The following is a 144179-nucleotide window of genomic DNA, read 5'->3' on the forward strand; positions in this document are numbered from 1 at the left end:
CAGGTTGAAGCAGTTTTATAATCTGATTTGTCCTTATTCACGCTGAACACTGTGAATAAAACCATACTTCATTAAATACAGTACTAATCTGGACTGGCCACTGCAGAGTTCACACCTTTATGGGTAGATGATAGGTGACCATGAGGGTCATTTACATGGTGCAGAACAAGGCATCACCCATCTCTCCGTTAGCCATTTGCCTCACAGCAGCTTCATGTCAACATCACCTTCATCACTGAGTTTTCAGGAGTGTTTTTGAAGGCTTTGGAGTCTCCTGGAGACATCATAAAATTGCTATTGGCTACATGAGGAACTGAAGGTAGAAGAGTTAAACAGTTCTAAGAAAAAAAAATGGCTCTAAGAATGGAGACACCTTGTGCTTCCACAATATTGCTCCCTCAGCTCTGGTCTGCTGGGTGATAGTCACAAAACAGAAGGGAATCATTCCCAGGGTTTTGCACTCCACTTCTTTGATCTGATATGGCCCCTCAAGCCACCTCACATGCATTTGCTGTGTCTGGTTATGGTCCACTCCACCTGTCCTCCTCCTCCATAAGGAAGTTTCTAGTACAGTTTTGCTCTGAGGTTTTTGGGTTTGCTGCTTTTGCTATGTGACCTGCAGTACTGGTGATATGGCAGATGACAACAGAAACCAAAAGCAAAATAACAGCTCTGTCAGACACAGCTGAATGCAATGCACCAGCTCTGCCACGGAGAATGAGCAAATCCCACAGGACAGCACATGCATAGAGTCATCATAGACTCAATGAATGGTATGGATTGGAAGCAATCTTAAAGATCATTTAGTTCTAGCACCCCTGCCACGGACAGGGACACCTCCCACTACACCAGGTTGCCCAGAGCCTCATCCAGCCTGGCCTTGAACACATTCTCAGATTCTCTGGAAAACATGTGACAGCACTTCACCATCCTCACAGTAAAGAAATTTTTCCTAATATTTAATCTAAACCCAACTCCTTTCAATTTAAAGCCATTTCCCCTTCTCCTATCACTATATATCCTTCCAAAAAATCATCCCCCAGCTTCCTTGTAAGCTCTCTTCAGGTACTGGAAGGATGCCAGAAAGTCCTCTCTTCTCCAGGCTGTAGAACAGCCCCAGCTCTCTCAGCCTGTCTTCATAGGAGAGGTGCTCCAGCCCCCTGATCATCTTCGTGGCCCTTCTCTGGACTTGCTCCAGCAGGTCCATGTCCTTCTTATGTTGGCAGTCCCAGAGCTGGATGCAGCACTCAAGAAAGTGTCTCGTCAGCCTTACCAGAGTTTTCTCCTGAGGTGGCTGACAAGCTAGATCTGTTCACACTGAGGACTGCTGGAGATTTTCCTGGTACTTTTTTAACACCTCTTTTTGTTCTCACTTTTTATCTGCCAGCAACTAAAGCCAGTTGGCCTTAATGGAGAATGAAAAAAAAAAAGGAACAATGGAGAGTGGCTTTCCAATTAGCAATGGCAACAGACTTTCTAGGATTAGTGTTTTGTCATAATACATGGAAAATAAGGAACAATAAATTGCAGAAAGCCTGATATTAGGCACTTTAAGGAAAAAAGATGATGAGTTTTCAGTCCAGACTTTAAGAATGCCAATACTGTGTCATAAAGGTAAACACAAATGTTCAGTGCTTTTGCTCTCGAGTCTCAAAATAAAAAAAAGATGAAGTTTTATTACCTATATTTTTTAAAATAAAATACAGTCTACAGCCTTTCTCTTTGGCCGCTAATAGAAAACTCAAGATGAGCTATAATGTCATGACAGAGTGACTGCCCTTTAAAGAGGGAAGAGACCCCAAATTTCTGTTTGCTAATATGACATTCGTGAGAGACTATTTTAATAAAAACATACAAGTGTCTTCAATTTGGATATGGAGCCATAATTTAAGTCCTTTGTGTGATACAGAAAGTTCAGAGTAACACTGACCATGGACTGACTGGCTATCTTTGACTTCCTTGACAGGGGAAGCAGAGCACAAAGTTAAGCATGATGAGCCAGAGTAGGTAGTAAATGACCCATGTAATACCTTGGCTAAGAAACTGAGATTGTGTCGTCCTATAAAGTCTGGAACAAGAACCACCTAGGAGTCATTATTTACAGTTACAGTAGAGATTTTCTACCTGAATTCTTTGAGATCAGGAATGCCTCTTGTTAGTGGACTTAAATTCACTGAAGAAAAACATTGAGGGATCTGCAAAAAGGTAAGAAAAAAGTTGGAAGTCATGAATTTACAGAACTGTGTAGAGCTATGGTTGCTAGCCCTAACACCTGCATCTCACAGTGATGGGTTTTGTCACTCCTTGATGTCTGCACTGACCTATGTAAATATTTTGCCAATGACTTTTTCCTTTCCTGCTGCAGGCATTCTCAAGGTCAGACTCCATAAACAGTTCATGGTAGCTTGGTTGCTCCTTGAAGCAATTTAGATCCTTCATTGTAGGACCTCCAGATAGGTGACAGGAGGAAAGTCCTGATGCCATCTCATCACTTCAGAGATGCAGAGATGAGTTTAGAGAGGAATGGAATAATTGTGGTGGGGCTTATGGGCTCTGATGGGGCTGGAGAAACAAGAGACCTGTCAATAGCATTGTAGTGGATCAGAGAAATTCCCATGTTATGGAACAGCTCAATGGGACCGGCAAGGAAGGGACCAGGAGTGGTTGGATGGTCACAGCCATATGGTGAATAAGCAGCCAGCAACAGGAAGGAGGAAACAGCCCCTCAGAAAGGAGATGTTCACCTCTAGTAGCCCAAGCTTCCAGCTCTTTGTTAGCTTTTGAGCCTGGTTGTGCCATTTCATGTATGTGTTAAATGAAACAGAGCATTTGTGTCTTCTGGCATCTGGTGTTAAGACTCCAATACCTCTGAAGGATAGTCCAAAGAAGTTCTGCAAGCTCTTCCACTAGATATGAAAAAAGTGGTTGGCCTCCTATTTTTGGAGGAATGTTGTGTCTCAATGACACAAGCAGAGAAGATGAGGATGTCAGTCATGAAATCATTCAATTATTCCTAAAGGGAAGACCTTTAACCCCAAGGGTTGAAGAGGGATATCAGTTGTGAATCTTAGGAGTGTTTTGCCTTCTTGCATGCTCCATTTCTGTTTCCTGTTCACTGTTCTACCAAAGGGTGCCACTATAAAAAGAGAATAGATGAATAAGCGTTTGGATTATTTATGCTAATTATAAGAGTTATAAGAGACTGCATTTCCTTGCAGTCTTAAATCACCTGTGATCATGAGCATGAAGCCTCTCCCACAGGACACCCAAGTATCTTCTCCAGTTTTCAAAGACAGGATGTCAGACGGTCAAGCAGCAGGGCAAAGGCTGCAGCCCTAAACTGCAGGAGAACACATCTGGGAGCAGGGGGCCTGCTGACAAGGCACCCCTCTGCTGTTTTGTGACCACCAGGTGATGAGCAAGCTACCAACAGAGGAGGCCAGCTGGCTGTCCTTTGAAAGAGAGGCCAGGGAGTACAGCAGAGTGGAACTGCAGATGTATGACTGGAGGGCAACAGGGCCCTGAGGGGGAAGCCAGATGTGGGACTTCCCGGTTGAATCCAAGAGAGATGGTGTGTGTGCACCCAGTGCATGTACTTTTGGCATTTCTGTTATACAAACCAGGCCAGGGGTGGAGACAAGGGACTACAAACCTTCTGAGCTAAAAGGAGTTGCTTGAATCCTTTGAGACGTTCTTTCCTCAGGAGAGCTGAATGACCTCCTTCCAGCTATCTCCCTCCTCCATCTTATGGACTATATCAGATCTTACACTGGTAATGGGTGTACCTAAATCAAAGCCACTGAGAATTATTGATTTTCCACTTGGGGAGGAGACTATCCATTAAACTGAAACAGGAAAATAAAGAAATTCCCAATATTCAGCAGAATGAAACAATTAATTCTGTCTGGCTGAAGAATTTTAAGTGACCCCAAACAAATGCTTTCCTTCCATTGCCTTGGGGCTTTAAAAAAGGCAAAGAAGGAAAGAAAGACAGCCAAAGGGGGAGGCTAGGTGTCCTAGCCAAAGCTATCAAGACAAATGCTGCCTTTCTCCTCACTTTGTGGCTGAAGGACTTCAACAGTAATGCGGGGAGGGAGGAGGGCCTCTTGCCTGGGATGTGTAAAAATAGGCTTCAAACTTTGGGTTTGCCCAGTTGAGGCTAATGAACCTGCACTGACATCTAATGAGAAGATGAGAGGATGGACACCTGCTCTGTGCATTGATATGTTTCCACTTTCTAAAAGGTGGTAAAGAAAGTTAATGTGTAATGAGGAGAACTTGAGACTGGAGCTGAAGGAAGTGAGATCCAGACAGCAAACACCCATCTTCTTTTGTCTGACACTGAGAATGACCAAAACCCACAAATTAGTTAGGACAGCTTTGACCGGGATGTTGGGGAGAACATGCTGATGGTGGGAGGATTTATCTTGGGAGTCCCTGCACAGAACCACACATGAGGCAGAAGGGGTATTTGAACCTATTTCCTCTGTGCTAGGAAGACAGGGAAAGTTCCAAAAACAACCCCTCTTTGCAAAAGGACCCCAAATCCCCTTGAGAAACCAACTTCAGCAGATGGAAATGTTTTGTAGCAGAAACGTCAGCACAGAGGATAAATAATGCTAGTGGCCACCCACTGTTGGCTTTTAGCAAATCAAAGGTGTGCCCAGCTCCTCATCTCGGAACTAATTCCTTTTATCAGCATTGCCACAGGTCAAGCAGGATGCAGGACAAGCACAACATGGGAATTTAGTGAGCCTTTCAATATACAGTGTGATGGCACATTTGTTACCTAGACCCACTGGCTGCTAACTGTGTAATTTTCTTGAGCTGCTTGTTCTGCCAAGTCCACATAGGTCATCAGTAGAAATGCAAATACATTTCCATTTTTTTACAGGCTTTCTTATGTTTTGCTTCTATGGAAAATACATTTTCTGTCATTTTGTACCCGGAAGTTTTTATCCTATACATCATGCAGACAAATAAACAACCCCACAATCCAGTCAGGGAGGTTAGCAGGCCTGATACTGTGCTATGTCAAACTGAGCCAGTCTTTTACATATGTTATATATTCACCTTTTCTCTGGCATCTGCATTGCACTTGGGAAAATACTCGCACGCAAAGGGATGGGCTCTGGGGAATGGAGAAACATTATCTAGCACGGGAATACTCAATTAATTTTCAGCAAGCAGCTTTTATAATACATAACATACACTTAACATAATACACTTTGGTCTTGTGCCAGAGATTCTAAATGATTAGGCTGTATCAATTTACTCTTGAAACACTGATTAAAATCTCAAAACTTTCATAGCAAATGATGCATGAACCAGAATCTGAAATGTGATGATTGAAATATTGCAATGTCACAGATTCATCACACAGCCTTTCCAAATCCACTCTCAGTTTCAGCTGGCCCCTTAAATGTTCTACTCACACGTCCTAGTGATCAGCTTTTTTCTCCTGCTCTGTCTCCCCCTCCCCGACCCTCTGCCTCTTGGAAAGATAATAGCCAGGCCTTAATTGAAGCAAACAAGTCATTAAAACAGTAATTTTGTAGATATTCGCAATGACAGACATTCATTCAGTGCCAAAGACAAGTAAAGAATCGAGGACTGGTTATTCCATGCACATTAATTCTACCACAGACCAAATCAAAGTTAAACATCCTCCTCATTTCTTACTGTGAGAAATTTCCATTGGGAACAGAATTTAAACAAAGAGAACTGAAAAATAACTATTCAATTCTTGCCCTGTGAATGGTGCCTTAGCCTTGAAGGAGGTCTTAACAAATGGTGTCACAACTTCTCCAAAGAGAAGGAAGGTTCTCATCTCCTGTTTCTTGGTACTCAGTCACAACTCATCATATGTTGCAGATAAGAGAGGTCAAATCACCCTGATTATTTTTACAACCTCTCTGTAGGACAACCCTCATCACAGTGTGACTGAAATTCACTTAGTTCTAACTGGGATCCAGAAACTCCAAGCAAAATTGCCTGCTGCATGAAGAACGTTGTCCAAAGATGATGTCTTTGTCCTAGGAACCATTGTACCAGAGCTTTTGTGAAATGATAATTTAGCAGCAAGCCAGCACTGTAAAAATCATATTGAGTCTCAAATGCCTGTAAAGATAAGTGCACTTGGACGTCTTCAAACTGTCAGCTACAGGTCCCTTCCTTAGCTGTCAAACTGCAGTGTCTCTGGGGAGAAGCCATGTGTGATTCAGATAGTCTGACAATGAGGATGTCCTGACCTGCTCTGGCAAAGGACAGCACTCACCACCCTGAAGGGGGACATCTGAGCCTGGACTCCCATTTCACTTCAGGCCAAGTTGAGAGTCTTATTACACTAAGACTTTTTCCCACAGTCTATAGAGAGAGGCACCACCAGACCCCTTGTTAACACTCAAATGAAGATGTCTTTTTGTCCCCAGTGACCCTGAAGGAAACTGCTCCCAAATAAGTGTTCAGTTAAATGCCTAAAATGAGATGAGGTGGCCTGGACCAGGCAGCAGCCTGGTGTAGCTACCTCCACATTAATTGCCAATGTGCTCCAGTCCAAGTCCAGTCTTGATAGACTAGGACCAACATGCCAGGCCATTCCTGGCATCACAATAACATGTAAGGATGCTAGGAACTGGGACTTTGGGGAGATGACCTCTGCTCCAACCATTTTAGGAACCATCTGAAGCAGGGAGAAGTCGGAGGGAGAAGCACATCATCATTTCAAGGTGCAGAGTAGACGCCTGGCTAGACCCAGTGGCTGTCCCCTGAGGACTCCCCTACTCCCAGCTGGCAGTGCTCTCCACTGTGCTTTTTGGCATGCTTGAAACCATGTGCAGGAGCTTTCCTGGTCCATCACACGCCACCATTAGGGGACAACTTCTGTGTTCTTTTCAGAGCTTTTACTCTGCTCCAGCTCAAACTATATGTATGCAAAGACAAAAAAAACCCCAACTGAATGAGATCATTTTTCTCTTCTCATCTCAGACATTCAGCCTGCTAGCCAGGGTTACTGGAATAAAGCAGGGAAGCTCTTTTTCCATAGCAAGCCATCTGGTTGACATAGACTCACACTGATGCTAATCTGTTGGTTTCTTTCTTTTTATTATTTTTTTTTTCCTGAGGAACACTTCATCTGCAGCTGTAAATTCAGACCTGCTCCCTCTGTGCGTGGAGCATTCATTTTGCACACATATTTATTACCACATTATGCCCCATTGTAGGTGTCAGGAAATCATTGTTATCCTTGGTGTGTCTACGTTGTTCTAATGTCAGGGATGTACTTTCAAATGGAAATTAAGCAATTATGTTTCACATGGGGAAACCTGACAGACGCATAGATTTTTACACCACTGGCAATGTTGCTGTCACAAAAGCAGACATTGTTCTCTGTGGACTGCCAAAGAAATATAATGTATTTCAAGAGCAAAGTGGGAGAGGGAGGGGAGCAAGAAGGGGGGATGTGGGGTAATTAACTGTGTGATTTGAGTTCATAGATCATGGAGCTGTTTAACTTCAAAATGCAGAAGCAACATGACAATGAGGCTACTTAACTCATCCTTGAAAAGGAGTTTTCCAGTAGCCTTTTAAACCACAAATAAATGCTTTCAACACTGTCTTCAACTCCTGGTTAAACCAGGATGCTACTGCATGTTTACTATTTGTAGTGCTTATTTAGTAGTTGGTCTAATTAGCTACTAACACAAGTGCGGTAGGAGCAAAAATCCATGCTGGGTCCCAGTTTAGTGAACATCACCCTTCTAGCAGGTGGTGTCCCTGGGACAGGGAGCTGGGGAGTCCTTCACCTGGTGAGGAATGCGTGCTGCAGGTTGGTGCCATACATCCTCTAGGGTCGGGAACTTTCCGCTCGTCCCCCGTGGCTCCGTTGTTTAAAGCAGCACACAGGGCCCATCTGGGGCCTCGTGCAGCACAACCTGCCTTCCCTCCTCCTCCTCCCACCTCCCCCCAGCTATTTTTGGTTTGTTGCAGGCTTTATTCAGCAGCCTTTTGTGTAACTCTCCTCTGCCCTTGGTCATTAGCTTCATACTACTCCCTCGGGCGTAATAGACCAACAGCAGTCCAAAGCCAGGAGCCAGTGAGCTCAGGCAAAGGGCTGTACTCGTGCCCAGTTGAAAGCAGTAGAATTCTGGGGCCCAAGGAAGAGAATGTCTTAAAAACTTCAGTATTTTAAAAATATTTCAATCAAATCCTCACATTTTACAAAAAGGTCTGTCAAGAAGCACAGCAGTGTACATCATAAACCAAGCCTTCACTTAAATGGATTTCTAGAAAAGATCAAAAAGCATATAGGACTCTTCAAGGAGAATTAATTTGCTTCATGGATATTTTAGATGGGAAAATCCTGTAGCACTGAATAAAACAAAATTCTTACAATTTAGATTGAGAGGATTAACTAATGATCAAGACTTCTGCAAGCCAAGAGCCGCATGAAGATGGATGAGAAAATGGCTGCTGCCTTAATAAGCTCATAGTAAAATACAAGGCACCACAAAAGCACTGAGATGGGGGAAAAGTAGAAGATTCTATCCTTCGTCCCCTCCATGAGGCAAAATAGGTATGTTTATCATCCCAGGTCTCAGTGGAATTTTTGAGCAAGGTAAGAAGTGTAACCAGATTTTTGGATGCCAGTTGGGGCTTTTAAGGTCCTCCTCTGGCAGTTCAAGTCACCTTTACCTATGTGGGAGGGGAATTAAAGCTCACAGATGTTTGTTTGGGTCTACCTGACTGCAAATATCCTAGAGATGCAGAGCAAAAACACTTGGCACTTGGACTGCTGAACATGAGACCCTACCCCATCTCTATAGCCCAAGAAGGCTCAGTGGGCAACTGTGCCTACTGCCATAGCTCTTGGGCTGGGAAGCAGTGTTGATGTCATTTGCTGCAGGACATGAACCCTTCTTTTCCTGTCTTCCACCTTTTCCTGCCCACTCACCAACCCTGGTGGCAGGCTCTAGTTTTAATTCTTTTCCTGGCTCCCCAGGGAAGGTATGTCTTGTTCATTAAAACACACCACTCCTCATTCTTCTTCTTGTCTCATTTATTTCTTCCTCTATCTCCTGCAAAAGATAAACCATAGGAGACCTGGAAGCACTCCTTGAAGAGACTGAAGATCACTGGACAGTCAAGTGCTGTTCTAACACCAGTAGATTAATACCACATAGCTTCATCAACAAGAGGGAAAAATCAGTGTCCCACAGATTAGGTGGGAAAAATGAACAAACAGACTAAAGCTGTAGAGCTCTCTGTAGGTGCAGAAGGGGAATCAGTATTAGCATCAGCTGGGCTTCTGTCAAGCAAGACTGGGGTGGAGGGACACATGATCTTTTTTGGCCCTCTGCAAATACATCTTTTACAACAACTTGGCAAAGTGTCCAAAATGTTTCCTAGGAATACTTGCAGCTCATAGGGTGCTGAAGGAGGAAAACAAGTTAGTGACTGTCAGGACAGTGGGCCACAAGCAATCCATGAAGCACTGCCAAACCCAGGTGTAAAGAGCACAGGCCATCTCAGGAAGCAATGGATGTGAGAAAAACGCATGATGTGGGCCCAGTGTCCTACTGATGGACCACCCTCACCATCCACAATACTGTGGCCAGCAGGGAGAATGTGATTCTTGGATCTTAAACTGCAAAATCCTGAGTAGGATCCAGGTTTTGAATGAAAGACTCCAATCTATTCAACCTTCCCCCCTGAAAAACGACAACTTGGGGTACAGACGGTGGTTATGTTCTCACCTCACAAAGGAGGAAGAAAGCAACCCTATCTCTTCCATAGAGGAGCTCCATACATACAAAAGGCTCCTTCACATAGACAATAATCCTCTCTGCATCTTCCCTGCTTTGTTCCTGAGCTTGTATCCATCTGTCACAACTCTCCATTTGGGCAAACTCTCCACTTTGTCAGATGGGTCCCACCTGTTCCTAGCAACTCTTAGTCCTCAGAGTGGGTTCCACAGTTGTGAATGCCTGACTCCTGTTGGCACCAGATGTGCAGCCAGGTGTTTACCCACTGAAGCTCTGTTCCTTCCCAAGCCCTTACCTTCACTCATGGAGACCAGGTATTGTGAACATAATGGCTTAGATTATGCCAACCCAAAAACACACTGTTTATACCACACTGTTAGTTTAAGCTCAGTGCCTCCAAACCCCAGGACAGAATTTAGATACACAGCTCCCTTTCTGCCCAATAGGATTTGTGTGGTTACACTTTGGCAGAGTTGAAAATACTCACACACACACGGAACAGAACACATGGACACAAGTATGAGGACATCTGAGAATGTCACTGTTTGTAGTTATTCTGTAAGCCCACTGGGACAGATACCTCATCTCTCAGTGTCTTCTAAGCCAAGTAGGACTCTTTTGCACACTGTAAAAATAAACAGTTTTCTATGAAGAATTGCTGAAAAAGGCCCTGGCAAACTGCACCAAGAATCTTTCTGATCCTTGTAAGTGCTACTGGCAAACTCATTTCTGTGGTGGTTTTCTCTTAAAAGGGTCCAGTAACATTTTCTTCTTGTCATGGAGTAGCATGTCCATTCTAATGAGTTACTGCTTTTTTAGTAGTTGCCTGCTACCTAGTGGTTTACACATACCACTGGCACAAGTAAAGAAGAACATTTGAAGCACGACTTCCAGAAAAATGAGAGCATGGAAAAGTGCTGAACCATGGTCCCTTCACTTCCCTGTGCTATTCAAGCTCTCTCTTCTCTCTGCCCTTCCTACCTCTACTCCTTTATTTCCAGTCCTATCAGAGTGCCAGAACTGTTGGGGTTGGACGTGCCCTCTGGATCATTTAGTACAACTTCCCTGCCCAGGGCAGGGTCACTTGGAGCAGGTTACACAGGTGTGCCTCCAGGTGGGTTTTGAATATCTCCAGAGCAGGATACTCCACAACCTTCCTGGCAGCCTTTGAGCCCCTTCCCCCCCATATTTTCCTAAAAAAAAAAAAACAAAAACAAAACAAAAAACAAACAAAAAAAACCCAACAAAACAAAACCAAAAAAACCAACCAACCAACCAATCAAAAAAACAAAAAAAACCCCCAAACAAACCAACAACAAAACTCTCTGATCTCTGTAGATCATTTGGCCTGTGCTGTTTGCCACTTAACCAATAATCCTGGAAGGAAAATGCTCAAGTCAGGCATACGCATACAGGGACAACTGCTTTGGAAATAAAAACCAAAGCAAATAATCCTCCCTGAAGATCTCTTCTCTGCCAAAGCTGCACTCCCTAACCAATGGACAGGGAAAAAGGTACATAGCACTCACTCTTGCTGCAATTCTGTCGTGGCACATCCATTACAGATTTCACAGAATTATAGAACAGCCCGTGTTGCAAGGGACTCCAAAACTTCATCTGGTCCAACTAGTTTCATGGAAAAAGAGCCTAGATGAGATTATCCAGCACCCTGTCCAACTGTGTCTTGAAATCTTCAGTGATGGGACCAGTGAAAGGTTGTTCCAGTGAATAATTGTTCCTAACATAAGCAATTTCTTTCTATGTCATGACAAAAGCTCTCCCAGTGCAACTTGCAGTTGTTTTCTATTCCTTTCCATGTGAACTCTGCAGGAAGACAGCCCAGCCCCAATTCACTTTTGGGAACGTGTCTCTCTGTGCAGCACCAGTAGCTGATGCCAGTGGTACTCACTCATTAAGAGCCTTCAGGCACTGGTGGCACCAAGATATTTTGAAATTTGAGAAGGGGCGTGGCCCAGTAGTTGTACCATCAAGAGGTGAGACTTGAAGGCATGTGACGTTGGGGGAGGAGACTGAAGTCAGGAGAAAGGTGAAAAACATGTAAGGAGTTGCAGACACCACACAAGCTGCCAAATGCCACCTGCTGCTGTCTGGAGATGATGTGAGCTCTGCAAGGGGCATGACATTTGGGGTTCCACCTCATATGGAAGCAGCAGGATTGAGCTCCATGCTACTGCATCTGGAGGAAAGGTGCTGAAAACAGCAGCCCGATCTCTGTATCCAGCATGTCCACTCAGGTGGCACCAGATCCCTGGCAAGGCCATATTGTGACTAGTGTAATAAAGGTAGAGAAATTCAGCAGAAATTAAATATATTCTTTTTCATTTGCACCAGCACTGCTGTAGCTGCCTTCATGTCCAGCCTCATAGTGGTCTTTTTCCACTTTCACTTCATCAGTCCCTTTCCCACTATTTCTGTCCTCACTGCATACTTTTCCTTCATTTACAACACTGTCTTTTTTATTTGAGTCATCATTGCTGCCTTCTTCTTCATTTCCATCTTCATTGTTGTCTAACCTTTCTGCTTAGCTTCTCCAGTGTAGGATTGACTACAAGAGAAGAAAGTACATCAAGCTGGGGTTTTTTTTTCACTTTAACCCCTACTGAATCAACTCTGAACTGTTTTGAAAGAACCTGCAGCAATGCCAGTTTACACAAGGAATTCAAGGAATGGTGATGATTCCATTCACAACTTGGGCTGCAGAGAGCTTTGATTTTGGCTGTCTTCATGAATGTGGATTCCTGTTCTGAAACAGTTTGCTCAAGTTGGCCTGAAGTCAAGGGGAGATGGGGCTATAACATCTTCGGAAAAAGAAATAGGTCCTTAGATTGAAAAGGGGAAGGGTGAAACAATGACCTTAATCCCAAATAAGAAGCCAAATTTTAAAGCAGAACTTTTCGCTTCCTATTAGCTTCCCCTTTCAAAAATTGATGAGCCTCACTGGGGCATTGTTTTATCTGACACCATTGCTTGCTCTGCAACTATCTCAGGGTACACAGTGCATTTTAAAAGGGAGCTTTGGAAAAATTAGGGCAATTTGGACTGTGACAGACCCTAAAAGACAACAGTTGTGAACAGAGAGTGTACTAGAGAGCTCAGCATGGACATGAGCTATAGAAGCTATTTAAGAACATAAAGCAATGTGCTGTTTTCCTTAGTCTTTGCAATGCCTTATGAGATGACTTCCTTGAATAAGAAGTGTAAATGCTACTTCGTATTTAAATAGATGCTGCCCTATTGCTTTGTTGCTAGCACTGGTACTTCTCTTCAGATAAGTGCTGGGTATATGAAATGGTACAAACCTTACTTCTGCTCTTGCTTGGTTTCATTAATGCAAATAAACCAACTTGATGGCTAAATAAAATACCCATCACCTTTGCTTTGCCCCGTGTTGTCTGGATTTTATAAATGAAATGGCTGTAACTATCCTAACAGCCTTGAAGCCTCATGTCAGCACTTATAATATCAGGGTGATACTGGGATAATGTTTTGGCAGAGGAACAGCTTTTCCTCTGTGTTTTATTAACTGTCTGCTATTAAAAAAACATTGTTTATCAGTTCTGTGTCAGTCTGTGATGGAGCACCTATACATCACATATGTGATGGCGAAGAATGCAAAATATGTAAAAAGTTACACAAATAATCACATAATTCTCTTTACCTCTACTCTCTTCATCCCACCATCGCTCAAAGATTCACCACCATGTTCAGGAAAATGAAAATATCCAGAATAGGTAGGCCAGCAACTCTATGTACACACGGATGGATTCTCTTCAGAACACCAGTACAGTAAGGTCTCCAGGGGTTAGCCTAATTGCATCATTGAGTCTGTCTTAATGAACTTTTAGATTCGTATTTATATCAGGATTCATTATTTCCTTTAACTTAGTCCAAAAACTACTGACTACCCTGTGGAGGGTAACAGCATCAGTAGCCTGACTGCATCGCATTTTTCTCTGTATTTCTCTGTGATGCTAGTGAAGAAATAATCAGTAAATTATTCCAAAGGCATTTATTTCTTGTACATGAATTAAAAATAAAATATTACAAAAATATGGAACCATATATGAAATATATATATCCTCTTAATTCACATATCAAGCGCTTTTTTAATGTAAGCTAGAAAAATAGAAATTTCATTTTGGACCCATACAATAGTCTTGCAGTATTCCTAAAAAGGATGTTAAAATAAATATTTTTTCCTTAAAAAGGGAAAGTGCTTCACCAGACTAACAAAAATAATTCAGTGCAAATTCCTAAAAAAAGCTTTCAGATTACATTTCCTTTCATATATGATTTCTAAACAGTTAACAGCTCAGGTTTTTCATATTCTGAAACAGAGATGAACAGAATCAGTTGAAAAGAAAGTTGAATAAGCTATTGCCTTTGTCTTGGAATTTAGTTTTCAGCAAGGTCATAATAAACTCTTCTTGGAGCTCTTCTTTACTCAAAGTCAGGGAAAATTTGCTAGAGTTGATGTAAAATATTTCTTTACATTTTACCTAGAACACTTCAAATATCTTCAAGCTTTACCATGCATTTTGGTCATTTGCTGTAGGCATCTGTGAACTGGGGTCACAGCTGGAATTTACAGAATTAAACATTAATTCTGTTCAAAATCCTGTCAATTATTAACTTTAAAAGTTCTCCAGCAAAGTGTTACATATGAATAGTAGCTTGATATACACATATTTAAGTTAAGAACATCAGACTGCATATGACAAATATCACTTCAGGATCTCATTAGCATCCACTTTCCCCATGTTTTATATAGACACAGGCTGACATTTTGGTTGAAGCTCACTCCACAGAAAGTGTCACTTACATTAATAAAGAAAAGATAATTAGGTTTTGGGGGTTTTTTTACCTGAAGAATTACACAAGTTTTGGTTTAGTTCTTAACACAAAATGTACATGCTGTTTTATACATGTTTATACATGTTTGCAATCCCTCAGAATAAAAGAAGTAAAATAAAAAAAAGCCAGCTTCTCCATCTAACCTACCCGAAGCCTTAGCACTTAAAGAGTCAGACTGTCCACACAACCTCATCTAGGTGACACCTTCTGTAAAACAGGTCAGTATTAGACAAAATAGTGTAAATCAAACTCAGTGAAATTATTTTAAAAAGTCTAAATGTCCTAAAAAGAGTCAATATTGGGTTTTTTAATTTTGCTTGATTTTATAACTGAACATTGGACCTCTCATCCAAAAAGGCCACTTTTCTGAATTTGGATAGATTTTGAAAAAGAAGGAAGAAAATTGCATAGAACATGCTATACAAACATATTCTGCTATACACCTTCTAAAACTTGTAATTATGGTCACTAAAACCATACATTTTATTAAAAAATGAGTAAAAAAAAAATCATGGAAAATCAAGTATTTAAGACTTGCTCAAGGATGCAGTTGGTCTGACCTTGCAAAATACTTGGGCAGGTGCTTAATTTTAAGCATATGAGTCATTGTGCCAAGAGAGATTTTATGGTGAACACTAATGCACAAATACTAGACTGGCTCTTCCACTTCAAGATAAGCATGGACCTAAGTGCTTTGCTGGATATGGATCAGGATGCTCAGCACCTAACAGGGCTGCAGGCACCGATCCAGCAAAGCACTTACCCACACCAACAACACGGCTGACTTTGGGATCACTGCTCATGTGCTTAACATTAGGCATGCTCGTAAGTGCTTTCCTGGAAGGGCCCGATAGACCAATCGTGTGTAAGCTATAAAATTTGAAGCAGTGTATGTTTAACACACTGCATATTTAACAATGCTAATCTGCTGAGATTTGCTTTTTCTTGGAACAGGGCATGGCCGATGTCGAGCATTTATTTTTCAGAAAGTGCGTAAAAAGAGCCTTCAAAAGCAGCTTTGTGATTATGGCAAGTTGCAATAATATAAGCGAGTCTCCTTATGCTCCTTTCATTTCTTTGCACGTCTTTTCTCAGGCATCTACAAAGGAAAGAGAAAACTCTAGTCAAAAACATTAATTTATTCAAATAACCACCCATGCATTTAATTTTGCTCCAATAAACATCACGTCAGATACAATTGAACACCTGAAAACAAGCACACTGAGCCCTTCCAGATTTCAGATCTGAATGCAAATTCTGCCAACAATGTCACCTCTTCCACTGAAAATATTCAAATCACCCATCACTTCTACAAATAGAACTAAGTTTATTACTTAAGACTGAAAATGATGTGCCAGTTTGACCCCTACATATCCCAAAGTCAGTGCTTGTATTTCCATGTTTTCCATGCCCAGTGATGTCAGCCCATTTGCTATGCAAAGTCTAAAAAAGTGAAAATTTAAGAGCTGTTTAATCCCAGATAAACAACTATAAAAGCATCACAGCTCATCAGATATTTACATGAACATGTAGAGATGTCATGTTAACCCAGAAAAAGAAATAAAGTAAGACCACATTTCTGTAATAATGCTGGCATATTGCTCCATACTATGCTAACCAAGGAAGAAATAGCAAAGCAGCACTTCATAATGACCTACTGCTACTGCTGGCCAGGCATGGTAACGATATTTAAATCCTTATTGTGGTAGGAAATATTGTTTTATGCACTTGGCACCATATGCTCTTTATAACTTCTTACAGCTACATGTCGAGGAAGTTTCGAAGTTACTAAATGTATTTCATGTTTTCCTAAAGGGGAAAAGAGTTTTTGTTTTCATGTGAAAGCTCTAATGGTTTTTGGAAATGGCTTATATTTTTGTCATGCACAAATTCCTGCTTAACCAAAAGCACAGTCACTAATAAAATTACTACTGTGGTAAGTTACAGCATAGCTGACAGCTCAAGTTGAGATGTGGCACTAAAGCAAAATGCATCTCTGCACAGAGGAAGAACTCTAGACTTAGTCCTTGAGCACAGCAGCAGATGTGAAAGGCATGTATAGAGCAAGAAAAAATAAAACCTGGTACCCCAGATCATAAGTCAGCACAACGGCCTCTTATCTCTCTCAGATTTGTTCTCTCTCTGTCCCAGATTCTGACCAGAGAAACTGGGACCTTTTCGTACAAGGTTCTTGAACAGTTCAATGAAAAGGCGCATTTGCAAAATTTATTTCACAAAACTTTTGAACTGCTAAAACCCAAACCCCTAAAACTAGCATATTTAAATATCCAGAAGAGCTTCCACCATGTATCTGTTCTGCCCCACAGCTCCTGTTTCTAACTTAATTCTCTCTCATTCTTGGTTGTCCAACCACCCATCCCATGCTTATCTGCTTTCTCAGCATCTTCTAGTGCTCAGAGCTGACTTTTCATTAATAGATACACAACTCCTTTTTTCTACCAAACACTCCCTAACTTGTTGCTTATTGCACAGAACTTCTCCATTAACATGACAGAATGTGCCTGTTCTTTTTCTCTTTTTTTCCCCCGTTGCATTATCCTACATTTTTGACGGGTGTTTTTCAAAACAGGCATCATTTCTGCATCCCTTCTATTCACATGAACTTGGGAGGTTGAATGTTTTCCAAAATTTAACCATTCCAGTTCATAACCACAATTGCTCATTCTGGGCTCATCAAACAGTATTTATTATCAGAGACAATAATTCTGTAGATTTCCAAGTATCTTCCTCTATCTGGAATTCCAACCATGCTGACCCTCTACGCATTTTCGAACTACATCTGAAGCTTAGTTAAACAAAAAAACAGTTTGAAAGGCATACAAGACTCAACAACAATTACAGAATTGCACAGAACACAACGGCAAAGCGTCTCTTTCATTTCTAGTTGGAAGAGAGTGCCACAGAGCTTTTTAACCTAACAGATACCATTGTAATCCAAGGGCTGTAAATGACAGCAAATAAGTTTGAAGCGGAAAAACAGCATAGCTACTCAAAAAGGGGGAATTCCTAATTTCTCTGAAACTCGCATTATCAAGGGATACAAGCAGATTCTCTACTGAGCCGAAGTAGCAAAGACTGGCGTGTAGTAAGAGTGTCTTTCAAAAACACACATTGTAGCTGACCCATAGTAATGACTCAGTACAACTGGTGGATGACATTGAATATTGTGCAGGACTGGCTAGATCTGTACAATGATCCCAGTGACTGAGGGAAGCCACAACATCAGCTATCCCGCTAAATACACAGCAATACTCCGTAATGACGGAAGAACACGGAAAAAAATGGGTAGAGCATTTTAAGTAACAGTCCTACCTTGCGCAAAACTTTGTAAAACTAAACCTTATCTAAGACACTCATACTTAAGCTTTTGAATTCAATGCCAAACAGGCTTCTTAAAAACAGTCCCACCCCTTCTTGCCTTTAAATCAATTTTTCCCTGATTATTTTCATAAGGACCTCTTGACCTTGGAACTAAACATAAAAATACCCCTACATTGCTATGTGCTAAGAGATTTATCACGTAAAGCCAAAGAGATGCCAGAACTCTTTAAGGATTAAAATTTATACATAGGAAAATACCAAAAACACTTAAAAAATGTGCTGAAACCCAACCTAACTCTTGAAGCATACAGCAAATACAACAAGCACAAGTTTGTTACACAAAGCACTTTATTGCATTACATGTACACTAACATTCATTGCCATTTCTTTCCAGCATATCGAAAAAAACCCAAAATCCACGAGAGAATATCGTTGCCTCGATAAAATGCCACCAATGACAACACTTACATCAGAACTTATATTTGGGTCAAAATAAAAATGCAATGATGCCATCCTACTCTGGTGTAATACTGGGTAAAAAACTTCAGAAAGCTTTAAAAAAATAATGCTCCTTATGAATTAAAAAAAAAATAAAAATCAAAGGTGGGCAAGTTTTCAGCCTAGAATGAAGTGTAATGGAGAAAACTCTGTGGTGGACTTGACTAGGCTTGCTGTGGAAGGAGCAGCAGCACAGTATGGTATCCTGCTAAGGTTTACTTCTGGCTCACAGCACCATGTTAATGCATCTGAGCCATCTTCCCAATCCAGGATGGAGTATCTGATATCATGGTATTGCCTTGTGCCACTAAGGCCCAGCAGCTCTGTGCCCTGCCAGCTCACAGACCTCTCCATCACACTCCACCACATACCCAGTCATGCCCTGCATACACTGTACTAACAAAAAACTCCAGGAGACATCTTTTGCTTAACATAAAAATAACCACTGTATAAAATTCTTTCAAGAACAAGTCTTTATTTTGATGTTTTAGGTTTGGAGCTGAAGAAAGCAGAAATGGATTTCATTCCACTCTTATCAACTTTGGCCAGAGCCTTCTGAGCTGCAGACATCTTGGTGTTTGCCTGTGAGTGAAACGATAAACAGAAACAGTTAAACAGCATCTCCATAGCGGGGAAACAGATGCCACAAACTCCTAAATACAGAAGTCAAGCAATAACTTGAATTGCTTTTTTAGTATATGGCCGTAAAGATAATGTTATGCAGGCTTTGAATTGTAGGAGAAAAACTTCAAAAAACAAATTTGAGATTATTCAAACTCAATACTTGTCATGAATTACTTATCCTCAGACAATGACAGAAAACAAACTACAAGGACAAGGAAGTGAAACATCTCTCCTTTCTTCAGAATGAGGTATCCCAAATCAAACGTTTACTTTGGGATAATCCCTGAGTGTACATTAAGAGGAATAATGCATGCAATAGAACAGATGCATTCTGTACCCTCCGACTCAATCTCATGATTATGCTGTCAGCAGGCTGAATTACAGACCTGCATTACGGATGATGAATAATTCACACTGATTTACTATCAAAGACTCTATGCACAGTGAAATGAAGAGAAAAGAAATGGAAGAACTAGGAATGAAGAAGGTAACTAACGTTTGCAAAGCACTTTTGAGGCCACTGGGACAACTTCCCAGACTTCTACACCTAGAACACATTTTATGAATCACATTTTATACAGCTGACCTCTACTCTTTCTTGTATTTTAAAGCGTTATGTTTTACATCTCTAACTGCTTTCCCTATTAAGAAAACTTTGCATTGACCTTTCTTTATGATACTCCTCAGTCTGTAAGGCTTCCCAATAACAGTACTTGGGATCAGCTTGATGGTTATGGATATGATGGAGATAGGCAACAACTGTATGATTGTCTGTGTTACTCTACAAACAAAATCACTGCCAAAGTATTTTAAAAAGAGTAGTATACTGTACAGAGTCCAAGGGCTATCTTTTCTTTCCCAGTTTCTCTCATCAATGTGCATTATTATTTCAGAAGTAAATCATACTTAATGTTAAAATGAATTATCTCTCCTCAATTTATTTCTATCTTTATGCTAAGTTCAAAAGCTATAGTATATAATGTGAGGAGGGGGGAAACATACATATTTTAAACTATTTATCACCTTCACTTAGGGGGCAATCCTCTTACTTCCAAACTAGAATGTGCAATGAGTACAAAAAAAAAAAAAAATCTGGGGTTTTGGGGGGGAGGAAGGAATGCATCTGCCACCAGCTGCTTCTCTTTGCAAAGGGATAACGAGTAGTCAGCATTAGACTGAAGGTCACGAGACCAGCACAGCGGGCCTTTTCAGTTCCCCACGGATTGGAGGAAGATTCATTTTCTTTCAATGTTCAGAGAAATAAGCCAGTACAAGTCTCACAGCTTTGGCAGACACAGAGAGGATCTATTTCTTTTCACATCTCTGTTGCTCTCCTAGGAATAGTACAGTGGCAGGCACCGCTGGACTCAGATTTGGACTGGCCTCCAAACATGCGTTGGAGCTGGGAATCAGTAAGTTCTGTGTTGATTTAACTTCATTAAGTTGACATAAGTAAGTGCACAAGTAATATTTCTAGGTAAAAATAAAGCCTGTCCTAGCATCCCTTGGAATTTAAGTAAATGCTGCCATCTTCGTTTCTTTTTTGAGTAACTGAAATTTACCAGTTGCTATCACTAAGCCATAGGATTTCTCACCTAAAGATCCAAAGAGCTTTGTACACTAGCTAAGCACCTTAACATGTGTGTCTGAGTCTGCGAGGCTCACTGGAATGTTCACTGGTGAAATACAGCCCAGCAGTAACAGTACAAAACAGCTCAGAATAGGAAATTAAAACTGTCAAAGTCACATTAAGCCTGAAAGAAAAGTTCAGAGAGATATAATTACAGATATCAGACAATTTTGTATTTGTTTTGTATTTGTGATGTGTTTTGAAGGAGAAAGTTAAGCACTCTGTGCTAGTAGTTGCTATTAATCTACACTTCAGCAAAACATGTATGAATGCAAGGCTTGCTTACCTTTTTGGTTTTCAGATTGTCACTGTTAAATTTAGTATAGTCTTCTTGTGGTTCCACAGGGACATCTGACAATTTCTTTTTCTGAAATGTTAGAGTGAGGAAGTTGCTCTGTCAACCACTTTTATGATGTACACACATGGAAGTTCAAAGCTCTGGCTTTAAAACGTAACCATAGCACCAAAACAGGACTGGCAATCAACTGAAGAATCTGCAGCAAGAGTGGAAGATTTCTGTCTGCAATCATCTTCTGTACATGTGAATATAAACCGTCTTTACAGCATTCAGAAGAGAGCATTCAGTGTCAGGGGAAGCATTTTCTTCCTAGCCTTCCGAAGAATGACTGTTAGAAAGCAGCCATGATTGTGACTTGGGTGTCAGTCTATTTAGAGAACATTCTGGAGCAGCTGTTGGAAGTTAGTGCCTGACAGTCAAGGGACTGTGGTCTCACAGACCTGTGCAGCAACTCCAGTGTTGTAGCTATCGGACAACACCAGTCAGTGGATCATCATCTAGTCTGTTGTCTGTTCACAGCCTTTAAAATTATTTAGTTTCTACAGGCTGGCAACAGTGAAACACTGCCATAGCTCCACTGACTGCTTCATCACTTGAATCCAACAGTATATTAAGAAGTTTGACTCTGCATGTGCTGTGTGCCTTCTAACTTCAGAAATAATGCACGTGAACGATTCTCGGCACTTCACATGATCAGGCTGTAAAAATGAATATTTCTTTCCATAAACTGTGAGCATGTGTTTAGTTTAAAGGTGAAAACTTTCTGGTATGTTTCCAAAAGGGAAAAAAAGAAGTATGTAGTATTTTACAGCACTGTATTTTTATTATTATTATATATCTGATATTACTACCCTGTCCTTAATATCCTGTGAAATCTAGACCGTGGCCTTCCCAGCTTTTGTGCCAAAGAGAGTGATTTTGCAAGCAACTTGGATGGTACCACACATTTTAAGATCCTGTTTTATTCGTTTTGTTTATGGTGCTTGTGATATCTCTCTCTCTCCCCCCCCCTCCCTCTCTCTCTTTGGCACAGAAGCCAGGTCTGCAGCCTAGATTTCTCAGCTCTCAGAACCAGATCCAACTGCAGCCTTTTTTTTTTTTTTATTTCAATGGAATCTGGATCAGCTTCTTTAGGAGGCTGTTTACTGAGCTGTGATTACATTTTCAAATGACAATCTAATGAAGAATTACTTTTCTCCTCTTTTTGGAATCTGATAAACAAGTTCTTAAAACTTACAACAAAAATGTTTGCATTTAAGCAAAACATTTGCTGTTTAGTTGTAGCAAAGCCTACATATTCTTTGTAAATGTCTCTCATCATCTGCCAATGGCCAGGCTCCCTGTGCTGACAAACCGGACAGTGCGATGATTACAACACAAGATCAACGGCTTATAATTAATACAAAGAACATGCAATTTTGATTTAATCATTAAATCACAAAGTCCAGGCTTTACCCAGTTTGTTCTTGTTCAAGAAAGAGAATGCGTCGTTGCTTTTCAGCTGATCACTGAAGTTTCTACATCTCTCCTCCCTTCAGTTTAACATAACGTCCAAGCACGCAATTATTTTTCCAATACAGGAAATGCAAGTTAGAACTTTTTAATTTTGCTATAATAATATATTATGTCTGTTAATACACCTTGTTCTCATGAAGAGAAATGTCAATACAAGTGATTAAAAATCGCCTGAAGGAGACTAGAAGTTTCCACGTATAAGACTACCTTGCTCCTCTGAGATTGTGAAATAAAGTTTTAATCTCTGAAGTTGCAAAGATTTAAACACAGAAACATCATACACACTCTGGTCAGTGCTCTGGAAATTAATCAGATCCTCAGCAAGATCTCACTGCCCAACAACTGAACAGTTCTAAGCCTCATTTCCTCTGCAATCAAACTGCTGAAATAAAACTGTTTTTAAAAATAGATTCTCAGAACTATCCCAGCGGTATAAAAGCTATTCGTACACAATATGGAATGTACATCACATGCAGTTTAATACAGTTGTTTTAACATGCTTATATAGCTAATGACTATCAGTTGGCTCCTGATGTGAGCTTAATATTTCTTACAACGCATAAAGATAATTCTTAACTGAATCAAAGGGCCAAGTAACTGTACAGCCAGAACAACTGTCCAGCCACATGGAAATAACATATCTATGGATATCCACTGGAGAACAAATGCTATTAATAACAGTAGGGCTCAATTATTCCTCTATGTGCTAGCTGACATGCTGCTAAACAGAACAGTCACTGAACCAGCCAGAAATGAGGTTATTTCAGACTTTGTTTCAGTAAGTAGCAGGGACATTGCAGGAAAGGCCAGTGTGGTACATAATCTCGTTTCAGTAGACATAGGCTGCCCAAATTAAATTAAATGGAAAGGATAAATAAAAATGGGATTATTGTTTTTAAGGGGGCAAACTTTGCAAACCATATGCCTTACTTGTCTAAGGCAAAGCAAAGGGACTTGATGTGTGAGGAAGACACTTGGAAGGTAAAAGAAAAAGACGGAGGAAGTGATTTTAGATCTTTTATTTCAAACAAGGTGAAAATCTTGGAGGAAAGAGCTTCTCAGACTAAACACTGTAAATGTGGCTCCTTGCTCACACAGATGCACACATATTCCACCACCCAAAAAATTTCATCTCCCAAAAAATCCAATTGACACTAGGTGTAAGCAGAATTCTGCAATGGATTGGGAAAAAAAAAGACTGGGGTAAACAACTATTAAAAAAAAAAAAAAAAAAAAGGTTTAGGGGGTCAGGTAATACTGGGACTAAGTGAGAACTGCCAAAAAGTCAAGCTGAGTTAGACCTTGGAAAGGAAATTAAACAGTACAAGGTTGTTTAGCCACAGAGACAAAAAGGGAATTAAAATAGAGAAAGTGAAGCTGCTATACTGTAGGGATTGCATGGATATTAATGTTAACCTAGGTGTGGACCCAAAATGGAAGAACTCCTTTGCCTCAGTAAATCATTTTCAATAAAGATGAAGAGGGACAGAAGAGAGAACAGAAATCATTCTATTCAAGATAGAAGTAAAACTCAATATGCTGATCCAGCTGGAAGACTGCATCAGAAATTACAAGATGAGAGTCAGAACCTGGCATATGTTCTATCAGGCAGGGACCACTTCAGTGCAGAATAGCCAAGGACCCATTTCTAATGTAAGAAGGAAGAAAAAGTGATAGTAGGACTCAGGAGAAGAGAGTGGGGAAAGGAATGAAAGAAGGAAGAATAATTAGAGTAAATGAAATATAGAATCATAGAGTGGTTTGGATTTGAAGGGACTTATAAAGATCATCTAGCTCCAACCCTCCTGCCATGGGCAGTGACATGTTCCACTAGACCAGGTGGCTGAGAGCCCCATCCAACCTGGCCTTGAACACTGACAGAGAAGGGAGCTCACAACATCTCTGGGCAACCTGTACTAGTGCCTCACCACCTTCACATCTAATTTAAACCTACTCTCTCTCTCAGCTTGAGGCCATTGCCCCTTTTCCTGTCACTACATGCCCTTGAAAAGTTTCTTGCCAGCTGTCCTGTAGCCCCCTTAAGGTACTGGAAGGTCCTACAAGGTCTCCCTGGAGCCTTCTCTTCTCCAGGCTGATCAGCCCCAGCTCTCTCAGCCTGTCTCAGCCTAAAAACTAAACAAGGTAATGCTTACTAACTTGTCTTTATTTTCTCAAATATAACACATTTTCTGGTGACAGAATGTGAAGGATTGACAGAGGACTTGACATGGTGCCACTTAAGCAACTGAAATTACAGAAAACAAAACCGCATAAAAAGTTTAAGGTAGGTGGGAAACTAGCAAAAAGGGAAACAAAGGCAAATAATGCAGAAAGGGATGTCATTGGATCAGATGGAGACTACTAGTTAATTACTAATTAAAGATAGTAATAAGATGCTAACATTTGCTGAATGCACACTACTGAGTAGCATTACGAACACATAAAGAGCTTTTAAGACTGAAAAAAAGTCAGGGACCCTTCAAGACTGGAAACATTAAACACAGATTAAATGTACAGAAGTAAAAGGTCATGTACACAGAAACTAACTGCATGAATTTCTTATAAATCTGAGAACTGATCAAGTAAAAACTGCAGTGGAAAAAAAACCCCAACTGTGTGTCTTAACTATTCACAGCATGACAGAGAGCTATCTGATCACACATCAATAGAGGCAAACGGGATTCTAGTCTGTAATGGGATAAAGTATTTCTAGTTAAGACAAGAAGGGAAGAATGCCATCATATTGTATGAGTAAAGGTTTTATCTCAAATAATGACACATTTTTCTGGTCACCTGCTTTGAAACAATTGAATTAATCTTGGAATAAGTGTAAAGAAATGTTTCCACAATGAGGGAATGGAGAACCCATCTTACACAACCAAATTGGCTTCACAAAATGAAAACACAAAGCATGCATGTTTTCCCTTTACACATTGAAAGAACTAATGTTAGGGAGGGAAAGGAGTCATTTCAGTTTCAAAAAACAATGATAAAGTTAGCACAAAAGGACAGGGGAATAAATTGGCCATGAATAAATTCAAGGTGGAATTTACAGAAAGGTTTCTGAGCATCAGAGGAATGAGGTTATAGAATACTCTTCCAAGAGAAGTAATGGAAATAAAAATCCTAATGAGACTTACAGTGAAGACTCGTCAGTGTATGAGAGATTATCCAACATGGTTGTCTGGGAATCCATGACCCAGGAGGTCCCTTTCAGGGTCCTCATAAATTATATATAAAAGAAAACCTATGAGGTCATATTGTCCCACCAACCTCAATAAAACTAAATAAGCAAAACACGTATGAAAAAGACTGTTGACCAAAACCATAAAATATACCTCTCTTTTTCCTTCCCCTTTTTTAAACAGGAAAACCAACCAAAATATTCCTTCTTTAAAGTATGAGTTACCTGGTAAATTTCTTGCGTTGTTTTAGACTGGCTTCTCACAAGGCCACCTTAATTAATATATTGTACCCAGTGCTTGGTCTGATCCAGTTTCAATAATAACTCAGAAAAATTAACTTACAACACAACATTTCTATCAATATCATAGTGTTCTCCTACCTTCAGTGGTGGCTCTGGTGCTGGGCTTCTAAGTTCTGGGAGCCTGCAGAACAAAAGATTTTAAATTAAAAATTAAGACAGATGAATTGGCACAACCTTAAGTTTGGAAATCTGCCTTCATGAAAGCTGCTTTGGTTATCAGCTACTCACACTTGCAAAAAAAAAAAAAAACCAGCTCATGGACTGTATTTCTGACCTAGGAAACTGCTCAGCTATGGGGCTTCAAGCTGCAAATTGCACACTTTTCCAAAAGCCACCATAAGAGGAGCCTTTGAACAGAACTGAACTGAGGAGTAGGTGCAGATTCACAGTGATGATCCAAGCCAAGTCTGCTACTGGCAGGGAACACCAGGACGAGGAGTTGGCTCACCTTCCAGATTTAAATACAAACTAACACAGGTGAGATAAGTAAAACCCAAGCAGCACTAAGTGAGCAGGAACAAAGAAAGAGGACTGGGGATGAAGACTCAGTTCCTGGCTCTGCTGTTTGTGCTTGACAATTCTGGACAAACTGCTTTTTTGGGTTTTCTTCCCACTTGCTTTAAAATAGGATACATTACTCACAGTTTCATCATGCAATGGTGGTAACAGACATATCTTTTATATTACATCTCCCCCAGCTCCCAGTCCTTAACACCATAGGAAAGCCAAAAAAACCTCATAATCTACATTTGAAAATCACGTTTAAAGTGTAGCAAATATAATCTCATTGTGTCATTCACTGCAACATTTATGAATAAATCTCAGTATTCAACAGAAATGACCAAATGGACATTAATCCATGCTATAAGCTAGCTGGAACAATACTCACCCCAAGTATTTTAACAGCTCCTTACTCAGATCTTCAGGAATATACTCTGATATTAACCCATGGGCATACCGTACATAGTCTTCAGGAGGAGGTCAGGGAGTGGGAAGGAGGAGAAAAAGAACATTCATGTTACACAGTCACGTTGTTCTAGCCATGTTGCATGTACTACCACGAGGCACAAGGTTGAATCAATAGTAACAGACTCCTAATGGATACACTGTGATGCTTCTCTGTGTCGAGTAGTTTATGTTATATGACACTTGGAGGTTTATTTAAAAAGTAAAGACTTACTACACTCACTTTGTCAGCACATGTTATTAATATCTGCTGCATGTACTTTACAAAAGCTGTTCACTTTCTGAGAGTACTAGATATCATGTATTTTTCCGAAGAAATTAAATTTTAAAAACCTGCAAAAGTAAAAAGCTGACTCAACAGAATATGCAATCATTAATTTTAAAGCATCTGGATCTTACAATTATTTGGCAAGGGCTTCAGTACTAAAGAACATTTTCTGGCTTCAACTGAAAACAATTAGATGAGACAATGAGTCTATTTCAAAGTCTTGTACTTAATTTTCAGTACTTTATAGAAAATGCCAAGGCCTATCTAAACATCACTGGCAAGACAGGATAATTATCTGTGGAAATATGAACTACTAGAAGCTGTTTTCAGTACAGGGCACTCCTGCTATAAATGTTTTTCTGAGAGACTTGGGGAAAAAAAGTGACCTTTTTATAACATGAAGTCCTAAACCAGATCTTTTCCAGTCACGTTCTACACAAGCACTTACTGATCGTGGGCTAGACTTTTTAAACTTGATGTTGTTGAGGCTGCTAGGGAGTAACTGGACCCATGCACAGGAAGCATTTGCCAGGCAGATATTAAGTTAAAATCTCACCTCTGAATTCCAACTCCAACTGACCAGCTTATCTGCTCATATGCCTACACAGATAGAGCTCAGAAGCACATAGCATACCAACCTCAAGGTGGCAAAGAACCGTTACTATAGTGCCAGTGATAAACGTATCTATCTTTTCCCCATTTTCTTTTTTTTTTAACCTGAAAAGCCCAATGCAAACTGGCATTGAAGGAGAAAGCATTTACAAACTGACAGCAGCATATGCATTTCAACCATACTGATAATAAATTCTTACTATCACTTATCTGCACTTCTCCTTCCTTCATTGCCTAGATTGATCAAAGATTTTTCACTCTCTAAGCGTCAGGAGACTCTCTTTTTAAAGTCAGGAGAGAACAAGAAATAATTGCAACCCAAGACAATTTCATCTCAGCACTTAATATGTCCAATTTATTGCTTAAGAAAAATAATCCTATAATTTCACTTTTTGCGTTACGACACTGAACGAAGCAGTCCAAGTCAACTGCTATTATTTCATACTAAATACAAAATCCATTCCCTCTGCCTTTCTGACTCGAAGCAATCTTCACTGACTTCCTTTATCAATTTAAAAATACCACTATTAGCTTCCTATGGAGTCTGTGTTCTTAAGCCAGCCGAGCTTTGTTATTAACCTTCTGTCAAACATCAGGAATACTTGCACACCTCCCTTCTTTGTCTTCTGAATGAAATGTTCAAGTTCCATACGATAAACCTCCCCTACTTCCCTATTTGCTCTCATTATATCCTCCCCTGTTTTTGCCCTACAACATCTGTAGATGCTAACTACATATACTCACCAATTTTTAAGGTACTGAAATTTCATAATACCCCTATGAAAGCAATTCTCTACAGAAATAAACTGCACTGTCACAGCACTGAAAGGATCAGACAAGAAAATAAGTCTTATTAAAAATAAGCGTTGAGTAATGTCCATTTGACTTCCTGTCATTCACCTTGCCACGTACAGTGGGACTACCTCCAAAATTCATCTGCTTTAAACCCCAGTATTCCCAATTTCAAAGCTGCTCTCTCAAATATAAAAACTCAAGGTTTTTAAAAAGACTATTTCATGTCAATTAAGAGCAAAGTGGAAAAAAACCGACTACAGATGAAATATTTAATTATAAATTTCAGAGAAAAATATTCAAGCATAGTCAAGATGGTTGTTGCCAGGACACTTTCCCCTTTCTTTAAAAAACGCAGGGGTCGGGAAAAAGATTAAAAGCTCCTGTGAAGTTAGTCACAACTTTTGTAACTTTGTCTCTTTTTAAAAAACATATATTACAATCTCTGTTCTATAAAATTGTCTATTTGCTTCTTAAATCTCATTTATGTTGTTTCCTTTGATATCATAACTTGGCTCATCACTTAGCTCATTTTCCACTTTGTCAGCAAGCTGCTTTGTTTCTCTTTAATTTTCAATAGCATGAAGACTTCTGAATGTCTTTGTAATAAGAAACAATTTGCTTTGGTTCATCTTGCTCTAAACTGTTCTTAATTTTCATTAACATTTAAAGATTTTTTTTCCGAATCCATTTTCAGGTTTCTCTACAGAATTTTGTATCAGTAATATTCAGGACATTGTCCTCCCCAGCAAAATGGTGAATAGAAGCAAACAGGATCTCACCAGACTTTTTGGTAACAGGATTGTTACAATTTAATACGAGTAATATTAAAATTTTGCCCTTAATAATTACACATTTGTGTGGTTTGTAGTGTTTGAGACTGGTAAAACACCAGTGCACCCACAAAAATCATCTAACTCATAAGTTTGTTGCATAAGGTAATGTTTGGATGAGGAGCCTTTTCTCTGTGACCATGACTTCCTAAGATACCTTTACCATTTTGAAGAATTCTATAAATGCTAATATGCTAATATTCTATGCATCCTAATAAAAATAATAATGAAAAGAAGCATGTTCCAATACAGACACACTGTGTGGGAACTCATATATATTATAAAGATGTATCCTATTCTTTAACACAGTCTCAGTTCAGCAAAGCACTTCAGCATGTATTTCACGGAGAAAAATGTTTCCTTCTTGAACTATAGAGAACCCTAACTGAGACCTACTGTTAATTACAATGTCATCTGATGAAGATTTCTAAGAACTTGGAAAAGCCAAGGCACACAGTCACAACTTACACGGAATTTTCAGTACAGAGGATAAATTTACTGCAAAGGCCAATTTCAACATATTTTAGTTTCTAATCATGTGTTTTATCTCTACTTATGTGACTTTACAAAAATGGAATTCATTACCACATTTGGTTTTCTTACCTTCCTGAGCATCTGTGATCTGTTTACTGTTGATAAATGTACTTGCAAGCACCCTTTCACCTACCAATATATTGTTGCTTTTAAGTGCTTTCACTGTTTGATTAACCTACAGAAAACCAAAGAATGAAATGCCTGTATCAGTATTGTTATGCACATGTTAATGCAGTGACAAAGCTCTTGTAATTTTGTTTCAAGCATATAAAACACTCAAGTTATGGACTGTGGTGAAATTTAATATACATTTGTAATGACTAGCAGATGAGCTCAAAAAACGCAAAGAAACTAGCATGTCTTTGAACATGTTGCCTTGGCAACACAGCACTACTCTTGCAGCACCCTAAGATGAGCTGAACTACTCAGACCCAACTGCTGTGATTACACAGGTGAGAAATACACCTGGCTCAGAGAAACACCCCTGAGCTCAGCAGGATGGCAAAGGCAGTCCTGGTGGAAATCAAAGATTAAGGACTTTACAGAGCACTGCTGTGCTGGATCCAACACAGAGGTATTTCCAACAACACAAACAGGTACCTGCTCACACATAAATATTCAGATAATCATCGCAAAACAGGTATTCATTCCCATGCCTCATCACTGCAGAAAGTGAACCAGATTTTGTACTTGTATTGATTAATTTAAATGACAAGGTCTCCTCATCATGTGATGCATACCGTCTTTTTCTATAGAGTGGCATCCTATTAAGGGCACATCTGCATGAGTAAAATGAAATTCACCTTTGTTATACCAAAGCAAAGACCCCATCAAGCTTCGCTTTAACACTAGTTTATTTCTGGCACGCTGTACAGACCTCTGGAACAGCATGATTAGATCCGGATAATAGCAACCAAACCAGGACCATTCTGAGTGAACTCTGACAAAACTTCAGGAAACACATTTGTAGCCAAACAGAGGCAATTCTGTCCAACTTCAAAGTAAGGCAGAATTTAGAAGGTGTAACAATCAAAACTCTCCTCTAGCCCGTCTATGAAAGGGACAAAGCAAAAGCAAACCCCTCACCTTATGCAAAGCCTACAGCAATAAGCTGACAGCTTCTTCTTCCTACCCACACCCCATAAGCCTCTTTCATGGCCAGTCCCATCAAAAAGAGAAATGCAACAAGCTTGTTAATATCTTTGACACCTGATCACATTCCCAAGTAGAGCAACTTTACTGTGCTGTCTGTCCTTCTTGGACAAGACTCATACCTTAAACTGAGGCATAGCACATGGCTCCAATGCAAATATGGACAAGCTAATAAGCATTTCCATCCTAAACGTAAAGCAATTTTTAAAGCAAAAGAGAAACACAATACCTTTTTCTTTAACCACTTCAGTGTCTTCTCTTGGCTGTATTTGTGGAATTTCTGACTCCCAATCTCTGAGAAAAAACAAGCAAGGGGAAAAAGTCATGTCTGGTTTGGATTGCATTTTCAATACCTTTAAAATCTTTTAACTTGTAGATACAATATAAAAGTTAATTTGCATCTTGCACATGTTTGATATCAGGGCAATAAGTTTCAAAAATATTGGAAGCAAAAAAACCAGACTGAGCTGATATGAATAAGTCTGAACAATTTGACCGTTCCTTAATTAGGACCTAATCCAGCAAAGCACAGATTTTATTTATTTATGTGTAATCTTGGGGTTTTTATATTTCACAAAGACTTTCTCAAGCCCTTATAGTTTCACTTCACCTTCACTGCCCTGTGACACCAGACTGGTGATTTTAACTACATAGTTCACAACACAAAATGTTGGTTCTGTGATTTTTAATTTTTTTTTTAAACAACAGATTATCTTAAGTCTTTATGTACTGAATTACAGTAAGGAGCCAGGACAGAGAGTTGGTTACTGAAGCTAAACAATCCACCTCTTCAATAAACCCTTTCCCTATCAGTTCTCCTCTCTCATATCAGAGTGACTAAAGCAGAATTTTTACTTCTATCCCTCTTTTACATAATTCAATATAATGCTAAAAGAAAATACAGAATCCAAAATAGCGAAACTCACTCCTTGTGGGAGGAAGTACATGATTCACTTATGATTTATGGAGCAACACAAATTAACTTGATGATATAGGAATTTCAGAGAGTGCTTCCCCTGTGATAATGAGGGCATCATGAATACTTGCTATTCACATGTGATCAGTTATCTGGAGATACATGAGTTCAAAACACCCAGGCAAAAGAGAAAATTATAAAGGCTCAAGGAAATTTCAGTATAAAAATTCAGTATTAACTCACAGAAAGCTACATTTGGGAAACTGAATCAGATGCCCAATAAGATTTCACAGGAGATTTTGGAGCCTGCTGCTTCAGTCTTTTTCTTTAACAGGTATTCCAATAAGTTTTAATCTCCTGTATACCATTCCCAGAAATACCTACATCTGTTTCATGTCATTTACTGATACAGTGTCATATTCCAACACTCATTTCATGGATTTTCCTTCTCCCCTGGCAAACAACAACATATTATTTATGATTCCTTCAGCATTTCCTTCTTTGGGGCTTATCTTGGCTCTTCCAAATTGCATACAAACAGTGAACTACTCTGTTATGTGCTCTTTCTATATGCATGGCAGGGGGTATGGAGAGGTCGAGGAAAGTTGTTTGCAAGATAGAAGCTTAAATCTGTCTTCATAGTTGAACAATAGCAAAATACAAAAATTCTTCAGAGCAAAAATGAAAAATGCACTAATATACACTTCGCTTTATTATGAGCTACAGGTAAAACAATTAGCTGTGACATTGTTGGCTGCAGGCTTTAGGACTTGGATGCTTCTAAATGGCTCTGAAAGAAGCAAAAATTAGAGAAACACTCTGGATACTTGAACCTGCTTCACAAAGGGCTAACGTGGTTTGGGTTTAAGTACAATGAGTACAATTCATGGATTCCTCTCTTATCTAAGAAAGTTCGAGGAAGGGACATCCTCTGGGCACCATCCCCCAACCCATGCTGAAAAGTAATTCTAGTCTGGATTCCCAGGCAGACTCCCCCACAACAGCATGATTCAGAGTGACTCAGGGAAAGGAAATGTAGAACTGTGAAGCCATTTTCATTAAAACATGTGAAAAATAATTACACTGAACCCTTCAGAGATCACTTTGTTTGAAAATATTTTGTGCGCTTGACAGTTTTGACTATTAAACTCTAGAAACTGACAATATTTGAGACCTCTGAAGAATTAAAGTGAGTTATGAAAGTCACAAACTGCTGACAAAAGGATTCAATATTGGAACGTGGATTTAACATGTGATGCACATTTGATATTGGTGAGAGTTAGTGACTACGTTTGATAATATGAGTATATATTGGAAAGCCTTTTGTTCCCTAATGTGTCTGGTGCCTATAAAACTGGTCTGAGACATCTGGAAAGATTGGGTTTAAGAAATACAGATGGAATATAAGTGGTTCTACAATTAAGTAATATGTTCAGTGATCGGGTAATCGCTATGTAGACTTGGAAGTTTCCCTGATGTATTGTTGAGCAAACTGCCTAAAGCACATTTTAAAATCCATTTTCTCAGTGTTTTCCATAACTCTGAAACTTATATGGCCCCTTTTTTCCTACCTTCTGGGAATACAAGCTTGGCAATATTATTTAGTTGTTCTAATCAGGTAAGTTTTCTTGGCTCTTCATGTTAATCACATCAGACAAGATCACAGTGCAGCTTTTGCCTTGCAAAATGAAACAAAGAGTAATACTCTAGAACTGGAATTCATAACCTTTCTTAAACCTTCTCTACTGTACATTCAATCCAATGTCAGAATTTATTAGCAAACAACCTGCCTCACCCAGACTTAGTGAGCTGTAACACACCCTTTCCACAACTACTAAAGCAGGTAATTCAGAATTTAATTCAGCTAAATGAATTTTCAGTGCGCTTCAAGAATGAGGCCAGGGAAGGTGGATTTTCTGCTAATTCAGTAAGTGTAAACTGTGAGTGCTCTGGGGCAAGAATTTGTTAGACAGATGTTAAATGTCTTAAGACTAAATGAAGAGTGAAATAATTATGTTGTTAAGTTCTGTCAAGCAGAACAGAGCTGCAGAAGCCTTAACACAACTGGTATTTCTTGCCCTAATGCTCTACTCCTTAAATGAGAAAGGCTACAGAGTAGACAACAGGTCTTAAGAGCCAGAAAAGAGTGAGTACCTGAAGTCATAATGCTGGTATTTTTTACAAGCAATAAAAGACATGAGAATATGAAACACATAGAAGTGGATTAAACAGAAAGGTGATGTGTGCATGACAGGCAAGCAAGTGCCAATGGGTTTGTTGCATAACAGTACTCTTGGTGTTATAAAAAAAGAAATCCTAAGAAAAAGCCCCATTGTAACCTAACCCAAACCTGAAGAAGAAAAGAAGTAGCATGTACATGCAGGTACATGCCTGGAAAAATCCAAGAACATCACATAAAGCTGATGTGTGCCTGTGTGTACAGCTTTTATGACTAAAGCATTTCAAAATAAAACTGAGGAAGTGAACACATCTTTAACAGCTAATATAATTTGTTGGCAAAATGACACAAACTTATAGGTGCACATAATACATTACTTAAAATGGAAAAAAAAACAAGCAGCAAAGCATCTCCATCACTGTCTAGCAGAATACAGTTTATAGGAGGATGCTCTGACAGATAACAACTGCAAATTCAGTATCAGAATGCATACAGAAATTAGACCAAGACACAAGATCTTGTCTAGAGTAAATATTTTTTTTTTTAAGTTTTGTCTTGGGAACATAAATACTGCTGAAAGGCTGTACTGTTGTTTGGAGGAAGTGCTCTTTCACAAAAATAATCATCACCTTCTCAGATGGGTGACCACCCTGACCTCCATTATGACAATGTGATCCACTTAGTGGATGAGGGAAAAGCTATGGATGTTGTCTATCTAGGCTTCTGGAAAGCACTTGACACTGTCTCCCACAGTACTGCCCTATAGAAGCTGGCAGGTCATGGCTTGGACAGGTACACTCTACACTGAGTAAAAACCAGTCTGGATGGCCAGGCCCAGAGAATTGTGTTACATCCAGTTGGTAGCCAGCCACTAGTGACCCCAGGGCCAATTCTTTATCTAATATCTTTATCAATGATCAGTATGGGGGGATTGAGTGCACCCTCAGTCAGTTTACAGATGGCAGGAAGTTGGGCAGGAGTGTTGATCTCCTGCAGGGTAGAAAGGCTCTGCAGAGGGATCTGGACTGATAAACCGAGACCCAAAGGCATGGAGTTCAACATGGACAAATGCCAGGTCCTACACTTGGGTCAACAAACAACAAACTTCTGCAGCACTACAGGCTGGGGGCAGAGTGACTGAAAAGCTGCTCAGCAGAAAGGGATCTGGGGGTGCTGGTCAACAGCCACTGAACATGAAACAGAGTGTGTCCAGGTGGCCAAGAAGGCCAATGGCATCCTGGCCTGTACCAGCAACAGTGTAGCCAGAAGGACCAGGACAGTCTGTCCCTGCCAGCACTGATGAGGCCAGACCTCAAATCCTGTGTCCAGTTCTGGACCCCTCGCTACAAGAAGGAGACTGAGGTGCTGGAGTGTGTCCAGGGAAGGACAACGGAGCTGGTGAACGATCTGGACAAGTCTGATGAGGAGCAGCTGAAGGTGCTGGGGCTGTTTACTCTCAATGAGGGTCAGGGGGGACCTTATTGCCTTCCATACTAAACAGAAACAGAAATGAACTCATTGAAGTGGGGGTTGGTCTCTTCTGCCATGTCTCAAGTGAAAGGACAAACGGAAACGGACTTAAGTTGCAAGAGATCTTCACATTAGATATTAAATTGTTTTATCACTGAAAGGGTGGTCAGGCCTTGGAATAAAGTGCCCAGGTCAGTGGTGGAATCATAGTCTCTGGAACAGTGTTCAAGAGAAGCCTGGATGTGACACTTGGAAATATGGTTTAGTGATTACAGTAGTGCTAGGTTGACACTTGGACTAGACCATCTTGAAGGTTTCTTCCAACCTTGACGATAGTGTCATGCTGTACACAGAAGTTTAATAGCTCTTCTCTCACCCTGGCTACTTATCCCATGCTAAGACGAGTTGTAGGGCACAGCAATTGCCTGAAAGCTTAAATACTTTTTAATGGAAATACATGTCACTTCATGAGAAGGCAAAAGTGGTTTTGCATTTCAGATGCACATGGCCTAAAGAAGCCTTCTTAAAAAGTCAGAACTCACACAAAGAAAAAGATTGTTTCCAAATGATACAAAATGTAACTAAATGTTTCTGTAGGTTCTTTTGGAAATGCAGAATGAATAGCAATATTACTCCACAATTATGTGTTTATGGGAGCACATAATTCCAACTACCCTAGTCACAAACAGAATGTGACAACAGCCTTGCTTACCTAGATTTTCTGCTGCCCTGTGAAAGTGAGCATTGCCAATGGAAACGTGTCCTGCCCTGAAGTTCAAATGCAACTTCCCTACTTTACTGCACATGCACCACATCAAGCCCAAAAATACTTAAACTTGTGCACCTAAATTAACTTACAGCTTCCACCCCCGACAAACACCTTAACCTTCTATACAGCTAGGACGAGGTCTGGCCTTTTACTTAGCAGATTTTATTTTTTCATCACCTTTCCTTAGCCACTTCCCAATTATCTGTAGATCATCAAAATATTTCTTCTTATATATATAAATATATCAATGATAAGGATCAGCTTGCTTCACGAAAGCAAATTCTTAACGTTTGTAGCTTTCAATCTGTCTTTTAACTTTAACCTCAACTCCATGGAGGAGCTCTAGTGCATAAGAAACAGAAAGCTTACTAGTTTTGCACTTGGTGGTGCAAAAGATTCCTGTATGTTCTCCTGTAGATCTCCATGTGCATGTAGGGAAATCTCCATTCCCTATCAGGAGTTAGCAAGTCTAAATAGAATGCTATTCAAGGGACTGAAAAGAAAAACTGAGGTCTTGCACATTTTGCATATCTGCAAACCTGCAAAAATAATGTCATGTCTTTCTTCCTTTCCTAGAAAGCATATATTGTCCTCGAATAAAATGAAAGCCATGACACCAAAGGGAATTCAGAGCAAAGGCTGGGGAAACTATGTACAGAATTGATAGCTTCCTAACTTTTCCATTTGAGTTTTCTCTCTCATATACTTATGCATCTCAATTTTTGTATTTTAAAAGAATTAATTCTTTAAGCTTAAACCCAAAGCACTACATTATGCAGAGCCAGAAAACTTGTGTTCTCCTTTCTTAGCACATATTTATTCTTCTCCAGCTTTTTTCTACTTAATGCTTTGTGATAAAGGATGAAAAAAAGTAAAATGGACCACTTCCAAGCCAGACCATTCTACACTAAATAAAGAATTTAGAGAGATGTAAAATTCTGATCCAAGTCAAAGAGAGTTCACAACATATACAATAATGTCAAGAAGCCAGCTCTGATTGGTTTATCATTTGCGTGACACCTAGCAACAAGACTGCACGGGTTTTTCAGAGCTGCAGCAGAAAATCTGAGATCCACACCTTTCTATTCACAAGACTGCAATGACAAGCTCTAAGCCTAAGCTTCTGTTTTTAAAGTACAGCTGTGTCCAGCCCAGCACTTCAGTTATTTGGTAAAGCAAAAAACAGTATTTAAATCTATCTTGTAATGAGGTGACACTAACAAATTGAGTCTATTTTTTTTTGCCCTCTCTCCTCCCCACCCCTTTTTTTCACCTTTTTCTTCTGTTACGTGCTGTATGTACTGTTTAACATCTGCACACTTCAGCAGCAATGGGCAGTCAGGGTATTCTGAGTCTAGCACAACTTGATCAATTGGCTGGAACTTTCCTTGCTGCTGAAAATACATCAAAGGGATTACAAAAGCATTACTAAAATGTTAAGACACATATATACACACTACACATATGTATATAAATATATATGCATGCAATGGCCATAGTTTTAAAATAAAGGATTTAAAGAAGATCGTATTTTGAACGGTAACACATGACACATTCAGAAACTGATTACAAAGAAAGCTATAAATATTTATTTCAGACCAGTAAATACCTGCAAAATGCTGAACTCTTCAAACACTGCACTTAAAAGGCCAAATTTAAAACAACATGGGGAGAAACTAATGTGAAGTACAGTGGGATTTTTTGGAAGATGACATAAGACACAGTAGTCAGTGTGTGCCAATAGTGTTTTAGACCAAAACCTGTTGGATTAAGCCCAGTGTCATAACTCCCATTCAAATTTTGCTTTTCCTTCCACAAAGATAAATCTCAAAGGAGCAGGGCAGCTTCTGGAACACAGTATTAACCTTTCACCTCTGCAAAGTCAATTCCAGTTTGGCCAGAGTAGGGATATAAAGTGATTTTGGCACAACTTAAGTAGCCCCACACATGACAGAACTATCAAACAAATTTTGCCATTGCCAAACAATGCATAATCATTCAGCATGGTTTGGCACAACTGGCAACCTTCCCCTTGGAAAGATCCTTTAGTGCATCAGTACAAAAACTCTGTGGGTTTCTCATGCTTAGAGAGTGCATGGTCTCGGGAGCCAAGGCTGAACTCATTATACTGGTCAGCATGAAAAAACTCACTTGGGGTACACTGCTTTCATTATTAATTAATTCTCTTGCTAGACACTTGGAGGCTTAATAAAAGTAACCATCTATTGTTAAATCACAATAAAAGCAAGAAAAAAAAATCCCAAACAAAAACACAAAAAGCAGAACCAAGAAAGCATTTGGAGGGCTTTTTGTCCTTAAAAGGGAAAAGGCAAAATAACCATGGCAAAAAGAAGTTAGGAGACACAAAAATAAAACTGCTATAAGCTCTTATAGGTAACTTACCTGCTTGTGTCCCAAAGCAAGACAGCTGCATTTATATCATGCATGGGCACAGAGCCTAAGCCAAGAAAGGTGCTGTACAGAAGATGCCTCTGCTCAGAGACACACCAAGCAATCCTCCCTCACACTATCAAAATCAAAGGACAGTGCAAAGGATGATTCTACAATATCCAGTGATATCCATTAGTTCAAGATGGAAGTGATTGTGCTGCATTCAGGATAACCTTGCCATGAGACTGTAGAATACACTAACTTAGGCAAGGTGCTGCAGGAATGCATTTGCCCTTTTTTAGGACCCAAAACAGTTCTACGCATTTATCTGGCATCATGCCTGGCCTAGAAAACCAGAAAACCTAGAAAACCATGTACCAAAAAAGTGAAGGGCAGCACAGGACTCTTGCCATGCCCAGCAACAGCAGCAGTAGCTGTCCTTTACTCAGGCTACCTCAACACCTCTCCACATAGAGAGAGCAGATTTACTACTTCCCTACTTTAAGTTTGGTATAAAGCTTTCCCAGGGATGATGAATTCAGAGTGCAGTGCCCAGGGAACAAGCTGAACTACTTGTGCAATGACGTCTTCTGATGGACCATCCTGACCACAGAAATACAGAATACATCTGCACACCCTATACCTTACATAATTAAAAAACCATTACAGAACAGTAAGTTACTATTACAAAGGTATAGGAAGACTTTATATCTTCACAATAAAAAAATTGTTCTCCTGCATTCTCCACTTGCAATCTAAAGCAGAAAATAGTAAGCAACCTCGTAAAAATTCTTTCAGAACAAAAAGTCTTAGGATGCATAAAGTGAAATCATTGTCTCCACAAAACAAAACAAACAAGTAAAACAACAACAACAACAAAAATCAACATTTCCATTTTATTTTGTGCCCCTTTTTTCTGGCACTTTTTCAGGCTATTTATAAAAAAATTCAGTAAATTTCCCTATGAATTTTAATGTATTTCAGAAATTTAACTGAGGATTTGCTACACCCCTGATAAACTAAGGAAGCCATTTTTTAATTACCCAGCTTTTGGATACTCGATCATCCCACTGCTGTTCTATGACATGGCATCTCTAAAAATGTTGTTGTTTCCTTTCAAGTTCAAACTGCCACAGAAATGTTCCTCCTTCCACCTCCATCCAAATTTTTCTTTCTTTTTCCCTTCTTTGCCAAAATAACCATTTTACTGATGCCTCAGAGAGGGCACTAGTTTGCTTGAATCTGATGACATGTCAGCATTTTAAATTCAATAGTTCTGGGACAGGCTCTCACAAAAAGACAAAAGAGATTCTCTTTTCTTAAAAAAGAAGGTGATTAGTGCTTGTTGAGATTGAAAGCTGACTTTTGCACCATAATTCACTGACAAAAAACTTGATGCAAACAAAAATACTTCTATGTAAGATAATTCTGCTTGAAATGCAAATTAAATTTTCATTATTATGGAAGATCCTCTCTGTAAAATTAACATAACTTGTGCAGAACTGAAGTCAGAAATCATATTTTCTCCTGAGAATTCCCGAGAAAAAAAATTTTAAAAAAGCAGGCTTACCTCTTTGTCTGCCTTTATGAGGTAGTGAAGTATCAGAAATAAGGGGTCCATTGGAGTAACAAACAGCAGGCGCCCATCTAGGTGAAAGACATTGAAAAGTAAGCTTACAAAACATATTTCTGGGGTTTAGGATGTTTTTTAGGAGTGTGAGCAACATTTTTCTTGAGTAAGCATTCCAATATTTTAATAAAACAAACAGAATAATTGTATTTGTAATCGTATATTAAAAATACAGAGTAACTCAATTCTCTAAACTGCTAAACCAAAGCAAAAGCTCAACTTCAGGACTTCTGCTTCATATACTTTGAGTTTTGCCTTTTTTCTGGACTGCATTAAAACCAGCAAAATTGAAGCTGCCCTCTGTTGGCAGATTTTGGGGCAACAGAAATTGGTTTGGGATACCAGAGATATTCAGCAATACTCCACCTCTAACACTGGGCAAGGCAACACTGCACTGGCAGAAGACAGGCAGGACAAGAAAAAATTTCAAGGGTTAGTTAAGTGAGAGCTGCCTTCTCCTGTAAAGGGAGAATCTGATGCGGTCCATTAACGGAACAAAATAAACTTAGATCAGAAAACATGGCTCAGTGTGTTGCATTTAAGGTTACACACAAAGGAAGAACTTGGTCTCCCATTGAAACAGACACCTCTGCCCATCTGGAGTTCATTGCAGGACAATAGCTTAGTCAGGCTTTTTGTATAACTGGAGATAATTGGAAACAATGTAACATCAAGGAAATTCACTAATGAGACCAAATAATTGATGACAATTTGACAGTAATTAGCAAACCAAAAGCAAATAATAATAAGCAATTTTTTTGTTTTAAATCACATGATTACAATATTTAAAGAAAAGGAAATCATATTATGATGGCCCTAAAACTAACAAAAGATCATGTGGGAAGACTGGTTTGGGCAAAGCTGATACCCAACCTACCATGCATATTACTAACATGATGTTCTGTGTGAGGCAAAGCAAGCATCAGGATTACTTACAAACACAAAAGCTTCAATATTGCAATCGGAAGGAAAAAACTCCACCAGCCACTTTCTCAAAGCTTCCATTTAAATGCTTTCCACCAAATCTCCAGGAAGAGTTATTTCTGTTTGTTCTAAAGATTCAGACTCACCAGAGGTGTATAAAGACCTCTGCCCTTCTCTGCAGATGATCAGATAATTTGTTTTAACTGCAAACACACAGATTTTTTTGTGTTGTTCTTCTCCTGACCGTTTCAGAGATACAGCAGCAGCCCTAACATTCGGGAACAATTTTTCCACTGTATTTTTTAAAGAAAACTCAGGGCTTGATTTCTTAAGGCAACTGCTTCCCAAGGGCCAAAATAAAGGTTAGAAGGGAAAAAGAGAATACAACATGGACATAATTGGGAGTAGGAAGCAGACCCAATCTGTTGGCTCACCCCCAAGACAGAGCAAGGGAAAGCTCAGAGACATACTGCTTGCATTGCTTTATGTGCCTGCAGAGGATGTTTAAAAGTTAGCACACACTTTGGGATATTACTGTTAAAGAAGGCATATGTCTGGAAGGGTTGCTTTTATTTATTACTATAAAAGGACTTTTCTCTAATGAAAAGGAATAAAATAAATATACCTTAATCTCCTGAATTAATAGTTAAGGACATGCTGGTCTGTGGACATGCTGGCAGAGAAATACTGCTACAGTAACATCCTTACTGAAAAGGGATTGTGAAAGCCATCACAATCAAGTTAGACAAGTTTCCTCCTCATTTTCAGAAAGGTGAGCAGGATCAGAGAATGTCCAGGACAGTACAGACCAGCTCCCTTCAGAGAGGCAGCTTCAGACAGCAGGCCTCTCCTGGGAACCCAGCACTCAGGCTGGGACTACAGAGGTAATTTAAAGAACGCAAGACCATACATTCCAGTGCCTGGAGCTCTAACACACCACTTTGCTCGGCTAGCTAAGACCTTTCTTTTCCTTCCCATAGGATAATACATATTAACTTACACAGAGGATTTGCTGGTGTGATTGACAGGGAAAGCTAACTATTTTATGGCACTTCAGTTTAAACACAATTGAATTACTTACCCTTCCTTCCCCCTTCAAAAAATGACAAATGAACATCTGTCTAATTGGGGCTGCCAAAGGCAACCTTTTAAAGAGAAATGACAAAGCCCTCAGCCCTGGTTAAATCCACATGGCAAATGAGTCTATCAGAAGGTGGGGATATGATGCAGCATGTCTCAAACAACTAGGAAAAACACCTGTAAATTTACTAGAAGAGAGAGGGAAGGTCTGTGTACAAACATTAGTTAAACATGGGGGAAAGACACATTATCCAACTCACCCTGCTGAACAGTCTGACCTATAAACCAGGAACGACGTTCCTCGTGAAAAGCTTTTACTTCAAACAGCTGCTGTGCACCACTATTGAATAAGTAAAGGGTTGCTTCCCCTGTTGAAAAGAAATCTGGTTTGTGTTTGTAAGCTTTCAGAAAAATCAAAAGAATACCCAATATGTTTGAAGAATGTGCCTTATATACATACAGACACACAAACATACACACAGTCTACATAAACTCACTACAAAGAGAGCTCAGACAAAAAACACTATTATATACAGATGTTCATTTACCAGCTCTATAAACGAAACTGAATTTGAATCAATAAATAAGATGTGTGAATAGTTCATCTTACAACACAAAGCCTTTGATCCAAACCCAAATCAAAATCACTCAAGAAATCAGCTTTTTTCTGCAGTGAAGGGGGAAGGTGGAAAACAAGAGAATTCTCTCTCCTTCCATCATGTTTGTCTTGAGGATATCAGACTGGGTTAGGGGAACAAAAGTCTCAAACCTTCCATGGACAATTTGAAATACTCTTTTTTTTGTGCACCAAAATGAATTGTGATGACTCTGTATGGGTAGACATATAAAGTAAACAATGAAGCTAGAAGAAATTGGTTTGAAATGCCCAACAGAACCTCAATAGTTGGGAAAGGAAAAGGAAAGCTTTATTTTTAAGTCATCCCATAACACAGCTCTACCATTTCCCTGAAATGGGAAGTTGCCACAACTACAGAAGGGGCCACTGAAATGTGGTCAGCTGAGTCAGTTGGCTGCTTCCATGTTGGTTATCAATCCATCTTCAAGAAACAAGAGCAACTGCAGCAGGGCTGTCCTGCTCAGAGCACATAAATTGCAAAGCTGCAGTGACTTGCAGCTCATGGGCTGGCTCAGAGAAGCCTCAGTGTAAGCCCTGAAAGCTGACATCAGCACTGCTCTTCTCAGTCTGCAGACACCCCCAGGTGCGGAGGGAGGTCAGCAAAAATGGGCAGACATATAAAATCCCAAAAATTACTGATAAAGCATTTTTTCCCCCTTATCCAAAAGGCTGACCAGATGTTTAACCTCACTTAAGGATATAATTTCAGTACTCTGATAATTTTTCTTTTGGGTAGGGGAGGAGAGGAGCAACGAGTAGTCATAGGGGGGAGCAGAGGTTTCAATCATTACCATGTGTACCCTCAACAAGGGTCTACACCACAGTTTGATCAGCACCATATCAAACTACTCAGAGAAGTGCTGACTGAACAACTTAAGACTCCTACCAGTGAGTGTGCTAGCCAAATCCAGTGGTGAGCTACAAAATCTTGGGAAAAGGAACCTTCTTATTACCTAAGTAATTTATGTCATAAATTTTCCTAATTTATGTCATTATGCTAAAAGGACAGTCACCACAGGCTCCCTACAGTATCGTTAGACAGGAACTCCAGGGGATGGAGAGACAACCTGGGCAGCTTTGCTCACAACTTCTGAATTGCAGTCTGATCCTACTTTATAGTCTTTGTAAGGGATAGAAATTTTGTCCTTTTCACCTGTCTATATAAAGGACGAAGCATGCTTTCATTTAATAAAAGGGTTAGCATGAATTCTAGAGTGTGCTGAGTCTTCAGTGCCTACTTATACAGTATCTGGCATCAACAATTCATCTGTTAGACCAGAAGCTAAGGAAAATACATCAATAGTTTGTTCTCAGTTCTTCCATCTTCAGACTCTGTATTTATAACAGGCTACATAACTGAAAGTCTATGCAGGCCTATAAATAAGGTCCTGTAAATTCTACAGGAACACACCCAGGCAATCATCACAGTTCAGGTTTTGCCCAGAAAACTTTCCCAAGATATCTGATTCTACAAGGTAAACAGATCTCTTTTTACACAGAGAAAAACAAATTAACATCTATGCTATTAAAAACATGACAAACTAAAAGGCCAATATGCTACAGCAGGAAATAATAACACAGGTGGAAAATAGACATGGCTTTATATTCCCACTGCAAATCTGAGCTATCAAGAAACAGGTAATATGATGAGTAATATGATTTTACAATCTGTATTATTATTTTTGACAATTTTCCTCTTCCAAGAACAAATATAGTTCCTATATTGTGACACTAAAATGCATCTGAAGACTCAGTTACACATATATATGTAAATACATATATATATACAAGCAGTCAATTTCAGACCAAAACCATAAAACTTTAATCTATGGAAAAGAAATAAGCTTATGCAAAGAAAAAAATCCAGCATGAAAGCTCTTTTTCAAACAGAATGTTAACCCTAATAAAGGCTTACTGCAAGTTTCTGTTGCAGTATCATACACTCCAATTATTAATTAATCATAGAATAATTACAAATCCTTGACAAAAAGAACAATCTGACTAGAAGAAAGTAACTGTGGGACAGTGGTGCCATTGTACTGCCTGCAGTTGCTGGTTTTTCCAATGTATTTTTAATTTAAAGTGCCTCATCCTCTGTTAAGGAGAAAAGAGACACCATGACCTGGGCCAAGCAAAGAAAATTAGATTTAAAAATGAAAAGACCCAAAAAGCTTGGTAAGTACAACTGAATCACTTCTTCTAACTCTATTTATTTTATAGTGTAAGATGAATGCTAAGAAGCATAAATTTGGATTTAAAAAAAAAAAGCTTGGACTCAGCACCCAACACTGTAAGCTCCCCAAAACTAATGCACTTAAAAAACAGAACTTAAATTACACCCCTTTTTTGTGCTGCCAATATTCCTGATGAATAAACAGTTCAACCAATTAAAATTATAAAAGAAATCCTAAATGTTTGCACAGCATTAACCATCTGGCAAAACCAGCAGTGTCTTTGGCACTTAAGACTTGTACCTATCATCATTATTTCAGCTTTGCGAAATATGAATCTTCTGGTGGTGGAGAAAATCAACCAGAATTTTAACAGGCTCATGTCACAGTTCCAGAACTTGCCTGTGCTTGGGTTGCGCAGTTTTGTAAACAAGGGCTCACTGTCAGGTGTCTTCGGGGGGTCAATAGCAGCCTCTGCAGGGGGAGAGGAAAGAGTTATGAACTTGTAAATTGTGAAGTATTTCACATCTGCTTCTCCAAGACATTCAGAATTAATTGGATTGACACTTTTTGAAAACACGCACACACATCTGCCTAAAAATTATATGCCTCAGCCCAAATTCATCCTACCTGATCAAGGCACTTAAATTATAATTCCAGACTTCCTGGCACTCTCTATCTGTCACAGGAAAGATATGCACCTGGGGATGATTTAGATTTTGAAAACCACTTCCCTCTAGAGAGCCTTCAGGCAAGAGAGCTCCTAAATTTGACATCCCAGTTAAGCAAGATGAACTGATATGCTGCCCTGATTAGTCACAAAGACAATGAGAATGCTTTGGTTAGTTAGGCCAAGCACAATGTGAACATTAAAAAAAATGCAAAATGCAAAATACACATGGGAAGAAACTGTCCTTTAAAGCTTTCAGGAAGTCAGATTATGCAGGAATTAGCCTATTCTAGTTGTTACTTCTGTGAAAAACATGCACACTTATTTATCTGTTATGCGTAAACTTGAAAAATGAAGACTGAATTTAATTCCCTCCCACAAGAAAAAGAAGCTGAGAGAATGCAGCACCTCTGGCTGAAGCCTCTTCCAGTTATTCTCTTTCCTGTATCTTTGAACAAACAGAAGGTAAAAAGCAGAGCCACAAAGTATAACTTTTTCTGTGAAACTGAAAAAAAGAAGGAAACAGCTACCACAAGGACACTGACTCAAGTACAAAAAACCACGTCTATAAGTATGTCCAGTTAATTATATTCTAGCCAAGTTATCTTTGTAGGGAAAGTCTAACTTATATTTATGAAAACAACTTCCCACATCTCAGTAAAGAGCACCATGACAGCATCATCCTTCTTAGCCTGCATACTGCCAGTTCTGCCCCAATTCCTTTCATACAGGCATTCATCAGAGCAAGGAAAATTACTAAAACATTTCACATATATAATGAGAATCCAGACCCTAGAGAATGGACTGACAGCGATCAGGCTGATGTTTCTGTTATGGTGCTGCTGAGGAAAGCACAGAGGAGCAGCAGAGGCAGACTGCATGATTATTCAAAGGAACAGAAGTGCCACATTGTCCTTCCCTTTTCAGTAACATCCAGCAGGTTTGGGAAGAGGGAGCTGGCACAATTCTTTTGCAAACAGGGAAGTAGGAACAACCAAAAGTAGCTGTCCTCCACCCCGGCTGAAAGCCCCAAAATATCTGAAAAGGACAAGTGGACTTCTCACACTTGACTGTTCACTAACACCTCATGGGCAAAAAACCAAACAAACAACTCTCAACCTTCATATCCACTCCTTGTTATTCAGTTGTGTCACCAACAGAAGTTGCCCAGATAAAGACATATGCAGGACACAAAAACCAACTGTTCAGTGATAAAAGTGTTGGAGGGTAATAATTCTCTCAGAGTTTTTCGGAGAATTTAAAGTAATTTTCTTCCTTTCAGTATTTAACTGAGCCTCCAGGTGGCTTGAAAAAGTGCTTCAAAACGTTTCAATATAAGTTGAGGGCTTTTAATGGAAAAAGTCCGTATTTGCTAACCAGACTTGCTTCATATGCTGATACATAAACACATGGTTGTCAAGCTACATTTGCCCTGGCAAAGGCATCTTTCCAATTTCTAGAGCTGTGTATATTTCAATTCTTGACCACAGTTTAACATTAGTGTATTTTTTGTTACTTTTTAAAACACTGAAGTGATTAATGATAGTGAAAGAAACACACTGCATGTGTTTACTTTGATGTGTTTCACATGAACATATTAAAATATACACAGTAAATGTGAGTTTCAAAATTTAAAACAAAAAGCAAAACAAAAAAAACCCCAAAGGAACTTTCAGCGCTCACTTGCTCTGCTTTCTTCATGCATAGATTGATGAACACTGGGAATGAGTCCAGCTGAGCCTGAAGTTGCATCTTGTCAGCAATTAAGTCGACAATCCTTCCTAATTTTTTGCTGGTTTTAATGACATTTGCATTTTTACTGGGTTGAGACGTTCTCTTCCTAACCTGCTAGTAACACACTGAATTTATCCATCTCTGCTAAGCCCAGGAGACAACTCTAGGGATGCAGTGCCCCTCCTCTTCCTCATAAATCCTCTACTTTCCCAACCCAGACAGCCATCCTCCTTCATCCAGGCCTGCCCCATGCTATCCCAGGCTCAGCACCCTCTACTCTTCCCCTCTGGTCCTGCCAGGAGCTCTTCCCTGTGTGAAATGCAGCACAGCTCTGCCCATGGAGCTCTTTGGTGCTCCAAGGGGTTCCCCACTGCACAGAGGGCAGCAGGGATCAAACCCTAACAAATGGTCCAGAAGCTGCAGGTTTCTGTCCCAGTATCCCATGGTGATGGGATCAGAGTGTATGTCACACTCCCCACAGCTGCCACAGAAAATAATTTGTCTGAAGGGACATGCACATGCATAAGGAGAAGGGAGGGACCAGGCAAAGGCAAAAGTGCTTTCTTTGAGTTTCTTTAACGTTCAATTTCCTCAAAATGTAGGCAATATTCCACTCCATTTCCAGGGGCATCTGAAGTATATTTTTGTTATAGATTGGCTTTACTATATGTCAAGTTGGCAGACAAAAAAAGAGGCAATTGGGAGAATGCCTGCTTGGAAAACTGGATGCAGTATTAATATGGCCTTAAGGGCAAAGAAGGCCCTATTTATCTGAATTTAAATACTTCATGACTAGGAAAATGCTGAGCAAGGGATTTTTGATGTTAGGTGTCCAAACCTAACTTATTTGTGTTCTGGACTTTAGCCAGGAAAGGTAACTGGATTTCTTTAATGCCATTACATTTATCAGTCCTTGTATTTCAGCAAGGATCTCTTATAGCTAAGTAAACACAGACTTCTTAAAAAGCAGTACTGTAGACATTTTCTAGCAAAACTGAGCGTTAAACTGGCTGGGTATTTTTTTTTTTTCAATTTTAAGGTTCACCTCCAGGTAAGAGATCACCTTATAGAAAATAAACAGAAAAAAAGTAACATTACAGGAGGAGCTGTTTTGTTAAATTCTAAAGGAAAATATCAGATGATTGCCACTATGTTTAATATAACAGTTCCCATAGGTCAGGCCTACCAATTCTACCAACAGTGACACACAGTCAGGTCAGCTTACTCGTGTCATTACAGCATGACTTTCTCCTAAGACAACATACACTACAATGATATAAAAAACTGATAGAAGGGTACAGAGGGGCTCAGTTAATTCAGTCTCAAGGAGGCATCTCAGCCAGCAAGTCACTCTTTAAACTGCCTGGGAAGACAGAAGGCAGACACTACCAGGAGGCAGCTGAAGAAAAGAAGAAAAGATTATCGTGTTTCATGGAGGTCAGACATACAACTAGGCAAATTCTACAAAATACATAAACACAACAAATGAAAATGAACCAGCTTTCAAAGGATTTCTGGCAATATTTTTTTCCACAACGGATAGATATGAGGCACTAATGAATCTGGTCATCAAAACAAGAAGGCGTTACTTGGTACAACAACATAAATAAATCAAAAAACAACATAAAACTCCCACTAAGAGCTATGAAACTGTTATGGATGATGTGAAGTCTATTTACCTTCTTTTTTAAAAAAATGCTTATAGAATACTATAACAGTCTAATATCAAGCTATATGGAATTCCCATGTAAAAAGCTGCCAGTCAAGCAAGCAAAAAAGCTGTAAATATCTGTCAAATGCATAAGAGGAAAAAACCCTCTGAGAGCACAAATTTCCCAACCACCACCAACCACCCTGCAAAGAAAAAGGACTATTTAAGTCTGGAAATACAAAGTTAAGATTTCATTTAAAAACTGATATTAAACCATACGTCACCTACACAAGTCTTTTCCATTCCCTTCTTAACTTCTAACTGTGCATGAAAGGTGTGTCAGATGGAGATATGATGGAGACCATTAAATTTCATGGAATTTCATTTCATGGAAGACTTTAAACTATGTAGCCTAAGGGTACAGACAGGTGAGATCTAATAAACACTTTATTTGTGCTCTTTTTAGAATCTCGACCCTCAAGAAAATGGCTTTAACTCAGTGTCCATGTCCCTTGTTGCGCAGTCCTGGTGTCCCCAACTCTGCTCCCTTCTTGTTTTGCATCTCTGCTGCTTTTTTCCACCGAAACTAGCAATCTTATGGCCCCACAGCAAGATAGCTCAGGTCACTCATCCAGCTGAGAAGTAACCAGCCACAATGAAGAAGTAAATAACTTTCAATCCTATCAGTAAGCTCACTGGAATAACAGACAGAACCCACGGCAGGACTAGATGGTATAGAATACACCCTATTCCACATGTGACACATGTGTCATTGACCAGCGCACATGAATTAGAAAACCAGATCATACGTGAATTTACAGAGTTGAGAAAACAAGAGATGAGCCACAGGTCTACACTGTTGCTTCCTTGGCTCACAACACTCAGGGGAGCATTGAACAGAACACAGATTGATTCACCTCTGCAAACAGCCAATATTTTGCAGGTGCTTACATAGAGGGTATGGGTTTCTAATTGCCCACACTTAATTTTTGCAAATAATTATTATTCAGTTATGTAAACTTGATGTTACCTCACCACCTTACTCCTTCTTTTACTGTACATAGTATTCACTTCAGTAAGGGGACTTTTGCCATGCCTATCGTAAAAGACAGAATGATTATCAGTTTGGTAATCATGGCATTTATTATTTGGGGCCTTAAGGAAACAATGTTCAGTGTGATGTAATTTAGAACATTCTACAATAAAACACAGTATCTAAAAACGGCACTGTTTTCTGTCTTGACCACAACTTAAAAAATAAATGCTACTTGACACTTGGAATGGTCTTCTGCTCCAGGACACAGCTAGGCAATACACCTAAATTTTAAGACTTAACCCTGAGAGCATTATTTTGGCTTCCCCTTATGCTGGCACAATTCACTTCTTAGCCAAAAAAACCCACACATTCATGGACTCACAAGCAGCAATGGACAGTACTAATTCATCCATTACTGAAGTCTAGATGCTTGGCAGAATGTGCAGAGTTTCAGCTGAATAAAGGGGAGGTCAGTCTTGAGAAGTTCAAGAACTGGTTATCACTTGAAAGGATAAAAACTACAGACTTCCCTTCTCAATATTTATAGGGTCAGCACTGGTGCAGCTGTATTACTGGCTGAATCAGCCCTATTCCCATATGCAGAGAGGCCTAAGTTGGCATAAGTTGGTCTCTTCCAAGCCAGATGGCAGAAAGCAGAAGTGGGAGATGGTGTTACACATTAAAACATCTCTTTTCAGTTATTTTATTTGCTATGCTTCCTTCTGGCTCCTTAGCTTGCCAGTTATATCTGCTTTATTCACAGCAGAGCTCAGTATGCCTTTTAGGAGATGACATGTAAGAAATAGTGCAAATTACCTGCAGGCAAAAGGCTTTGTTCAGGAGATGCAAATTCCAGTTCAGGGGGAGGTTTAGTAAAATATGCCCACAGAGTGCTAACTCCTAAAATAAGCATATTCACATTCACCTTATGAAAAAGGTATATAAACATGTGCACAATAGGTTTTCTGTTGTTTTGACTCAGCTGCTAAAGCAAATATATATATGTTTATTGCAAACATTATTTCCAAGTTCTTTACCTAGATTATTCTGGGAAGTATTAATGTTCAAGTATTCTGCTCAATTTTTGACACTCATTACAATTTTTGATTCAAGCACTCTAGCAGCCCAGCAGTGTGATCTGTTTTGTAGCAAATAAACCGGTTTTTTTTAAACACTAAATGAAAGCACGTATCAAAGTGCAAGGATGGAAAAAAATTAAAGCAAAACTTGTCTACTTCTGCTTTTAAAGCAAACTACTTTCACGAATTAAGTATTCCACAGCTTCTTTCGCTATGACACCTTCTCTCACTATGACCCAAATTTTTCAAGTCAAGTACTTCCTCGGTTACTGCACGAAGACAAAAGTTCCTTAGTCTCAACTGAAAAGATGTAGGATTAATTTAATGTGTGCTGATGCCCCATGGTTTGGCATCACAGTCCATTTATTTCTGCCTCCATTTGACTTTTGGCATATATGAGATTTGTTCAAACAATCTGCCAAGTCTAATGTAAAACTGCTCCTTTTATTTTTTAATAAGTAATTCCTAAAAATAATAGGATTGTTAAATTTCCCTCCCCCACTGCAAACCTTCCAGTTCTATTCATATGGCAGTTCCCATAAAACAATAAAAGAGCGAATCAATTTACTGCTTAAGAAAACAGCAGACTGAAAAAATGTGTTCAGCTAAACTTGTCTAGCTCAGAAAAATAAAGGTTGAGAATAATTTTCAGCATGCAGCTAATCCCTATTATTTTCCTAATACAGACAAAGAATATATTAAATACATCAGTCTTAACGTTAGGTGTAGAGTGGAACACCATACTTAGAAAACTTGCCTTCAATTCCTGACCTCGTTGCTAAAACCAGTGAAGGATATAAATAGTTCCAGTTCTGACATAACACCTATCCCTGAGGAATACTGAAAAAGAGACTGTCCTTCACACCAATCCTGTTAAGCAGCTAGTGTGATTTTGGTAAGACCGCTTTGAAGCCATTACGTAAGAATGTTTATTTGTTATACAGAGCCCCGACCACATCTATGTCAGACACAGTGACTTTACCTCAGTATTTGAGATTTTCCAAAGCCCTGCCTTTAGATTTAGATAGCCCTAAAATTAAAAATCTTTAGATTTAGATAGCCCTAAAATACTGCTAGGTCTCAACAGTATTTCTCAGTTTAGAAAATAACTTCTAGCTCTTATGATTTTCAGAGAACACAAAAAAACAGTAGTTCCAGCTCAAAAGGCAGGTAGAAATTTCCTACATTCACATTAAAAAGTAGCAGGATTTTTTTTTAAGTACATGGATATTCAGTAAATACAGAGAGAACTTGCTCTATTAAAGAACATCACTAGTAACTTTGTAGCCGTGAGAGAGCCATGGTTTAATCCCCAGGAGCTACTACTTCTCTCTTGTACCTGTTCAGTAGCTAGACCAACACCAGGAAAGCCAGTACAGGAATTTCTACATTCTCATGGGCAAAGAGTTTGTATACACGGTAATGTAAGAGCCTTGATTACCCAACTACCACTAGAAATGCAGGAAAGCACTATCTGGAAACTCAGCCATCCACCAACGAAGTCCGTGTGGTCCTTCAGGACTCGTTAGCACTTTGGTGTCTCTGCACCACGATTCCTCCAGAACTCCAGATTCGGGAGGTCTTCTTAACCATCGACGTCAACTACTCTGCACAAAGCAAGCTCAGATCCAGACTTCCAGCCAAGCTAATAAAATCCCCTGGAACACGGAGCACAGCACAGAAACACCCAAGTGGGTCTACACAGAGCCAGCTTGGTCCATCAGGACTTATTAGTTCAGACACTGTCTGAAAGCAGCTGCACTGCAAAGCTGGTTCTGGAAACAGCAGAGATGTGTTAACATGGCACAGCACTTGAACTAATAAACTGCTAGCTCTGAGCCCAGCCTGCCCCAGGCTAAATCTGGTGCCTGTATATCCACTGCACAGTTAATCTGCAACTGCAGAAACGGCCCGAAGAGTTGACTCTATTTCAAGCCCAGCATGCACAGCTATACCGCTACCAACATGCCCAAGTTTTCTGTCCTTTCACCTCTATCCTTTCACCTTCCTCCACAACAACCAATCCCTCCATCTACCCTCTTCCTATTTGTTCATTGTTTTTTTCTCTCCTGGCCACTCATCCATTTCTCCGCCTTTCACTACATGCTCCCAGTAAGGCTGCACAATGTACACCAGCAGCTTCCAGCCCTTCTGGAGTGATTAACATAGTTACTACTCTCTTCTCAGCCTGAGTAGCACTTCCTAACTCCTCTCTCACACTTCAGGCTTCCCTCTCTGTCCTGCCCGTGGTGATTCAATCCCTAACCAAGGAACCATTACACTTACAAAAACAAAAGAGAAACATGATTCTCTTTGCATGTCAAATTGTCCTGTCTTCATGGAAAAAAGCAAGTATCAACAGAAACACCATCACAAGACCTCTCACCAGGCCAAGTGAGGCTATCATCTTTAAAGGTAAAATTTGCAACCTCACCCAGAAGTTGCTTAGCAGTCAGCTCAGATATGACTGGCTGATATGAGGCTCTCCTTTTCCCTTCCTTGTGTGATTCTCCCATGCCAAACAGCCCAAGTGTCCTGGTGTGGCAGAAGGGCTCGCGAGGGCAAAGACTGCCTCAGTCAACCCTGCTTCCCCTCCCCACCTTCACCCATCTCTACAAACCAGGCAAAGTAACTGCTGAGCATCTGGTTTGTAGCTCTGTCCTGTGATGTGCAGGCATGAGAGGACCACTAATTACCAAACTTTTGCAGTACTGGAAATACGACAGAATTAATCACTTGCTATAGAAAGTGACAGTCTATCCCTCTAAAAAGAGTTCACACCATTGGTAAAAAACCAACTCTGACTGCATTCCTCTAGCCAGAATCATGACTTCAAGACAGAGAATGTGCAGTTCTACCCGACAGAAGAGATTCCTTGTTTCTGAGCTGTTTCCAGAACACTGAAACCAATATAAAAACTACGAAATCAAAAATAAAACTGAAATTTGTCTCATCAGTCATCACACATGCTCTGAATGACAGAGCAGCAATTTATTGTCCATGCAATATAACAGCATATAAATGTGTACTTAAGGAAATGAGCAGTAATTTCATAACCTTCAATACTAAAGCAGACAAGCTTTTTTTAGTACTCAGGAACACATGGCACTGAACTCACATCCAGAAACAGATCTTGTACTTATTTGCACCAGTTGGTTTTATGTATGTATGTACCATAATGCCATAAAGGTATTATGAAGATAGAGATTGTCACATGAATAGAATTTTACCGTCAAAGGACATTTTTATTCTAAATCAAACTGCAACCATCTTCAGCAGGTCTTTCTACCACACATTCTGCTAAACAGCCAACAAAAAATCTCTTGAGATTCATTCAACAGAGCAGTTATGAAATGCAAAATTCTGAAAAGTGGTAACACGTTAACTTAAAAAAGTTTTTCTGAAAATAATGCTAAAACAAAACTAAAATCATGAAATGTTTTGTTTGGCTGGCAAGTCTCATCAGCTGTGGAGTTCTGAATTTATCAGCCACAGACTTTTTAAAAAAATCACTATGTGCTTTGAAGTTCAACTAAGGCTTAATAAACTTTCTTACAGGTCTGGAGTACTATATAAATTTTGTCAGAGCTGTGCTGGCATAATTGGTAATACAAACTGTCTGGCTTCATGAAAGTTACAAGCTCTGGCTCCAATCCTGCAAACACTGGAGAATTTAACTTACTGCACAGAACTGACTACTCATGCATAAGCTAAGCATATTTGTAAATATTTGCACAGTACGGACATCTGTTGGCATAGCCAGTCATCTGATACAGGATTCAGCTTTAAATCCTACTCTGAGTAGAGTCAATATTAAAAAAAGGAATTCCTCACTTTATAAATTCCTTTCTTAAGCATCAAGCATGTCAGATACCAAAGGGTGGAACCAAAAAGTTAAAACTAGAGGAAGAGAGGAATCAGTGAAATCATAACAATTGGTTCTGTTTCTCATGTAACTAGAGAAGCCTGGTTTCTTATGGGCTCATGTCTCACGATTGAGTTTCCTTCCTCATTTTCAATCTTTGCTGAACGAAGCTCTTGCTACATCTTTCCTTCAGTGGTGCCATTTACAGTATTTCACATCATCACAGGCAAAGCTCAGAAAAGTACTCCAAAGAGCTCCTTCTTTTCAGCAGGTTTGGTTATTAACACTTCTGAGTTATGAGTGAGCTAAGAAACAGCCACAGTACAAAGCTGGCCCACAGATAATCGTGGAAGTCGCATTTCCTTAAAAACCAAACTAGAAAAAGACATTTATGTCTCCTTCCTCTTGATGTCTTGGCATTTGAACGCATCCCGTTTCACTCATCCTTTTTGAGAGCAAAACGTTTTATGACTTGTTTGTTTAAACCTGATGCTAGGCAGAAATACACGTAAAGGAGCAAAAGCATCCTCCCATTGATTCAGCACTGCATGGGACAGAGTAAGCCTCCACTACACAGCGGATATTCCACCTGCAGAGCTGCCGTGTGAAGCATGCTTCAGAACAACGAGCTGAGGAGATCTCACTCTGTCTTAGGACTCAAGTCTGTTTGACAGCTGTGGCTTAGGGCACTAAACCGTTTCCTTCAAAAAATACAGGAAGGGACTGAGGGGATGGAGGCAAGGCGGGCCGCCAGCTCCGGGGAGGGGACAGCGAGACCCCACCAGGGACATCGGTGGCAAGACCCTAATGACACACATAAATCAAAAGCATTGATCCAGCGAGGGAAACGGGGTCCCTGTGCGGGCCAGGCCTAGAGGCCGTGTCTCAAGCCGGCCTTGGCACACCCGGGCGGGCCCGGCCGCACGCGGCAGCGCCGGAACCTGCCCCGGGCCCAGCGCCCGCCTCCTGCCCGAGCCGGCCGGCGGGGCGGGAGCGCTCGGCGCTGCGGCAGAGCCGCCCGTCCCGGAGCGACCCCGCCGGGTTACCTGGGGCCATGAGCACCCACTGCGCGGGGGGCGCGCCCGCGGGACGCCGCTCCGCGCCCTGCCCGCTCCGTGCGCCCCGCATGCTCCGAGCGCCCCGCGATCCCGCAATCCCGCCGCTCCCGTTCCCGCCGCCGCCGCCGCAACATGGCGGGCGGGGCGGGCCGGGGAAGGGGCCGGGCGGCAGCGGGGCGCGGCCATGGCTCGGGCCGCTCCGCCTCTTCCCCTTCCCGGCGCACGCAGGGAGCGGGCGGTGCAGTGCGGCCGCGGCGGGCGGGAGCGCCGGTGGCGGAGCCGCTGCTGTGCCCCGCCCTGCGGGACTCGGGCGGGAGCGATGTCCCACCCGCCAGGGAAAGGGAGCGCCCGGGGTTCCTAAACGCTCGTGGTCCAAAGGAGCGGCAGAAATGACAGGGTCCGCAAACAGTCTGAGAGTTTTATTAGTGACTTGCACACTTGGAGTGGGAATTGTTTCGTTAGTCCCTGGCCTATTGTGTAAGCACGCCGCGGTGGGTTTTGGATATAGGAGTAGGGTGAAAGGGAAGAGAGAAAGGAAGAGATGAGTTAAAGAGGGGCAGAGAGGAGGAAAGAGGAAAAGATATCGCTAATCGTGATTCCAGCATTGATTCAGCTCATGGTCCTAGGGGCCGCTGCCCAGGATTGGCAGTGGTGTCTTTATGGATAGGTTTTCTCCACCCTGAAGTCAGATTTCTCACTTTCCATCTAAATTAGTTTCCAAGTGCAGTCAGATCTTTCTGGAAGTGGGTCGGGGAGCTTTGGGGGGCTTGGGTGGTCTTGATCCCCCTCTACAGCCCGTGCCCACTTTTTGGCTTCGTCATTCCAGTGCTTACACTGTACTGTGTTATGCTCATCTCCAGGAAGTAGAACAAGGCTGTTTGTCTAGGAAAAGTGCTGCCCTAGCTCTGCATGGCCTCCTTCTCCAGCCACATCTTGTTCTATCTCATGACATGTCAGTACTCTAGTAGTTAGCTCTTCCTAACAGCATGACAGGGCTTGACAAAAATGGCACAAACTGAAGGAAATTCCATTTAAACAAAAAAATGTGTCTTTAGTGGAGCGGGTTGTCCTGGATGACCGTGGTGTCTCTGTCAGTGGAGGTATTAAAGGCCAGGCTGGGTGTTGCTCGGAGCAGCCACTGTAGAAGCTGTACTGTAGCCCCGAGAAGGGGGCTGGACTAGACCCTCTGCAGAGGTGCCTGCCAGCCTTGGCCATTCAATGGAACCTCAGTCCTACAAGGCTGGGCGAGGGCAGAGCCACAGCTCTCTCGTAGCTGTCATCCTACTCAGTGTACAACATGATCCTGGTAAATAGGTTCTTTACCTCCAACACAAAATGCATATTTTCATGCACATGTATATATGTACGTAAACTTGGCTTTACCCACACAAGACTGGATTGATGGCCACCTTCCCAGACATTTAGGAATAAATATTATGTTATCAAAAGTATTAAAGTATACATATCAGTTGTAAATCTCAGAGATATGAAACAAATATTAAAAACATACTGACATCTATTTCCCGAAACAGAGCAGAACTAACCAAGGCCAGCATATGCAAAACAGCTGAGCTGATGTAAGGCTGAAAAAAATAATTTCCTGAAGTTTGAGCATATACCTTCATCACTGAGATTACATTAATCTAAATTTGTTTTATTTTAATTTTTCTGACTTTTTTTTCCACTGATTGAAGTAAGGCAAGATTTAAGTGCCAAAGACCACACTGCACCATGTGTTTTGAAGTCCCCAGAGAAATCACTTGCTCTCAGAGTGATTGCAATTTGCCGTGGTGTATGCCTGGATTGCAACACTCACTGATGGGTCTTGTAAAACTCTCCTCACTACTTTTGTTAGCAAAGAGGAAGAAACTCACCAGCTCCACTGTAATCTGTACAATACCACTAGAAGAGCAGAACAGAGTTGATTGCTGTGTTTGAAACCTTCCTAGAAGGAAAGCCTTCCATGTGGAAAAAGGGGTTCTCCATAAGATTTGACTTCTAGTCCTAAAAATAACGAGTCTTAGCATATTGTACACACTGAGCTTAACAAAGCTCTGGAGAAGTCAAGAATCCAAGTCTGCAAGCCTCCAGATGCAGTGTGTGTCAGGATCAAGTCTAGAAGCATAAGCTGCAGTTGTTCCAGAGCTCCTATTTCCTCCCTGACTGTAGCAAGGGATGGAGATGTTGTAACAAACAGTGCTGTATGTTTACAGAACTGACTTATTAAGCTCACATTTTTCAAAGCACCAATCTATCCTTATTTAGGCACCTGGTGAGCAAGCTAATTTTCAGAGGTGCTGAATATTCCTACCATCAACTGAACTGAATGGACATTTCAGCTGTTCATTTCTTTTGATTTACGAGCATCTCCCACAATCTCTAGATGTATATTTGCCCTGGGATCTATAATGTCCTTTTCCAGGAACTTTCATATAGAAATGTTTTTCTCAGATACTTTGAAATGCCCCAAACGGAAATTCTCAAATAGGCCTGGACAAGGCTCTAGAATGACATCAGTTTTGGAATAAAATAATGCAGTAATTTATACATATTAAATATTTAAAACTTTCTGTTGTTACTCATGCACACTTGATGTATACTGTTCTCCTTTATAATATACTACATCATTATAAGCAAAAGATAAACTAATTAGGGATTTCTGTCAAGAGCTGATGATACTAAAATCTTATTTGCTTAAGAATTAAGTACTTTACCTTCAGGCTTGCCAACACTTTTAAACTGTAGTGGTGTCTCCCTGAATGAAAATGCTGACGTTTAAAACACTAGACTGATCTGAACTGCTGCGGTGATATCATTTTAAAACTCAAATCTTAATTTCATGCACATGGGTATTCTCATTTGGGTGCATATGACTCATTAAGTCCAGAAAGTTAAATGCATCCAATATGGGACTAACCCTAACCCAATTTGAGGACAATTGTTTTCCACATTTCAGAGCTGTTTGATTTGCATTCAGACTTTACCTGTGTGCTGTCTGTTCATTCATTTCTGCTAGACCTGCTCCTTATAATGCAAATATCTATGCAAATGCAAGGATCCCTTTTTGCCAAACAAAAATTACTTAGTCTTGTTGCCAAAGAAATGCTACCTCTTGTCCATCTTCAGCTGCAGAATTTACTCCTTCCTCCTCCCCTACACTAGTTTTAAGTGTAGGCAGTTTTAAACTTTGCTCACAGCAAGAAACAAAAGCCTATATAGAAAGAAGTGTGATTCATTGTTAAGTCAAGGCTGTTGTTTAAAAGACAAAAATATTTCCATATAATTATGTTTCATTTTACACCATTTCAACAGATATGGGCCAAATTGACCTACCTTATGCTTCAGTGGTTCAAGCATTTGCATGCATGGCTTTAAACCCAGTGCTCTGCATTTAAGTGCTCTGGATTTAAGTGTCACCTGTATGTAGGGATGCAAGGGTTACATTTAATCCCAGTAAAAGGCCTAGTGATACATGTAACTTTAGCTGATGCACCACGATAATTATGATTCATGTTATCTAGTTTAAACTACTGTTTTAAGTTAATCACAGGCCAAATTATTGCTTTGTTTGGTTTTATTCAAAAGCACATATGGCATTGAAACAAATTGAAAATATGAGTGCCAGACACAGAGATGGCATTGACCTGAAAGAACACATACTGGCATTGCAAACCTATAAAACATCATTTGAATTTCTAACTGAAATGTCAAGTCAATCTGTCAAGCTGAAAAATAATTATTTTAAATAGTTGTTCATGATAGCATTTGTCTACGCAAGTAGTTCTTTATTGAAAAGAGTCCATTTTAAGGAAAATAACAGTATTTGTTTAAAAGCATTCAGGCAATGGCAAAAAATGTTCTAACCACCTCTGAGCAGAAATCACTTTGTCCTTTGCACTAAACAAGGTTGCATAGGTTGTGCACCTATACATAAAAATTATAAGTTTTGGCCTTTATAGAAATAACCTACTGAGCTCCAAATTTTGCCAGTATGTCAGGTCAAATATCAGTGAGAGGGACAAAAGGAAGAAAGCAGAATTAGATGGGAAAATGTAGGCACACCCACAGAAACCATGGGATTCATATTGCCTAATTTTATACTGCTAATGTGTAGTTTCAATCTGATTATATAGTGTCTTTTTATACTAAATGGCGACAAACAGAGCAGCATTCATCTGGCCTACTTCATAAGTTTATGTCAGAGTTAGCCCACCTGTCTAGAGGTAGATATCCAAATTGAAGATACCTCAGATGAACTTTTCTCCACTACATTTTTTTGTCTGTACTGGGAGAGGCCCCAGTTTACATACAGTTGTGATCATTGTTATCATTCTCACTTTCCCCCTGGTTTTGGTGCATCCATTGCACTCTAAGAATGGATGAGGACCTTATTGTGGGGTTAGCACAAGAAGATATTGACACAAGTATGCTGGGTCTAAGAAATGTTATTGTTCCTCTGTTTAATCAACCAGAAAATTCACTTATTGGAGGTGTGTTGCTATAGCAAGCAGACCTTGGTCTGTTTATAGAAGCTGCTCAGAATGATGTATACTGTTTAGAGAATAAAGTTGAATGAGTATACAGATTGTGAGCTGGCTTGAAATGAACAGTAGCAACACTTGTTTAATGTGCTTGATACATTTATCCACAGCAGTAAGTTACTGCAAAATATTCTCATTATGACTCAGACACTGGAAAAAAACCCAAAACACACCAAAAAAACCCAAACTTGAAAGAACACTTCCCCAAAAACCAACCAACCAACAACAAAACCAAAAAAACCCACACCCCAAAAAAACCCCAAAAACCAACCAACCAAGAAAAAATCAAACCTACTAAGCCCTTGAATTTTTTTTTTTAAAACACCAAATATATAAGACTTTTCTAATCTTTCAGATTAAAAGTTGTTGCATCAAAAGTATTATAGCAGCCGTATTTACACTGCCCTCCTTTACTGTGTATTTCAACAAATTTATCAGCCCCATTAGGACACTTTCAGAAAGCAAATGCTTACTTGAAAAGCAGAGCATGAATTAAAGCCGTGGAACAAACTGTCCATGTTGGTAAGAAAGAAGGTAACACTTGAGATTGAATGTTACAGTGAACCTTGTAAGTGCTGTGTGATGGCATTATTGTTGTTATCTGAGCTGGTATTATTGTTGTTGTTGTTATTATTATTATTAGCAAAAATACTTTGACAGTCTTGATGCTGCAATTTTCCTTTCAGAGTATCAATGGTTAGAAATGCAATATCTGTAAGGTAAAAAATGTTAACAATACCTTTCTACCACAGTTTATATACATGGATGCATACACTGTACATGTATCTGTGTATACTGACACAACCATTTAAATATGTGTATATATCTTCCATATAAAATATATATATGCATGTTTGTGGCTTGTTCTATTGAGGCTGCATTCCTTTGGTACTGAGGAACAGAAGTCTAAATTTTTCAGACATTTGTGAGAATACTATTTATCCTAGAGTATCCTAGTGTATCCTAAAGTACTATTAATCCTAGGATACTATCCATATAATTCAGAAAATGCCACTTATTCTTCTCCTCAAACATTTTTAAACATTTATAATTTCTGTTGATCTGTGGTGTTCCTATTTCTTCTCTCTGAGGAATTCTCTCTGAACAATCAATGTGTGATTAATGGTTCCATTTCTGCCATTTTTCCCTCCCTGTTGTACACTAACAGCAATTCTATTATTAAAGCAACACATTCATAATTCTTTTATCCAGCAACAACTAAGACAGCATTACAGAGGTCCCTTATGGTTAATTAAGAAACTTAAAATAGTTAACTTCTGATTTCAGACATACAAGTCTAAACCAGCATGCTTATGCTCTTGCAGGAAACCCACCAAGTGGAATCTCAAAGAACATAACTGTTTATAGTGCTGTCTTCAGAGAGATAATTCCATGCAGACTTAATTTCTTTCCTAGCAAATACTGTGTGCCAATCTGAGAAGCACAAATGATGGTCAGTTTGTGCACCAGTGATGCTCATTTGTGCATTTCAAACCCAGACTTAGTCTTGCAGCAGGCCCACTGAATTTCTGTCATTGGGGCTGCCATAAAATGTCTCTGTCCTCTACCATCAGTAGAGTGGGAGAGGGAACCAATGGCAAAATAATTATGGAAGCTCTGAGTGGTGTTTATAGCCCAGTCTCCTAAGGAAGTGGGGCTTAGAGAAGCATATTGTTTATTTGTGTTCATGTCTGAGTCCTCCCTCAGTAAGTGATCACTAACTTCAGACACATTTGATTCAGGTTCCTATTTTGTGAGAGTGCACACCCAGGCTGAGGAAAGAAACGTCTTTCAGGTGACATTCAGCTCCCCCTAAAAAAGATACCCATGTCTGGACAGCCCATTAACTCTCTACAATTCATGGAATTTGTTGACTGTAGGCTCAATTTGGTTGCAGAGTGGGAACACTTGGCCACTCACTTCTGGTCCAGTAGGGCACTGTCTCCCATAAGTCTTCTGTCATAACCTCCAGTTTCATGTACATGTGTCAGATACCTTAGGGCATTTCAGATGACATTAGTGACCTTTCTAGGGAAGAAGAGGATTGTGAGATAAAGAAACACAGATTCTAAGTGCCTTACTCGTGAGTATTTTTATGTTCAAATGCCATAAGGCAGTGGAGTATCAACATCATAGCCAAGATTTCTCTCTCTTAATTATTCTTTCTTGTTGTCATGCTTTCAGCTGGGCTAGAGCTAATTTTCTTCTGAATAGCTGGTAAAGTGATGCGTTTTGAGGTTGGTATGAGAATGTATCTCAATGTTGACAACACACTGATGTTTTAGTTGTTGCTAAGTAGTGCTTACTCTGAATCAAGGGCTTTTCAGTTTCCCATGCTTTGCCAGCCAGCAGGTACACAAGAATCAGGGAGGAAATATGGTCAGGACAGCTCACCCAAACTGGCCAAAGGGGTATTCCATACTGCAGAACATCATGGCCAGTATTTAAACTGTGGGAAGTTGGCCAGAAAATGCAGATCACTGCTTGGGGACCGGCTGGGCAACAGTCAGTGTGTGGTGGACAAATGTGTTGAGTATTGCTTGGTTTTGGGGGGGTTTCTTTCTCTCCCTCTCCTTTTTCATGATGAATATTGTTATAATTATAATTAATATTATTAGTATTAATAATATTTTTTAGTTTGTTAGGCTGTTCCTACCTCAACCAATGAAATGGAAGATTTTCTGATTCTCCTCCTGACTAGGCAGGGTGGGAGTGAGTGAGCAGCTGCAATGGTGCTCAGCTGCCAGCTGAGGTTAAACAACAACACATGTAGGTGTGAATATTCCTGAAGGCTTCCTAGCTTTGAATAATAGCATTTGGAAAATGGCTAACATGTGCATGGATTATGTGATGTCTAACGAGAGCTTGAGCTTATGCTACAGTTCAAAGGAAAATTCAATCACCTGTAGAACTCAAATTCATTAGAAAATGAGCTTCACTGGTGAATTCAGAATATTTTTTTGTTGTTATTCTAAAATCCAAATATATTAGAAGGGGTTGTCTGCCTATGCCCATCTGTGGTCGTGCATAGAAATCCCTCCATGGGGCCAGAAGTGTGGGCTGTGTAGTGGTTGTGTGAGAACTGAACTTTGCTACAAGTGAAAGCAGGGCGACCTACAAGCAGAAGGCACAGGTGTGAGTGGGTTTAGAAAGAGCTGGCAGTCTATAGCAGTTTGAGATACATGAGTTTTAAGTCCAAGAAGCCTCATTTAATGCAGAATATAAACACTGCCCTCACAGATGAAGAAATGTATTTAAGACAAATTATTGGTTCTTCCACTCTTGAAGTGGCCAATTCCCACAGAACAGAGATGTCTTCTGCTTCTTGCATAATTCCTGGTTGTGGCTTCTTTACTGTAACTGTGAGTGGTATCAGGAGAAGTAAAATACACAGGGTTAGAGCATGGCCTCAAACACAATCCAGAAACCATCAGTATTGTCTAACTGGTAGCAGCTCCAGGCTGTGGCAAGTAGTAAACTTTCCAGACACTGCACCAGTACAATGCCAGGGACAACAGGACTTTGCCCAATAAGCAGTGTGAGCAGTGTGACTTGGGGTTGCATGGTGAGGTTTTGGAGCTGGGATTCCCCTGCAGCCCCTGGTGCAGCCCATGGTCAGGCAGCTGTGCCCCTGCAGCCCTGGATATCCACAGTGGAGCAGAGATCCATCTACAGCCTGTGAAGGACCCCAGCCAGAGCAGGAGGATGCCCTGAAGGAGGCATAGAAAGCTTGTGCCAGAGCAGGCTCCTGGCAGGACCTGTGCCTCTGTGAGGACTCACACTGGAGCAGCCTGTTCTGAAGGACTGCACCCCATGAAAAGGACTGTAGCCTGTGGGAAGGATTCATCTTAGAGAAGCTTGTGAAGGACTGTTTGCTGTGGGAGGGTCACTATGCTGGAGCAGGGGAAGAGTGAATCGTCCTGCTGAGGATGTGTGATGACAATGTGTGATGAACCATCCCCCTGTGCCACTGGCAAGGCAGGGGTAGAGAAATTGTGAGGGAACTTGAGCCCTGCCTGGAAGAAGGGACGGCAAGGTAAGTGTGTTTTAAGATTTGGGTTAATTTCTCATTATTCTGCTCTGTTTTGCTTTGCAATAAATTAATTTCCCCAAGTTGAATCTGTTTTGCCCATGACGGTAATTATTGAGTGATTTTCCTCTGCCCTTATCTCTCTCCCTAAGCCTTTCCTTATATTTTCTTATCCCTGCTCAGCTGATGAGAGGAGTGACAAAGTAGCTTTGCTGGACATCTGGCATTCAGCCAGGGTCAATCCACCAGACAGGGCCACCCTGTTTTGGGGGAAGAGTCCAGTGTCAGCTTCATGCTTCTTCCCTTGAGTCCATGGAAGGCACTCTGGGTTGATTTATTTACTAGTTTAGACACAACCATGCTTTACTATAGCTCATAACATGCCCAGTGAGAATTTTTGCCAGATAGGACTACTGCAAGCAGGCACAACAGGTCAGTAGTCAGATAAATCTTGCAAGGCTCACCCATTTCTAGGACTTGTGGGTGAAGATTTCATAGGCCCATTCATGCATGTTGAGCTTGACATTTCTGGAAGTGTAAGACTTACTGCACATGAAGAAAACTTACTGTAGATCTGCATCTACAGTGTGAAATAGACTGTGTAACAACTGCAGATGAGTGCAGGTACTGGTGCATGCACAGTGCCCATTTACCCAAAACTACCAGCCCAGGCAAAGTGATTGCCATGGCTCCAAATTGTCAGCCAGGCATGCAGGAATCCTTGAACATGTTTTTTTCTGACAGTAGAAATTTTCAGGAAGAAGAAGGGGTCTTTTCTGTGGAAACGTGAAGATATACCTAAGAATTTAAGATTTTCAGTTATTTCTGAGTTAATGGTTTCAGCTCCTATACCATATAAAACTTTTCACTTCACAACAGTCTTTCATTTATCTTTTAAAAGTCTCCTGAATTCATGTGCAAAATAAATCTTACTGGTAGTTAGGTATTTGGTGAATTCTTAGCTTGCTGCATGTGTTAATCATATTGAAACTAGCTATACTCTCAGGTTACCTTTAATTCAGACTGAAAATCAGTATTCTCAGTTGAATTATGTGTTGGCTTATGAAGTGTTGTGTCTTCACTAATGCAAGTAAGTCTTATTTTGTGAGCACTGCAAAAAAGATTATATTGTTAATATACATAAAATTTGATTTCAGCCAAGTATGTTCTCAAGGGAAATTCTAGGAGGTAAAGGGTCCCTGTTACTTGGAACACCATTAACAGTATTTTGTGACCTTCAAGGCAGATAATTAGAAGGGTAACTTGCTAAGGTTTATATACCATCCATAGCTTTATCGAAACAAAGGACCTGTAGAGATGTTGTTTCAAAGGTTCTGCACAGATCAAGAATTGTTGTCTTTGACATAACCCTTATCAAGAACATCATACCAGAAATGAAGAATTGGCAATAAAACATCCCCTGTACTGGATTTGGGAAGTAACCAAACTGATTACAAAGAAAGATTGTAAATTGATTTAAAATGTGAAAGGGTTGTATTAAACTTAAAGACTGCTGTACTTGTTCCATATCTTTAGAAATGACTGGCTGAAGACTGACTTGCCCATAGTCTGAAACAGACCTTTTATCATCTGTCTGCTGGATGGAACAATACAGGCATGTTTCATTTATTTAGAACATGGCCAGGGGCCAAAGAAAGATTAAAAATGTAAGCAAGAGTCAGTGCAATGGTTGTTTCTGTAAGAGTTAGGCATTTGGACTGCAATATCAGCAAATCCACCCACAAAAGATATATTCCTACAACAGAGGATTTTCATTTGATGTCCTGGAAAAGCAATTGGTACGGTTAAGGACAGGCTTACCCATTACTCCAACAGTTGAATTTGGAATGCATTTGGCATTTATGAGAGTAAACAAAAGCAACTGACACACTTGAATAAGTTGTTTTGTGCGCAGCAGAACTAATGAATGCAAACAAATTCTAAAAGGAACAAATTGTTCCTTATGGAATTGTGTCTTTGATCTTCAGTCTCCCTCATCATAACCCCAGCTCCCCTGCCCAGGTCCTCTGCACTTTTTGAGCCAGCTGAGACTCATCACATGCTGCAGCTTACTGAGTGCTGTTGGCCCCCAGGCCCTGCCATAGCTGAGCTCACCGTGTCTCTGTCTCAGTGAGGGCAGGTTGCCTGAGCACCTCTCTCCTCCAGAAAAACTTCATTTTGTTGGTGCCTGAGAGGGGTTCAAGCCTGCCTAACTGAGGGACCTAACTTGAGCTTAAATTCAAGAAAGCCAGAGAGCCAGCCTTATTTCATTGTTTCTGCCCTACCAAAGCAACAATAGATCATTGCTGCCTTTCTGAGACTAGGCATCTAATTTTTGCAGATGAGGTCTGCCTTCAGAGAGATCCAAAGGTATTCACCTGTCTCCACTGACTGTAGAGGGAAACTTTACTCTAGGAGAGCTTATTCTTCACTTTTCTGAAATGTTTGGTCAAGCTAAAAACCTAAGGTAAGACTCCAATTTGAGCCTTGTTCTTTCTAATTTGATTGGAACTGGCCATGGAGGTCAGGAGAGGAAAACAGACAGATTGTCCCATTGTAGGAATTATGGGAAACTATGCTAAAAGTAATAGCAATTAGGAGGCATATGTATTTAATATAGTGGTTTATGTGCTTTAATATCGCTCTAGAAAATGTATACTGCAAAAAATAGAATAAATTTTCATTACGTTTCATTAAAACTTCTTTTGGATAGTTGAATACAAGTCCAAATCTTGTGTTTTTCTGGAACAATTTAATTCAAAAACGTAGAAGAGTTCAGTCCAAAATTTCATATCAGGTATGGGGGCTGATTCTGCTGCGTACATTGTTAGTGAGTTGAACAGAAGATGAAAACTTCTTGAACACAAACTTCTGTAGCAAAGCCATGAATCACCAGTTGAACTCAGCTTTTCTAATACACCTGTGTCTTCTGAAAGTACCCAGACCGGTGGCTGATGTGATTCCTTAATCTTTCACCAAAATATGTTTTTAATCTTTCCTTGACACTCAGGTAGATTAGAGATCTACTGTTTCAAGATTTAATTCTCTTTGAGTGTTTTGGAACATGTACAACTCATTACACAAAAGGAGCAGAAAACCTGCTGGTTCGAAGGGATAGTAACAGAATTTGAAATAAGTCCGTTTGAATAAAAGAAGAAACCAGGGGATCCTTGTAGTCAAAAAATCTGTCTGATTTCAAGCTGAAATGTTTTGCACATTTGGATAACGAAGAAAATACTATAAAATGAAGGTTTGTGTCTTCTCGTGCTCTTGGCGTGAAGCAGGAGTGAGGAGGACTCATGGCACTTCCACTGTGCTGGCTCAGCCACAAGTGTGACTGAGAAATGGATGAGGTCTCAAGGAAACCTGTTTTTAGCTCAGCTGCACAACAGAAGAATCGAGCTGTTTAGGAGTAAGGATACCTAGTTTTCTTTAGTGAATGTCTGAAGACTTTACTATAAAACCTTGATATTCACAGTATGGAAAGCCTGTCTATTTGTTCACCCATGCTCTTTTTTTGTTTCTTTTTCTTTCTTTTTCTTTTTGTTTTTTAAATTAAGCTCAAGTTTGTCCAAGGTATGCATTCATGAAAAGTGCTAATAAATCTCTGGTCACCTGGGCTGTCTTTGTTTCATAGACAGCACCCACAGGAATGCTGTGTCCTCTTCTCTGAGCAATGATATTGGCACAAGGAAGAGCAGTTCTCCTTGCCACCAACAGCCAACCTGCATTCAGAGGGCAAACGGGTGAGTTCCTTCACCTGCAGCCAGGCTTTGCTTCTTTTCTTCTACACCATGAAAATACTCTCTGAACCTTCTATGGTCTGGCTCTAGACCCATCTGCAGTCACATTTTTCTTCACAGAGTTGAAATAAAATTTTACAAGTCAGTTTTGCCTAAGCAGCAGAATGCTTGGGGAACCATCCTGGACTCGGGGAGAGGTATTTCCACTGAGGTATTAAAAATATTAAAGTGCTAAAACTATTATCGGAATATTTCTGAAAAAGAAGAAAGCCTAAGAAATATGGAAAAGCCGACTGGGTTTATTTGTGCAATATATAATTTGTGAATTACGTAGAACACATCTAGGGCACTATCAGCCCTTGGAAAGGCTATCTTAGTTCTGCCTTGCAGGATTTCCACGTGTAATGCACTTAGGAGTAGAGAAGTAAACCAAAGCTTACACCTTTTTTTTTTGTTAAACTAAGACTTCTATGCTCAACTCTTAAGTGATTTAATGTGGAAATTCTGAGGGACAGTAAACAGAAAAAGGAAAAAGCAATTGTAAATAAACACACAAGAAATAAGGAGGATTTTGGCAAAGGATGATAAAAAGATAGAAACAGGGAAGTGAAATATGTCTAGTGAGAGAGAAAGAAGGTGTAACTGCAGGGAACACCAGAAATTTCCTACCCATGGGACCATATCAGCAGCTCAGACAGAAGCAGCAGAGACCCAGATTTGTCAGAGATCCTAGGGCTGTCTTTACAGAAACTAGACTCAACTTCCAAATGCCAAGCAAAACAGGGTAAGAGATGAAGAAAGCTTTTTACCTTAAATAGAAAGCTTTGCCTTAAATAAAAACTTTCAAAGGGCTGCCCCCCTTCTCCTCTAGTGCATGAGAAATAGAAAACTTTAGCAGCCAGTGGCTGTTGGGCTCTGTTGTCAAGGACCTGGTTGTAATGCAGCTTGGACAGCCTCGGTGGATGAGGCCAACGGGGGATACAAATGGAATGACCTCCTTTTGTTGCATTTTGGTTTTCGGTTTTTATTAAAAAAAGCTCTTTAGCTGAGGTCTCTACCTAGGCTTTTTTTGTAACTGAGATATAAAACAGTTTGGCTCCATCTTAACTGGCCAGCCAAACTTACAAGGTCAGGCCATAAACAAATTTAACAACTGTTGTTAATTAAATAGTTATTGTAGTATAGATGGGGTCAAACAAAGGGTATGTGTGGGAGGGGAGGGAAAGAGAGCGCCTAAGTGGCAAAAGGTGGGGGAATCTTGGCTCCTGACTTAAAAGGCGTGAACAAGCAAGAACTCTGTGGAAAAGACCTCTGGGACATAACAATAACAGTTAGCATTTCAAATTTTGGTGCAAATATTAAGAAATTAATAGCAAAAAAACCCAGCTCATGTTCTCTCATTTACACTTTCCTATTATGTGAAATCATCTTGGTAAGACTTGGCTTTCCTCCAGTAGAAATCTTGTATCTGCCTCTATCAGTGGTATCACTTCAATGACATATTAATGCCTCCCCGTGCCAGGATGTTGTCCAAGTTCCAGCTGTTTGAAAGAGTTGTTACAGAATGGGAATTTCAGTTGGAGATTTATAGAACAGCAACAGGAAAAAAAAAAGGAGGATTACATTTAATTTTAATACTCTGAAATGTGCTTTCCTTGTCATGAAAGTGGAACCCTGCCTGCGTGTCTGCAGCCTGCCTTGCATACTGATTTTGTGTGTGCCTAGCTAAACCTAGTGCCTGTGATATGATCTGATTTTGACTCTACAGAGGAAGGTAGGAGGAGCAAAATTTATGTTTCAGGTCTGTAAGGCATTTTAAAGTTAATCGGGTCCTTTGGGTCTGATATAATTTGTGTAAGATTGCTGTTGATGATTAGAATAGCTATTTAAGATTTTTGTTAATAGTCTGTTACATGGACCCAGTGGAAAGATTCCAATAGCAGTCTGTTAGTTTTTCCCTGTCACATTCAGGTTACAGACCCTTCACAGATGTTGTAAATAGACATCAATACTAAAAGGGAATATTACACAAATTAAAATCATAAGTGTGCTCTAACTGCCAACATAGACGTTTTGTTAAAAACATCTGTCACATAAAAGCAAACATTTAAGGCCATTATATTTATAACAATTGTTTTCATTTTTAATATGTACTACATATTTTTCTTTTCTTTTGTTATTATTGATTTGAATATTCTTTCTTAGACTTTAATACTTATTTTTTCCAACACTACTTATGTTTTTGACCATATAAATAATAATGTGGACTTTTAATGAAAAGAAATAAATCTCAGTGGTTGGAAATCTAGTGGATACTTGCACAATGAATGAGTCAACTGAGAATCCAACACCATGCTCTCAAAAAAAAAAAAGTTATCAAATGTTACAAACACAAGTATTAAGCTGGATGTCTGTTCAATTACATCCAGTTATTTCATTCTGTTCTGAAATTAATTTCTTAGGTGAAAAGGATAAATGACATGTGAATGTTCTATTCTGTGCCTTTTTGTTGCATTGCTGCTGATGCAGCTGTACTAACAGTACTCACCATAACACCATGCAATAGAGCCCCCCAAAGCTGAACACCCCTGAGGTGCTTTCTAACTAACACTGCACTGCACTGATATTATCCCCCCTTCCTTCCCTCTTTTCCCTGCTGCCTGCAGTTTCTGGGTAAATTTGTGAAATCTCTAAGTCCAGGCTGCTCTAGGCTTGTCTCACCAGTGCTGTTTCTACTACAAAATAAAAGAAGGTCAGAAGCAATCAGTGCCCCCATTCACCTTGCTTACACTCCTCATTCTCTTATGTTTGCTTTGGGGAGAACTATCTGGAGCTAAGACAGAAAAGGAGCTAGAGTAAAGTTGTGGGGACAACTGGATCTTGTCCTCAAGCTCAGCCTTATCTCCTTGCATTTGTAGCAGCACACCTTCACACTTCCTAACAGCTCAAACTTGTCAAAAGATCCTATAAATACAATGAATTGTTACAATCAGGAAGAATTTGCTGCTCATGGAACAAGAGTCTTGGTCTGGTTAAAATCAATACTTGCTATTTTCTTCATTACCTGTGTTCTGTAAACCCCTTATATATATGATCGGCTTTAAGGTCATACATCACTTTTCCTTAAGTTAGTGAGATATTTCTTCATATAAGGCCTCCATATAATTAGATCCAGTTGAAGAGTAGTTGCAGTTATCTTGAGACACTGTTACTTGCATGGCACAGAGGGTGTGCTGAACCCTTTACAAATGTAGAGACACAGACCATGGCCAGGGGAATTGTTGAACCAACTCAGACTCTAAAAAAAAAGTCATGAAAAATGTAAATACTGACTTCAGGTTCCACTCAACATTGGAACAGATCTTGTGAAGAGATTATAAAGGTGTTCTGTTATGTAAGAATGAGGAAGCCAGGCCGGTAGCATCATAGAAATGTCAGTTGGAAGAGATGCCTAGAGGCTTCCTGGTCGTGCAGTGTAACCTCCCTCCCAAAGTGGGATTGCCACCAGTGCTAGAGCAGCCCTTAGTCTGAAAGAACGTTGTGATTTTTTTTCCCATTGCTGTACATCACAGGGTATAATTACCCTTCCAAAGTGTTACCTTACAGCTTCTTCAAATTTATCCTGTATGTCAGGATCAGGACCAGATCACTCAATAAAGGCACAATATGTCAAAAAGTGCAATTATTATGGTGAAAATAAAGCCAAAACCAGAAGTCACTGGGCTTCACTGAATTTTTGAAACACTGTCAAGACTCAGATAGTAAAGGGTATTTCTGTAGCATCCTGCTGCTGCTGCAGGGTTCTGGTTTGCCACAAGCCCTATCCTAATTCTCAGTCATGCCTGCCAGCCTGTATAGATGCCTCTTTATGGAATCAAGGAAACTCAACTGGGCACCTATTTTTAGGAACTCCATTGACAGTAGTAAATATATTTCAGCTGACTGCAATGGGAGCTTACACAACATGCTCCCAGATAAATACCTACATATAGACACCTTTAGGATCCAGCTTCTACCTGGAGTGGCAAAGCAGGAGCTTTCTGGAAGAAGAGTTTTGAACCTTCTTTTGAAGAACGATATGTTCATCACCCATCTTTATTGTGGAGGTACATATACCATGTCCCTATTGTTCCAAATGAAATACTGAGGAGGCCATGCTGTATAGGTGTATGCACTAAACTAGCCTTGCTTCTCTCACATATTCTGCAGGGTTTCTATGCTATCTAACCCTTAACTGTGTAATCATTGTAACTTTTAAAATTTGAGTATTTAGTAATAAGCATTTAATGGTATCTGTTCAATTGTATTATGTTGTTACTTTTCATTTAACAGAAGATCCGTGAGAGAAACAATAAAAGATAGTGAACATGCATAAAAAGGGATGAGCTATTACAGTTTTACCCTCAAGAAATGACATAATGTATTTTTAGGGGTTTTCAGTGGGAAAACAATGGAAATTGGAAAGGCAATGGATCACACAATGGTCACAAATAAAATGCTGCTCTCAGAATAACTGCTTTTATGAACTGCAAACCAGAACCACCAGACATTTGGGTAGTGTGTAGATAAGAACAATCAGGATCAAGACACTCTACTGACAGATTGCTGTAAAGCAAATAGCTCCTAGGTATGTGACCTGCATGGGATCATGCATGGGAGAAATATACAATTCCTAAATATGTCAGTTCCTCTGTTTTCTGCTCATTTTAATTTTTCTGTGTGTCTTACTTCAAGATGTCTAATTTGCTGTGTTTGGCATTAGTTTCGGCAATGATTTCTCAGCATGTGTGTGCCTTGTCCCTTTATTTCCACTATTTTGCTCTGTGGACACAGTTACTGCTGTTTGCAACATGAGTTATGGTAATATTGTCCATCTCTGATCTTTGTGAGCTTAAAAGTGCATGAAGTCAGGCATTTATCTACATGTCTTTCTAATTTATTACCAAATTATGCCATCCTCTGCAACTTACCAGCACTTATCCCAGTAGAGATCTCAGAGAACAGGTTTAGGTAGCATGTACTTCCAAAATATTTATTTAGAGCTAAAGGAAATAAGTTGGGTTTTTTTGCTGGTTTCTGGTTGGTTGGTTGGTTGGAGGGTTTTGGATTGGGGATTTTTTTTTTTGTTTTCTTTTTGTTTTTCTTTATTTTTTTGGGGGGGGGGGGTTGAGGAGGGGTTTTTTGGTTTGGTTTGGTTTGGTTTTGTTTACCTTTCTGGACAGACGAATTGGAAGGCTTTGCAGGAAATCAGCTATAAGAATCAAACTGCTAGGCTATTTTTTTTCAGAAAGAACGAAACAATAGAGTCTATGTTGAGAGGCAGCTGAGGGCCACTGTAACTTGTGTAGGGGTCTGGAGGAGATTTCTCCCCTAAGTGATTTAATTATATTGCAGCTTTGCCTTGCTACTAGACTCTGCTGGAACAGAGGTAAGCTACCATGGGGAAAAGACAGCATGTGAATATTAGCTGCAAATCCACTGACATCATCTCTCAGTAACTCCATGTGCCCTTTTGTCTTGCAGAAAAGTGGTCCTTTGAAATCTCCTGCCTGTCAGCCAGAAACAGGTTGAAAAGTAACAGTCCCCTGGTGCCAGAGGGGAAAGGCAGTGCTGGCCAGCACACTGGCAAGCACAGCTGCTGACTCTGTGCTCTGACAGGCTGGGGAAACTGTCTCTGGGGCTTGTTCTAGGTCCTTCCAGCCTCAGCAGGATTGTTCGTTGCCTTTTCTGGTGCTGGCTGAGATAATCTATGCAAAGATTTTCCCAGTACTCCCTTCAGATCCTACTTCAGGCACTCCCTGGTAAATATGATTTTGTAAACATATTGTAGCACCCTGCCTTTGTGCCTGACTGTTGTGTCTATGGCTGATCTGTTCCTTCAAGCATGCAGCTGCACAGGAACCTGTATTTATCCTCATATTCATTGTGCTTTCAACTGTGTTCAGCTCTTACAAGTGTCTTCTATTTGTTATTTTTCTGTTGAAGCCTTTGTTTGCCTAAGTCTTTGATCTCACATATCCAAACATAAATATTCTCTCAAACACTGTATTCAGATGGCCAGAGGAAGGAACAGTTTTTGCAAATATGCATTGTGCCAGTATCTCAAAAATCAGGCAAAGTCACATTCATAAAGCCAAGCATTATCCTCTGTTTATAAGACAGTAAAGAGTAGGGAAGCTTCTTATCACTGCACAGAGCAGCCCTGCACAGGAGGGGAGAGGTTCCAGAAAAGATGACCTCCCAGTTTCCTTGGAATAAACAGAATGAATGTGACTAAAAACCCACCCCCCAAAAATGTTACCTGCTTACTTCTGATACGATAATAAATTAAATGCGTGTTTAAAATGGTAATTTTTTTTATGCCCAGAAGCATAAACTGAGATCTGTGTTGTTAAGGATCTTTTTAAAATGGATCAAATTCTAGACTCAGTTCCTCCTCTGGCACAAATCCCCACAGATACCTATGCAAGCACATCTGCTTCCTTAAATTGTAGATCTGCCCCAGGTAATTCAAGTGTAAGTTTTAATTTTGGAACTATTTAGACTTCTCTGGAGAGATCCTAAGTCGCCGGGGTTTGCATCTTTGCAACATTGAGAAACTATGTATCTATACACCTGAAAAAGAGAGGAGGGCTCAGTGACTGGTCAGAAAGCAGGGTTTGTAGTAACTCAATTCTAGTAATCTCACCTTAGTTTTAAGAAACATTAAAATATGATTATAGCTTGGTTGGCAATGACAGTGCTGGAGGGCGTGAAAAAAAGGACTCTGGTGGCCTTCAAGACAGTTGTGGAGGGCACTTATAAGCCTGCCAACTTCTCTCCCAGGAGGATAAATAATCATAGGGTCATAGGATGGTTTGGTTGGAAATGATCATCTAGTTCCAGCTCCTGTGCCATGGGCAGGGACACCTTCCACTCAGAGCCCCATCCAAACTGGCTTGAACACTGCCAGGGATGGGGCATCCACAGCTTCTCTGGGCAACCTGTGCCAGTGCCACACCACTGTCACAGTAAAGGATTGCTTCCTAATATCTGACCTAAACCTACCCTGTTTCAATTTAAGGCCATTCTCTTTTGTCCTAGCACTACATACCCTTGTAAAAAGTCCTTTTTCTGCTCTCCTGAGCCACCTTTTAGGTATTGGAAGGCAGGTATAATCCGGAGATTTCTCCAGGCTGAACATTCCCACCTTTCTCAGCCTGTGTTTGTAAGAGAGGTGCTTCAGCTCTCTGATCATCTTCATGGCCCTCTTCTCACCCACCCCAACAGGTCCACATCCTTCCTATGTTGGGGGCCACAGAGCTTGGGGACCCGTTGTTTCACATAGTGCCTTCCCCAGCCATGGCCCAGCACACATGCCATCCTGGGCAGTACCAGTGTACCAGCCATGAGGAAACCAGCTATAAAGAGAAGACGAGCTGTGTTTTCTTTGGCAGTGTACAAATTTCCCAAGTATGGTGGCCACAGAAACAGTTGTCTGCTATCTCATGAGTTTGCCATGCAAAGTGGGTAAGAAATACAATCTATTTTGTGTCAGTGTCATGAGTGAACCATCCACCTTTACATATGGGATTCATAGGGAGTATGTTTGGAATCTGCACTGCCTGCCCATGGTGCCTCCACTCCCCTAGAGTATAATCTAATCTCTCTTCTGCCCTTATTCATGTGCTGCCATTCAGGCTTTCCCTGAGTGCCTCATCAATGGAGAGTAAGTGCAGCACAGGATTTGGTCCTTTCACTACAATTTTTACGGTTTGTTCTTATATAAACACATTTCAAGGAGTTTTACAAAAGCGGCATAATTCAAGACAGCTTTTGGCATGATGAAAAGAAAGTGAAAAGAGAGGAGAAAAGATCCTTTCATTCTGATTTCAAAATGGAGTAAAAAGTGTCCCAGACTGAGGCATCTGAGATGGGAAGGTCCAGAAGAGACTTTTTATCAGCCCCCTATCTACATAAACAGTGAGAAAAATGAGCCACTATGAAATGTGAAAAGCCACAGTAGCCCTGACTGTACTTTTCAGGGTCTCAGAGGTTGAAAAAACCCCACCATTTTTCCAACACAGACCTTGCTGGAATTTTTTTGCATGGGCTGACCTTCCAGACAAGAAACTGTACTCTCTGCCAAAACACTGGAAAGCACTGTTTATGTTAAAAAAAAAAAAAAAAAAAAAAAAGGGAGAAAAAAGAAGTAAAAAAAGGAAAAATGTTAAAAGTTTTTGTTTGGAAAAGTCTAATTCAATTAAATATTTCATTTGAGGTTATTTATTTAGCCAGTTAAAAGTTACTTCAAATCACCTGTAAAGGCACTATAAGAAAACAATAAAGACTGCACATTGTTACTTAAATGTAACCCTACAATGGTGACTGAGTATGCTGCTGTACCTCTCCTGCTTTCCAGCTGCTGCCATAGACAGGTGCTGGTCTGCCAGAGCCCTGTGCCTCATCTGTCAGCCCTTTGGGGATGTCTTTGGATCCTTTACAACACCCTGCTCTCATATAGGCTACAGCTGACCCAGATAATTTCTTCCTTGCCACCTTTTTTGAGGCCCAAAACTGAAACTCATTCACCAGTGCATGTTCTGTGGAAGCCAGAGATGAAGTCACAGAAATCTGACATCCATCTGGCCATTCTGTCTGGTTCCCCACTCACCTGCTGAGCAGACTGCTAGGTCTGGTTTAGGAGTCCTGTTTATCTGGTTCTAGCTCTGCCATGAGTATGACCCACAGAATTAGCTTTACATATATTTCACAAGCTCTGGGTGGAAATTTCAGAGCAAAAGCAGGCAGATACCTGGAGAGAGTCCCAGATCTTTGGGAGGGATGAGGGAGAAGATATCTGCAAGTTTTTTTCTACTTGGGAAGAGATTATGTATTGTATCCAGTGCATGTCTTTTTTACAAATGTTCTTACATTGAGTAACTATAACCATCCATAATATAAACTCTAAGTAACCCACCACATGGTATGAATCTATAGGTAAGTAAAATTAGACACGGTTCAAATGAAGTCCTCCAGAACCAAAAGTTTTTTTCTTTTTCTTTTTCTTTTTTTTTCTTTTTTTTTTCTTTTTTTTTTCTTTTTCTTTTTCTTTTTCTTTTTCTTTTTCTTTTTCTTTTTCTTTTTCTTTTTCTTTTTCTTTTTCTTTTTCTTTTTCTTTTTTTTCTTTTTCCTTCCTTTTGTTGGCCTGTAATGGAAAATAAAAAATTATACCCCTAGACTTTTTACATCTTCCAATTAACTTTCAGTATGACCATGGGGCATTCAGGTGAGTGAAGATACACAGGATTCATTGTAAAATGTCCAATAGCCCATTACAATTTTAAGCATGCATGAATGAAGATCTACACAAGAAAATTAACCACTTCCTCCAACTATTCAAGAAAATTACAGCATCTTGCCTTATATGAACAGGACCAAAACATGCATATGTGTTTTACAATCCTGTTAACACATCTAATAGAATCTGGTTCCTTTTAGGCACATTGCCTTAATAGAATCATAGAATAAAAATGAGACCTTTTGTTTTCTCTAAATTTCCACTCTAAGGAACTCAGTGCTCTTTGGTCAGGGACATACCTTAGCACTGGCAATTTAATTGAATTACAATTTTTAAATGCTTACCTGTCCAAAACATATTACATTAAATTAACAGAGCAGCAAAAATAAAATTAAATCTGGGTTAATTTTTGTATTATAATTGTGGGATGTTAATTTATAATTACATTAGAAAGCAAATTACCTACAGCAAACACCAGGAAGTTGTCGGGAATTGAGGTAGGTTTTTTCCTATTTCAAGGACTATATTGGGAGGTACTTTCAGGGACAGATATAGCTCTGATCTGGGAGGATGCCTGCAATGGAGCTACTTAAGTGCTCCCATGTCATGCTGCTCCTCTGGCTGATGATAATGTTAATAGGATAGCCATATCATTTTCACCTTCCCTTGTAAGGCCATACCTGACTTCTGCCATCAGTTTTACAGTTGTGTTTTGGGGTTTTTTTCCTTCCTCTTCTCTTTTTTCTTTTCTATTCACATTCTTCACAGTCTATAGAAATTGCACATTTGATTGTCATACCTCTGATTGCCAAATACAGTGTGGAAACAGATAATGCTGTATTTGTGAAAGGGCTGGCATGCACTTCCATGGATCCTGCAAACTGCAGGTCTTACCTAAGCTGCAAAGCCACACTGAACTTAATAGCAGTTCATGACCATGTCTGCAAAATAAGAACATGCACTGCACAGGCCCCTCTTTCTAGAGAAATTTGGTTTGTATTTATAGCCTTTGTAATAGTCTCCATTTTTCCTTTGGAAGAAAAACAAAAACAAAACCCCAAGTTCAGTATTTTCAGCAAATCTCTAAGGAAACTCCCAACCAAATTATGCAAACCATCAAGTTTATGGCTATGCCTGTTAAACTCAGTTTCTGTCTAATTGTATTAGTGCTTTAGCTTGAGCTGTAGGATAGGGACTGAGCCATAATATAATTGGATTAAAAATATAGTGTGCCCCATGTAGAGACCCTGGTCTTCTCCAAGACTAGATGATTTGGATGGGAGCAAACAGGCTGTCATCGCTTCTTTCTATACTAAAAAGCTGACTGCACATATAAGACTTTTCTTCCAGAATGACCCTATTTTTACCTTGCCACTTCATCATGGATTTTCCAGCCTTTTGTAAAAGGTACAGCCTTCCTTTTTCTCTGATTCAGTAATGGTGAGGCCCGGGGATTTAGGCACTGTCTTTTCTGAAGCTTCACCAGCACGGGCTGTTGACCTCCATACCCTCTATGTAGGCACCAGCAGAGGCCCAGCTGTAAGGTCTGTGATATGTTCCTGGCAGTGACACCAGACACTACTCCAAGAAAAACTGGGGTTCATTTGAAAAGCATGCTAACCTAAAGGGAAGTCAGGGCATCATCTGAAATTTGGGACAGATATAATCTCTGGTTTCTGTTAATCTGGACCCTGGAAAAAGTCTAACTGGATTAAGAGTGGACATTTAGCAGGTACCAACTGGCTTTACTCTACACTGCATGGGACAAGCCTTCTCCCAGGCAACCTGCATCCATGCCACCTTAGCTCAGGATTTCCTGCAAGCCTCATGTAGCACATCTTGCTCTCAGGTGTCAGCATTATTCTGTGTAACATTTTCAGCTGAACCTTTAAAAAAAAGTACAGGTCAAGCCTGCAAGTGATATTCTTAAAGCAAGACTGTGAGGTCGGGTTTATGCCCTGGACTGTGACATAAAAGCATATGGAGGAGTTTGGCAATGAAAAGTCTGCTGGAATAGCATTAAGGAGTGGTAGAAATGGAGTGAAGCAAAGCTTGCACAGGCTTAACTAAAACCATGATTGGGCACTATCCTGGATAGAGCTATTTGAGGTCCACAGTAAAGCCAGGGAGAAAATAAACCAGTAAGTAGTGAGGGTAAATAAAGAATCCAGTAGTGGAATTTATTCCTGGTCCTCCTTTCCTTAGCACCACAGAAATACTCGGAAGTGGCATTGCATAGCTGTGTCTGCTGCCTGCAATTAATATCAGCAGGCAAGGACAATCTGCCTATAAGCCACACTTGGCCAGAAGTTCCACATCACTGCTGGATTTAAGCTGTGCTGCTTGTACACAGGTGTGAAGAGAGTTTATATGCCCACCGAGTGCCCTGTGCTGCCCTCCCAGCTCAGAGAGGTTCTCCTGCAGCAGGAGCAGGGGTGGAAGGACACGGAAATTCATCATTTACCTCAGCTGAAACTGTGACTGCAAATAGGGGGAGGAAGTTATCCACCAGGGCCCCACTGATCTGTGTTCCACGGGGACCGAGTTCAGGCTCACATCCACCTTCTTTCTGGCATCAGGGCTTGGCAGCAAGCGTGACACAGCTCCCATGCACTTGGCTGGGCACCTGACTAGCTGTTGGTGGGTTGATGATGAGGACAGCACTAAGGTCAGAGGGATAGGCAGGATTCAGGAGCTTGATGTGTGCATCCTGAGCTATAATAATCCTTGAACCCATATCTGTGGGTTGAAGCAAGCTGAGTGTTTGTGTGCTCACTGCCAATGGCATCACTTTTCTACTGACTTCCATTTCTTTCACATACGGCTTTCTGAAAGGACTGAATAAAATGAACTGTACTACAGATTTATTAAATAATTTTGGTTTATGTTAGTACATGCCTCAGGATTGCCAGCATATGTCCTGTTTCTGGGTGTTTTTAAGCTGGAGGGGACAAGGCTCTGAAAAATACACGTGAGAAATCATCAGAGTTAGCAGAAGAGATGTCTTCCTGTGAAAAATGGTGACACTGAGGGTTATCAAAACCAGCCTAAAACCCCATTCAAAAGATCCATGGTTTTACCTCAGTGGTTTAAAGAAACCTTTCCCATTTAAATGTTCTCTAATTCTGTAAATGAGCAATATTATTCATCTTAGGTCTGCCAGATAAAGAAAAAAATGTACATATGAATTTAATCCCTCAGTTGGTTTATAACCTTACAACTCAGGCAGGAGAGTCACAAATCCATGTAGACATCTGAGTGCTGACTTTTGCATTTGAATTTCTGATTTAGTTGAAAAATATATAAAAAACTTGTGTAGCCAAACAGCTCCCTATTGGCTACACATCTGTACTGGCTCAAGAGCATTGTATATTTCTGCAAAGATCTGGAATAAATTGTGCTCAATGAATTGGCCCCTTGCATGCTTGTTTCAAACAGGAGACTCTGATGAACTCATGTATCATGGGAGCATCAATAGCAAAACAATACATCTTTGGTCAAATCTAGTGGGAGCTGCCATCATAAATATGGAAGATGGGTAGATGCAAAAATAAATAATTTTGGGGAGATGGAAATGTACTTACAGATCAATATTAGTGACTGCAAGCTACATTCAACTTCTCAAGTATTAGTTTTGCGTTTTGAAAACTCCACAATGACTCTGAAGAAAAGTACTTTCTGTGGTTGGGATTCATCTACCTAAATCAGTCATCTAGAAAAGAGGCACCTACTCTGAGCCACCCACCTCTCAACATCTTTTATAGGGAGTTCTGTGACAGTTTGACAGCGGAATATGTCCCCACGTGAGATTGCCTCTTTTTCCATTGACAAAAGGGAAAATATACAGGACTCCATTTAGAGGGGTACACTAAAGTTTTATCCAGCTAAAATTAGGAATCTACTGATGAATGTGTACTCACTTGGCCTCTTGCCCGGCCCACATGCATAAGTGGCAAGTGTACGGTACTGACAGCAGATTTATTAATGGTTCTGTTTATGTAACTTCATCCACACCCCACTCTGAGGTCCTTACTCAGCCCCTTTTTGTTATACAAACAATGTCGTATCCATTTTATTCACCTGACCCGACCTTTTTTCTTTAACAGTAGGGTATTTGTATGCCATTCTTCTCCTGTGAACATAAACAGCTCTCTGTTTGCAATCACTAACTCTTAACCAACAGCCAGCCTCTCGTTCAGCTGCTCAGCTGAGCATTCACCCATAGAAACTGCTCATGTGTTGCTGTGCAGATCTCAAGCATGAAAGTTTGGTTTTCTTTCATGACTGGGATTTTTTCGAGAGCAGGTAAAAACTGTGCACAGATTTATGATTTCTGCTGTTCACCCAGCCTAACTTTTGGCTTTGCTTCAACCTCTTTCTCTTCCTGTTTTCCCAAGAACTTTTCCCCTTTGAAAGCCAGCCTAATTAATGCAAATTCAAAACTTTTCAGAGAACTCTTTCCCATCATTTTAGCCAGCTCACATCCTCACTAGGAGCCTTACAGGTCTGTCCCTACCAAGCCAGGCTCCTTTCCAGGCCCCTCTGGTCAGAGTCAGTTCCTCCTCCACCACCTGATATCCTGTGTTCAGCACAAGCTCAAGTCTCTCAGGTCTTTTAAGCTCAGTTTCCTCCCTCTGGACTCTTTGCTGAATTCAGGTGACCCATAATGTTTCCCAGAAGGTCCAATTATAGTCACTTGCTCCTAACATGTGGAACATCCTTCAGCACATCTGCAAAGTGAACTATGGCTAGCACAGGTGAGACTGAGCCTGTAGCAATTCCCTTCAATGCCAAAGAACATGCATTTAGACTTACAGAAAAACGTAAACCACTCTCGTGGCCTCTCTTCTAAAGACACAGAACTATATTTATTTGTGGTTTTTGATAAAGAAATAAACCTGTCCTTACTTATTACTGGCTAATATTAATATTTCTACTCTTAGTTCTGGTGACAGTCAGATGAACACTGTAAATTGGCAAAAGAATTGCTAAGGAAAGAAATCTCTGATATTCCGTCACTTGTTCATGCCTCACAGCATTCCTCCCTATGCTAGCACAGCAGCCTCCATATCTGCAAAATTAGCTTTTCTGGGGAGGTAATCCATCTGAAGTGTTTTCGGTGGGTAGGTTTAAACCTAGATCAACTTCTCACTCCAGTTCCCTGCACAACTACTATGGAGGAGGTGATGCACAAGCAGGAATGTGAGGCCAGACTGGGAGAAGCTAAGGCTGTGTCTTTCTGCATCAATGCCCCTCTATACTGACTTTCAGTATCCATTGAATTGCAGCTTCTATTAGTTTACCTGATGTTGTGCCTAAGGAAAATTACATCTCTTTCGGAGACACAGAAAATTTTAAAAAATCATAAATTTTCTATGGTGGAAACTATTCTGAGAGCAAAACAGTCACTTCAGGTAATTGTATTTTCCTCAGTTCCTGCCAGATTTTACACCTTAGATTTTATGTGGAGCTCTTAATGGTTTCAGAATTAAAAAAAAAAAAGCTTCTATATCTTATGAACTATCAGTTAGTCATTTAAAAAGTATATACGGCTTATGAAACAGTTAATGCAGAATGATAAAGCTGTACTTCACTCATCCAGGAAAAATAACAACCTTTCCTTTACTCCAACATCAACATGTTTACCACTGGGCTGGAGGGAAGATAACACCCCTAGGTATACTCTAAAGAATAAAGTTATTTTCACTTGCAGGAATTTTCATTACTTTTACCCTCACAAATACAGTACAGATGTGGATATTAGGGGAAAGCATCTGAAAAGCCATAAAACTGCTACTCATTTTATCATGTACTTATAGTCTCTGTATGATTACACTGTCTTTAGCTGAAGCAGTGCATTAGTCAGCTGTGCTCAGCACTGACACATCACAGATGAACCACTCTGTGTGCTGCTCCTGTGGTGCTCTAAAGCTGATAAAACTCAGCAGCTGTTATTTTCACTGGCTCATGCAGCACATAGTGGGTGTTCTGGTCACTTTATAAATATCACCTTTACACTTCCAAATGCTTATAAGCACATTTATTTCTAACAGAGTATCTCCACTTAGGTGCAATGTGTATTTAGTCGGTGTGTCCTGGTTTTGGGCAAATTTGGGGGAAAACCTCCAGAAGGAGCCCCCAGACAGCAAACCCCACGACTCCTCCCCCCCCACCCCACCGGGTTCGGGAAGAATTTCCTCGGAGAAGAGTGGGAGAAAAAAACCTGTTTATTTAACAAGCAAGACACTCCCCAGCACAGGGAAAAAAGACAACACCAGCTGACAAAAAAACTCTTTCACCGTTCTGAAGGGATGACAAACTCAGTCTCTCTGGCGAGTGGTCGCTCAGTTATCAGTCTCTGGCGCTGGGGATGACTGCTGCAGGTGACAAAGTGTAGCCTCCCGGTGTTTCTTGGGGTTCCCAGGTCCCCGTCCGTTCAGATGGTATCCAGGAGAGGGAGGGGACGGGGTGGAAGAGAAAACAGTCCAGGGAAAAAGTTGGACTGCCTAGCTGAACTAACTAATAAGCAGAAAGCAAGGGCAAAGCGAAGGAAAGAAAAAGGCAGAAGCGAGCAAGCAGGCAAGCAAGCAGGCAAGCAAGCAAGCAAGCAAGCAAGCCGAGCTAAAACCTCTCCTAAACATAGACCATGGGGGAGGTGAGCCGGCTGATAACAAGACAAAACAAAGCTTCACTCTCAGACTCAGTCCTGGAAGCACAGGACATAATACCAAACATAATCAGGACACACGATTGGAGATAGAAACACCATAACATCACCCTAGGACATGGTGTTATATAAAAAGGTCGGTTCTGAGGTCAAAATGTCTCCCCAGAATGACACGTATGAGACTGAAAATATTTTTGTGTTTGTATCCTAGAAACACACACCTAAATCTGGTCAAGCGTTCCCCACAGGAAGAGCCACAGGGTGGAAGAGGCTGCAGCACCCAGGTGCTGTGCCTGACCCTTGGCTGCACAGTCCAGACCCCAGAGCTGAGCTAGCAGAGACAGCCACGTGGGCTGTCTGCACCACGCCAGTGCTGAGCCACCCATGCTAATTCAGTGGTTTTCTGAGTGAACTGGGCTGACTCCATGCTTTCAGGAGAAGGGATAATCCCAGCTGGCCTTCTGTGGGGACACTAACCCGTAGCAGGAGAATGGGAAGAAGCTGGAAAGGAGCATGAGGAAAACGAGTTCTGCAAAATGCTGTCTGCCAAGGAGAAGGATTGACTATTCACTTGTCCCTTTCAAGTACAACACAGATGTGCTATAAGGGAGTAAGGTTAAAAACAAATACAAAGAAGTGATTCCTCAAGTAACCAGAGGGCATGACTTTGTTGCCAAAAGACATTGTGTCTGCACAGGTTTAAAGGGATAGTAGACAAGCACTTGGAAAGGGATCTACTATGATTTACTAAACAGAAGAAACTGTCGCAGGAACAAGAAAATGCCTCTAGTTGAGAAAGGTCAGAGACTGTGGAAACACTTTGCAGCTTACTTGCCTCTTCTCATTCATCAACAAGCATCACAATGAGGACACTGTTTTTCTTTTTCCCAGGTGGAGACCACAAATGTGGTCCACCAATTCAGGGAGATGAGTTGCCTGTTTTGGGACACATGCAAGAGGAGTGCAACCAAAATGCTAAGGATGAGCCTTGTTCAGGGAAAACACTGAGGGTATATCCCCTGTTACTCTGGGAGTGAGAATGTGGGCTTGAGTTACTTTGATCTAAACCATCACAGCTGTCGACATCCAGCCAAAGCAATGGACAAGTAAATGGCAGAAAGTATAAGCATTTTACTGGGTCTCTGAAATTCTCTGGAGCATCTGTAATTGTTCAGCACCTGGCTTATGCCTAAGCTCCATTAATATCCACTAGGCAGGTACTTCCCTGGATGAATACCTACAGGCTTATCTCCAAGGGCAGCTGCACAGCAGCAAAGCAATCCCTGGCATCTCCATGCTGGGCAGCAGTAGTTTCCACCCTCCTCTGTATAATGGTGGTGGGGAAGGGAAGGGAAGGGAAGGGAAGGGAAGGGAAGGGAAGGGAAAGAATTAGGACAACCTAATCAAGTTCAACCTAATCATTTGAACCTAATCAAGTTCAAATTAGAACTGCAGAATTCTGGGAAGACATGTAGCACATTTCCTAGAAACATGGTCTCTCCTGAGCATAAGTACTCCCTAAGGTCCTGCAGCCCCGGGGCCATGCCACCAGCAGTGTAATGTGCAGAGAGCAGCAGCAGAAACCAACAGCAGTGCAGAACCCAACCATTCCTGCCAAATACTACTATGACCAGCTGGGGACAAAGGCTTACTGACTCATAGCCGCTAGAGTTTCTTAAAATTCGTATCAGGTTGGATTGGGCTTTGGAGCTATCTGCTACAAAATCTCAGCCTCCTTTCCCCCCCTCACACTCAAGGACAGGGAGAGCATCCCAAATCCATGCCACAGCACGCCCCAGCATTATGTCTGCAAGGCCTCCTAGTCCCAATACCTTCAGTGTGTGCCAACTCAAACAAAGAACAGTGAGCAGAGCACAGGTGGGGGAAATGAGCTTCTCCCCATGCACCAGTGGAAAAGGAGTGGCACGTGGCACCAGCCCGGCAGCCCCTCCTGGTGCAAGAGGCACAGAGCAGGGACAGCACACTGCTGCAGGTGCAGGAAAGCCACAGAGTTTGAGTCTCCCCGCAGATTTCCTATGTTCCTTCCAAAGTCACAATATTTTAATTGATATTTCTTATGAGAATTCAACAGGTGCAACATAAATCCCATGGATTGTGCTGAATCCCACAAAATCTTGACTTTCATTTTGGAAGGGCAGTGGGGCGGGGGGAAGAGCAGTTTTCTTGCTCTTTGGGTTTTCAGCCTTGAGCTACATGAGACAGAAAAAATGCTATATTTGCTCAAAGTGCTGCCAGATTAAAATAAGCAGCTATTCATCTTATTTTTCTGAAAGGATGGTTAAGTCATTGAAAAAAACTCATTGAATATAGAAAGTTATAGCACAAGTACAGAGAGGAAAAACTTGGCTGTTCCCTTTATGCCCTGGAGTGGAGAGCAAACACTCCTATGTCCACTTCTGCCCCTTCAAGAATGCATGGCAATGCAGACAGGACAGCAGCAGGGCTAGGAAGAGAACCTCTGGGCTTATGGATACACACTGGAATCCTGCTAAAACCAGTTAACTGGCCCATTCTGTCAAGGTTTTAGTTGTGAGGTGAGAGGTGCTGGTGGTAACAAAGATAGATGTCACAGCATATGATTTCTTCAGCATGAAGTCATGATATATCTCCTCTTAGTTTACTCTCAACTTACTCAATGGCTCAGTATCTGCAGGATCCACATGGTACACAGATAAACAAAGAACAGATGGGGAGGCAGATGTTGGAAATAAAGACACACTTCCACTTCTCATCTTTGCAATTGGCCTTGCATTTCTTTACGAAAATTCCTGATACAGGTTTGTTAGATAGTTTGAAGATTTTTAGGTTTCTGTATTAAAAAAGTATTATAAAAATGTTAATCCTGCCCAAGACTTCAGACCACCTAGGAAGATCATACTTCTAGCACTTAGGAAGTGATAAAACTGATAAACTGCAAATCTGCATGTTTTTCTCCCTACTCCTGTACCCATTCTTCACTATCTAGCACATTTGCAGTTTGGTCTGAGTGCCTGATATTGGTCCTACACTCATGCTAGACCATAGTCCTGATAGTTCTCAAGAGGAAGGAACAGATATCTATCTGTTGACAGATGTTTATCAACTGATAGGTAAGGTTTACATCTTCAGGAAAACAACTGTTTTCTTCTAACATCAAGGCTAATGCTCAACACTGCAATAGCAACAGTAGAACTGCTGGCAGTAGTAATATAATGGTAACATTGATAATAAAAATAACAGGCTTTACTGAGAACATACTGAAGACCCTGAAATCTTATAATACTGATTTCACTGAGCACAATCAGACGTGATTTTAAAGCAGAAATAAAAAACTAGGCAGAAAGGACAATCTCTCATTTCTTTTCATTGCATATAGCAGAGGGGAAGAAATGGTGCTTTTTCCTCCTCCATAAAAATCTGAGGTTTTTCATTAGAATGAAAAGTTGAAATATTAATTTTTTTTGTAAATGGAAATCTAAAGCAATACAAAACACAAAATATAGATCAACATAAGAAAAACTCTAATCTTACTCCTCCTTGATGCCCTTTCTCTATACCTTGACTTAAAAGCAATCTAAAAAAATCTTTGGAGTATATGCTTGGGTGTTTAAAGGCGGTATTCTGACTTTCTAAGCATTTTTCCTGATTTTTAAGCAAAAAATTATTAAAATGGCTCTTCTTCAACAGAGAGTGCATCTTCATCAATGCAGAATTTTTAACAAAAAGACAACTGCTTAATACTAAATCTTGTAGCCGTCCTTTAAAAGCCTGCTGAATTCTAATACCTGACATTTTCACTGTCCTAAAGCAGGTCACCATGGGAGTCAGCATTATTTTCCTCATTTGCCACAGTAGAAGACTGAGGGACTTGCCCCAGGACAAGCAACAGATCATGGAGCTGAAATAAGAACTTTCCTCTGCTTGCAGCTCAGTGCTCTTTGGTCTTATCTGTGAAACCAAAAACTGGTCTCTGAACTGATTGTTTATAACCTAGTCCTGATTTTGGAAGAAACAGTGACAATAAATCCCATCTCTAACGAGCAGGAGAAAGACCAGCACTTCTCCAGTGGGAATTATTGTGAGAAATTCTGCTGTGTGATTGAAGAAATATAGTGAGGGGGGTTATACAGAGATTGGGACCCAGCATGCCCCTCTTTATTTCCCCCAACAAAGCAGATTTAGCTACATTTATGATAAAAACAACACTGTATGTTACCTAAAGTTTAACTAGGGTTAGGAGCTTAACTAGCGTAAGGAAGGTTTAAATAAAAGTCTTTCAAAGAAAAATAATGAGCAGAATTACAGCAGAAACAGTTGCAATATGGATAAGGCAAAATATTTGACAAGGAAAACATCTCTGAGAAGAAAGCACAAGGGATAGAGCTATTATAGCCTCAGAGGCCTTTTCCCTCAGACTTCTTATTTTATAACATATTTCTAAAACACAACACCCACAACTGTTTTTCTTCATCTATCAAAGCATAAAATTGCCAGTCCTTTGACCTAACTTAAATGAAGGAAGTAGCAATGTTAGGTTTAATTAAAAACAGCAAATATTTGTACAGCTGTCCCTGGTTTCACAGCACAGAAATAGGTTTAGCATCAGATCTTACAGTTTTAAATCCTCTGGGAACTATATACAAAAACATATAGGATCCTTCTGGCTGACTTGCTAAAGCCAAAAATACTTTTTTTTTGAGTTATTTCAGGTGGGGATCATTCAACCTTCCCGTTTCCAACCCACTGTTTTCCTACTTGAGACTTTTTTTTCCATGCTCCAAACGTGGTACTCTCAGCTTGACAGGTTTGGATGCATTTGATGCATTTTGGAGTTGTGAATAATAATAATAGTAATAAAACTGAGGATAGTCTGAGAAGTTTTGGCTTATCATCAGCCTTTATGCTGGAAATCCTGCTGGCCAGACCCATCTGGCCATTTCCAGGTATCTCTGCCTCTCCATGTGAGTGTGACTGGGAGGCACCTGGCATGGGTTGCAGGAGTATGAACCAGATCCATCCCCAAAACTAGGAGGGGTGTGGAATGAAGGATTTTGCTCTTGGCCCTTGCTCTCATTTTAAATTACACGTTGAAACACCCTGTAAAATCCTTCGGCACCGAGGTTTATAACCAGCCTTTGGAGTGCTGACTGCACATGCACCTCAGCCCCTTGACTGGGCCAGCCATGGCAAGCCCACTCCCAGCAGGGACCACGGGAGGATTTACACTGCCTTGTGCAAGAGGCTTGGCAACCCCAACCCCTGGACTCACCTGCCTGTTCCTCCCAGGGACCCACAGCTTTCAACCTGCCAGAGGGTGTTGGAGAGGCAGGTGGGGCAGGTGGCTACCCACCACAGAGCCAGGGATAGGAGGGAAGAAGGAGAAAAAAGGCCAAACTGGATTTAAAAAGCCTCACCCAGGTCTGGAGCAGGAAGAGAGGTGAGAATGCTGATGGCCAGTTCAGTGCTCTACTTGCACCCATCAGGCACCAGGCAGGGGCTCTCCTCCTCCTCCTCCTCCGGGCTGCTGCAGCCCCCCAGCTTCCCCAGAGCCCCCACAACCTTCCCACACCCAAACCTCCAGCACCAGCTTGGCACAGACCAGAAGAGGAGTGGTGTCCGAGCATGGGAGAAAAGCTCAGGGGAAGGGCCCTAAGGAAGGAGAAGAGAGTGGAGACCTACCTCTCGGCCCTGGTGAGCCCAGGCCAGGTGGGCTGGCCCAGTCAAGGCTGGAGAGATGTGAAACACTTCAAGAGATGGCTCTGCACAGCAAGATGTCCCTGCTAGTAGAAGCAACTTGCCGTCTTGTACATGTAGAACATCTCCTGTTGCCTCTCCTACAGCAGAATCCCCTTCCTCTTCACCCAAACCTGAATAAAAGAGAGAAAAGAAGTACACTGATCTTGGGTTTCTAACAGAATGGCAGTGGACTGCACCCATAATTGCACATGCTGGGTCTTGCCACGCGAACTGCAAGAGTTTCAATTACAGTAATTTTCAGTTAAGTAATTTAAGTCTAAAACCCATAAAACAGAAAGCTACTTGACAGTTAAGTGCAGTTGCATCACCAGAGTTCAGAGGATAAAAAAGCTTTTTTGGCAGAATGAAGGCTTACTGACATGCTCAGTAGCCTGGAAAGATTATTTAGAGCTTTTTTAGAAGCCAGTTTCATATATCTAAATTTCTAGAAATGCACATAAAATCTTAAACTGTGAAGCTATTCTCCAGTCCTCGAAGAGCCAAAAAGCAACACAAGATGCAGAGATGTGACCTGCAAGTGGAATATGACTGACCCACAGAGCTCACAGTTGTTCAAAACTAACACACTATATATCCAGCATAAGAGGCCAAAAGAACATATACTTGGAAAAATCCTCAGTTTTTCAAGAAACACGATTGTTATGTATATTAGCCCAGGAAGAAGTCTAAGAAAAAGCCTAGGTTTGGGCTTGTGATTCATGGGTTTAGTTGTCCACATCTAATACCTCTCCAATGTCTTGTCCCCAGTCAGTTTCCTTTGGCATTGTCCAAAAGGTTTTTACCTTATTATGTCCTGGGTATACCATGTAGAACAAGATGGCAGTTCTTGTCCAATTTTTAGTACTAAAGGTGTGTGCCACAGAAACACCATCAGTAGTAGACACCAATTGCTGGGCCAGGTGAGCTAAAACTAGTATTTGCTCTTTTGCTTCTATGCCAACTTTCCCAGTAAAGACCAGTATAATGTGGGAAACTGGGGCATACTGAAGCAGCAAAGATGTAACCACTTTAAAGTCTCATCTGGTGGATAAACACCTGTGAATGAAGTTTTCCTGTGTCTTTTTGTTTCTCAGTATCTGGGGATGAACTTGATATATTGCAGGATGCTGTTTTCATGTATACTATGTCCAGCTTTGTGATTGTTCATAATTTGTTAAAAATGAAATCCAAGCTACCTCAAATCAGGATATAACTCACTCATAAGCTCAGTCACCAAGAATCAGGAGCAACTTTCAACATTTGGATACAAATCAGTCTCCAGGAAGATCCACCTGAGAGTCCACTAGAAATAAATACATGCTGAGGTGGAAGGGATGATACTGGAAACTAAAAAGGGTGTGTTAAAAAATCAAATTGAATAGTCAGACATTACTCTTAAAAATGAGAGAATAGTGATAGATTGCAGTTCTGCAGTACTAATTTTCCAGTAACTTCTTTGTTGCTCATAATTTAAAATAAACAAGACTAATGACATTTGGGTTTTGCTAGCTTGAAGAAATACAGCCATCTCAATGAAGGTTTTATTTTCTTCCTCTTCTTTCCCAGAACAGCTTAAATATCTACTTGCATGAAAGCACGTGTTTAGATACCACTGGGACTGCAGTTTACTTTGGGTTCTGATTTTCGTATTCTACTCAAAGCTAAGTTAGGTCCTATTTTCACTGAAAACCCATTATCATGAACTGTTGAGCCCTGGGATTTTCCATCCCAACCCTTCTCCAGTGAGGGTACATGCATTCTACAATAGGTTTCCTCAAATGCTGTGTCACAGGTAACTAACACCTTTAATTGCAAGTAATTTCACTGTGGCAGATTTCAAATTGAGGTAAATTGGATTCCAAGGGATCTATTAATATTAAAACCTGTTTGTAAATTCCAATAAACAAGCCCTTAAAGGTAAGCTCTGAGATGATGAATTGGCCAAAGTCCCTTCAAAATGACAGCCCTTGATAACGTGTCCTTCCACTCATTGTTTTTGAGGAAAAGCTCCAGGTTTACGGTTCAGAGTCACTCACTCATGCTAGTAATCAGTATTTGATACTTCTCATTTAATGCTACAGATACTTCTCTTTCAGTTACTTCTTGGGAAACCTGATTTTCCCATTATCTCTTTGCTTTGAGGTAATTCCTTGTTTTCCCCTAATTAGCTGATTTATCAGGTGATCTGGTTCCAAAAAATCGCTCTATAAAATAGTCCCAAAACAGACAGACGCAGGCTTGAAGAAAATACAGAATAAAGGAATGGGAAGAACACACTGAAATAGCTCATCCTCTGTAGGTACTGGGAGTACTTTGTGCTGCGCTCTGGTGCACATTAGCCAGTGCTAGTCCCCAGCAATTAAAAGACAGGTGTTAATTTCTGATGAAAAGTGACATCCTCACAAGAATTTGGAGCAAACCCCTTGCTATTGACAGCAAGCGTGTTGTTACTGAATTTGCAGTACAACTGTAGAGATGGCTTAGCCGAAAGGGAGATGGGGAAGGGCAAGGGGTCCCTTTCCCCCTTCCTGGGACCCAGGTGACCCCTTTGCCCCGCTGCCTCCCCAGCTGATTACTGGCATTACATCCACAAGCGAGCTCCTTGTGCCTTCTGCCTCCACAAAGGCGCCCTGTATTAATGCCCGTGCTGTCTTTCTCCTGTAATTACACACTGCCAAGGTGAACAGCACAGCCTGTTTTAAAAATAGATTCTGTATTTTAAGCAGCAATATGAGTGCTTTTGAAAAGGAAAAATACAAGGTATAAAAGCTCCCCAAAATAGCAGTGTGTGGCTTGCCCTGGCTGTGCTCAGGTGTAGCTATGCATTACTCCAGCTTTTTGATAACATCCTGTCTCTTGCACTGAATTTACCAAGGGGTTGTGAGGGCAGTTCCAAATCAGAAATGTGTAGTGGATAGGACTGGGCCAATCTCAACAGCAGCCAGAAGGGAATGGAATATAAATCACGCTAAGTTAAGCCACCCCAATTGCAAAACAATCATGGTGTTTTCTTTAAGGGGGGAAAGAAAATAGTGCCCTTAAAAGGTGCCAGATTGGCAGAGAGGGATAATAAAAAAACTTCTGACAGTGGAAGTTTCTCCTGCCTCTATGCTCTGGTGCTGCTGCTCTGCCCAGGCAGAGAAAGGTCAGGGCAGAAGGCTTGGCACTCCTAGACAAAAGGAGTACCACAAGACTCACACATCCATCCACCTGGAGTTCCTTTGCCCTGAATCTTCCCTCCAGGTGAAACTCTGCAGTTGCTGTGAAATCAGCCCAGTAGCATTTAGTTTGTAGTGAGAGTTGGTCACATCACCAAGACTCAAGTGATGGCACAGGCAGCTCTGCCAGGCTCCTGGCTGGCAGGCAGAGTGCACTGCCTCTGCTAAGTCTGCCACAGAGGTGCCAGACACAGGCTTTGTTTTCCTGCTAGAGAGAGACCCATCCCTAGGAACAAAACAGAAACCACAAGTTCACTGAAGGCCAAGCAGCAGCACGTCATCAGGCATTGCTGGCTTTGGCCACAGGTGGCCTGAAGATCTGGAGATGTCCTCAGGAGATCAGCGAGGGCTGGTGAAGCCAGGCAGCTGTGCCAGCTGCTCAGCACAGCATAAGCCCAGGGCCTTTCACTCTGGGGATTTGCCCATTTTGGGTGACAAATACGGGAAGGGTGGCAGTTGCTAGATGACATTTATCTAATGGTAGTTAATAAGCTTGTTTTCTGGTTGCTGATTTCCTGCCACAAATCAGAGATTGGTTCTCAGTACCAAACTAACTTGTTCTTCCTTATGCAGGAGATCTGATGACTGATTCATAAATAATGGCTTCAGGTTGGTGGAAACGAGATAAATTGCTTTCATTAAAATTCACATAAAACAGCAGCAGAGTCCCTGCTTGCCACTGCAGATTGAACAAATGTGCCAACATGCACGTTTTTCATTTTGCAGCAACTGATATTATGAAGTTGTTCCCGGACCCAATAGCTTTGAATGTTCATTTTTTAAAGTAATTAATATGAAGAGTGATGCTGGAAAAAATTGCCTCACCCTCCATAAAGTTATTTGCAAGCTGTAGGCATCAATACTCATTTGTGTGGCTATTTTTTTTTTTTGAATACTGAAAAATGAACAATTTTAACTTTTTCAAGTGAGGAAATGCTTCCAATATCTTTCTGGAAGCTCAGAGGAAATATGCTTAGGTGATTCAATTTTATTAATATAATAGTGCTGCACTCTGCATGAATCTGCACCTGCTGTGTTAGAAAAAGGCTTTACAGTTACAAACTGCAGAATGAACTACATGAGGGGCTTGGGGAACTTCTTTTTTCCACAGGAACAGTTACTTTACATGAAATTATTAAAAACTCCACCATTCTCAGTGGTGTATGTCTTAGGAGATATCTTCCAAATGCAACCTTTTTAGAAAACAGACGGTGAGAGACGAATACAGACTTGAAGTGGGGCTTATCTGTCCCATGATGTTTCCTGAGCTGCTCAAACCATGTTTCCCTTTTGGATCATCAGAGAGAAAGAGGCACCCCAGATTCAGTTCATCCTATAGCAGCCATCTAAGCTGGGTCAGATAAACTGTTCCTATTGCTCCCCACTGACCCCATGCAGAGCGTCTGGGAAAAAGTTTCAGCTTAGACTTTCATGTACCCAAGGAATACCACAGGAATCACTTTCTAAAATGCCCATTTTATTCCTCCAGAAGCTGAGCTATGCTGAGAATTTATACTGGAAAAATATAAAATAGGTCAGTGGGGGTGGTAGTGCTGAATTACCAGAAATGGACATTAGGAGCTCTGGAGTGCCAGACTCCCAGATTTTGGCCCGCCAATCATGGAGCACATCCAGCACCTGGACCAGGGCACCACCACTGCCACTCTGCCTTCAGTGGAAATTTTGTCTACCAGGACGCATGGAGATTAAGAAAAAATGTTGAGGGTTGGCAGCAGGCCTGGATCTAAAATCTGAATGTGCAGAAGAAAAAGGCAGCTGTCTGTAACAGCCAGCTGTAGGAATGTGTTTGATGGGTCAGGTTGGGATCTCTGAGTAAAACAAAAGATGGAAGAAAGCTGCTTGTATCTTCTCCAAGGAAGCCTTTATAAAAGTGGCTTCTTCATAAATGCAGAGCAAGTTGGTGGCTAATTTTGTGTTAAGGATCAAAAAGAAAAGCTGGGCCATCAGAAACATCCTGAAACTTCAGCCTACCACTGAGTGACAACTGCATGAAACAGACCCAGAGCAGTGGAAAATTTTAAGCCATAAATTAGCCTTGAAACTAGTAGACCATGTTGTTTTTATTCTGGGGGAGGTTCTTTATTAACTCATCTGTCTAAACATATGGATCTTGACAAATGAAAGCTGCAGGGAGGATCTGCTCCTGTCCTGCAATTGAAAACACTTAAAATTAAATTACTACAAATATTCTTGTTACCCTCTCTTAAATGGCAAAGTACCACAGGAGCTGTTGCTCTCTATCAGTTCAGCTCACAAGGGGCCTATTTCCTGAAGCTAAAATGGAAAGAATTTTTTAGTCTGAAACTTTTTCTTCAGTTAGTTACTGCCCACTTTTACTGAAAGGAGATAAATAAGTTAAGTTTTTGTTCTCTGTCATGTATCCTAACACTCCTATGTGCTGGACACCTGCAAAAGCTAGCAAAGCCAGCTTGTTTACTTAGTGCAATTTATTTGACCTTTTAATATATTTGAGTAAGGATTTTATATCTAAGGCAACTTTATAGAACAGATTTGAAAGGTGACCTTCAAAGGAAACATCAAAATCTTTCTGAAAAAGGAAACTTTGGAAATACATGTGAAAACGGCTGCTTTTCAGCTAAGCTCCTGACTCAGGATTCCCTGGCTTTTCGGCACAGGGACGTACCAGAGCAGTGAGTTCACCTTGCCTACAGAAGACCTACAGGTGCTACCATACCGAAGGGCTCAAGAAAGGTTTTGGATGGCCAGTTCCAGAATTTCCATAACAAATGCCTTGTATCTGCTGGCTGGGGCAGTCACTCAGCACTGGTTTTGATGTCAGGCTGCATTTTAATCCTTAGCTGCAAATCCTTTTTGCCTTTATGAAGCTGGGATTGTCTAGGTCAAATGAAGCTCTTTTAGGGAGGGATGGGAGCAGATAGAGGCAAAAGGGAATGTTTTCCTTTAGCCATTGCTTAAATGTGCACCCCCTTACAGTGCTCACATGTGTATGCTGGCCCAGGTTAGTGGCAGGGGGAAGGCTGGCCCTGCCATAGGCAAGGTCCTACAGCCAGCAGCACTGCACATCCTTAGGGAAAAACTGGCTCCACTTGGCTTTTATTTCTGAACACAGCAGACAAGGGGTTCCATAAGCTTGAACACACAATGTTAATTTGACTGCACTAAGGAATGCATTTATCCCATGCAGAGCATTTTCCCGTCACAGGCATTAGACATTAGAGCAGTGCTTTCCATGCTGCAGGCCATGCTACCTCTGGGGGACTCGGAAGCCTTTAGAATTTGTTATGGTGTGCAATGGGCAGAGCTGCCGAGTTCACCTGCCTCACTGGTGATCCCATTCACATCACAGATGAGGCACACTGCATGGAAATTATGCTTCAGCAAGGGCTGCTGTCATAAAGTCCCCTCAGGAGCCATTGGGAGCTCCCCAGAGACCTCTGGATATAATATTTCCCTGAGGTCTTACCCCTGCCTCGTAGGGTAGAGGGAATTAAATTGTTTGAGGAATGATGCAAAGGGTCTGTCTGGCAGAAATAAAATTTTAAAGAGATTAATCGTTGAGGCCAGGGGAAGTAGGTCCCCTTTAATACTGAGCAGGTGCAATTGCTATCTAGGGCTTCTTGCCAAGACAGCTTGCAGTGGTATTTAATGGTTACACACATTTATCTCAAACCTGAAGATCTTTCACACTAAATCAGAGAACATTCGTAATTAGGAAATTTCTGCTTAGAAAATCATGTCCAGAATGCTTGTGGAGCAGTATTTTTCCCTCACTTCTTTTTTCTTCTTCTTTTAGGATAGCATTGAGTTTAGAAACATATGGAGCCATATGGCTTTACAAAGAAAGGGTCAACAATTTGAGAAAGACTTACATGAAGCCTACCAGTGTTTGAAGACCATCACTGAGAAATTCATTTCTTCATTGGTAGTTTTTCCCTCAGATTCTTATATTCTGGTCCGATTTGCTCCAAGACAAATCCTGCAAAATCCCCTGGCAATGTGAAGAAGCAGACTGCCTGCCCAAGGAACCAGCAAGACTTGTGAGCTGTAACATTCCTATAAAAATAACAGATATCTTGAAAGGTGAATCCTGGAGATTTCACTGCAGCAAGAGCTCCTGCTGACTTTACATCAGTGAAGATTTCCCAGAGGAAATGGTGCTCCTGAGAAGTAGTGAATAACCTTCTCCTATCAAACTCATACCAAAACATGCTATTAGGAGCTGGGAATGTCTCCAGAAGTTGCTTTGGAGGAGCAAGAACTCATTCTTAAATAATAAGGTCTCAAAATGAATACATAAATGTGGAGGCTGAGAAGACAACCACCAGTAATCTCTCTGTTTTCATCACAGCTCAGGAAAATGTGTTTTCAAATAATTCTTTATGGAGTGAACACTTGAGAGAGACAGAGGAAAACAGAGTGCTTAAGTATGGACTCTTTCATGAGAAGGTATACAGCCTAATTATGTTGCAAGTAAAGATGGTCTTCTAGATATTTATGGATTTTTACCATAATAAGCCAACTAAGCAATGGAGAGGTGTAAGTGCAGTATCTTCTGTTGAGAAAAGGAAAAAAAAAAAAAAAAAGAAGAAGAAAAATATATGGTCCAGGGAGATCAATCACTTTAAAGCAATAAAAGGTCTCGGTAGATGATCCAGTGGAGGTGAATGGAAAGCAAAGCAAAAGAGGCATTAACACGGTGAAGAGAAGGTATTTATAAACCGAGGTGAAACATTTGTGCAGAGCTTTCTCAGCCCTGTGACTGTGCAGCAGACAGCATAAAACTCTGCTCTTCTACTGCCAAATCAGGATGGTTTATGAAGTCACTTACTTCTGTCAAACAGCTGCAGCTGTAATGCTGAGAAGAGGCATTCCCCCCTTTTTGCAATAAGATTTAATGTCTGTGTGATTGCTGAGCAGGAATAAGGGCTTGTAAAACCTTTTTATTTTTTTTTAAGGATAAATTAAGCTCCTTTTAACTGTGATTTGGGTAGTAGATGAGGGAATTTTGTAGACTATGAGATAAAAAAGTATCTCTTTCCATTCGCTAGAGGAATAAATTTCCACATGTGATTAAAAAAAAAAATAAAATTTATCGATTTAAAAAAATTTGTTAACATGATCAGGAGCATCATCAGCTGAATACTTTCCAAACATGATTCTATACTCTGATTGATTTGCCATATTTTATGTTCACACTTTTAAATGTTACACTGGTGTCATTCTCACAACTACAACTGAGGCTACTTCAAAAAACCTACTCATTGGTTCTTGATGTGAACGTAGACAGCTGCCTTGGGTTGAAATTTTGCATGGGATATCTTAGCTTAGGAATTATTTAGAAATAGGAAAAAATGCCATGAAGGTCCAGCCAGCACTAGATTTTAACTTTCTTTTTTTTTAAGTGTGACTTAGTCCCTCAAGGGAAGAAGGAAAAGAGCTCTGTTGGGAGCAAAACAAGGTGGTGTTTGCTGAAATGTTGTGATCTCCAGGGCAACGCTGAGCATAACAGCAGGCAGCAAATAAACAGAGGGAATGCACACAAAGGTGTTATACACGTTCCAAAAAAGGTCTCTAGTGAGTGTGCATCTACTGTTGGTGGCACCACCCTTCACAGGGAAGGGACAGAAAGCTGAAGAACTCCTATGGAATGAGTCTTTTGGCTATTTTTCTAATGGTATCCTCTCGGAGGGAAGACACGTGGGCAGCAGAGAGGCCAGGGGAGGAAACCTGTGAGGAGGCAGCTGCCGCCCTGAGATTGCCCTGCTTTGCAGAGCACAAAGTGGTGCTGCCACCCTCACACACTATGGTGCGACAGCCACCCTGTAGCCCCGGCTGCTAGGGGCTATTTTGTTATTTCTCACCATTTGGGCTTTTTACACTTTTTTTCTATTAGTTTGCCCCATCTACTCTCACACACAAAAATACCGTATTACAGCGCCTGAGTTCCAGTTTCTTCAGCAATGCATTAGCCTCAAGCACAAATAGTTTTATCTCTAGTTTTATTAAAAAGCCATTTAAAATAAAAGCTTCCCCAAAGAATCTCTATACTGCTCACTTATAGGAATCTCAGTGTGTTGAAATCCTGGTATGATGATCAGTAGCAAGATCCTGTTGACATCAGGGGCCAGAATCTGAGCTATGCTGTCCAGGTCAAAGCTCACCTCATCAGTGCTGCTAACTGGGCTGGCATCAGGAGGATTCTGAAAATAAACAAACAAAACGACCCCTGGCTGATTTGAACTCTATTTGTCGGGTCACATGCATGTGTACAGAAAACTAATGAGAAAATTGCAGAGGAGTGAAAGTATTTGGCAGATAATTTTCTCCTCGAGCTTCCTAGAAACTAACAAGTCCAGTCACAGTTCCACCAAATTGGACAAGTTCCCTTCTAGATGGCTCAAGGCTTGCAGAGATTTCTGGCTGAAGAAACACAAAGCCCAGAGACCTGGAGGAAATATAGGCCTTCTGAATATCACTCTTCATGTTTTTTACAAGATCTAGTGTTTATGCTGAAAATTTCCAGAACTCTTTCTTTCCCAAACATTCCCACTTAAAATGAATATTTAGATTCATGGTCATTGAAAAAGAAAACATTGTTAAATTCTTTGAAATTCTGGCTAGAAATTCAAGAATCCCTTGGGAAATTCATCTTGCATCAGAGTATGCAGCACAGGTTTTCAATTCCTCTCCTTGTCCTCAAGATGACGGTGCAACGGAATGGGAGGGCAATGGGTTCTCAGGCCCTGAGTCTGCAAACACTTTGGGTACGGTTTCATGACTCAAAGTGCTCACATTACTGTGGTTTAATAAGTTACCACCCATCAGCTGAGCTGTGGCAACTGCCTGTGCACATGCAATTAGCTCACCCTAATTGCAAAATGTGCAACTCGCCCCCTTCCAGGAGATCTGTGCAGCTGCACATTTATCTCAAGTTACCCCTTGGCATGTTTGCTGCTCAAGGTCCCGTTTCATCATGCCTGAATTGAGATGAAGTGTGCCAGGAGACACGAGCATCCAACGTGTCCCTGGGGTGGGGATTCACAGCTCTCCCGGCCTCATGGCCTGGGCAGGCTGGCAGTGCCCTGCCAGAGTGGGCAGCCCTTGAGCCAGGGTGCAAGCTGCTCTCTGCAGGGCCTTGTGCTTGCCATGCAGCTGGGGAAAACTAGAGCATCAGAGGGAAGAGCCTACGTTCTGCCTCCCTGCCTTCGACACATGCAAAGGGACCTGCTGCCCAGAAGAAGCTGCCCTCTCTCAGTGGTGACTCTGTCACCAGCTCGAGTGCCACACAGAGTGCTGCCACACCTAATAAAGCTCAGTTCTTAATTCTAGGATATTCCACTTTGGGTTCAGAAGGAGAACAAACACTGCTTGCACCTCTGTGATTTCATATACCCACCCAACGTCCTGCGCCGAAGCATCTTTGATTCAGAGCTCTCTGTATGCACCTTTTCTTGTGCTTTCCAAATGACACCACCCAGCTTAGCACAACTGCTGTGTGTATGATCCACAAAATCATCCTCTCTGCCCGGGTTATGTATTTACATCTCCTGCTACCAGGCATTTGATGAAACAGCTTCCTCCTCCTTACCAGTCCTTTTGGGCTTGGATGACTCAAATCCTTGCTCACGTGAGCAGTCCTTGCCTGAGCACACTCTGTTGTTTCAGCTGGATCTTCCTACAGTAGCATCTAAAGGATCAGGATGTTTCCCACCAAGGTTTCAAACACAAGACACACTTTCTACTGCAGGGAACTAGTGAATAAGAAACTGAACCAGCAAGGAAACCCTGAGCATGAATGTATCAACAATTCCATCTGATAAAAGTATTCTCTTATTGTACTCTGCATATGAGGCTCAGGTTAACAAATGAGGCAAAGTAGTCCAGGAAAATAGAAAACTTACATAGTAATGCAACAAAAATGTATATATACACCCTTTTCATGGTATGTGTAAAACTACTTGAATTTCGTTTCCAAAATGCAGGATGAAATTTGAAAACTGAAAAAATAAACTAGAAAAAAAATTCATTATTTTTCATACGGATATATTTTTTCTTAAATACATCTCATGCTAAGTGTCCTGCACTTTATTTTAGCTGCTTCGAACAGTTTGAGATTTAAATAAGAAAAGAAGACTGGAACACTTTTTTCCAGAAGGTTTTGCTCTGACCAGTCCTGCCATTTAGGTAACCTTTCCATATCTCTGCAGCACATATCACATGTCCTTCACCTTTGAGCAGCACACCTGCACTCGTGAATCCCTGCTCTGAGATTGCTTTAGCTTTCCAAATTCCTGACCAGCTTCAAAGAAGCACAGCTGCTTGTTTGTCAAACATTAAAGTGTATTTCCTTCACAGCCAACTTCAAATACTCATTGCCAGACTAAATGTGCAATATCTGATGGACTCTCACAGCTAGAAATTGAGGCTTTTTAAACAATTTTAAGCTGAATATCCCATGGCTTAGGGGTGACTGTCACTTTGAACCTCTCCAGCCAATTCAGAGGTTGCTGAATTTTTGTTATGTGCAAACTTGCACATGCTAAGAAAATGTCATGCCAAAGCATCTAAAACTTCCCTAGGAAAATTGATTTTATAATTGCATCACACTATGGAATGTTCTGGTTTCTTAGCCGTGTTTATGGTCATTAGAGAAGGTCAGTGTGCAACAAGCACTGTTAAGGCAGCGCCATCAAACAGGCAAAGGAAAGAAGGAGTTGTCAAAGTTTGGTTTTTTGCCCGTCCATCAACACGCTCCCTTTTGCACAGGCATGATGTGAAAGTTTTTCATCCAGACCCTTTGTCTGAAGGCTCCTGCTGCAGTGTGCACACGGGACAGGGAGAACACTCAGGACAGAGCGCGTTCCCCGAAGGAGCATCCCTGTGACCTTCAGTGCCGCGTGGCTCCGTGCCCGGCGCCCGCGGTCCCGCTCGGCGGAGGAGGGAGGAGCTGTGGCACAGAGATGGCGGCCCAGAGATGCTGCCCTGGCTGGGCACAGCCATGGGGCGCCCCAGCTGCCACAGCCCCTCGCCATCCCTGCCACGGGCAAGGGGAGAGACAACCCAGGAAGGGCTGAGACAGGATGACTCGGGATTTAACCAGCTTTTCACGTTGCTGCCCAGCCCTGCACATAATGGTGCGCAACTTCAATGCCTGGTGTGACCTTGTTTCCCCAGAAGAAAGAAAACCAGCAGGAACTGGCGAGGGATCCTGGCCAGCGTCCTCCAGGGTGCCTCTGGCACCGGGCCGCGCAGGCAGGCGCAGCTGGGGGGAGACGGGCTAGGGCTGCATGGGTGTCTCTCAGTCCTCCGGAGGGGCCCCGGAGCGCCGCGTCCCCGCTCGCCCTCGGGTCCCTCGGGTCGCCACAGCGCGGCCGGCGGGGAGCGGGGGCTGCGCGGGGCCGCCCTTCCCGCGGCCGCCCGGCGGGTGGCGCTGGCGAGTCACCGACGGGGAGCGGCGGGAACGCACCGGGAATGGACCGGGAACGGAGCCGGGAGCGGGAATAAAGCCGGGAGCGAGAACGCACCGGGAGCGGAGCGGGAACGGAGGCGGGAGCGGAGCGGAGCGGGAATGGACTGGGTGGGAGTGGAGCAGGGAGTAGAGCTGGGAGCGGGAATGGAGCGGGAGCGGGAGCCGGGTCTGGCCCGGGGGCCCCGCCGTGGGTGGCGGGAGGCTGCGGAGAGGGTGCGAAACTGGGCGCGGAGCGGGCGCGGGGAGGGAGGAACGCAAAGGTGGGAGGAATTAAAAGCGGAAAAAGTGATGCTGCCGTGGGGGCTGCGGAGGGCTGGGCGAGTGGTGGGAGGATTGGCCGGGCCGCGGGTGCATGGGATGGGGAGGGCGGGCAGAGGAGGGAAAGGCAGGGAAAGGAGGGAAAGGAAGGAAAATAAATAAACAAACAAATAAACAAAAGGAAGAAACTTCTCTGTGCGTTCTCCCCTCAGCTTTTTCAGAAGGTCGAAGTAATTAAGTTAACTATCGCTATTTTTTATCGCTATTAAATTTCCACCCACTTTCACGCTATCTGCAGGGATTAAAAGTGCAGGAACTCAAACGCCTTGGGAAGGCTGTTTTCCAATACAATGTTTGCGGCACTCCCCAAAACGCTGGTAATCTACAGCTATGACAAAGGACGGGTTTCTTTTGTGTTTTTTTGGTCACATGGTTACTTTGGTGATACCTCAAGTGCAAGTCTGCCTTCACCAGTGGTAGGTAACATGTACCAGTACAGCACTCACCTCTCCTGGGCGGTCAGGAATTACACCAGTGAAGAGGAGCCTTACAGCTGGTGCAAAACCAGACTTACCAGTAGGACTGTGCCACTTGCACTGTGCCATGGCATCCAAGAGGATGTCATGTTCTGTGTACATTCTGTGTTCAGAGTCATACTAATGGGCTCAACACTTGCTCGCAGCATGAGACTACACAAAATGGAGTATCACTGGGCATTCTTCATTTTAATGGCAGTTCTGGAAATGCTGAAAGCTTTCTGCATAAAACCAGATGAGGGAAAGATGCTTAGTGCTACAATAATAGTCTTTAACCCAAAGACTTTACTTGCTTGGGTTATTTTTTTTTTTCAGGAAATCATATTTTCCAGCTTTTCTTCTGTTCCTTTGCATTGTCCCTTGGAAGGCTGTTAATATTGCAATGTCTGAGCCCTGAGTTTTGTTTGGCTCCTACCATTGCACACCAGTGAAGGTGGCCACAGTGCTGCCAGGAGTCGCAGCAACACCCACATGCACATGAAGGAAAACTACAATAGCTACTTTCCAAAAGAATCTGCTAATCATTTTTGTTTTATCTTTTCAAATAACTTCTGGTGACTCAGACTTGACATGGCTCCCATAATCTTCACACATAATTAAGCAATTTATACCTTGTATCTGTGGGTAGACGCTGCTGTCAACACTCAAGCCGGTAATGGAAATGGCTGAATTGCTTTCTTTGGGAAAAAAGAACTAACAAACAACAGCCACCTCTTTCTTTCTGCCACCTTTGGTTAAATAATCTTAAATACAAGACTGTACAGTAGGGAAATTTGCTTGTGTGGGCCATTGCTTTTGAAGCTGATGTGACAGCTTGTTGCACGACTCTGTATGCATTCTTCCATTTCACGGTGATGAATGCAGGAGATGAGTGGAGTGAGAAGTTTTTCACTCCTGTTACTCTAAATTGATAAAATACAGCTTTGTTGTCTCTGATGTTACACTGATATCAGTGTTTTACACCGCAGTCTGAAAGTGGCTGCAGTCTGTAGGATGGGCTGAGGAGCCCCAGAGTGGACTCCATACAAACCCAGAGTCTTGCTGGCACCCCTCCCACGGCAGCATCAATGTCACACGGAGCAGGGAGAAGTCTTGCTGCCCCCACAGGTTACCATTTGCCTGTGTTATCAGGATATCCTGAAAAATGCATGTGTTGTCTTCAGTTTTCTGAACTTTTTTTGCATGGACAGGGTTGTCTCAAATATATGTATCATCAAGGAGCCCTGCAAGGGCCCCAGGACATCTGGCCTCTGAGAGGGAAATAGGAAACTTGTGCCGGGGGTGAAATAGGCTGCAGTGTCAAACCAGACATTTAAAAGAGATCCAGACTCTGCAACACATGGACATAAATTAAACTGGGGGGAAAAAAAGTTAGACTCGTGGAATCCTCAATTAGAGGTAAAAACCACTCTCTGTTCTTCTCTTCCCCACAGTGAATCAGGATGATTTCTTTCATAACTGCACCATTCAAACCACTTTTTAGACTCATGGCTTATTTCCATTATTTTAGCGAAGGTGTATCTCATTCTGCATGTGATATTTAAAATAGGGGGATCTTGATAACACTTTTCAGGTTAGCTAGTCCATAACCACACAGAATACTATCATGAAAGAACAACTTCTCAGTCTCATGCAAAAGGAGGAGAAACTGAACACAGTTAAGAAAATGCTGATGCAACCCAGTCGTTGGGAGGATTTTTCCAGTTGTTGGATGCTGCAGATGGTGGAAGAGTCCCTCCAGAAAACATTGATTCACTCTTCATCCTGGCACATGCTGAACTCATCTGCACAAAGCAAAAGGAGACACTAGAATTAAGTCAAGAAATCAAACACTTTTTCATAGAAAAGTTCATAGAGAATTTTTAGGTATTTCTCCCCCATTTTTTCCTTTTTTTTTCCTTTTCTTTTTTTAAATGAGAAAAGCAGTTATGTTAAAAACATCATGGGGAGTAATTCTGAACTGGCAGAGAGATGGGATAGATGATTGAATAGATTCTTTCCATCTCCACATTTTGTGATCTATGAACTCACCTTTGGGAAACTTTTCTCATTTCAGACTGAGTTTCACTCCCCCAGGGTTGTCTGAAGAAGGTGAGATATTTAACCCAAGCAGCATTAACACTACCACTGTGTTTTGGCTTTAAAAGCTAGCAAGACGAAGCTTCTTCAGCCTGAAGAAGCCCTCACAGCGTGACTCTTCTCTTGTTTACTTCTTCCAGGAGGCCTCTCCACAATACTTTGTGCTGGTGCTTCTCACTGCAAGCCAGAGGTGCAGTCAGCTGGGTGTGCTGTGGAGCACATCCATCCTAATGTGTGCTGCACCACGTCCCCCGTGACTTCCTTTTGTTTCCTGGCTGGTTCCTCACGGGCTGAAAGCTCACATGAAGGGCACCACTGAAATACAGTGTCTGGTGCAATTTTTAGCAAAAAGCTCATCTTTCTTCCCTGCAGTGGATGGTCCCCTTGCCAAGGACTGTCGAGGTACGTGTAAGCCCTGAGAAGTGCTGGAGCTCCGTGCTGCTTCCACCACCAGGCTGGCACTTAGTGAGCATGGCAGTGTCCTCAGCCAGTAATCCCTTTTAATGGGGCTCATTGTAATGCAGGGGAACTGGGTGACAAGCATCCAAGTAATTATTTTTAATTGAGGAATCTGCTGAGAAGTTCACTTGGGATCTAATGACTCACAATACAGCATCTTCTCAGAGAGCAAACAGCAAATCAGGGGAGAGCCTTCAAAAATGAAAGGTGTGGAGGAAAGGATCTGAGTCACCAAAAGCAGTCCAAAGCATTTGATCAAGCACCTGGGAGTGAAGAGTGAGAATGGTTTGTAGGAGTGACAGTCTGTGCACATGTGGTGATCTATTGTGAGGCTTACAAAAGGATCAAGGAGATCTGATTTTCCTCTGGCTTCATTCCCACGCAAATCCCTTCTGTCACAGTACCCAAGCATTGCTCCACCTAGATTGGTTTCTTCTGGGTGGTTGATTTTACTCCAAGCAACTGCATTTGTAGCCAAAAGCCCAGTATCCAGAATAATGTTTAATTTATTTTATAGCTCAGAGGATGTAAGGAGAAAGTAATGTGGATATCACTTCAGGAAAAAAAAACCCAGTAACCTGGAAACAGAGACATAAAAGGACATTCACCCATTTCAGCTAGAACAGTTTGCCATCACATGGTGCTAAGAGGACAGCATCAGGCTGATATCCAGCGGTCTACAGGTTTTCTTTATATTCTTATTAAACTTTCCAAATTAGAGACAGTGCAAACTTGTGTAAATAACAGTATGTAATACATAACTATTTTTGATGTTAAAATGACAGACTCCTGGTGCCAAGAAATAATTAAAATTTGAAAAAGAAAAACCTCAGAAAAGTCTCATTGCATTTATATTTCTTTTCAGACTGGAACTCTGTGGCTTGGAGAATGGATACACTGACCTTTTGCTGGTGTGCTCTTCAGCTCTTGCCACAGGCATCTGAGTGCAAGGGAGCTCAGTTGTCCTCCCCAAACCCCTACACATGCAGACTCCTGTGATCAGGAGCCTGTGCTGGTCTTGCCACAGATTTCCTGTGCGGTCTTGGATAGGAAGGTGTCTGTGTGCCTCAGTTTTTCCATCTGTAAAATAGGAATGATGTTACACTGCTTCACCAGTGCAGCTAAATTTCTGCTTTAAAAGCACTCTGTGACCTTTGGGTGAATGGTGGTAATGAGCTGTTTGCCTTATTTATAAGTATCATTTGCTGTGATATAAATTTTTTTTGTATTGTTCATGCTGTGTTTATTTTGTGCAAGTGAATACAGTCCCAATGAAAGACCGAGACTGAGTATTTTGCTTTCCCATGTAACTCAACCAGCGTTCCCAAATTCTGATCTCTAACACCTCTGCTATTGCAGTCCTGGGCCTCTCTTGAGCAGAAACTGCTGATCATGCCAAATTCTCTGGTGTTTTGTAATGTGGGCTAACATGCACTGAGGTTTGGATGAGACCAATAGACTCATTTTCACTTAGGGCCTGCGGCAGCACTGAAGCTGGAGAGAACAGAAGTGAAAGGTCAGTGTTTCCCTTCCCTGAGCCACACAGCTCCTGTTTGAAAGCAAATAAAAATATCATGTGACTCCTAATATTTATAAATATTTTTTGATAGCTTTAGTGCCTTTCTTCCAACTTTGCACCAAGGGAATATTTAGATGGTGTTACTTTTATACATTTGCATTGTTTTTTACTTGGAAGGTTTGCTTGAAATAAAAACAACTGTAGACCTATTACTTCTCTAATTTTTCTAATTTTGTATGTCTAATTTTTCTAATTTTGTATGTCTCAGTTTGTATGTAGAGTGTTAGCCAATATTTAGGTGGCTTTCTGGAGCGAAGTGGGTGAATATGACCATACACTTTGAGAAAATAAGGTCTGAATAGACACAGATAAGCAATTAAGTTCCCACAACTTAAGGCATGTCTTTAGAGAATGAATAAAGTGAGCACTTAGCTTGGGTGAGCTGGGATCATGTGCACAATAAATTACTATGGCTTGGAAGATGAAGAATAAGTTGTTGAATCAGAATAAATGGACAATTTACCATGTCATTGTCCTTAAGGACATGGCAGTATCCACTTTCCACTTCCAAAGGGTGGTTTTAGCTGTTTTTCTGGATTTCCTCTGGAGTCAGTCAGAGAAGCACACACAATCAAAGAGATTATGCCACTGATTTTGTGCATTCTGTTTGGGGATGGTGGAAATCAAACACTTTGATGGCTAAAGTTGGTCAGATGAATCCTACATAAAATATATAAAATGGTGTTATTATCAGAACTCCTTCTTTTCTTGAAGGGGTGTAGCCATTGAAGGGTAGAATCCTAGAACGATTTGGGTTGGAAGGGACTTTAAGGATCATCTAGTTCCAAATTCCCTGCTATGGACAGGGACAGCTTCCACTAGACTGGGCTGCTCAGAGTTCCATACAACCTGGCCTTGAACACTGCCAGGAATGGGGCATCCAGCTTCTCTGGGCAACCTATTCCAGTGTTTCACCACCCTCACAGTAAAGAATTTCTTCCTAATAATAATAGTAATAATAGCAGTAATAATAGAAACAATAATACTAATAATACTAATAATACTACTACTGATAATAACAATAATAATAGTAATAAGTGCGCATATAAGACCCTGTTCCCACATAGGTGGACAATCTAATGACCTAAGAAGGATTGTTTCTCAACAGGCATACTACTTGAGATAGCCCTGTTTCTGAAGGAGCCATCCAAGCAGCACATAAGGAATTACTTCAGTCCAGAAAGACAATCTGCAAGACCATTTTATCTCAGTTACTACATACCATCACACCCTGGAACCTACAAAGAAAATCACGGAGCAATTGCTGCTTAAGCTCATATCCAGTTGTAAGCTCAGTGTTGCCTTCCAAACTTTTGTCCAAGACCTGATATCCAGGTCCCTGTTAAAGGAGACACTGGATGGAATGTATTGCATGGTGTTGCCTCATCACAAGCAGCACAGTATAAAAAGTCTGTGGCAAGGTATACAGATCAAATGCCAGAAACAGTGATTAGCAAATAAGGGTGAATCTCAGAAGTCTGAATCAAGAAGTCACAAAAAGCATTGAATACTGCTGAGAATTTTATGAAAAATCGTGAAAATATACTCTGATGAAATTGCTCACCATTTTCATCTCTAATTAACAAAAAAGACTACCAAAAAAAAACCCAACAAAAAATAATTTTATGTTTCATTGGCACTTCTGCTACAGGTACTCATTACCATGAGAAATGTGAAGCAGCAGAAAAAAAAAAACCAAGCTGTTGTGAAATTTCTGTGAAACTTTGAATTTATTTGACTGAGATCAGGGTTGTGAGTTAACCCTTGTATTGGAAACCAACCTACCCACATTATAGTCTTCCTGCCTGACATTTCTCTTCTTCTTGCCTGAGAGTCTTTCATTGAAACAGAAATATAGAAGCTATTGTTACCCTGGGCATAACATCTCATCCTACAATAGTTCTTTGTGACTGAAATGAGTTTTTGACCTGGCAGAGTTTATAATGAACCAAATTACAGCCCCGAATCACTTGAGCATGTTACAGGGAGAGAGCAGAACTCGATGGTGACCAAGCAGCTGGCTGGGGAAGCCCTGCTGGTGGAGTCCTCTGCACTTGCTCTTCATGAAACCTCAAGTAAAGTTTACAGAGAACAAGCAAGAAGTCTCTTCCCTACTGAGCATAGTATCTTTGCATGGGCTGAAGAATTAGGTGGATTCATTTAATGCTGTAATTGAAGAAAAACAGGATATCAGGCTATACACTCTGTTGTATATATGGTAGGCATAATGGCATAATTGGAAAAGGGGCTCCACGTTTCTCCTCCTTTCTGGAAATGAATTCCTGTAAAAATATAACCAAAGGCAATAAAACTATCAGTAGGGAAAAAAATAAAGACAAAAAACGTTCTTTAGTGAAGATAGTAAAGCAAACAGGCAGGCATGGATTTATCAGTGTTAGGGGATGAAAAGGAGAGAAAAGGAATAAAGTAGAGAGAACCACACAGAAAGAAGACTTGACACTTGTCTACTAGAAGAAAGATTCTTTTTCCAGAGATTAGAGGAATAACTTTATCTCCTGCAATTGTGGACTTCAGAAAAATGAAGTGGCAAAACCAACAGAACTTCCCCAGAAGCAGACTTAATGAAAACTGAGGTGCAATCTCTGTGGGCTGCAACTCAAGTGTCTGTGGGTGAGAAGGAGGGGAAGAGTCAGCAATCCAGCATGCTGCAAAGGGAGGCACCTGGACAGCCACGGCCATGGAGGAAAGCCTGGAACAAGCAGTCCTGAATGGAGCTCAGATCCGGTGACCTCTGTGATCAGGCCATGTGTCACAAGCTCAAGTGAGCCCACTAACAAAACCTCATGACTTGTTTGCTAAAGGTTTGCTGAAGGCATTTTAAAATTTGGCTAATGAAAAAGCTATATGTTCCTTTCCAGACTTGTTTAGGGAGGAAGTTTCTCTGCCCCAGAGCTCTCTTCAGAGATACTTGGGGTAGCTCAAAGTATCACTACAGAACTGTTTGTCATCTATAGGGCACTTCGGTTTTTTGTCCACTTTGATAGGTCTTTGTAAAATTCACTGTGGTGCTCTCTCTGAAACTACCTTTTCCTCATCTTTTCCCTGCAAGAACTACTACTTGTGTACCAAGTCATTTGAAGGAATGTGACAGTTCTCAGCTACTACTAGTCGATTAACTGGTTAATTATTAGACATAAACGGTAGTTCATGTATTGAACACAAATTTGTGTGTGAATTTTGTATTTACAAAAATGTTTATCATCAGTACAAAAAGAAAGCTGAATAATTCTAACACATATGAACACCTTAATTATTCCAAAGCTTCTAGTATACATTTTAATTTGTTATCTCCTCTGGTTTATATCTTCATGTTGGTTGATGCACCTATATGTAATATTTAAATCTTTTATCCATATAGTTCCTCATACTTTCTGTTATTTTTATTATATTCTTCAAAATTACCTTTAATGAACCCCAAAATTTTGGTACCACTGAAACTACCAAAAATATGTTTATGAGCTCTATCTCTTCAAGAGCAAATATAAAATAAAACTGGAATTTTTTTAGTGTAAGCTGTTTTCAACTTCTAAATGAACAAGGAAAGCTTTGAAGAAATTTGAAGTGTTCTCTGAAATATCTTCTTATTTAAAACAAAGCCATATCACATCAGCCATTACAAAAATATTCTCCGTTGCCAAAAGACCGCACATGAAGCTTCAGGTGGGAAAAAATTAGGCTTACAAAAGAAGAAGAAAAAAATTCTGGGTCTTCCAATAAAAATCAACATGGAACTGCTACTGTAGTTCCATTATAAAGACTCATAAAAACATTTCCAGTTGCTCTCTAGTAGGTCTCATTTCCATAAGCAAAACCCCTCTTTATTTCTTCCACAGTTTCTTATAGGTCTTTAAGGAGCTATGAAAAGTCTCTTGCCAACAGGGAATTTCTTGCAGAAATAAAGTGTCTTAGGAAACATTTTTTTAATAGATCTGGAAACATATTAATGATTAAAGGCCTGATCCTTCAGAGCTGAGTGTTTGCAGTTTCCATTGGTTTCTGTGTGAATTACAGATGTTGGGCATCTTTTCATATCTGCTATAATATCTGCATACCTCAAGTGTTAGATGATTGTACCAGATTCGTCAGAAACCTCAGTGCTTTGCCTTCTGAACCACAGAACAGAACACAGTTCTCATATTGAAACTCGTGAGTTTCAAATTCAGGATTCAAGTCCTTAAAATCATGGGACAGACTTAAATCATGAGCTTTTTCAGTTTTTATGTGATTCATGAGTTTGATTTTTTTTTAAAGTCAGCTTCTTGCCTTTTAGGTTGCAAGAAATCCAGGCTGGAAATGCACTTTTCTTTAGTATAGAATGGTTTACTTACCTGTCTCCTGCAGCTGGGGCTAAAGAAAGATGTCAAACCTTTAGTGTTGCACTACAGGCCTCGATGTGGCTAATTCATTGTCCCTCTTCCAGGTCTTGTGCCGTGCTCCTGCCTGTCTGTCCCAGCACAGCCCTGTGCTTTCTCAACACTTAGCTGGGGACACAGAATCACAGCAGAAAAAAAAATCTGTGGGAGGCAGAGCTGCAGCTGCTGGAGGAGCTTATTTTATCTGTCAGCAACTGTACATGAACCCTCTCTACTGCAGGATAAAATCTGACAGAGAGGCATAAGTCCTGACAGAGAAAGTTTTATGTACATTAAAGTCCCCATCAACCTGTCAATGCATAAATGGCCATGTGCAATGTAAGTGATGATTAAAAGTGATCCAAAAGAAAGCATTTAAAAACCAAATGAACCAACCCACTACACCAGATCTACACCAAAGCTCCTTGATAAGTTAAACTGTTTTTAAGTTGGAGATCAGCAACAAAAGGCCTGACTGCCAAAAGGCATTTTAGACATTCAGCAGATTTCCTATTAAAATGTAAGATAAGAAACCATCAAAATATAAATGAAAAAGACCCCAGTCATTGGTATAAAATTTCTTGAAGAATCAAGGAAAGCATGTCCCATTTGTGGGACTGCTTCCAGGGCCTTCTGCCTCTCCTTCAGCTTTTCTGGGTTTGTGTTTATGGCAAAACCAGTTCAGAGCTGGAATGGTCACACTGAGCCTACAGCCCAATAGCAGCTCCTCTTGGAAAGATATTTATTTTCCTGCTGCCTTTAATTGCCTAGTTAATCTGTGTAACCAAGTACTGTAATCCATGTAATCCCACAGCCCTTTCACTTGGCCTTTATTGACCAGACAGGTATTTGTTGTGCTGCTGCTTGTGTCCTTCCCTCCACACAGGCTGCCAGCTCTTCACACATGAGGATTTCCCACCACACTCAGTGTTTGTACAAAGCTGGCACAACCAGCCTGAAGCTTCCATGGGCCACCAGATAAAACAAACAAATACCCCTGAAGCCACCCTAGTGATTTGCTGAGGTTTATTTGCCTATTTATACCATTGAAGCTGTCAGAGGGCAAGGGAATGAGAAGAAAAATGATATTTTCCTTAAAAAAAAAAAAAGTGAGAAAAAAAATAGAGAATCAAGTGTTGTGAGAATCAAGCTCCATTTTTTCATGGTGTTTTCAGAGGTCTTAGTAGTCACCTTCTGGGAAATGTATTAGAAAAAAGACTAATATTTCTAAGATGAAAATCAGCTTAATGTATCCTTTAAGGCAATGACAATTACATCAGTAATATTTCCTCAGAATCTTTCCATCAATATAAGGCACTCATTTAATTGTGTCACTCAAATAACATTGCAGTTGTGGGTCAAAAATGTAATTAATTTTCCTGCATTTCCTTACCACTGAGGTTAACAGATGTACCCACTCCAGTGATATGTCCGTATGAATGTCTGTCTACACACTGAATAAATGACTGAGGATATCAGTCAAGCTGCCCCTGGGAGTGGCCTCATATTTTTTGGATAAGCTTCAGATAAAAGTCTAAACATCTGGATACTTATAAAAATCATCCAGAGCTCCTGGATGTTGAGTCTTTTCTCTCATTCATTTGGACTGAAATTGTCAGTGGGCACAGAAGTGTTGTAATGTGAGGTGTAATCAGCCAGTGGACAGAAATAGGAATCAGATGTCTTTCAAATAAAACTCGCCTCTCCATCAGCAATCCTCTAGCGAATCTCCCACACCTGTGGATGAGGGTTATGCTGCTGTTACTGCCATTCAGAACTCTTTTAATGCTGGATGTATTTTTTAAAAGACAGCTCTCGCAGCTTATAAAGCAAGGTTTTGGCTTCAGCTAATGAAAAGCATTAGTGTACTGTGGGAGGTGCAGGGAGAAAAAGATTATAATTAAATCTCTCCACTCCTCTCCCGTCTCTAAGGGCTTGGATAAGAAACAGTTCTGCTGGGCAGCTGAATTTTAGCTAAATAAGATAGCTGGGGGAGGGAGCCTTCTTGGTGGTTTCATATATGCTTGCACATGTGGTAGGGCCAGGGAACATTTCTGATGAAAATAAAAGTGTTCTGGGCTCAATCCAGCTGAAAATACCGGCAGCCTGCCGGGCCCTGCAACTTTCATAAGGTTGCAGATCCTGGCTCCTAGCAGGAAGTTTGGCCCAGCCACTGTAGAAGGCCCAGCAAGCAAAACAACAGTTTTATGCCTGAAAATTGTACATCAAATTGGGAGAGGCAGGAGGGTGTGCACCAGCATGCTCCCTCTATTCCAATGCTGCCAAGGTTGGGCTCCTTCTTGTCCCTTCAATCCCCCTTGCCCTACACCCTGCGAGCACAGCCAAGAAATTGTAGGAGCCAAACGCTGGAGGCTGTGGCTCCTCTGCTCACAAAAAATGGCCTTGGTATCTCTAGGCTGTCAGTGATGACCAGTAATGGCCTGCTGCAGGGTGAACATGACTCTCTTCTCATCCTCCTGTGTGTTCCTTTTACTGTCAGCCCCTCCTGAGTTTGATTTGGTCTTGCAGAGCAAGTGTTTGTTGAAATGATTTAGGGTTTGCATTAATGTCTATAGCACCCTTTAAGTACATCACAAGCGGGTCTTTATAAGAAGTTAAGTTTGAAACAATGTAGGTGCAACGTGCCAAAAAAATACAGCTATTGAAAACAGAAGACTAAAACACCCCAAACAATATTTTAAAACTTCTGAAGGAATTTGATATAAAACCTTTTCTTGGAGGGGAAAAGTCGGATTCATGGGAGATGAATGTTGGATTGCTGGGAGATGTGTTTAATACACTCTTAGGTTGAGAATGGAGACTGAACATATGTGGGGAAAAGAAAACCCAAAAAAAACCAAGCTCATAACCTCAGGCAGATACTAGAGACATGGGCAACAAAAATGTTTTAAACTTCATGCTATAGAAGTAATTCCTGCAGCTGTTTGGACCAGACTCAGCTCTGCATCATCTCAGTATTTGCATCTCATCACCCTAAAACCACTGGTGGTCCAGAACTTCTCACATCATGACAAGATGGCCCATTCCAGGACCAGAAACAGGGACAATGTGAGCAGTGTCAGATCACCTTTCTGATATACAATCAAATGCAGCTGCAAAATTTTGCTCTAAATTTCTTTTAAAAGTTAAAAACACAAGTTTCTACCAGAGCACAATCCTGATTCTGGCAACACTGCACCTTTCTCGGGGTTATACTGCTCTGGAAGAGTGGAAAGGCCCATAGTCACACTGCTTTCCACCCATGGAAAGAGGTTTTTTCAAAAACTTGTTGTTTTGTTGGTTTTTTTTTTCTTCCAAAAACATGCCTTACAAGGAATGTTCACAAGCACATAAAACATGGAATATAATGAATAATAATGTTGAAGTAAAACCAGGCTGCTAGTGCCCCTTATGGTCTCTTTAATCACTGATTAAAGCCCTTGCACCTACAGACATCTCATGTAATTTAAACTAGCAGTAATTAGTCCCTATCTAAAAGAGTACTTAAAAATATACATCAAACCACCATGAGGAGTGACACCCTAAGATGACACACTTGCACATTGTGCTGAGGCCTGCATTTTCCCTTTCCTGTAGGGGAACAGCTCTTTTTCCCGTGACCATAGAGTTAACTTGAAAATTTGCCTGCCATTCTTTTATTTTTCTGTTATAGTAAAGCTTACTCAAATATTTCAGCTGTGGTTGGACAGCAGGTCTGATTCTGTGCTTGGGAAGTGACCAAAATTTTGCTCTTGATTTCAGTGTATTCAGGATTAGGTCTTATCAAGCAGCAGCCATCCAGTAAGTATGTGTGTGACCTGTGTTTTCAGAGTTTCTCAGCATCTTGGACTACCACATCAGTCTCTCCTTTAGAAGCATATATTTGACGAGAATGTAAATACCATTTATATACATTTATATATGCACATGCATACACACACTCACTCCAACATGCATATACATATAATAATATAATAATAATAACTATTATAATAATATAATAATAATATAACTATTTTACCAGAACTGTGCAAACCTGTTACCTCATCAAAATACAAGCCAATATTACTTGAATGATGGAAATCTTTGCTTCTCACTGCAGTTGTCTTTTGAATTAAACAAAGACAACACTTTTATCAGAAATACATCTAGACATGTAATCCAAATGACACAGAGCCTGTTAAGCACAGAGAGATATTTTACTTTCAGTTATACCAATGTAACTGCTGCTCAAGATGAAAGACATCCCTCTGATCTTACACCAGGAAGATGTACTTCTGAGCAAAAGACATAAAAGACCTGTCAGACTTGTGCTCCTCAGTGGGATTTGCATCTGTAAGTGGGCCTGTTTGAGTTGAAGACATGTGTACATTCATTATGGGAGCTTTTCTCCTTCCCCTAAGTGCAACATATGGATACAGACATAACCGCATTACATATAAAAATGTAATAAAATGTTTTGCTTGCAAACATGTAATAAAAAACTAACACATCATTTTATGAGAGAGTATTTGTGCATAATCTGATTCTTACATTACAACATGTTTCAAATAATATAGTATAATGCTCTCACCTTGAAGTGATAGCCTGCATAGAAAGATGACACATGGGATAAGCCAGGAGCCCTTTGCTCTTGCAAATACACTCTAAAAACAGGCTGGAGCTCTCAGAAGAAATGCACTGAATGGGTTTACACCAGGGGCTCACTGGTGTGGGTAGCACTCCATAGGACCTTGGTAGCATTGCTTGGGAAAGGCCCAGGACCAAGGTCCCAGCAGTCCATAGCTCCCTGGAAGAGCCATCTTCCCTTAAGGCCACATTGCAGCTTGGCTCATAATGGATAGGAGTCATGTACAATGTGTTCCACTTGTATAAATGGCACCTCCACCCCAGGTCTTTGATGTGCTTTCCAGGGCAGTGATGATAAATTTTAAACAAACATCGTGGGAAGGCCACACCTCCATCCTTGTCCCATTCAACTGCTGCTTTCTGCTGAAGTGCCAGTCTTTGTGCATTGCACTGAGAAGCAATGTGTTATTCCAGATAGTCCTGTGAGAGCTCTGAGAGTCACTCTGCCTTGGGCCAGGGCAGCTGGCAGTATTTCAGACCACATAAAAGCTGCCACATGATGGAGTCAGGACCATTTGCAAAGAGCTGTGAGCGCAGTGCATCGGGACAAGCGCACAATATGAGCAGGGGGGGATAACGTGACAAGGGAGGGAGGCAGTGAGACAGTGGGGACACCACGTGCCTGGTGTAAGTCTGGGGCAGAAGGGACACATCTGCACACAGAAATGAAGTCAATGAAATTGCAGTGTCTCAGAAAGCCTCTCGGAATAGGCACAGTAGTCCTTGCTGTATGTATGTCTAGAAATGCACATCACAGCATTAGTTACGGACTTCCACAGAGAAGCAAAAGGGGTTGCTTCTTCCATCTTAAAAATAATTTCCTTATTGTAATGATGGCACACAATGACACTGTTCTTTCAGTATTTAGGTACTGAATTCCCCTTTTTTAGAAGGGACTTAAACTTGAGTGACCTGTGGACCCACCATCTATGTACTGAGCCCTCTTTGTTATTTGTGCTTTTTGGAGAGATTATGCTCTCATGATTTATATAAAGAGTCTGTCGTCTTAGAGGGGATTTCATATGACCCCATGATCCCATTATTTAAGTACTAAGATCCTTCTTGTTAGAGGTTACTTTAAACCACCATTTACACACTCGGTTCCCCAGAATAGGGCTTTCCCCAGCAGTGTCAATAAAGTTAGCTTTTGTTCAAGTGATCTTCCTCAGCAATTAAATCACACTTGAATGGCAACAATCCTATTTTTTATAGCATGGTCTCAGTCTGGCTGCATCCACCCATGCCAGTGGCATGTTAAGCAAAATCCAAACCCAAGAGTGGATGTTGACTGTGGGTAGCACAGCCATGACTGTGGCTGCGAGTCCCATCAGTCAGCACAAGAGTGCAAGGACTGAGCATGGAATGGTGCTGGCATCCCAGAAGACTGTGATGAACTTCTGAAATAAAACATGCTCAGGCAAACCCACAAGTCATTGCCATAGCAAACTGACACGATGAAAGGAACTAAATTTGAAACTACTGTGTCCTTGCCTTTTTATCTCAAACATTTCCCATTTGTGAACCATGTGCTTTGTGGGCAGTTATGCTGGTAGCATAAGATTAAAAGCTTTGTTTTAGCATGTTTAGGTGAAGAATGCTTAATAGAACTCACAGAGAATAAATACTAGGACACTTTTAATTATAAGTGGAGACCGGCTCTTGCAAATTTCAGGGATCCAAAAGAAAAACCAGGAAAAAGCATATTGAGGAATGTTGCTATTTTTAGAAGACAAGTACTGTGGGGACCAGAGCGTTTCAATTCCACAAACAAGAGACAGAAGGAGAAAGATAACTCGGTATACAGGAAGTACAATGGTAATATATAAGACGTGGCAGGAAAAGAATGATGTAGACACAAATATGGCAATGTGGACTTACTTTACAGAAAGTAAAGGCACAGGGAAATAAATGAGTCTACTGAATACCTGTCTTTCCATTGTACCACTGTATAGGTGGATCATGAAAGGAAAAGAGGCCTATGAGGAGTTCCTGTAGGAATTTCATAGTTTAGAGACAGCAAAAATTCTTTTAAAGATGAAACCAGTGATGTTTGAAATAAATCATTCCATGAGACTCTTCACAAACAGCAAAAGGAGCTAGGTGCTGCTCACATAAGTATTACAGAGCAATATACCTACAGAGGCTGTTAAAAATCACTTGTTCCAGAGGAAGATGTATCTGAGGTGACCTTTGGCATAGTGGTCTAATATTTAGGAGATTCTTAATAGATTTTAGTGTATCAGGATACTTTCAGATAACTGAGATGTTGACTTCGTGCCAGGATTCATGAAGGCGAATAGGTAACTATAAACAAAAGTAATGAGAAATTCTTTCATCAGACAGAAATTTTAAGAAAAAAAATAAATAAAGTGAAAAATCATCAATAAAGGAAGCAGAATAGAGTCTTTCCTAGTCACTTGGCTATTCTATTCTTTAACTTGTTCTAGATCGATGACTTAAAAAACCCCACAGTAGATTGAAGAAATTATATGACCCAATAGAGGTATTTTATTTGGTATTCAAGTATAAAATGTTCTTACAATAAAGCTGAAGCAAATTTTGAAATTAAACATTTCAGACTAAAACATTCAAATACTTAGTTTTTAAAATGTCAACCCAATGCTTTTCAGCTGTTTTTTAGATTCTCCTTCTAGCCATACATATATGAAAACACGTGTTTTCAGCTGTAATAATTTCAGAGATGTAACATTAATTCAGAAATTTTATTGATCTGTTTCAATTTGCATTTTTCAATGGGAAAAGGGAAGTTTTAAAGAAACTTTTCACTCAAATGTAACAAGGAAATAATAGATTTGAAAATATTGCCAATCAATATTGTTGGAAATACAGATATAATTTTACATTTGTACATAACCGCAGGAACACAGATGTTGGAACATTATGTACAGTTCTGGTCATCCCATATTTATAAAAATGCATTGAAAAACTGAAGAAGAAATAACAAAATGAGCCAGGAAAAATATTCCTGTATGGGAAAAAAAAATTCTGCACAGTGCAAGACCTAAAAATCTGATCAAAAAGAGGATGAGTAAGTAACTTGAATGTGCCACACGTTCTTTCATCATAAGATATTCTGGGACTAAAGTGAAGAAAAGTACAACTGAAGAAAACATTTTGGAAAGGCAAAGCAATTTATTGTCCCAAAAGTCTGCACTTCAAGGCTAGATGTCTATATGGATGGCTGTGATTCAGAGAAACTCCAGGTAAAAAACATGATATGGAACAAATTTAATTTAAAACAAACAAACAAACAAGCACATAACAACCCCCAAAACCAAACAAAACTGAACAAAATCATGGCCTGTTTTTTCCTGGGAAATCAATCCTGATGATCTAATAGCCTTTCTGGGCACACATGTGTGACTTGCTGACTGTGTTTCTATAGATAACACTTTGTGGAGCAGACCCAAGTCTTCCTGCACATCCAATTTACCTTTTCTTGGCAGAGCCCTGAGAGGAGAGATAGTTGTGCAGCTATTGCCAAAGCTAACAAGAAGTGTATCTTAGACAAGACAAAGCCCTGCTTGCAGAGAGATTTAAGCTGAAGTGATGCATGTCTTCAAGCAAAGTCATGAACACTCTGGAGCCAATTCTGCCTTGGGTTCCTTGCTGCTCTTGCATGGTGCTAAATGATGGATGAATTCAGGGCTGCTGTTGCCCTCCCTATGCACATCTGTGCCTTAGGATTTCTAATGCTTCATGGTATTGAGACAGAAGTTCTGTAACACTCTTGTCCCACTTCTATAACAAAGCCATTAAGAACTCATTTCAATCTTTATCTCTCCATTGATTCCTAAAGGTTTTAGTCAGTGCCTGAAATTTGTCCACAGTGGTCTGCTGTACCCAGAGCTCCCAGCCCAACTTGAGTTACTGTCTTCAGAGAGGCCTGAGCCTTCAAGAGGTTTTATTTCCTACCCCTGTGCTTCTTAACTTGGAGTCTTCAACTCCTCTTATACAAACTGACAGTGCAAAAAAGGATTTGGGGATCATGTCTAAAATGATTTGGAATTTGACTCTCATAAATCCTTATCTGTTAGAGAGCTGGAATTTTCCTTTTTCAAGGAACACAAACAAACCTCATTTCTTTTTAGAAGTCCAAATATCCCGGAAAGCTAATTGCAAAATAATACTGACTGTACAGACACATGTGCATAGTGCTCCATCCTGACTGTCAGCTAACATGAAAATTCAGATAATCAACACCATTAAAATCAATAGGAAAACTTAATGTGAGAGAGTAAACTTTGCAGGACCCAATCCTCTGCAGAGTTTCTTTGTTCCCAGAGACATTTTGTGCTTCACTAAGTAAAAAAACTCAACGTATTTCAAAGTGAAATTTTGCAGGCCATTGATCTAAAATGTGAGCTAGTTCCTTTGGGTATTTTGTAAAATCAGAAACAACATATTTATTTAATTTAGAAAAATTACTTCCGTCCAAGGCTGTTTCTCAAGAAATATTCATGACAGCCAAATTTGCAAACTCGCTACTTATACGTGCCAGGCATAGCATAAAGATAAATAGCTCAATACTTTGTGAAATCTTGCTGAACAGGAATTACACATTGGATTTTAACAGATCTTAAAAGAGCTTCCAATGTCCTGGAAAAATAATCACAGTTTTAAAAGGCTAGTAAATCTTTGCATGGTAGTTAGCAAATGTTTCAATAAACTGTAAAGATTCCTTCTAACAATTTTCATACCTAGTCACTGAATGATTAACCATGTTGCTTTTTCTAAAGTTTACATTAAAATAATAAGAAATATACTTTCCAAAATAGTAAAACATTGGGATTCTTATGCCAATAGGAAAAGCCAAGGGCATTAAAAATTAAAGATGACATCTCCAATCTGGATTTTGACCCTAGCTAAGTAATTTTCATGCTTCTGGACTCTCTTGGTCCCCTGAGCAAAATGGACAAGACCATTCTCCCAAAAGTTGAGGGTATACCTGACCTAAATTCTTTCAGATTACAAATCTAGGGAGCAGAAACCCTGAATTTGTTTGTGTTGTTGCATAAGGCATGGTACACTTTGCAGAAATAACTGCTGAAATAACTAAGTGAATAATGAACAAAGTGATAGTCTGAAGAGAAAAAAAAAAGAGTGTTTGGTTGTGTTACCTGGTTTAAAGGAGTTTAAAATTTCTCTTCTCTGCTTCATTATTTTCTTCTTTATGTTTTTTAAGTATATCCCTACCTTGAAATGTGATAAAAGTTGAGGTTTTTTTCTCTGAAAAAAAAAATCAATCTTTTTTAATAAAAGCCTCTGAATGTTGGGGAGTGTATGTGGGGTTGTGCGTGGTATTTATTTGTCCTGAAAAACATAAAGATAAAACATGCAGAAAATACTCAGATGGAAACAAAATTTTGCTACCAGTCAGAAAGCTCACTTCTACTTCCTTGGAAACGTAAGATTAAAGGTTCATTTTGCCCTGAACCAGGCATCCTGTACCAAACATCAAAGAGCAAAAAAATAGCAATTCTTCACCAGAATACTGTCTAGGAGTCATGGCTCAGACACCTTCTGTGCTGGGGTTGGTGTCTTTGTATGTAGTAGCACACACAGGATTTGTCCCCCAAACCTTTATTGTCATCTTGTTTGAAGGACATCTCAGCATAAACACACGTGAAAGAGTTTCCTTTTGCTGGCTCTCAGCCTGACATCTGCTTGATGTTCTTGTCCTGTGTGAGAGTTTTATTCACCTTCTCACCTCTCTCATTCAGCATTTCAGTTAAAAACTCTGAGGTCTTCATGGTGTAGACCAGAACGGAATAATTTATGGACAGTTCAATAAAGCTAAAATTAAATGTTATATTTGCAATTAAGTGCCAAACTTTCAATGAGATTCTTGTGAAACATGTCCATTTTGTAAAATCAGGGAAACTTTTTCTGACCAAAAAAACCTGTCTTCTGGAAAATTTTCAAGCTTCTTTTAGTGTTATGCTACATTGTTGGCTAAAGAAGCTCAGTAAGGACTCTTTATTTTTATTTTAATACAAGGTGTCAAAATTAATTATCAGAAATTTCACTGACATAAAGGAAAATATTTCGGCCAGGGCATTCATTGTTATAAAGACTATTACCAGAATTTTCATGCTGCAGCCATAACCACATATTCATATAGACTAACTAAATAAAATACAGATTTCAAGCAAGGGTAGAATTTTTGGCTATTACACACAAGACAATATCTTTTGTGAAGTTTGACTTTTATCAGTTCACGCTGTTCAGCGCTGACTACGGATGTTTTGGACACTTCACAATCTGCTCATTTAAAGAAGTTAACTCAGAAATGAGGGAGGCCAGAACCTGTCACTCTTATGGAGCAGTCTCAAGTAAGTAATGGTAAAAAGGTAATTTTGTATTTGGTATCTGTACCCTGCCTCAGCCCCACTTCAGCTGCCTAGCTCCTGCAGAAGGCTCTCAGTCGCTCAAACGTATTTTCCCCTTTATAAATCCATGCTGTCTTCTAGTCACTGACTTGTCCTTAATGTGTTTGGAAATGGTTTTGTTCCATCACTTTCCTAATGATTGGGTTGAGGCTCATAGTTCCCACATCCTCCTTCAGGTCATTCTTGATGATAAGAGTGAAATTTGCTCCACTCCTAAGGAGTCTTCTGAGAGACCCATGACTTTTTCAAGACCATCAGGAGCAGCCTCACAGTGGCAACCCCAGTTCCCCCTCATTCATGGTGGACGTTGCCAGGTTCATGGGCATGGGCACATTTGGTTTGTTTAAATATTCCCTAACCTGGTCCTTCTCCACCAAGGGAAGTTCAGGCTTGTTCCCACCTTTTCCACCAGTTTCAGGAACCTGGGATTCCTGAAGGTATATCTTACCAGTAAAGACAAGGAGTAGAGATTTGAGTGCCTTGGTCTTTTTCCATGTCCTTTGTCATGAGGTCTCCTGTCCTATTCTGCGTGAGCCCGCATTTCCCCTGGTCCTCCTTTTGCTGCTGTGGAAGCTTTTCCTCCTCACCTTTCAGGTAGGCTCTGGCTTTCCCAACCCTGCTGCTGAGTATTAGGCAGTACCACCATGTTATTCATCTCTCTCTGCTTCTACTTCTTTAATTGAAGTTTAAAATACCAAGCTTTTTTTAAAAAAAATATATCAGAAAACATTCCAGAGAGGGAAGAATAAGCCTGACAAACTTATGGTAACTCACATTGCTGAAGAGGCACATGGACCACATTTCCTGAATGTTGATGGTTCCTGTCATGTACCATGTTGTCCAGCTGAGGAGTGACAAAGATATAAAAAACCAAAGCCTGATTTTAGCCCAGAAACATCATTCAAAGATGTCTCTGTATGCAGGCTTGGAGACTGCAAAGGCTCCAAGGCTTCACTAAAACAATGGCCTGAGCTGAAATAATACATGTGTGATATGTCAAACACAAGATCATGAAACCTTGGGATCTTTAAGAGAGATATGAGCTGGGAATTATGGAATATTCCTGAGAGGTTTGGCATTAAAAGTGACACCCACTATTGTGACTTTTTCTCATGAATCTGGCAAGAATTATTCATAACACATATTGTTAGGCATGTAAGCTATTTAGCAGGAAAATTGAAATTTTTGTTTTTCTTCTTGGAAGAAGGGAATTCCACATGGGAATACTGAATATTGGGTTGGTCTCCTTCAAGATGCTGGGTAAAGAAAGGATATAAAGAAGATAAATTGAGAATTTTTTTCCACCCAATTTAAAAAAACATATCCTTATTTCAAGGGATTCCAAGTAAATTATTTTTCAGAAATATTCAGAGGGAGAGACAGTGTGCTTAACTAAACACACTAAAATAGTTGATGATTTCTTGAAGCACAAACCTTGGAGAGTGTAGATACTGCTTAAATCTCTTTCTCAGGGTTTGGGGCCAGGGCTTGAGCCAGGTGTCTGAACCTGCATGTAAGCAACTGCACCAAGAGGTGCTTCTACAGGAGTTGCCCCCTTTCTCTTTGGAGGGAAGCTTGGTCTGGAGCTTCTGAACAAGAGTTTTTCAGGAAAGATCTAGTTGAAATAAAGATTTTCTTGTTTCAGCAAATAGTAATTTTTCAATTGAAAACATGTGCTGTGGACTAAGTTTCCTGCTTTGCTCCAAGGCTAGGTATCCTCAGAGTCTGGAGATGTTCAGGAAGGTGGAAAATGCTTCACACGAGGGGCAGAGGGTCCATCATCTCACATGACTGCACAGCAAACATGGAAGATGCAACAACAGGAATGAGCCCAAGCCAGGCCTTTTGTGTAGTCATCCAGAACTGACCAGAACTGACCAGAACTGACCAGAACTGACCAGAACTGACCAGTGGCTTAATGCAGCAGTTTGGGCTGGGAAAGAGTGTCGGTCTCTTTAGGTTGTTGCCTGTCCTGAAGGACTGACATTTTCCAGCACAGGAGGGACTGACAGGAGACTGAGCAAGCTGAGCTACACTCCATGAGAGGGACTTTCTGAATTTGCCATCTCTTCAGAACAGCGAGAAGTTTTATTCTTTAACGTTACTCATTTTTTATGCTTGTGAATACTTTGCCTGTTAAATAAACAGGTTTTTTCCACTTTTCTCCAAGAAAATATTTTTCTCGAACCAGTTGGGGGAGGGTCCACTTGAATCTGCTTTCTAAAGGGACCCCTTTGGAAGTTTCCTCCCAGATTTGCCCTAAACCAGGACAAAAGGCTTGGGGAAACTAAGGACAGGAATATGGGAGACTGGTGAAACTTCTCTAGAAAAATAGATATCTATCCAAAGGATTAAGTGAAAGTTGGCTTTTCTACAAAAGTCCAGGTTTGGACATGTGCATGCTGATGGAATAGCAAATTCCTGTTTTGCAATTACAGCCAGAAAGAGAAATGTTTTCCATTTGCTGCCTCTCCTCCCACTTGCCCAGTGTTGGATGAGAGTGTTATTCAGTTCAGCCGGAGAGATGGAGGGTTGGGGGATAACAGGAGTTTCATGGACAAAAAGAAAGAGACAGGAGTATGAGAAGAAAGGGGGAAAGAGAGGGAGGAGGAGGTAAGGGTCCTGGCACGAATATATATGCAATTCAAACTGTTGCAAAACTGGACCTTGTTAGAATATAAACCTTGTGCGATGGAAATGCAGGTTCTGATATGATTATTTCTGCCGCCTGTGAAGCTAGGAGGTTAAAACAGGGAAATGATAATTCTGAGCAGCAAATGCGGAGGCTGTCCAGGCACTGGTACACCCACACACACTGGGTAGCTGGCCTGGGCCCATGGCAGACCCAGAACCCTGGCCAACTTTCCTTTTTTTTCCCCTTCTCACAAGAAAATGCATGAGGTTAAGCTGACCAGAGAAAGCAAAGCTACCATAGCCTTTTGTGGCCAGTAAAGCCGAGTACAGAGTGTCATTGTCAGGCTGTGTAACACAGTCCACTTTTGTTGTTTACTTGCAGCAGTGGGTGAAAGGAACTGCTCTAAGTTATGTTTGGTGATGAGGAGCCAGGAGAAGGGCTGTCGTGGGAGGAGGCTCTGCTGTCTTCCTGAACTTTCACTTTTGATTTTCAGCTGAGCTGGAAACATGATTCTATTTTGTTATTTTCTTTTAGTGCCTGGACCGGAGGCAAGATGCTCAGCTGGGATAAATCAGCTCTGCTTCCCTGTGGCCGAGGGAGGTCGGAGGATGCACAGTGGTTCTGGATGCAACCCGCCTTGTTTAGAGACTGGAGTGCTTCTTTTCTCTGGTAAAATTGAGACCACCATATTCATGTGCTCAATCATGAAGTATTTGAACATTTCTCAAAAGCAAAACTTCCCAATGACCCAGAGTGCTTTTAAATAAAGAAGTGCCATTGGACCTCGGCAGTGTGAAAGGAGCAGTTGAAATCCCTGTCTTGCCCAGCTGTTAAACCTGTGTTTGATTTCTGAAAAACCTATAGAGAAAAAGGGTTAAAGGAGACCATACAAGAAGTAGAAGAAATAAATTGAATGCACATGTGCAATCATTATTCATACTAACGTTCCTTGTATTACTTCATAACACAGCTGTATACACAAAAAAACCAGTCCAGTTTGGTTTCTTCCTATTTGAATCTTATTAATTTCTGTTTAATGGAACACAAATGTTTGTGCTCTTCATTTTGACGAATGCAGCCTCGTGGTGTATTTGTTAAGCATTAGCTAGCACAGTTGTGACCATCTAATACAAATGTCTCTGGGCCTTTCATGCCTCCTGACAGGACATCTTTTGAGCATGACAGTTGCCATGGGGACGGGTGCAATGCCTATTTGGAAGGAAAATTGGGAGCAATGCTCATTACGTCAAAAACTACATCGGGGAGGGAGGGAAGGAGAATGTTTGCTTCTTGTGCTGACACTTAGCTGCTTGTTTTACCCGCCACCCACACACTTCCATCAAACAATATCTCTTTCAAACGCAGAAGTCAAAGTTTGCATCTCCTATCGTTCCAGCTGGAACAGGCAAGGGCTGTGTGAAATGAATATCATCGTGCTCAGGGCCGGGGCACTGCCTGGCTGGCTCTAGCTGTCACTTCGTAACACAGCAACACTGAGCCCTCTCAGTTTTCCCCTCCTCCCACCCTCGGCCAAAGGCTTTGCAGAGCTCCCAGGGGCACGGCAGGGACACCAGCGTGCTGCGGGGAGGGGGCAGCTGGGGAAGTGTAACCAGCTTACTCAAAAACATCACATTTATTGTGGGCTTACTCTGCTGAGAGAAGGGTCTGCGCCTGTGTGTATCGTAATTTCCATAGATAGGGAAGGTGGCAAAAAAACCACAAAGACCTTCGTATCCTCCCCATCACCCCAGGACACTGTGAGAAGTCGAGGGGAAAGACAACCCAACCTTTTTGTACAAAAAGAGTCCAGAGCTTGCTCTTTCCAAGTATTCCTTAAGTCTGCACATTTCTTCCATTAGAAATTAGCCATCGTTATATTTTTCACTGCCTTGTTCTGTTGACTTAGACTTTCAAAAATCCCCTAAACCCACACTGAGAAAACCCCCAAACCCCGCAAAAACTGGATAGTAGCCAAACAGCTGAAGGGAAAGATGAGGCAGACTTGCCACAAGACCCAGGTTTGAACAGGGGGTGTTTTCAAAGTGCTCAAATGTCTGACTTTGGGTGCTAGTGTAATAGAAAAAAATCATCTTGGTAAAATACAGGAGGTGGCTGAAACACTTTGCTGATATCTGTGGCAGCCACACTGAATTGTCAGGATGGGAGGGATGCTTAGTCCCTGAGATACCCGCATCTTGAAGGATTTGCCTTAAGATCCTGCTTTGCTTTCTGTGTTTTACAGGGGCCAGGTGTTCATGGCAGTGCCCGGGGGTTGCATTTCTCCTGCCCTCAGGACCATATAGGCAATCCAGAACCTATTTAGCCCATGCTCTAGACTTCTCGGAATTGCAACTTCCCTAGCATCTGGGTGAATACAAAGTATGTCCCATATGGAACAGGGACAGGATGGTGGAGATGGAGGTGGCCTCTACTTTGTGGGGGCAGTGTGTGGGTATGTGTCTTTGGGGTTATTTTGTGCTCTCAGAACACTTCTCCATTGTCTTCACTGTAAGATTGCAAACATGAAACGTGATGCAGAGAAAGAGGCATCTTTGACACACTTGCAAGTTTCTTGGCCATCATCAGTCTGCAGGAGTTCTCGCTGGGGACTCCACACCACAGAGGTTCCTTGGCTGGCTCCCTCACTGCAGGCAGCAATTAATTTCTAAGGTTCTATTTACCTTTAAAAGAAGCCCCGAGCTACCAAACCTCAATCCTCCCCTCCTAGAAAGAAATGCCATTATGTGCAGCTGTAACAATTCTCCCTCCCTCCCTCCCTCCCCCTGCCTGCTCAGTCGTGCATTGACAGCTGCCTTTAAACTTGAACTTTCTCTACTCCTGCACAGCCTGCTACCACTTAAACTGCTTGACTAATATCACATCATCTCACAACTGCAGCAGCAGCAGCAGCAGATGTTATCTTGTCTGGGGAGAGAGATTTCCAGGTCTGAGTGCCAGAGCTGCAGTGGGATCTTGTGCATTTCCCATGGAGTCACAGCCCCCAGGAGTCATTAAGCTGATTTTGCATGGGGGTGACAGCGGCAGTCCCAGACAGTGCCCGGACCTTGGTACTCTCCTCTCTCCCCTCCATATCTTTTTGTGGTGTTCATAAAGCCATGTCTGAAAGGAGCAGGCGATTGCCTCTTCCTCATCTTGCCCACCATTTCATGACCACTTGTGGAAAGATCATTTAGCCCCATTAGAGGGCTTTTTCTGTTCATTACGGTGACATGTGTGAAAGTCCAACTTCTCTTAGCTTGCCTGCACAGCCAGGTGCTGCCCTCCAGATTAAGAAATGACACATTTTTCTAGATTATCATTTTATCTAAATGCTGGTGTGTTTTACATGAGTTCATTTTCTGCTACATCAAAATCTACAATCAATTCAATATTTATTCCTATTAAAAAATGTAGAAATGCATTTTTTCTCTCTAAAACAGTTTTCCTCTCAGTAGACACAGCTAAAAAGAGCTATAACATATGAAAAAGTAGCATTGCAACAAGTTTCAGAGTCAACCTGTGCTATCTGTTTGCCTATGGCAAACATGAAGCAATTGAATTCATTTAGCCATCCCTGTCTAATCACACCCTCCATCACCATAATTTATCTGGCCATCTGATCATTTTGTTTTGTTCAAACTTTAGGCCCAATTCTTTGTCCAGATTTATGCGTGCAATGACATGCACATGTCTCTTAGATTTAATGGGAACTGTGAGTATGTCTCTGAAGGAAGAGCTCTAGATCAAAAGTCTATGTTTTCACAAAACTTGCATGAAGACTACTCTGCAGAAGAATGGTCTATAATCGACCACTGTGAATTTATTCTCAGTCTTTCTTTTTGTACTGTCTGATGGTATAATTTTCATAAAAATCTAAACTTATTTGTAAAAACCTAGATTTTCATAATATCTGATATGTTAACAGTTTATCACTTTTACAATGAAAATAATATTTTCAGAACTTCCAGAACTTCTTTATTTAGTTTTGAAGGGATTTAATGTCTTTTAAGTTTTAATTTTTTAATTTTTACACAATGTTCTGGCATTTATGCCAGCGTCAAAATTAAAGCAGAAGACATTTTGAAATAGAAAAGAAGATAAAAATTTAAACTTGCTAAATGACACTTGCATTTCTTGCCTCTGTGATTTTTAAAGATAATTTAAATAAGAGTACTTTAGAGAAGTAACTGCATGCTGTCATGAATTACAGATTGTACAATACTGCAAGAAAGTAGAATAAAAATTAAAACCATATTACATTAACTAAAAGAAAATAAATTTTTAAAAAAGGAATTCTGAAATGAACTTTTTCAAATCATTAGATATTTCCAGTTTCCACTGTGCAGAAAATTTCAGCTGTATTTATTGATGTTCTAAGTCTCTGACAATCTCCATAGATGTTAAGAATCTCAGAGCAGGAAAATAGATGTCATTTCAAAAGACTACTATTACAATTTATTCTGCTCTCTTACAGTGACTTTATTAAGCAGGGAATAAACAGTGGACTAAGTGTTTACTGGGAAGAAACTCCCCTTTCCAAACACTTGAAGTAACTACTTTTTGTTGTATGGCAACCAGGTTTTGAAATTAAGATGTTTCATTCTTCTCTGGTAAAAACCTCCCACACACTTTTGCTTTCTCCTTCTTGCACTGGTTCACAGAGCTGCACTTTGCAGGCAGGGACACAAACTCAGCCCTGGCACAGCCCTGGATTCCCAGGCTTGCCTGCAGCTCTCTTTAGACTTGTGTCTGCTTTTCTGCTCGGGGTCCAACCTTCCATGGAGCTGCACTGCTCACGAGTAATTCGATTTTTCAGAGGGGATGAGTGAACAACACCCTTGGCCTTCATTGGAAAATGAAAACTATGTCCCTGGCAAAAAAAATTCTCCTTAGTCTTTATTCAGTCTTTAATGGTGCTGTGCCATGAGGTGCTCACTCAAGCATCCTCTCTCCTGGGCTGTATTGTATTTTACATATTCAGAGGGTGTTCTGAGCCCAGCATTTTCCTTGGCACTCTGACGACAAATTGTTCCCATCTATTGAAAACAGCACTATTTCTACCATTAGAATGAAAAAAATTATTTGTAGGGAGTTGGATATCCTTTTCTTTTGCAGACAGTCTCTTCCCTGTTTGAATTTGCTTAGCAATACTATAATTATTCAGAGAAACAGCTTCCCGTGAGCCAGCAGTATCAAGAAAGCAAAGTGTCTTACTTTGTTCCAATCACTTCTGTCTTTCTTTCCAAGCTCAGTGAGTAGTCCTTGTGGCCAGGCAGGGGGATGATATCCCCTACCGTGGGTCTTGATCTCTCAAGAAGAAAAGAGTAATTTAGGGAAAGGTAAGAGAGATCCTGATCCAAGAAATACTAGAAGATAAGAAAGGTTTGTTTTCCCAGGGTTTTCTGGTCTTGCTGAAGGCAGCAGCCCTATAAAAACTAGTCAGCTGAAAGGCTTGCTATCTAAGTGCAGGGGTTAGCTTTAGATATCCTCTCCTTGCTGGTGCAGGAATAGGTGGGATTACAAAGAACATAAATGTCTGGTACAGCTCAAGTGTATTTGTGCCAGAACTCCTACAATCTGCTCCTGCTGTCATGGACCCTTGCTTTGTCATGGTCATTCAAAACTAAATCACTGGCTGGTGATTAACACACACACACACACACACACACACACACACACACACACACACACACAAATTAAAAAAAAAATAAAAGCAGAGTTATGGTTTGATATATTTGCTGGGTCTGTATCACTGGTACATGTAAAAGACCATTGTTTTAGCTGGGAAGAGTGCCATCAGAGTTAGGGTTGCATCCAGACAACACAGCACAGCATAGGTTGTCCACAAGCTAACCACAAGACACCATTATCCAGACATCCTTGAGGAAAGAACTAGGAGAAGATGTGCCTGGAGATAATACATCTGGGAAGTTTCCCTTTCCTGAGTCAAATGACTGAATCACTTAAGCAGGATGATACTCTCAACATGCCCTTGGAATAGCCTCCTGGGACTGGTGACTTTCCCTTCTGTTCTTCTCTCTTCCAACACCAGCATTATTAAGTGTAATTTGCTTCCTTTTCCATAACTGAAGCCTAGATTTATGCAAATTTGTGTATTCTGCTACTTCAGCCTGTGTTCTGGCCCACATGCCATTTATACCAAAGCTGGCTGTTCAATCCCTTAATGCATTTCAAGCCTGAGGCCGGTGTCCCAGTTACCCACTACTGAGTTACTTCAGTGTAAATCAGCTCCTCTATCCCTTCCAGGAAGTGCAAGTTCAAAATCAAATGAGAATAGCAATGTTACCATATTTCTTATAATTCCCTTTTTCCTTTTGCACTATCCAGGTCCTTCGTTTTTTTAAACTGTTCTCTTCTCTCCTCCTCCTTCCCATGTGTCCTTCATGAATTCAAAGCCCTCTCTCTTGCCCAAGGGGAGGTTCCTATGCATTTTCTTACAATCAATTTGCTCCTCTTTGACTAACACCCAAATTCCGGCCCTAAATGCTGAAACCGCTCAAAACAGCAGAAAACAATTCCTACTTCATGTTTTCTCAGGGCTACATCCCGGGCTTTGCAACCCCAATACTCCAGCAAACCTCACACTGTATCTTCACAGGGCTTCACACGGTTCATACTTCTTAACAAGGACCATCTGTGTTGCTTCACTCAACATACACACCCATCCTAGGTTTTCTTCCATCCTCTCTATTATGACTGAATGCTTCAGGATTTCTCCACAAATAAAAGGGAATGGAATTTCTATCTTCTTGACAAAGAAGGAAGAAAATAAATCAATTTCTACACAATTTCTCCTCCAAAAGTGATGTGATTTTTAGGGAAAACAATGAGGGCAAAAAGCAGGTTTTATTCCTAACCTTAGCCCCACAGGATGAATTCCCTTTGCATTTGCTCCAGTCAGGCACATGCATAATTCTTGTGCTTATCATTGATTATGCATCTCTGCTCGTGCTCCTCAATCCATGTGGCCCAAAAACCCCCACCAAAGATACAGATCCTAGCAGGAACTTCAAGTTAGATTCCCTCCATGTTCTATAATAAGCAAGCACTTTGCATGGGAAAACATCTCTATATCAAGCTCTCTTTTCTTCATTCTCTGAAGAGGAGTGTTCTATAGTTACTAAAGAAGCTTTGTGCCATATGGTCCCACCTACATGTTCTTCCTTCCTGTTTTCACAGTATATTTTGCGCTATTTAGCCACTTTTTTTTGTTTTGCTGTTGATGTACCCACGGTGATCCAACAACAACTCGTTTCTTGCCGTTCAGCTGTAGAATTGTGACACCAACCATTCTGTGCCTGCATGTGATTGAGTCTAATAGAGGGATGGCCATTTTTCCATAAACTGCTCCTTCCAGCTACATCCTCTGTCTGATCTCCCATTATTAGTAGTGTTAACAGTGTTTTTGTAACAACAGCCAGGGGCTTTGGCCTCTAGTTACAAGAAGCACTGAAATATATTTTTTTCCTTTTCTGTTTCACAATCTATTAAGATCACAGCAAGATCTGCTTTACTTTCTCATCTGGTTTCCCCTTTATTAAATGCAAGTATGTTTTTATGTTGCTAAGTGGGAATGTTGTTAAGTGGAAAAGACAAGTCTGCAAATTTAAAAGAGTGCCAAATGCCCTGTGCAGAATTAATTTGCCTGTCCCTGCCCCCATCTGCCAGTGCCCACAATAGCTCAATGCTTTTTTCTATCATAGTCAGAGAAGGCAGAAACTAAGAAAAAATGCACAAAGCAATGACAGGAAAATAGGAAAATTGAATTTAAAAACTCACAAATGGGAAAAAATAATAGAAGTAATCATCAACAACTAGACAAAAAAGTCAGTGAGCTACAACTCTGTTATCCAACTGAGGGTCATGTCCTGAAATGTCTATGGAACATCGTGAAAATTTTCTGAGCTATTAGAAACTTAAATTATTTAGTCTTCAGTCCTTATTAAAGAAAAGATTAATCACATAATGTTTTATATTATACCTGCTGTGTGAGGATCACTCCACAATTTATAAGGTCCAATGTCAGGGCTCCTCTGAAACAATCATTATTCCTATTGTATGGAAAAATGCATTTAGATGTGCAGAAAGTCAGGCTATTTCAAATAATTTTTATACTGTAATTTATACCATAATTATAAATGCAAATAAATTTAATTAAAATGATAAAAGGATTTTCTATAGTTTCCTATGCTAGTCCTCAATTTCTCTTAATTTCTGTTCTTTTTTTTTAAAATGTGTTATAGATACAAATAAAAAAAATTGTAAAAAGTAACACAGAATCTGTGAATCTGTCAGTCACTCCATAGTGTATAAATTCACTATCTTTGGCTACACATTAAGGAGGTTGACTTTGAAGTTATGTCTTTTTTGTTTCATTATCTTGGGAAATCATCTACTGTTCTAGGTTTGGGGGGAAAGAAAAAGCCAACCAACCAAACAGAAAAAAACCCCACCACCAAAAAAATTTCATTCCTTTGACTTTTTAAGGGATAAAGTCTTTAAGATTTATACATCATTAAGATGAGATACAAACAATGATCATCAGAGTTTTGCAAGACTGCTTCCAAAGTGAAACACATTGTTTTACAGACATGACTATGATTAAATAATTAAGGAAAAGTTGGTCAGAAAAGTAACAGAGGATTCCTTGACCCTGTTTGGTGTTTTTTTGGTTTTTTTTTTTTAAATATAGGCAAAAACTAGGTTAAACTGGGCCACTTAAAAGATGGGTTCAGTCCTGAAAATACTTGTGAGAAAATCCAGCTTTTCACATCTGAGTAGCCTCCACCAAGTCTAGAGGAAATATTCCCATGTGTAAAATTTACTCAGATTTGTAGCACCAGGACTTAAATTAGGAAACAGTGCTACAGGCCTGCTTGGGGGAACAAAATAGAACAGCTGCACCTAATATGTGTCATTATTATTACTGGTTTAATCTGTCCCCTGTGTAAATAAAATTATGCTAAAATGGCTTTGCCTAAACTGAACTTGAGAAACAATTAACAAATGTAGTTCCAAAGCATAACAGAGGCTGGAGGATCCTATGCCACTGGTGACACACATGGCTGTGTGCAGGGACGTGGAGAAGTGCAGAGCAGGAGCAGGGCTGTCCACCTGACGTCTCCTCCTGCATCCCTGACTATGCAGTGGGGCAGGCTCCTGCACAAGGATGGGCTTTTTCAGTGGGGGACTCCTTCTCCCTGTATGTACTCTCAAAACAAAGGAGTCTAGCACTGAATACACGTGGCTTCTTTTAGATGTCTTTCTCCCTAAGCACAAAGGATTTGAGGATATTTCCAGGAGATCTGTGTGGATCAGTGGTCGCTCAGGTCATGGTCCACATGGAACTGAAGTGAATGAAGGAAAATTGCAGACTGTACAGGCTGAGTGCAGGAAAAGACAGGCTGTAAAAAGAAACATTGAGAGATATTCCCCAGGAGGCTGCTGAACGAGTGAAGCCTACCTAAGGGCTGCTTTGACTTGCACTCAGTCCAGCAGAGGCTTTATGTGAGTACTTACCACAACAGCTTCAGAAACCCACACCAATCCAGAGAGCACCTGGGAGATGCAGGGAACCAAAGGTACTCACAGGCTGAGCGTGGGGGCTCTCAAACATCCTGAAAAGGGGAAGCTCCTAGCCAAATAATGAATGGGACATGTGAGTTTATCCTGTATAGCATCGCTTTGTTGTGACTCTCACACCATGTAGAAGGTTGCAAAGAAGTATCATTGCATGTGGAGAAAGTCTTCCTCTGTGCAGCTGGACTACCAGCACTGCAGTCAGATCTTGTTGGGTGTATTCTGTGACACTTCACTGGTGCTTGGATTTTGGGAAAAAAAGAGAACATGGGTCCATGTCAAGTGGGAGATGCAGAGGGAGGAATTCAGAACTCAGAAAGGATCCCCAACAGCAGAATCTCCATCATAAAGAAGGAAACATGAAGTATCAAAAGGACACTATAATCTTTTATTTCCAGATACAGCCAATCAGGTATTAAACTGTTAATAACAGTTTCTCGGGAACCCTTTGTGATTAAAGGCACCTTTAAAAAGCAGAGATGAAACTACAGCATGTTGCTTGTATGGAGAAATTGTCTCAGCAAGACAGAAAGGAGCAAATGCCAATTAATTCTGGAATGGTTAGAAGTACTGTGGTGGCAGGTATGAGCCCCTCTTTCCTCCTCCACACTGTCCAGTACAGTGTTGTACATTGGGGGCTGCACAATCTTCTCTGTCCAGAGCTCTGCCTGAGCATGTGGAGCATCAGGTTATTCTGGGGTGGCATCTGTTGTGAGAGATAGGTGTCATTTCCAGCCTTACTTTTCTTGGACTTTGCACAGGTGTGAGTTGGAGAATGGGGAATGTTCTGAGGAGTTATAAGAAGGAAGTCATCCTGGGCATTTCTGACTAAACTGAGCGGCGTGTTGCCCACAACTGCAGGGGTGTTGACAATTCAGATAGCCCCATCTCATCCCATGTTCTCCAAAATATTTGTGAAAAGATTCAAGTGTGTCATGAAGGACACAGGAAGACGGCACTGGCCATCTGGGGAGCTCTGGATTTCACCCAGAACCTTGGCATGGACAGCTCTGGTGTTGTAAGGATATCTGCACGGTGGTATATCATGGTGGAATGTCTACATTCATGATGTAAAATCATCCACATGAGAGAGCTGGTGATGAGCATGTCCAGTGCAGTGTCTGGGATGGTCAGCAAAGATTAGATTCATCTTTTCTGGCATCTCTGTTGCTGGGGCTATTTGGAAGCACAGCAACTGTGCTGTACAGGTGGTGTCAGAGCTGTAGAGAGCCTGGGCAAAGGACTGCTCCCTCTTTCCAGCTGCCTTGCTGGATGCCTCTCTGCTAAATTGAACAAGCAGGGTCCTGCTGTCTTGGGGTCTTAGACAACTGCTTCGAGTTCTCACCTATTAAGCCAGCTCTGTCTATAACTATTTTCTTCTTTTATGCAAACCAGGACTCTGAAAGACAAGCTCCTAAGACCTTGTTTTGGAGCAGCAGACCTTGCAATCAGATTCAGCCAGCTTTCTACAGACTGCCAGTTGGTGTTATGCAGTTCAGTTATTTCATCAGCTACTTTGGTGGGAATGAGGGTCATTTCACCCCTCATTGGTTGAGGCTGGCTACCTTTCTAGACAAGGAAGGGCTGCAGTCATGATGGCAAATTCTTTTAAGAATTTTTCATGTAACTGTTATGTAAGCACAGGGTGATTATTCTTTTCAACTTGTTAAATTTATGCATGATATTCACTGCTGTCATCTTTATGGCACAGAGCTTTAAGGCTGTGACTGTGAATAGTGTTACACATTGTACATTTGTTTTGTTTTTTAGAACGACTGGATTGACTTGGTATGTATTTTTATGCAGTTCTCATAGATGCAGATAGGTCTGTGCTCTCTTCTACATCTACTCTATCCAGTGTACTCCATCAGCAATTCAATGCCTGCTAGTCAATAACACTTATTACAGTAGAAGGAAATCCTGTGATGATCTTCCTAAGTACTGTGCCAGGTGAATGGCAAACACAAGAAATGTCTTGACTAGATAGAGGATCTTCACACCTTTTGACAGATGTGCTATATACACAGAAAATGCAGTGGTATTTTTCCAGCCTTGAGAGTCTCACCCTCTGCATAAACATCAAAGGAAACATACCCGGAATATTCAGCTAGATGAAGAGTGTGAACTCATCACAGATTCCTCCTCAGCATCTGCCTTAAAAGACTTAAAATAAGCAGATCCAGAAAGATTACTGCGTCAGAAGCGGGGAGAATCCTGCCAAAGGTGAATTGGCTCTTTCCTGAATGCTGCCAAGAGGTGGGTAGGACAACTCTACATGAGTTCTGTGATACTTCTGCTTGGGCTTTCAGCTAGTCTTAGATTGAGATGACCTTGACAGGCTGATAAGGTCCTCACTGGTGACACTGGATGGCATTGGCAGAATGGTACTCAATTTGCTGTAGCTGTTCCTGCTTTTTGTACAATTGATGGAGGTGAGCACTCTTCGCACTCAAACCTGGTGCCTGCAGGGCATCTGTTTTTCACTCGTGAAATCTATATGTAACTGTCAGCTGTTACTAAGTCTTAGCTATGGTATGTGTACAAGTGAAACAAGCTATATTGTAAATAGCATATTTTTCAGTACAGGAGAAAGTCAGGGCCTGGCTGAAGGCTTAAAGTCAGAGCATGAACAGACCAAACTGAGCTGGGACTGTCAGAGAGAGAACAATGTCAAAAGGACCAATCAAATTTTCCTACTCTAGACAAGCAGGGCATCTCACAGAACACAGGGAAAAGCCTCAAGGCCATATTGTACTCATCTGGCTTGCAATGAAAGTCGCTGAGTAGTGCTGCCTGTCATTTATTCTTATGGGTCTTGACATATTAGTAATGCTATGTAGACATGACAGTCCACAATTCTGCGTGGAGAAGACAGATGTGCAGAAGTTTTTATAGCTGTTTAACAAGTGTGGTGTGGAGAAGGAAATTAATTGCTCAGGAAGAGCACTTCAACACAGCTGAGACCTAGGCACAGCCTTGCTACACCCAGGTTTCATCCTCTCAAACACCTGTGGCTTCCTTTTCACCCCATCATTATCCCTGGGGGTCCTTGCTTACAGCTGAAGAGCTGAGCCTTCTGTTTTGAGGTCAGAAACAGGTTATTTTGCTCTGTCCTAGTTTCAGCCAAAGATGTGAGTGGCAGAGTTTGGAGCTGTGTGGTTGTGTCTAGGTTATTGTACTGTAACACCCAAATCCTTGCTGGGGCAGAAGTAAGGGATCCTCACCCCTCCTTCCCATGCAGATGCACAGGAGAATGTTGGGTACCCCAAAGTGTTGGCAGTCAGATTGTGGAAGTCTCATGTAGCAGCAGCACACCCTTCCCTTCCCTTCCCTTCCCTTCCCTTCCCTTCCCTTCCCTTCCCTTCCCTTCCCTTCCCTTCCCTTCCCTTCCCTTCCCTTCCCTTCCCTTCCCTTCCCTTCCCTTCCCTTCCCTTCCCTTCCCTTCCCTTCCCTTCCCTCTAAGGAGATATACCAAATGAAAACAACTTTAATTTCTACTACAAGCTGAAGGCATCAATTCCAGTAAGCAGTCCTCAGATGTAGGCCAATACAAGACTAATGAAGAAATTAACAGCAGTGAAGCCTCACATTGAGTTCTGAGTACTTGAAAATTATGAGGTCACTGCCCCAAATGACTGGATGAAAAAACAAGCTATTTTCTTTTGAAGCATGATTCAGGCTGCTTTTATGGAAATTCTAAAGTCAGGGTGTAGTTTCCAAGTCCTGTGTTCACCTGCAATTTTTTCCCTTTAAATACAAGCATCCCTGTGATGACATGACTATATTAACTGAGGCATTATTGAAAGAAAAGAATCATTACTATAAAAATTCAAAACCTGATCACATTATGAGACCTTGATGAGAAAAGCAAGTTTTCTAAAAGAGAAAACATTTGGATCAGTAAGCTTCTTTTTGCTGGGGTTCAGTATCTCAAAGATAGGCATGCAGAACAATATATCAGCCCATCTGAAAAAATAAAAAAGAGGTTATTAAAAAAAAAGTATCTTATCTTTTTTTAAGCTTTCTCACCACTTAGCTCTAGATATCACCAATACCAGTGTAGAAAAATTAAGCCCTTCTCCAGAGAGATAGCATTAATGAATATTAATAAAAGGAGAGTGGGAACAAAGGTGGCTACTAGATTTTTTAAAAATTATTATTATTATATATTTACTAATCTTCTAAATTTTGAAACAAAATATTTTTTATTTCTAGTGCCAAGAAATAAAGACACTTTGTATGGAAAATACCTGGGTTTTTTCATATAAACATATACAAGGCTTTGACCTTTGGAACTTCTGAGAAACAGTCCTGGTTTATAAATACAGTGGGTTGGAATAAGTAGCTGTGTAGTAAGTAGTATCATTATCTCATCAAGGAAACTCCTCACGTAAAAATATTAAGGACGTACAGAAGTGTTTATAGGGCAAGGATTTCAGAGCAAGTGATGAGTGCAATGGGAAATCCCTAAACGAAAGAGACAAGGGTCCACATCTTTGATCCATTAATTACACAGCTCTTTGCACTAACAACCATGCATCAGCCTTGTGTAACAACCATCACAAATATTTTGATAGTCTTTATTTTACAAGTGGTAAAGATCTGTTAGAGAAGGCAGTAATTGTTCTGATTTATGACTGGCTCAGAGAGTGAAGCGGCTGTGTCTGCTCCAAGGTAAGGAGAGGGCTTTGGAACAAAACTTAAACCAGGTTTTGTTGTTTTTGTTTCCATCAGTCTTTGCTTCTCAATGAGCTGGCTGGCGTGAGCAGCCTAGAGTGAAACTATCTAAATGTTAGATATCTAGCTAAGGCTGTCCTTTGGGTTCTCCTTGTAGATGATGAGCAGACACGCACCAGCCTTCCTGCTGGACTGGAATACCCAAACTCAGAAGGAGAGACAGCCTTATAGGTGTCATCTCTCTCTGCTCTGATTATAAGTGGGTGAGTGACACGGAAAGGACACTCGAAGGGCACCTAAAACCAAGCTGTAGGCGTTTCTGTTCTTACTAACCAAGTTTTACCTGTGGATGCTCCACAGTTGACATCAACCATGGAGCCCTTCAGAGCCTTTGGAGGCATCTCCCGATCAGTGAGGCACAATCAGCTCAGTGCTACTGCCCAAAGAAACCCCGTGTCCATAAGTGTTCTGTTTGCAGGAGCATCCAGAGCTTGAGCACAACCTCTTTAAACATGGGTAGTATGTCAAAAATGCTGTATGATCTTGCACATCTGGCAAATATATGTATGTGCTTAATTGAGAGAATAAACATTCCTCAAAGATTCAGAGTCCCGAGATTGCAACCTTGACTTTAACCTTTTGGCTTTCTTCACATCCTAGTAAATGCAATCTATCACGCATACCACATCAGAGTCTACCCCAAAAAAATTGGAACAGATCACAGTTCTATGAAGCTGGAAAAAAAATATTTGTGATAGGATTTAGAAATGTAAGATTACATCGTAATCCTCTCTTCAAAAAGAAAAATGAAAAGAAAAGCTGAGAAAAAAAAAAGAGAAGCAAATTATTCCTGCTGTGGCATATGAAAACTAGAAGAATTTAATTTTCTGGTCTGTTTGTCCTAGCATGCTTCTCTAGGCTTGTCATCAGTTCCACTGGAACACAGGGAATGTAAAAGATATTTTAATACAAATTACTGAATTTGATTCATTCCATTCTCCTTATAAAATTGTCTGCTGTAAAATTATGTCTAATGTGAAACAGTTATAATTTTCTTGCTACTCACTGTATTAATACCTATTAAAACTGACCACAGTAGCACGCACCCAGTTGTTGCAACATGCAAAAACCCACAAGATTTATTTCAATGTGTCTGGGGAGTGCCAAAGCATAAAAATATATTGAAATTTAAAAGGTCTAATGTAACTATTATATAGATCCTTGAGAAAACTGCCAGTCAACTCGAAATACTACAGTCAGTTGTTTCTAAATATCACAGACCTCATATAATTCTGTTTTTGTGACGTTTCCTACATGAGTTACACCTGTCACAGGATTTTTTAACCTCGACTTCAAGACTTACAGTGCCCATAGACCTCTTTAAGCACTGGAAGTTTCACAACATGAAACAAATTAATTTCAGAAAGCACATCTATAAGCTGCGCTAAAGTCACCTTGCAAAAAGCCCTTACAAGCAGTGTGTTCATCATCAGTATTAATTAAAGCCTGGAATCTGACCCCAGAGTTAGAGACTATCCCAGTGCTGGCTACAGATCAGCCCATCTAGCAAAACAAACCCTCTAAGCAATACCACATGGAAGACCAGTGGTCTCCAGTAGGATTGGCCTTTGGTGATAAGATCAGTGGGGAGGCAAACATAACTAACAATATTTCAGTGCTCTGATACTCTGGTGATAGGCGCTATAAAAATCCTCAGACAGTTTGTACCCACCTACGCTCCCCAAGCATGGCAAAGTGCCAGCTCAGCCATTTCTCTTGATGGACAGAAGCAATGCTGGGGGTGGTTTTGCCTTCCACAAAATAGCAAGTAGTGGACAGAGGTTCATGACAGTGAGGTGATAGAGTGACAAGAGCATTTTCCTCGTGCAGGAGTCGCAGAATCTTCTCATAGGAAGATGAAAATGGCAACCACAAAGTGAGCAAACCAGCCAATAAAGTTTATTGTGGGCCTGGTAGCATGCAGAGTGCTAAAAATTTGCAAACTTCAATCCTTCCTGTGCATAATGTGTAGATCAAACCACCTCTTACTGCTTCCAGCTGTGGGAGGTTGAACATATGCAGCAGGAAAGCTGCAGCTGCATGTGAAGGGAAGGAGGCACCCAGATGGTGTGTGCACAGATGGAGAGAGCCTGTGCTGACAGCGCTGCCCTCATCCAGCACCAGAGGACACGCCAGAGCTGCTGGGGAGAGAGGCACGGCCGTGTGGGGACCCTGCAGGGCCTCCATGCTGTGTGGGGCTCCTCTAGGCCTCGTTTTGATGAATTTGGAGGCATCCTGACCTTGGTCTGGCCTTCTGTCCTGGGGGCCCTATGGAGCACTTGCTCAGGGGAGCTGTGGTGAGGCATGTGGGGCAAATGAGGCTTAGACAGAGGAAACCATGTAAATCTCAGCAGTGGCTAATTTGTGGCTTCATCCACAAATCATTTAGGCAGACAAGGGCAATGTACTTCCACTGCAAGGTTGTAAACACATATAGGTTTCCTAATCCCCCTGTTCTGTCTGAACCCAGAAAGCATTTACTAGCCTGCCTGGAAAGTCTCCTCTGCACCTAGTAGCTCCTAAAAAGACACTGGTTTAAGACTGCAATCCCAGAACAGAGCAGTTCCTCCATTTGCACTGGAGGGAGCATCTGTAGAGACCCAGCTCTGGCTCTGTGAGGGAAGGTCACCCTGCTCTTCTCTAGGAATTTCCGTAGGCACTCTTACTAAACCTGCCAGCTTACTGGCCATTGAAGATCCCACTCTTTGCTCAGCAGATGTAGGGCCTGTCTGAGTGAAGCGTACCCTAAACATGAGAAAATGCAACACCCAGGAACTTCTGCCAGCACTGCAGCCCTAAACACCTTGCCTGTGGGAGCACATAATAATGGATCTCCTTGCTCGACTCGTTGGCAGCATGCTGTGTTATTGTGATAGAGCAGAGTAGAGGACTGATGAGAATAGGAAATGTAGGAATACAGGGAATGAAAATAAGAACATGAGGTGGGAGAAATTCTGCTATCAGCTCTAACAAATTGTGTCCACTGCTGTCATATCAAAATGAGAACAGTGACAAAAGGGTGAGCTTCACTCCACTTACACTGAGCAGATCTTGGGAGTAGGGTGACCACACCCAAACAGTTTGAGGGGAATGGTCAGAATTCCATGCTAACTCCCAAAATGAGGAGTGTTTGACATATTGGTGTTTGGGCTACACTGAAAATCTGCCAGGAAGAGCAGTGGCATATTAACAATATACATGACTGAGTCTCAGTGCCCAGATATGCGCCCTGGCATTGTTCAGTTCATTGTCACATGCTTTGCCTTTGACACCTGGTCACCATGTGGATTAGGTGCCATTTGTACCACTGCAATGTGTTGAATGCATCATTTGAAAATACAATCTTCTGAATGTTGTTGCAGGAGGCAAAACAAAAGGAGCAGTAGCTTCCTAAACTGTGAGTATATCGAACACAAAAGCACTCATATAATCTCTGGAAGTAAGACATCATCACACAGAGCAGCAGAGAAGCCACTCTGATTAAACAAGCATTAAAAGAGCAATTTAATTACCTGTCAAACCTAACAGTGGATGGAATCATCTTCCCTTTAAGTGACATGCTTGACACATTCTCATAGTAAGGACATAAATATTCCCTGACTGCATTGTGAAAAAAAGAAAACAAACCTGCAAGGGGAAGAGAATATCTCACCTGTAATGAGATAGAAATTGCCATTCAGATCAGTCAAATGCCTTCTTCAATAGTTTTTTTCTGCCTGACTGCTGTTTGCGCAGGTGCTTTGA

At 40.9% G+C, this 144179-nt stretch overlaps 1 protein-coding gene and 1 long non-coding RNA gene across 7 annotated transcripts; one reads left to right on the plus strand and one right to left on the minus strand.

Moving 5' to 3' along the window:
- Positions 1-13778: 13778 nt before the first annotated feature.
- On the minus strand, positions 13779-56600 carry RNASEH2B (ribonuclease H2 subunit B). Of its 5 annotated transcripts, none has more exons than XM_014868847.2 (11): positions 56439-56600; positions 45760-45831; positions 42810-42917; positions 40486-40562; positions 37798-37915; positions 31420-31484; positions 30108-30213; positions 26923-27001; positions 26112-26154; positions 21020-21100; positions 18312-19061 (listed from the first exon to the last, which is right to left on the minus strand). In XM_014868847.2, the coding sequence occupies exons 1-11, from the start codon at positions 56518-56520 to the stop codon at positions 18954-18956; spliced, it is 939 nt and encodes a 312-aa protein (XP_014724333.2). In that variant the 5' UTR covers positions 56521-56600; the 3' UTR covers positions 18312-18953. The 5 variants fall into 5 exon arrangements, with proteins under 5 accessions (XP_014724335.2, XP_014724333.2, XP_014724332.2 ...); XM_014868846.2 differs by having other exon boundaries at positions 37798-37918; positions 56439-56599; XM_088159637.1 differs by lacking the exon at positions 56439-56600 and adding an exon at positions 47711-51452 and having other exon boundaries at positions 37798-37918.
- Positions 56601-103523: 46923 nt separating this feature from the next.
- On the plus strand, positions 103524-111581 carry LOC148224797 (uncharacterized). 2 transcript variants are annotated; one of them, XR_015801426.1, is made up of 3 exons: positions 103524-106022; positions 106151-106412; positions 109157-111581. It is a non-coding gene; the product is annotated as an uncharacterized LOC148224797 (long non-coding RNA). The 2 variants fall into 2 exon arrangements; XR_015801425.1 differs by having other exon boundaries at positions 103524-106412.
- Positions 111582-144179: the final 32598 nt, after the last annotated feature.

The sequence above is a fragment of the Sturnus vulgaris genome, chromosome 2 (genome assembly GCF_052056855.1).
Source record: "Sturnus vulgaris isolate bStuVul1 chromosome 2, bStuVul1.hap1, whole genome shotgun sequence".
NCBI lineage: Eukaryota > Metazoa > Chordata > Aves > Passeriformes > Sturnidae > Sturnus > Sturnus vulgaris.

Excerpts from the sequence above, each read along its gene's own strand:
- RNASEH2B (XM_014868846.2), bottom strand. The coding sequence starts at position 56,520 with ATGCGGGGCGCACGGAGCGGGCAGGGCGCGGAGCGGCGTCCCGCGGGC. Across the intron at positions 30,214-31,419 it reads TGAAGTGGTTAAAGAAAAAG|GTTAATCAAACAGTGAAAGC; the intron begins GTATTGTGTTTC and ends GGTTTTCTGTAG. Across the intron at positions 21,101-26,111 it reads CACCAGAGCCACCACTGAAG|AAAAAGAAATTGTCAGATGT; the intron begins GTAGGAGAACAC and ends CTAACATTTCAG.